Here is a 144,179-nt window from a genome sequence, read left to right on the forward strand (position 1 = left end):
ATCAATCCCTATCCCAGTCTGCTGTCCCACATGCTTCAAGAGGGCCACCATTGTTCCTGCTCCCAAGAAAGCTAAGGTAACTGAGCTAAACGACTACCGCCCCGTAGCACTCACTTCCATCATCATGAAGTGCTTTGAGAGACTAGTCAAGGACCATATCACCTCCACCCTACCTGACACCCTAGACCCACTCCAATTTGCTTACCGCCCAAATAGGTCCACAGACGATGCAATCTCAACCACACTGCACAGTGCCCTAACCGATCTGGACAAGAGGAATACCTATGTGAGAATGCTGTTCATCGACTACAGCTCGGCATTTAACACCATAGTACCCTCCATGCTCGTCATCAAGCTCAAGACCCTGGGTCTCGACCCCGCCCTGTGCAACTCTGTACTGGACTTCCTGACGGGCTGCCCCCAGGTGGTGAGGGTAGGCAACAATATCTCCAGTCCGCTGATCCTCAACACTGGGGCCCCACATGGGTGCATTCTGAGCCCTCTCCTGTACTCCCTGTTCACCCACGACTGTATGGCCACACACGCCTCCAACTCAATCATCAAGTTTGCGGACGACACAACAGTGGTAGGCTTGATTACCAACAACGACGAGACGGCCTACAGGGAGGAGGTGAGGGCCCTCGGAGTGTGGTGTCAGGAAAATAACCTCACACTCAACATCAACAAAACTAAGGAGATGATTGTGGACTTCAGGAAACAGCAGAGGGAACACCCCCCTATCCACATCGATGGAACAGTAGTGGAGAGGGGAGTAAGTTTTAAGTTCCTCGGCATACACATCACAGACAAACTGAATTGGTCCACCCACACAGACAGCATCGTGAAGAAGGCGCAGCAGCGCCTCTTCAACCTCAGGAGGCTGAAGAAATTTGGCTTGTCACCAAAAGCATTCACAAACTTCTACAGATGCACAATCGAGAGCATCCTGGCGGACTGTATCACCGCTGGTACGGCAACTGCTCCTCCCACAACCGTAAGGCTCTTCAGAGGGTAGTGAGGTCTGCACAACGCATCACCGGGGGCAAACTACCTGCCCTCCAGGACACCTACACCACCCGATGTTACAGGAAGGCCATAAAGATCATCAAGGACAACAACCACCCGAGCCACTGCCTGTTCACCCCGCTATCATCCAGAAGGTGAGATCAGTACAGGTGCATCAAAGCTGAGACCGAGAGACTGAAAAACAGCTTCTATCTCAAGGCAATCAGACTGTTAAACAGCCACCACTAACATTGAGTGGCTGCTGCCAACACACTGACTCAACTCCAGCCACTTTAATAATGGGAATTGATGGGAAATTATGTAAAATATATCACTAGCCACTTTAAACAATGCTACCTAATATAATGTTTACATACCCTACATTATTCATCTCATATGTATACGCAGTAGCGTGCCGTGGTTCTGGGGCCTGGGCCTTCAGTGAAGTCCTACACAGTCCCACCCGAATTAATCCACCTCTTATTACCATCATTATGATGCCATGGCTCTAGACACCATATATTTAGACAGAAATGCAGTATAACCAGGCGTTGCGTCACCTTGAAATTGACATTTTTATTCAGAGAATTGCAGGGGAAGAGTACAATACCTTTTCATTGTGCAGCTTCGTTGCCCTGCGCGCTTGTTCGTTGAGCTGTAGATCCACTTGGGTGTCCCCAAAAGTTTTCAAAAGTACCATTGTTTGTAAGTGCCCAGCCGTACTTTGGTGTCTCATTGCTGCCTTGGTTAGACAACTCAGGTTTGCAAAGCCAGTGTGGCTCCTAACACCAAATCGATCACTTGCAAATAATAGGCATTCCCAGCAGTACAGTTTGCAGTGCTTCTCGGAGCCTGTCTTTGTAGCGTCGGCGTCTACCTCTCCTGACAATGTCTAACTTATCTTGAAAAGTTTGTCTTGAGAATGGCGTTATAATTATATCCTCGACCAAATCGATATCTTCTCCTTTCTCCATTGTGGGTTAAAAAAACAGCTTAGTAGTACGCAAATTACTTTGTTTATCAATTTCAGTTTCCTAGTACTGAGACCTGCCCACATAGGTCCTGCCTCTCAATATTGGTCATCCAATCAAAAGACGTGCAGGCACTATGCCTGCTAGCTGGCTCCTATGTAACACTGGAGCCAGCCAGCAGGCGTACAATAGCCAACTCTAAAGCTGATTGGTTGACACTAAATTTTAAGTTCCATTCACTTTAAGCTACAAGCGCCCACACTGTTGATTCTGAAGGCCTGAGGGCAGATTTTAGACCCCTGGCAACACATGATGGCTGAATATGATTGGATAAAATATCTAATATCTAACATAAAGACCAGCCCTCCAAATCTCAACCTGGGGCTGGAAGCAGTGCAACCAAGAGGAACGCTATGAAATGAAGAGTGTAACTCTTACTCTGGGGAATAATTTTATACATATTTGTGGGAAAATATATTTAAAAAATATATATATTCTGATGATGTTTAGGCCAGCAGAGAAGGCCTTGCTGGCCCTGACGGCCCACCACTGTGTATACGTATATACTGTACTCTATATCATCTACTGCATCTTTATGTAATACATGTATCACTACCCACTTCAACTATGCCACTTTGTTTACATACTCAAATCAAATCAAATCAAATTTATTTATATAGCCCTTTGTACATCAGCTGATATCTCAAAGTGCTGTACAGAAACCCAGCCTAAAACCCCAAACAGCAAGCAATGCAGGTGTAGAAGCACGGTGGTTAGGAAAAACTCCCTAGAAAGGCTAAAACCTAGGAAGAAACCATTAGAGGAACCAGGCTATGTGGGGTGGCCAGTCCTCTTCTGGCTGTGCCGGGTAGAGATTATAACAGAACATGGCCAAGATGTTCAAATGTTCATAAATGACCAGCATGGTCAAATAATAATAAGGCAGAACAGTTGAAACTGGAGCAGCAGCACAGCCAGGTGGACTGTGGACAGCAAGGAGTCATCATGTCAGGTAGTCCTGGGGCATGGTCCTAGGGCTCAGGTCCTCCGAAAGAGAGAAAGAAAGAGAATTAGAGAGAGCATATGTGGGGTGGCCAGTCCTCTTCTGGCTGTGCCGGGTGGAGATTATAACAGAACATGGCCAGGATGTTCAAATGTTCATAAATGACCAGCATGGTTGAATAATAATAAGGTAGAACAGTTGAAACTGGAGCAGCAGCATGGCCAGGTGGACTGGGGACAACAAGGAGTCATCATATCAGGTAGTCCTGGGGCATGGTCCTAGGGCTCAGGTCCTTCGAGAGAGAGAAGGAGAGAATTAGAGAACGCACACATAGATTCACACAGGACACCGAATTGGACAGGAGAAGTACTCCAGATATAACAAACTGACCCCAGCCCCCCGACACATAAACTACTGCAGCATAAATACTGGAGGCTGAGACAGGAGGGGTCAGGAGACACTGTGGCCCCATCCGAGGACACCCCCGGACAGGGCCAAAAAGGAAGGATATAACCCCACCCACTTTGCCAAAGCACAGCCCCCACACCACTACAGGGATATCTTCAACCACCAACTTACCATCCTGAGACAAAGCTGAGTATAGCCCGCAAAGATCTCCGCCATGGCACAACCCAAGGGGGGTGCCAACCCAGACAGGATGACCACATCAGTGAATCAACCCACTCAGGTGATGCACCCCCTCCAGGGACGGCATGAGAGAGCCCCAGTAAGCCAGTGACTCAGCCCCTGTAATAGGGTTAGAGGCAGAGAATCCCAGTGGAAAGAGGGGAACCGGCCAGGCAGAGACAGCAAGGGTGGTTCGTTGCTCCAGAGCCTTTCCGTTCACCTTCCCACTCCTGGGCCAGACTCCACTCAATCATATGACCCACTGAAGAGATGAGTCTTCAATAAAGACTTAAAGGTTGAGACCGAGTTTGCGTCTCTGACATGGGTAGGCAGACCGTTCCATAAAAATGGAGCTCTATAGGAGAAAGCCCTGCCTCCAGCTGTTTGCTTAGAAATTCTAGGGACAATTAGGAGGCCTGCGTCTTGTGACCGTAGCGTACGTGTAGGTATGTACGGCAGGACCAAATCAGAGAGATAGGTAGGAGCAAGCCCATGTAATGCTTTGTAGGTTAGCAGTAAAACCTTGAAATCAGCCCTTGCTTTGACAGGAAGCCAGTGTAGGGACTCATCTCATATGTATATACTGTACTCGATACCATCTACTGTATCTTGCCTATGCTGCTCTGTACCATCACTCATTCATATATCTTTATGTACATATTCTTTATCCCCTTACACTTGTGTGTATAAGACAGTAGTTTTGGAATTGTTAGTTAGATTACTTGTTGGTTATTACTGCATTGTCGCGCATCAGCTAACGCATCATCTTTTAGTCTGTTCTCTTTCTGTGGTGTAAAGCCACCATGGATAAGGCAGATTTAGGCAGATGAAATCATTCATATTCCAAAAAAAGAGAATAAGGACACATATGGAAAATCTATTTCAATACTCCCAACTCACGAGGAAAATTTAAGGGGGGGGGGCGGGTGGAACAAACAAACAAGGAAATATACATTTTTTCAACAACTAAGATGGCGGCACGAGTAAAAACAGAGGTATGAGCTGGATGCACAAGCATTTCGCTACACTCACATTAACATCTGCTAACCATGTGTATGTGACAAATAAAATTTGATTTGATTTGATTTGCAGGCGTTATTCGTTTAGGAATTTAAATTAACTTTCACATAATTGTCTATGATACAAAATTGTGGAAATTTCCTCTATTTACCAAATGATGAGGGAGCAAACCACACACACAAGTCAGAGTTAGTTATCAAAGTCCATCTTTAATTATATGAGCTCTATCACAACCCTGTGATTCTCAGATCAATTCAGTGTCCATCAATGAATTCTCTGAGAGTCCCTTCTACATTGAAACTGAGATCATTTAATAGCAAAAATCCAACCCCCTAGACGACATGACAAACCACAGGTCTTAGGAACTTACACAAAGAAAGACTTTACTTTAGAGAGGAGTATCCCCTAGCCAGACAGAGTTGGCTATAAATTATCGTTCAGTTCCTAAACAAAGCTCTTATTTCATACAAAATGGTACCAAGACATTACCCCCACCCTATGATATATATATCAAATTGTCATTCAGATACAACCAATTCGAAATACAAACAATCCTGGACAAGCTCACGGAGAGGAGAGTGAGGCTATAGGTTAAGATAGAGGCAACAGAGAGGGAGCATAGAATGATTCCAGACACTGCCTTCCTCCTCTCCCCGATGGGAAAAGTAGGGAGTGACTGGCACACAGACACAGTGGAGCAAAAGATATGTTAACACATGATGACACCTTGACCTCTCCCCTCTCTGCGGCCCAAGCAACTTAGTCCTGAGAGAGAACAGATAATTGCCAATGGCCACCACTATAGTACAACAAAATACATTCTTATGAGAAATAACTCATAAGCATATCATGAAAATAAAACATCCTATCTATGTTACCCAACTAATTCTGATTATTCCCCAACAACAGTGAACCCCTTCGGCCAAAATAACTTCTAATGTAGGCTACTTGCCCATGGTCCCAGATTCAGGATCGGTTATATATTGTGTCTCCTTCTGATTTATACCAGGGGTGTGGTTAGAATGCTGATCCAAGATCTGCATGTGTATCAAGTGTTTCAAAAACTTGTTCTCCACACTGTACATTGTATTGAAACAGGATGTTGACGACATCGCGGTTTATGTATAAAACACGCATTTACCATATAAAATACTGAGCTGGTGTAGCTCAGTGTTTACTTCGAAAACTTTCTCTATTAGAAATGTTCTTTCCCTCTGCAAAGGGGTTCGAACCACGGGCGCTGTCCAGTGTTTGCCAGTCACTTTTGCATCACTGGAGCGAACCTTTGATAATTTTGAGTGGGAAAACAAAGACGACAACAAAACAAGACAGAGTTACGGTGCATGCAGGAGTCATTTGTTTGGGAATTTAGATTAACTTTCACATAATTGTCTATGATACAAAATTGTGAAACAGTGAACCCCTTTGGCCAAAATAACTTCTAATGTCAGCTACTTGCCCACGGTTCCAGATTCAGGATCGGTTATATATTGTGTCTCCTTCTGATTTATACCGGGGGTGTGGTTAGAATGCTGATCCAAGATCTGCATGTGTATCAAGTGTTTCAAATACTTGTTCTCCACACTGTACAATGTATTGAAACAGGATGTTGACGACATCGCGGTTTATGTATAAAACACGCATTTACCATATAACATACTGCGCTGGTGTAGTTCAGTGGTTACTTTGAAAAATTTCTTATCAGAAATGTTCTTTCACTCTGCAAAGGGGTTCGAACCACGGCGCTGTCCAGTGTTTTGCCAGTCATTTTTCCATCACTGAGCAGAACCTTTGATAATTTTGAGTGGGAAAATAAAGACTACAACAAAACAAGACAGAGTTACGGTGCATGCAGGAGTCATTTGTTTGGGAATTTAGATTAACTTTCACATAATTGTCTATGATACAAAATTGTGAAACAGTGAACCCCTTTGGCCAAAAAACTTCTAATGTAGTCTACTTGCCCATGGTTCCAGATTCAGGATCGGTTATATATTGTGTCTCCTTCTGATTTATACCAGGGGTGTGGTTAGAATGCTGATCCAAGATCTGCATGTGTATCAAGTGTTTCAAATACTTGTTCTCCACAATGTATTGAAACAGGATGTTGACGACATCGCGGTTTATGTATAAAACACGCATTTACCATATAACATACTGCGCTGGTGTAGCTCAGTGGTTACTTCGAAAACTTTCATTGTCAGAAATGTTCTTTACCTCTGCAAAGGGGTTCGAACCACGGGCGCTGTCCAGTGTTTTGCCAGTCACTTCTGCATCACTGAGAGCTAACCTTTGATAATTTTGAGTGGGAAAATAAAGACTACAACAGAACAAGACAGAGTTACGGTGCATGCAGGAGTCATTTGTTTGGGAATTTAGATTAACTTTCACATAATTGTCTATGATACAAAATTGTGAAACAGTGAACCCCTTTGGCCAAAAAAACTTCTAATGTAGGCTACTTGCCCATGGTCCCAGATTCAGGATCGGTTATATATTGTGTCTCCTTCTGATTTATACCAGGGGTGTGGTTAGAATGCTGATCCAAGATCTGCATGTGTATCAAGTGTTTCAAATACTTGTTCTCCACACTGTACAATGTATTGAAACAGGATGTTGCCGACATCACGGTTATGTATAATACACGCATTTACCATATAACATACTGCGCTGGTGTAGCTCAGTGGTTACTACGAAAAGTTTCTCTATTAGAAATGTTCTTTCCCTCTGCAAAGGGGTTCGAACCACGGGCGCTGTCCAGTGTTTTGCCAGTCACTTTATCATCGCTGTTGCGAACCTTAGATTATTTGGAGTGGGAAAATAAAGACTACAACTAAACAAGACAGAGTTACGGTGCATGCAGGAGTCATTTGTTTGGGAATTTAGATTAACTTTCACATAATTGTCTATGATACAAAATTGTGAAACAGTGAACCCCTTTGGCCAAAATAACTTCGAATGTAGGCTACTTGCCCAAGGTTCCAGATTCAGGATCGGTTATATATTGTGTCTCCTTCTGATGTATACCAGGGGTGTGGTTAGAATGCTGATCCAAGATCTGCATGTGTATCAAGTGTTTCAAATACTTGTTCTCCACACTGTACAATGTATTGAAACAGGCTGTTGCCGACATCACGGTTTATGTATAATACATGCATTTACCATATAACATACTGCGCTGGTGTAGCTCAGTGGTTACTACGAAAAGTTTCTCTATTAGAAATGTTCTTTCCCTCTGCAAAGGGGTTCGAACCACGGGCGCTGTCCAGTGTTTTGCCAGTCACTTTTGCATCACTGGAGCGAACCTTTGATAATTTTGAGTGGGAAAATAAAGACTACAACAAAACAAGACAGAGTTACGGTGCATGCAGGAGTCATTTGTTTGGGAATTTAGATTAACTTTCACATAATTGTCTATGATACAAAATTGTGAAACAGTGAACCCCTTTGGCCAAAAAAACTTCTAATGTAGGCTACTTGCCCATGGTCGCAGATTCAGGATCGGTTATATATTGTGTCTCCTTCTGATTTATACCAGGGATGTGGTTAGAATGCTGATCCAAGATCTGCATGTGTATCAAGTGTTTCAAATACTTGTTCTCCACACTGTACAATGTATTGAAACAGGATGTTGCCGACATCGCGGTTTATGTATAATACACGCATTTACAAAGTAACATACTGCGCTGGTGTAGCTCAGTGGTTACTTCGAAAAATTTCTCTATCAGAAATGTTATTTCACTCTGCAAAGGGGTTCGAACCACGAGCACTGTCCAGTGTTTTGCCAGTCACTTTATCATCGCTGTTGCGAACCTTAGATTATTTGGAGTGGGAAAATAAAGACTACAACTAAACAAGACAGAGTTACGGTGCATGCAGGAGTCATTTGTTTGGGAATTTAGATTAACTTTCACATAATTGTCTATGATACAAAATTGTGAAACAGTGAACCCCTTTGGCCAAAATAACTTCGAATGTAGGCTACTTGCCCAAGGTTCCAGATTCAGGATCGGTTATATATTGTGTCTCCTTCTGATGTATACCAGGGGTGTGGTTAGAATGCTGATCCAAGATCTGCATGTGTATCAAGTGTTTCAAATACTTGTTCTCCACACTGTACAATGTATTGAAACAGGCTGTTGCCGACATCACGGTTTATGTATAATACATGCATTTACCATATAACATACTGCGCTGGTTTAGCTCAGTGGTTACTACGAAAACTTTCTCTATTAGAAATGTTCTTTCCCTCTGCAAAGGGGTTCGAACCACGGGCGCTGTCCAGTGTTTTGCCAGTCATTTTGCATCACTGGAGCGAACCTTTGATAATTTTGAGTGGGAAAATAAAGACTACAACAAAACAAGACAGAGTTACGGTGCATGCAGGAGTCATTTGTTTGGGAATTTAGATTAACTTTTACATAATTGTCTATGATACAAAATTGTGAAACAGTGAACCCCTTTGGCCAAAATAACTTCGAATGTAGTCTACTTGCCCACGGTCCCAGTTTCAGGATCGGTTATATATTGTGTCTCCTTCTGATTTATACCAGGGGTGTGGTTAGAATGCTGATCCAAGATCTGCATGTGTATCAAGTGTTTCAAATACTTGTTCTCCACACTGTACAATGTATTGAAAAAGGATGTTGCCGACATCACGGTTATGTATAATACACGCATTTACCATATAACATACTGCGCTGGTGTAGCTCAGTGGTTACTTCGAAAAGTTTCTTTATCAGAAATGTTCTTTTCCTCTGCAAAGGGGTTCGAACTACGGGCGCTGTCCAGTGTTTTGCCAGTCACTTTTGCATCACTGGAGCAGACCTTTGATAATTTTGAGTGGGAAAATAAAGACTACAACTAAACAAGACAGAGTTACGGTGCATGCAGGAGTCATTTGTTTGGGAATTTAGATTAACTTTCACATAATTGTCTATGATACAAAATTGTGAAACAGTGAACCCCTTTGGCCAAAATAACTTCGAATGTAGGCTACTTGCCCAAGGTTCCAGATTCAGGATCGGTTATATATTGTGTCTCCTTCTGATTTATACCAGGGGTGTGGTTAGAATGCTGATCCAAGATCTGCATGTGTATCAAGTGTTTCAAATACTTGTTCTCCACACTGTACAATGTATTGAAACAGGATGTTGCCGACATCACGGTTTATGTATAATACATGCATTTACCATATAACATACTGCGCTGGTGTAGCTCAGTGGTTACTTTGAAAACTTTCTCTATTAGAAATGTTCTTTCCCTCTGCAAAGGGTTCGAACCACGGGTGCTGTCCAGTGTTTTGCCAGTCACTTTTGCATCACTGGAGCGAACCTTTGATAATTTTGAGTGGGAAAATAAAGACTACAACAAAACAAGACAGAGTTACGGTGCATGCAGGAGTTATTTGTTTGGGAATTTAGATTAACTTTCACATAATTGTCTATGATACAAAATTGTGAAACAGTGAACCCCTTTGGCCAAAATAACTTCGAATGTAGTCTACTTGCCCACGGTTCCAGTTTCAGGATCGGTTATATATTGTGTCTCCTTCTGATTTATACCAGGGATGTGGTTAGAATGCTGATCCAAGATCTGCATGTGTATCAAGTGTTTCAAATACTTGTTCTCCACACTGTACAATGTATTGAAAAAGGATGTTGCCGACATCACGGTTATGTATAATACACGCATTTACCATATAACATACTGCGCTGGTGTAGCTCAGTGGTTACTTCGAAAAGTTTCTTTATCAGAAATGTTCTTTTCCTCTGCAAAGGGGTTCGAACTACGGGCGCTGTCCAGTGTTTTGCCAGTCACTTTTGCATCACTGGAGCAGACCTTTGATAATTTTGAGTGGGAAAATAAAGACTACAACAAAACAAGACAGAGTTACGGTGCATGCAGGAGTCATTTGTTTGGGAATTTAGATTAACTTTCACATAATTGTCTATGATACAAAATTGTGAAACAGTGAACCCCTTTGGCCAAAATAACTTCTAATGTAGTCTACTTGCCCACGGTTCCAGTTTCAGGATCGGTTATATATTGTGTCTCCTTCTGATTTATACCAGGGATGTGGTTAGAATGCTGATCCAAGATCTGCATGTGTATCAAGTGTTTCAAATACTTGTTCTCCACACTGTACAATGTATTGAAACAGGATGTTGCCGACATCACGGTTTATGTATAAAACACGCATTTACAAAGTAACATACTGCGCTGGTGTAGCTCAGTGGTTACTTCGAAAAATTTCTCTATCAGAAATGTTCTTTCACTCTGCAAAGGGGTTCGAACCACGAGCACTGTCCAGTGTTTTGCCAGTCACTTTATCATCGCTGTTGCGAACCTTAGATTATTTGGAGTGGGAAAATAAAGACTACAACAAAACAAGACAGAGTTACGGTGCATGCAGGAGTCATTTGTTTGGGAATTTAGATTAACTTTCACATAATTTTCTATGATACAAAATTGTGAAACAGTGAACCCCTATGGCCAAAATAACTTCGAATGTAGTCTACTTGCCCATGGTCCCAGATTCAGGATCGGTTATATATTGTGTCTCCTTCTGATTTATACCAGGGGTGTGGTTAGAATGCTGATCCAAGATCTGCATGTGTATCAAGTGTTTCAAAAACTTGTTCTCCACACTGTACATTGTATTGAAACAGGATGTTGACGACATCGCGGTTTATGTATAAAACACGCATTTACCATATAAAATACTGAGCTGGTGTAGCTCAGTGTTTACTTCGAAAACTTTCTCTATTAGAAATGTTCTTTCCCTCTGCAAAGGGGTTCGAACCACGGGCGCTGTCCAGTGTTTGCCAGTCACTTTTGCATCACTGGAGCGAACCTTTGATCATTTTGAGTGGGAAAACAAAGACGACAACAAAACAAGACAGAGTTACGGTGCATGCAGGAGTCATTTGTTTGGGAATTTAGATAATAATAATAATAATATATCCCATTTAGCAGACGCTTTTGTCCAAAACAAGTCGGCTGGGGCCACTACTTTTACATATGGGTGAACCAAGCGCCATGCTCTACCGACTGAGCCACACAGGCCACACAGGACCCCTAACTTTCACATAATTGTCTATGATACAAAATTGTGAAACAGTGAACCCCTTTGGCCAAAATAACTTCTAATGTCAGCTACTTGCCCACGGTTCCAGATTCAGGATCGGTTATATATTGTGTCTCCTTCTGATTTATACCGGGGGTGTGGTTAGAATGCTGATCCAAGATCTGCATGTGTATCAAGTGTTTCAAATACTTGTTCTCCACACTGTACAATGTATTGAAACAGGATGTTGACGACATCGCGGTTTATGTATAAAACACGCATTTACCATATAACATACTGCGCTGGTGTAGTTCAGTGGTTACTTTGAAAAATTTCTCTATCAGAAATGTTCTTTCACTCTGCAAAGGGGTTCGAACCACGTGCGCTGCCCAGTGTTTTGCCAGTCATTTTTCCATTACTGTTGCGAACCTTTGATAATTTTGAGTGGGAAAATAAAGACTACAACAAAACAAGACAGAGTTACGGTGCATGCAGGAGTCATTTGTTTGGGAATTTAGATTAACTTTCACATAATTGTCTATGATACAAAATTGTGAAACAGTGAACCCCTTTGGCCAAAATAACTTCAAATGTAGTCTACTTGCCCACGGTTCCAGTTTCAGGATCGGTTATATATTGTGTCTCCTTCTGATTTATACCAGGGGTGTGGTTAGAATGCTGATCCAAGATCTGCATGTGTATCAAGTGTTTCAAATACTTGTTCTCCACAATGTATTGAAACAGGATGTTGACTACATCGCGGTTTATGTATAAAACACGCATTTACCATATAACATACTGCGCTGGTGTAGCTCAGTGGTTACTTCGAAAACTTTCATTGTCAGAAATGTTCTTTACCTCTGCAAAGGGGTTCGAACCACGGGCGCTGTCCAGTGTTTTGCCAGTCACTTCTGCATCACTGAGAGCTAACCTTTGATAATTTTGAGTGGGAAAATAAAGACTACAACAGAACAAGACAGAGTTACGGTGCATGCAGGAGTCATTTGTTTGGGAATTTAGATTAACTTTCACATAATTGTCTATGATACAAAATTGTGAAACAGTGAACCCCTTTGGCCAAAAAAACTTCTAATGTAGGCTACTTGCCCATGGTCCCAGATTCAGGATCGGTTATATATTGTGTCTCCTTCTGATTTATACCAGGGGTGTGGTTAGAATGCTGATCCAAGATCTGCATGTGTATCAAGTGTTTCAAATACTTGTTCTCCACACTGTACAATGTATTGAAACAGGATGTTGCCGACATCACGGTTATGTATAATACACGCATTTACCATATAACATACTGCGCTGGTGTAGCTCAGTGGTTACTACGAAAAGTTTCTCTATTAGAAATGTTCTTTCCCTCTGCAAAGGGGTTCGAACCACGGGCGCTGTCCAGTGTTTTGCCAGTCACTTTTGCATCACTGGAGCGAACCTTTGATAATTTTGAGTGGGAAAATAAAGACTACAACAAAACAAGACAGAGTTACGGTGCATGCAGGAGTCATTTGTTTGGGAATTTAGATTAACTTTCACATAATTGTCTATGATACAAAATTGTGAAACAGTGAACCCCTTTGGCCAAAAAAACTTCTAATGTAGGCTACTTGCCCATGGTCGCAGATTCAGGATCGGTTATATATTGTGTCTCCTTCTGATTTATACCAGGGATGTGGTTAGAATGCTGATCCAAGATCTGCATGTGTATCAAGTGTTTCAAATACTTGTTCTCCACACTGTACAATGTATTGAAACAGGATGTTGCCGACATCGCGGTTTATGTATAATACACGCATTTACCATATAACATACTGCGCTGGTGTAGCTCAGTGGTTACTTCGAAAAGTTTCTTTATCAGAAATGTTCTTTTCCTCTGCAAAGGGGTTCGAACTACGGGCGCTGTCCAGTGTTTTGCCAGTCACTTTTGCATCACTGGAGCAGACCTTTGATAATTTTGAGTGGGAAAATAAAGACTACAACTAAACAAGACAGAGTTACGGTGCATGCAGGAGTCATTTGTTTGGGAATTTAGATTAACTTTCACATAATTGTCTATGATACAAAATTGTGAAACAGTGAACCCCTTTGGCCAAAATAACTTCGAATGTAGTCTACTTGCCCATGGTCCCAGATTCAGGATCGGTTATATATTGTGTCTCCTTCTGATGTATACCAGGGGTGTGGTTAGAATGCTGATCCAAGATCTGCATGTGTATCAAGTGTTTCAAATACTTGTTCTCCACACTGTACAATGTATTGAAACAGGATGTTGCCGACATCACGGTTTATGTATAATACATGCATTTACCATATAACGTACTGCGCTGGTGTAGCTCAGTGGTTACTACGAAAACTTTCTCTATTAGAAATGTTCTTTCCCTCTGCAAAGGGGTTCGAACCACGGGTGCTGTCCAGTGTTTTGCCAGTCACTTTTGCATCACTGGAGCGAACCTTTGATAATTTTGAGTGGGAAAATAAAGACTACAACAAAACAAGACAGAGTTACGGTGCATGCAGGAGTTATTTGTTTGGGAATTTAGATTAACTTTCACATAATTGTCTATGATACAAAATTGTGAAACAGTGAACCCCTTTGGCCAAAATAACTTCGAATGTAGTCTACTTGCCCATGGTCCCAGATTCAGGATCGGTTATATATTGTGTCTCCTTCTGATTTATACCAGGGGTGTGGTTAGAATGCTGATCCAAGATCTGCATGTGTATCAAGTGTTTCAAATACTTGTTCTCCACACTGTACAATGTATTGAAAAAGGATGTTGCCGACATCACGGTTATGTATAATACACGCATTTACCATATAACATACTGCGCTGGTGTAGCTCAGTGGTTACTTTGAAAAGTTTCTTTATCAGAAATGTTCTTTTCCTCTGCAAAGGGGTTCGAACTACGGGCGCTGTCCAGTGTTTTGCCAGTCACTTTTGCATCACTGGAGCAGACCTTTGATAATTTTGAGTGGGAAAATAAAGACTACAACAAAACAAGACAGAGTTACGGTGCATGCAGGAGTTATTTGTTTGGGAATTTAGATTAACTTTCACATAATTGTCTATGATACAAAATTGTGAAACAGTGAACCCCTTTGGCCAAAATAACTTCTAATGTAGTCTACTTGCCCATGGTCCCAGATTCAGGATCGGTTATATATTGTGTCTCCTTCTGATTTATACCAGGGATGTGGTTAGAATGCTGATCCAAGATCTGCATGTGTATCAAGTGTTTCAAATACTTGTTCTCCACACTGTACAATGTATTGAAACAGGATGTTGCCGACATCACGGTTTATGTATAAAACACGCATTTACCAAATAACATACTGCGCTGGTGTAGCTCAGTGGTTACTTGAAAACTTTCTCTATCAGAAATGTTCTTTCCTCTGCAAAGGGGTTCGAACCACGAGCACTGTCCAGTGTTTTGCCAGTCACTTTTGCATCACTGGTTGCGAACCTTAGATTATTTTGAGTGGGAAAATAAAGACTACAACAAAACAAGACAGAGTTACGGTGCATGCAGGAGTCATTTGTTTGGGAATTTAGATTAACTTTCACATAATTTTCTATGATACAAAATTGTGAAACAGTGAACCCCTATGGCCAAAATAACTTCTAATGTAGTCTACTTGCCCATGGTCCCAGATTCAGGATCGGTTATATATTGTGTCTCCTTCTGATTTATACCAGGGGTGTGGTTAGAATGCTGATCCAAGATCTGCATGTGTATCAAGTGTTTCAAATACTTGTTCTCCACACTGTACAATGTATTGAAAAAGGATGTTGCCGACATCACGGTTATGTATAATACACGCATTTACCATATAACATACTGCGCTGGTGTAGCTCAGTGGTTACTTCGAAAAATTTCTTTATCAGAAATGTTCTTTTCCTCTGCAAAGGGGTTCGAACTACGGGCGCTGTCCAGTGTTTTGCCAGTCACTTTTGCATCACTGGAGCAGACCTTTGATAATTTTGAGTGGGAAAATAAAGACTACAACTAAACAAGACAGAGTTACGGTGCATGCAGGAGTCATTTGTTTGGGAATTTAGATTAACTTTCACATAATTGTCTATGATACAAAATTGTGAAACAGTGAACCCCTTTGGCCAAAATAACTTCGAATGTAGGCTACTTGCCCAAGGTTCCAGATTCAGGATCGGTTATATATTGTGTCTCCTTCTGATGTATACCAGGGGTGTGGTTAGAATGCTGATCCAAGATCTGCATGTGTATCAAGTGTTTCAAATACTTGTTCTCCACACTGTACAATGTATTGAAACAGGATGTTGCCGACATCACGGTTTATGTATAATACACGCATTTACCATATAACATACTGCGCTGGTGTAGCTCAGTGGTTACTTCGAAAAATTTCTCTATCAGAAATGTTCTTTCACTCTGCAAAGGGGTTCGAACCACGGGCACTGTCCAGTGTTTTGCCAGTCACTTTTGCATCACTGTTGCGAACCTTAGATTATTTTGAGTGGGAAAATAAAGACTACAACAAAACAAGACAGAGTTACGGTGCATGCAGGAGTCATTTGTTTGGGAATTTAGATTAACTTTCACATAATTGTCTATGATACAAAATTGTGAAACAGTGAACCACTTTGGCCAAAATAACTTTGAATGTAGTCTACTTGCCCATGGTCCCAGATTCAGGATCGGTTATATATTGTGTCTCCTTCTGATTTATACCAGGGGTGTGGTTAGAATGCTGATCCAAGATCTGCATGTGTATCAAGTGTTTCAAATACTTGTTCTCCACACTGTACAATGTATTGAAACAGGATGTTGCCGACATCACGGTTTATGTATAATACACGCATTTACCAAATAACATACTGCGCTGGTGTAGCTCAGTGGTTACTTCGAAAAATTTCTCTATCAGAAATGTTCTTTCACTCTGCAAAGGGGTTCGAACCACGGCCGCTGTCCAGTGTTTTGCCAGTCACTTTTTCATCACTGTCGTGAACCTTTGATAATTTTGAGTGGGAAAATAAAGACTACAACAAAACAAGACAGAGTTACGGTGCATGCAGGAGTCATTTGTTTGGGAATTTAGATTAACTTTCACATAATTTTCTATGATACAAAATTGTGAAACAGTGAACCACTATGGCCAAAATAACTTTGAATGTAGTCTACTTGCCCATGGTCCCAGATTCAGGATCGGTTATATATTGTGTCTCCTTCTGATTTATACCAGGGGTGTGGTTAGAATGCTGATCCAAGATCTGCATGTGTATCAAGTGTTTCAAATACTTGTTCTCCACACTGTACAATGTATTGAAACAGGATGTTGCCGACATCACGGTTTATGTATAATACACGCATTTACAAAGTAACATACTGCGCTGGTGTAGCTCAGTGGTTACTTTGAAAAATTTCTCTATCAGAAATGTTCTTTCACTCTGCAAAGGGGTTCGAACCACGAGCACTGTCCAGTGTTTTGCCAGTCACTTTATCATCGCTGTTGCGAACCTTAGATTATTTGGAGTGGGAAAATAAAGACTACAACAAAACAAGACAGAGTTACGGTGCATGCAGGAGTCATTTGTTTGGGAATTTAGATTAACTTTCACATAATTTTCTATGATACAAAATTGTGAAACAGTGAACCACTATGGCCAAAATAACTTTGAATGTAGTCTACTTGCCCATGGTCCCAGATTCAGGATCGGTTATATATTGTGTCTCCTTCTGATTTATACCAGGGGTGTGGTTAGAATGCTGATCCAAGATCTGCATGTGTATCAAGTGTTTCAAATACTTGTTCTCCACACTGTACAATGTATTGAAAAAGGATGTTGCCGATATCACGGTTATGTATAATACACGCATTTACCATATAACATACTGCGCTGGTGTAGCTCAGTGGTTACTTTGAAAAATTTCTCTATCAGAAATGTTCTTTCCCTCTGCAAAGGGGTTCGAACCACGGGTGCTGTCCAGTGTTTTGCCAGTCACTTTTGCATCACTGGAGCAGACCTTTGATAATTTTGAGTGGGAAAATAAAGACTACAACTAAACAAGACAGAGTTACGGTGCATGCAGGAGTCATTTGTTTGGGAATTTAGATTAACTTTCACATAATTTTCTATGATACAAAATTGTGAAACAGTGAACCACTATGGCCAAAATAACTTTGAATGTAGTCTACTTGCCCATGGTCCCAGATTCAGGATCGGTTATATATTGTGTCTCCTTCTGATTTATACCAGGGGTGTGGTTAGAATGCTGATCCAAGATCTGCATGTGTATCAAGTGTTTCAAATACTTGTTCTCCACACTGTACAATGTATTGAAACAGGATGTTGCCGACATCACGGTTTATGTATAATACACGCATTTACAAAGTAACATACTGCGCTGGTGTAGCTCAGTGGTTACTTCGAAAAATTTCTCTATCAGAAATGTTCTTTCACTCTGCAAAGGGGTTCGAACCACGGGCGCTGTCCAGTGTTTTGCCAGTCACTTTTGCATCACTGTTGCGAACCTTAGATTATTTGGAGTGGGAAAATAAAGACTACAACAAAACAAGACAGAGTTACGGTGCATGCAGGAGTCATTTGTTTGGGAATTTAGATTAACTTTCACATAATTTTCTATGATACAAAATTGTGAAACAGTGAACCACTATGGCCAAAATAACTTTGAATGTAGTCTACTTGCCCATGGTCCCAGATTCAGGATCGGTTATATATTGTGTCTCCTTCTGATTTATACCAGGGGTGTGGTTAGAATGCTGATCCAAGATCTGCATGTGTATCAAGTGTTTCAAATACTTGTTCTCCACACTGTACAATGTATTGAAAAAGGATGTTGCCGACATCACGGTTATGTATAATACACGCATTTACCATATAACATACTGCGCTGGTGTAGCTCAGTGGTTACTTCGAAAAATTTCTTTATCAGAAATGTTCTTTTCCTCTGCAAAGGGGTTCGAACTACGGGCGCTGTCCAGTGTTTTGCCAGTCACTTTTGCATCACTGGAGCAGACCTTTGATAATTTTGAGTGGGAAAACAAAGACGACAACAAAACAAGACAGAGTTACGGTGCATGCAGGAGTCATTTGTTTGGGAATTTAGATTAACTTTCACATAATTGTCTATGATACAAAATTGTGAAACAGTGAACCCCTTTGGCCAAAATAACTTCTAATGTCAGCTACTTGCCCATGGTCCCAGATTCAGGATCGGTTATATATTGTGTCTCCTTCTGATTTATACCAGGGGTGTGGTTAGAATGCTGATCCAAGATCTGCATGTGTATCAAGTGTTTCAAATACTTGTTCTCCACACTGTACAATGTATTGAAACAGGATGTTGACGACATCGCTGTTTATGTATAATACACGCATTTACCATAAAATGTACTGCGCTGGTGTAGCTCAGTGCTTACTTTGAAAACTTTCTCTATCAGAAATGTTTCTTCCTTCTGCAAAGGGGTTCGAACCACGGCCGCTGTCCAGTGTTTTGCCAGTCACTTTTTCATCACTGTCGTGAACCTTTGATAATTTTGAGTGGGAAAATAAAGACTACAACAAAACAAGACAGAGTTACGGTGCATGCAGGAGTCATTTGTTTGGGAATTTAGATTAACTTTCACATAATTGTCTATGATACAAAATTGTGAAACAGTGAACCCCTTTGGCCAAAATAACTTCGAATGTAGTCTACTTGCCCACGGTTCCAGTTTCAGGATCGGTTATATATTGTGTCTCCTTCTGATTTATACCAGGGGTGTGGTTAGAATGCTGATCCAAGATCTGCATGTGTATCAAGTGTTTCAAATACTTGTTCTCCACAATGTATTGAAACAGGATGTTGACGACATCGCGGTTTATGTATAAAACACGCATTTACCATATAACATACTGCGCTGGTGTAGCTCAGTGGTTACTTCGAAAACTTTCATTGTCAGAAATGTTCTTTACCTCTGCAAAGGGGTTCGAACCACGGGCGCTGTCCAGTGTTTTGCCAGTCACTTTCGCATCACTGGAGCAAACCTTTGATAATTTTGAGTGGGAAAATAAAGACTACAACAGAACAAGACAGAGTTACGGTGCATGCAGGAGTCATTTGTTTGGGAATTTAGAGTAACTTTCACATAATTGTCTATGATACAAAATTGTGAAACAGTGAACCCCTTTGGCCAAAAAAACTTCTAATGTAGGCTACTTGCCCATGTTCCCAGATTCAGGATCGGTTATATATTGTGTCTCCTTCTGATTTATACCAGGGGTGTGGTTAGAATGCTGATCCAAGATCTGCATGTGTATCAAGTGTTTCAAATACTTGTTCTACACACTGTACAATGTATTGAAACAGGATGTTGCCGACATCACGGTTATGTATAAAACACGCATTTACCATATAACATACTGCGCTGGTGTAGCTCAGTGGTTACTACGAAAACTTTCTCTATTAGAAATGTTCTTTCCCTCTGCAAAGGGGTTCGAACCACGGGCGCTGTCCAGTGTTTTGCCAGTCACTTTTGCATCACTGGAGCGAACCTTTGATAATTTTGAGTGGGAAAATAAAGACTACAACAAAACAAGACAGAGTTACGGTGCATGCAGGAGTCATTTGTTTGGGAATTTAGATTAACTTTCACATAATTGTCTATGATACAAAATTGTGAAACAGTGAACCCCTTTGGCCAAAATAACTTCGAATGTAGGCTACTTGCCCAAGGTTCCAGATTCAGGATCGGTTATATATTGTGTCTCCTTCTGATGTATACCAGGGGTGTGGTTAGAATGCTGATCCAAGATCTGCATGTGTATCAAGTGTTTCAAATACTTGTTCTCCACACTGTACAATGTATTGAAACAGGATGTTGCCGACATCACGGTTTATGTATAATACACGCATTTACAAAGTAACATACTGCGCTGGTGTAGCTCAGTGGTTACTTTGAAAACTTTCTCTATCAGAAATGTTCTTTCACTCTGCAAAGGGGTTCGAACCACGAGCACTGTCCAGTGTTTTGCCAGTCACTTTTCATCACTGTTGCGAACCTTAGATTATTTGGAGTGGGAAAATAAAGACTACAACAAAACAAGACAGAGTTACGGTGCATGCAGGAGTCATTTGTTTGGGAATTTAGATTAACTTTCACATAATTGTCTATGATACAAAATTGTGAAACAGTGAACCCCTTTGGCCAAAATAACTTCGAATGTAGTCTACTTGCCCACGGTTCCAGTTTCAGGATCGGTTATATATTGTGTCTCCTTCTGATTTATACCAGGGATGTGGTTAGAATGCTGATCCAAGATCTGCATGTGTATCAAGTGTTTCAAATACTTGTTCTCCACACTGTACAATGTATTGAAAAAGGATGTTGCCGACATCACGTTTATGTATAATACACGCATTTACCATATAACATACTGCGCTGGTGTAGCTCAGTGGTTACTTCGAAAAGTTTCTTTATCAGAAATGTTCTTTTCCTCTGCAAAGGGGTTCGAACTACGGGCGCTGTCCAGTGTTTTGCCAGTCACTTTTGCATCACTGGAGCAGACCTTTGATAATTTTGAGTGGGAAAATAAAGACTACAACTAAACAAGACAGAGTTACGGTGCATGCAGGAGTCATTTGTTTGGGAATTTAGATTAACTTTCACATAATTGTCTATGATACAAAATTGTGAAACAGTGAACCCCTTTGGCCAAAATAACTTCTAATGTAGGCTACTTGCCCATGGTTCCAGATTCAGGATCGGTTATATATTGTGTCTCCTTCTGATTTATACCAGGGGTGTGGTTAGAATGCTGATCCAAGATCTGCATGTGTATCAAGTGTTTCAAATACTTGTTCTCCACACTGTACAATGTATTGAAACAGGATGTTGACGACATCACGGTTTATGTATAAAACACGCATTTACAAAGTAACATACTGCGCTGGTGTAGCTCAGTGGTTACTTCGAAAACTTTCTCTATCAGAAATGTTCTTTCACTCTGCAAAGGGGTTCGAACCACGGGCGCTGTCCAGTGTTTTGCCAGTCACTTTATGCATCACTGAGCGAACCTTTGATTATTTGGAGTGGGAAAATAAAGACTACAACAAAACAAGACAGAGTTACGGTGCATGCAGGAGTCATTTGTTTGGGAATTTAGATTAACTTTCACATAATTTTCTATGATACAAAATTGTGAAACAGTGAACCCCTTTGGCCAAAATAACTTCGAATGTAGTCTACTTGCCCATGGTCCCAGATTCAGGATCGGTTATATATTGTGTCTCCTTCTGATTTATACCAGGGGTGTGGTTAGAATGCTGATCCAAGATCTGCATGTGTATCAAGTGTTTCAAATACTTGTTCTCCACACTGTACAATGTTTTGAAAAAGGATGTTGCCGACATCACGGTTATGTATAATACACGCATTTACCATATAACATACTACGCTGGTGTAGCTCAGTGGTTACTTCGAAAAATTTCTTTATCAGAAATGTTCTTTCCCTCTGCAAAGGGGTTCGAACCACGGGCGCTGTCCAGTGTTTTGCCAGTCACTTTTGCATCACTGGAGCGAACCTTTGATAATTTTGAGTGGGAAAATAAAGACTACAACAAAACAAGACAGAGTTACGGTGCATGCAGGAGTTATTTGTTTGGGAATTTAGATTAACTTTCACATAATTGTCTATGATACAAAATTGTGAAACAGTGAACCCCTTTGGCCAAAATAACTTCGAATGTAGGCTACTTGCCCAAGGTTCCAGATTCAGGATCGGTTATATATTGTGTCTCCTTCTGATGTATACCAGGGGTGTGGTTAGAATGCTGATCCAAGATCTGCATGTGTATCAAGTGTTTCAAATACTTGTTCTCCACACTGTACAATGTATTGAAACAGGATGTTGCCGACATCACGGTTTATGTATAAAACACGCATTTACAAAGTAAAATACTGCGCTGGTGTAGCTCAGTGGTTACTTCGAAAAATTTCTCTATCAGAAATGTTCTTTCACTCTGCAAAGGGGTTCGAACCACGAGCACTGTCCAGTGTTTTGCCAGTCACTTTATCATCGCTGTTGCGAACCTTAGATTATTTGGAGTGGGAAAATAAAGACTACAACAAAACAAGACAGAGTTACGGTGCATGCAGGAGTCATTTGTTTGGGAATTTAGATTAACTTTCACATAATTTTCTATGATACAAAATTGTGAAACAGTGAACCCCTATGGCCAAAATAACTTCGAATGTAGTCTACTTGCCCATGGTCCCAGATTCAGGATCGGTTATATATTGTGTCTCCTTCTGATTTATACCAGGGGTGTGGTTAGAATGCTGATCCAAGATCTGCATGTGTATCAAGTGTTTCAAATACTTGTTCTCCACACTGTACAATGTATTGAAACAGGATGTTGCCGACATCACGGTTTATGTATAATACATGCATTTACCATATAACATACTGGGCTGGTGTAGCTCAGTGGTTACTACGAAAACTTTCTCTATTAGAAATGTTCTTTCCCTCTGCAAAGGGGTTCGAACCACGGGCGCTGTCCAGTGTTTTGCCAGTCACTTTTGCATCACTGGAGCGAACCTTTGATAATTTTGAGTGGGAAAATAAAGACTACAACAAAACAAGACAGAGTTACGGTGCATGCAGGAGTTATTTGTTTGGGAATTTAGATTAACTTTCACATAATTGTCTATGATACAAAATTGTGAAACAGTGAACCCCTTTGGCCAAAATAACTTCGAATGTAGTCTACTTGCCCACGGTTCCAGTTTCAGGATCGGTTATATATTGTGTCTCCTTCTGATTTATACCAGGGATGTGGTTAGAATGCTGATCCAAGATCTGCATGTGTATCAAGTGTTTCAAATACTTGTTCTCCACACTGTACAATGTATTGAAACAGGATGTTGCCGACATCACGGTTTATGTATAATACACGCATTTACAAAGTAACATACTGCGCTGGTGTAGCTCAGTGGTTACTTCGAAAAATTTCTCTATCAGAAATGTTCTTTCACTCTGCAAAGGGGTTCGAACCACGAGCACTGTCCAGTGTTTTGCCAGTCACTTTATCATCACTGGAGCGAACCTTAGATTATTTGGAGTGGGAAAATAAAGACTACAACAAAACAAGACAGAGTTACGGTGCATGCAGGAGTCATTTGTTTGGGAATTTAGATTAACTTTCACATAATTTTCTATGATACAAAATTGTGAAACAGTGAACCACTATGGCCAAAATAACTTTGAATGTAGTCTACTTGCCCATGGTCCCAGATTCAGGATCGGTTATATATTGTGTCTCCTTCTGATTTATACCAGGGGTGTGGTTAGAATGCTGATCCAAGATCTGCATGTGTATCAAATGTTTCAAATACTTGTTCTCCACACTGTACAATGTATTGAAACAGGATGTTGCCGACATCACGGTTTATGTATAATACACGCATTTACCATATAACATACTGCGCTGGTGTAGCTCAGTGGTTACTTCGAAAAATTTCTTTATCAGAAATGTTCTTTTCCTCTGCAAAGGGGTTCGAACCACGGGCGCTGTCCAGTGTTTTGCCAGTCACTTTTGCATCACTGGAGCAACCTTTGATAATTTTGAGTGGGAAAATAAAGACTACAACTAAACAAGACAGAGTTACGGTGCATGCAGGAGTCATTTGTTTGGGAATTTAGATTAACTTTCACATAATTGTCTATGATACAAAATTGTGAAACAGTGAACCCCTTTGGCCAAAATAACTTTGAATGTAGTCTACTTGCCCATGGTCCCAGATTCAGGATCGGTTATATATTGTGTCTCCTTCTGATTTATACCAGGGGTGTGGTTAGAATGCTGATCCAAGATCTGCATGTGTATCAAGTGTTTCAAATACTTGTTCTCCACACTGTACAATGTATTGAAAAGGATGTTGCCGACATCACGGTTTATGTATAATACACGCATTTACCATATAACATACTGCGCTGGTGTAGCTCAGTGGTTACTTCGAAAAATTTCTTTATCAGAAATGTTCTTTTCCTCTGCAAAGGGGTTCGAACCACGGGCGCTGTCCAGTGTTTTGCCAGTCACTTTTGCATCACTGGAGCAACCTTTGATAATTTTGAGTGGGAAAATAAAGACTACAACTAAACAAGACAGAGTTACGGTGCATGCAGGAGTCATTTGTTTGGGAATTTAGATTAACTTTCACATAATTGTCTATGATACAAAATTGTGAAACAGTGAACCCCTTTGGCCAAAATAACTTCGAATGTAGGCTACTTGCCCAAGGTTCCAGATTCAGGATCGGTTATATATTGTGTCTCCTTCTGATGTATACCAGGGGTGTGGTTAGAATGCTGATCCAAGATCTGCATGTGTATCAAGTGTTTCAAATACTTGTTCTCCACACTGTACAATGTATTGAAACAGGATGTTGCCGACATCACGGTTTATGTATAATACACGCATTTACCATATAACATACTGCGCTGGTGTAGCTCAGTGGTTACTTCGAAAACTTTCTCTATTAGAAATGTTCTTTCCCTCTGCAAAGGGGTTCGAACCACGGGCGCTGTCCAGTGTTTTGCCAGTCACTTTTGCATCACTGGAGCGAACCTTTGATAATTTTGAGTGGGAAAATAAAGACTACAACAAAACAAGACAGAGTTACGGTGCATGCAGGAGTTATTTGTTTGGGAATTTAGATTAACTTTCACATAATTGTCTATGATACAAAATTGTGAAACAGTGAACCCCTTTGGCCAAAATAACTTCGAATGTAGTCTACTTGCCCATGGTCCCAGATTCAGGATCGGTTATATATTGTGTCTCCTTCTGATTTATACCAGGGATGTGGTTAGAATGCTGATCCAAGATCTGCATGTGTATCAAGTGTTTCAAATACTTGTTCTCCACACTGTACAATGTATTGAAACAGGATGTTGCCGACATCACGGTTTATGTATAATACACGCATTTACCATATAACATACTGCGCTGGTGTAGCTCAGTGGTTACTTCGAAAAATTTCTCTATCAGAAATGTTCTTTCACTCTGCAAAGGGGTTCGAACCACGGGCACTGTCCAGTGTTTTGCCAGTCACTTTTGCATCACTGGAGCGAACCTTAGATTATTTTGAGTGGGAAAATAAAGACTACAACAAAACAAGACAGAGTTACGGTGCATGCAGGAGTCATTTGTTTGGGAATTTAGATTAACTTTCACATAATTGTCTATGATACAAAATTGTGAAACAGTGAACCACTTGGCCAAAATAACTTTAATGTAGTCTACTTGCCCATGGTCCCAGATTCAGGATCGGTTATATATTGTGTCTCCTTCTGATTTATACCAGGGGTGTGGTTAGAATGCTGATCCAAGATCTGCATGTGTATCAAGTGTTTCAAATACTTGTTCTCCACACTGTACAATGTATTGAAACAGGATGTTGCCGACATCACGGTTTATGTATAATACACGCATTTACCAATATAACATACTGCGCTGGTGTAGCTCAGTGGTTACTTGAAAAATTTCTCTATCAGAAATGTTCTTTCCTCTGCAAAGGGGTTCGAACCACGAGCACTGTCCAGTGTTTTGCCAGTCACTTTGCATCACTGGAGCGAACCTTAGATAATTTTGAGTGGGAAAATAAAGACTACAACAAAACAAGACAGAGTTACGGTGCATGCAGGAGTCATTTGTTTGGGAATTTAGATTAACTTTCACATAATTGTCTATGATACAAAATTGTGAAACAGTGAACCCTTTGGCCAAAATAACTTTGAATGTAGTCTACTTGCCCATGGTCCCAGATTCAGGATCGGTTATATATTGTGTCTCCTTCTGATTTATACCAGGGGTGTGGTTAGAATGCTGATCCAAGATCTGCATGTGTATCAAGTGTTTCAAATACTTGTTCTCCACACTGTACAATGTATTGAAACAGGATGTTGCCGACATCACGGTTTATGTATAATACACGCATTTACCATATAACATACTGCGCTGGTGTAGCTCAGTGGTTACTTCGAAAAATTTCTTTATCAGAAATGTTCTTTTCCTCTGCAAAGGGGTTCGAACTACGGGCGCTGTCCAGTGTTTTGCCAGTCACTTTTGCATCACTGGAGCAGACCTTTGATAATTTTGAGTGGGAAAATAAAGACTACAACTAAACAAGACAGAGTTACGGTGCATGCAGGAGTCATTTGTTTGGGAATTTAGATTAACTTTCACATAATTTTCTATGATACAAAATTGTGAAACAGTGAACCACTATGGCCAAAATAACTTTGAATGTAGTCTACTTGCCCATGGTCCCAGATTCAGGATCGGTTATATATTGTGTCTCCTTCTGATTTATACCAGGGGTGTGGTTAGAATGCTGATCCAAGATCTGCATGTGTATCAAGTGTTTCAAATACTTGTTCTCCACACTGTACAATGTATTGAAAAAGGATGTTGCCGACATCACGGTTTATGTATAATACACGCATTTACCAATAACATACTGCGCTGGTGTAGCTCAGTGGTTACTTGAAAAATTTCTCTATCAGAAATGTTCTTTCACTCTGCAAAGGGGTTCGAACCGCGGGTGCTGTCCAGTGTTTTGACAGTCACTTTTTCATCACTGTTGCGAACCTTAGATAATTTTGAGTGGGAAAATAAAGACTACAACAAAAGAAGACAGAGTTACGGTGCATGCAGGAGTCATTTGTTTGGGAATTTAGATTAACTTTCACATAATTGTCTATGATACAAAATTGTGAAACAGTGAACCCTTTGGCCAAAATAACTTTGAATGTAGTCTACTTGCCCATGGTCCCAGATTCAGGATCGGTTATATATTGTGTCTCCTTCTGATTTATACCGGGGGTGTGGTTAGAATGCTGATCCAAGATCTGCATGTGTATCAAGTGTTTCAAATACTTGTTCTCCACATTGTACAATGTATTGAAACAGGATGTTGCCGACATCACGGTTTATGTATAATACACGCATTTACCATATAACATACTGCGCTGGTGTAGCTCAGTGGTTACTTCGAAAAATTTCTCTATCAGAAATGTTCTTTCCTCTGCAAAGGGGTTCGAACCACGAGCGCTGTCCAGTGTTTTGCCAGTCACTTTTTGCATCACTGTTGCGAACCTTTGATTATTTGGAGTGGGAAAATAAAGACTACAACAAAACAAGACAGAGTTACGGTGCATGCAGGAGTTATTTGTTTGGGAATTTAGATTAACTTTCACATAATTGTCTATGATACAAAATTGTGAAACAGTGAACCACTATGGCCAAAATAACTTTGAATGTAGTCTACTTGCCCATGGTCCCAGATTCAGGATCGGTTATATATTGTGTCTCCTTCTGATTTATACCAGGGGTGTGGTTAGAATGCTGATCCAAGATCTGCATGTGTATCAAGTGTTTCAAATACTTGTTCTCCACACTGTACAATGTATTGAAAAAGGATGTTGCCGACATCACGGTTATGTATAATACACGCATTTACCATATAACATACTGCGCTGGTGTAGCTCAGTGGTTACTTCGAAAAATTTCTTTATCAGAAATGTTCTTTTCCTCTGCAAAGGGGTTCGAACTACGGGCGCTGTCCAGTGTTTTGCCAGTCACTTTTGCATCACTGGAGCAGACCTTTGATAATTTTGAGTGGGAAAATAAAGACTACAACAAAACAAGACAGAGTTACGGTGCATGCAGGAGTCATTTGTTTGAGAATTTAGATTAACTTTCACATAATTGTCCATGATACAAAATTGTGAAACAGTGAACCCCTTTGGCCAAAATAACTTTGAATGTAGTCTACTTGTCCATGGTCCCAGATTCAGGATCGGTTATATATTGTGTCTCCTTCTGATTTATACCAGGGATGTGGTTAGAATGCTGATCCAAGATCTGCATGTGTATCAAGTGTTTCAAATACTTGTTCTCCACATTGTACAATGTATTGAAACAGGATGTTGACGACATCGCGGTTTATGTATAATACACGCATTTACAATATAACATACTGCGGTGGTGTAGCTCAGTGGTTACTTCGAAAAATTTCTCAATCAGAAATGTTCTTTCCCTCTGCAAAGGGTTTCGAACCACGAGCACTGTCCAGTGTTTTGCCAGTCACTTTTGCATCACTGTTGCGAACCTTTGATAATTTTGAGTGGGAAAATAAAGACTACAACAAAACAAGACAGAGTTACGGTGCATGCAGGAGTCATTTGTTTGGGAATTTAGATTAACTTTCACATAATTGTCTATGATACAAAATTGTGAAACAGTGAACCCCTTTGGCCAAAATAACTTTGAATGTAGTCTACTTGCCCATGGTCCCAGATTCAGGATCGGTTATATATTGTGTCTCCTTCTGATTTATACCAGGGGTGTGGTTAGAATGCTGATCCAAGATCTGCATGTGTATCAAGTGTTTCAAATACTTGTTCTCCACACTGTACAATGTATTGAAACAGGATGTTGACGACATCACGGTTATGTATAAAACACGCATTTACCATATAACATACTGCGCTGGTGTAGCTCAGTGGTTACTTGAAAACTTTCTCTATCAGAAATGTTCTTTCCTCTGCAAAGGGGTTCGAACCACGGGCGCTGTCCAGTGTTTTGCCAGTCACTTTTGCATCACTGGAGCAGAACCTTTGATAATTTTGAGTGGGAAAATAAAGACTACAACAAAACAAGACAGAGTTACGGTGCATGCAGGAGTTATTTGTTTGGGAATTTAGATTAACTTTCACATAATTGTCTATGATACAAAATTGTGAAACAGTGAACCCCTTTGGCCAAAATAACTTCGAATGTAGGCTACTTGCCCATGGTCCCAGATTCAGGATCGGTTATATATTGTGTCTCCTTCTGATTTATACCAGGGGTGTGGTTAGAATGCTGATCCAAGATCTGCATGTGTATCAAGTGTTTCAAATACTTGTTCTCCACACTGTACAATGTATTGAAACAGGATGTTGCCGACATCACGGTTTATGTATAAAACACGCATTTACCATATAACATACTGCGCTGGTGTAGCTCAGTGGTTACTACGAAAACTTTCTCTATCAGAAATGTTCTTTCCCTCTGCAAAGGGGTTCGAACCACGGGCGCTGTCCAGTGTTTTGCCAGTCACTTTTGCATCACTGGAGCGAACCTTTGATAATTTTGAGTGGGAAAATAAAGACTACAACAAAACAAGACAGAGTTACGGTGCATGCAGGAGTTATTTGTTTGGGAATTTAGATTAACTTTCACATAATTGTCTATGATACAAAATTGTGAAACAGTGAACCCCTTTGGCCAAAATAACTTCTAATGTAGGCTACTTGCCCATGGTTCCAGATTCAGGATCGGTTATATATTGTGTCTCCTTCTGATTTATACCAGGGGTGTGGTTAGAATGCTGATCCAAGATCTGCATGTGTATCAAGTGTTTCAAATACTTGTTCTCCACACTGTACAATGTATTGAAACAGGATGTTGACGACATCACGGTTTATGTATAATACACGCATTTACAAATAACATACTGCGCTGGTGTAGCTCAGTGGTTACTTTGAAAACTTTCTCTATCAGAAATGTTCTTTCCTCTGCAAAGGGGTTCGAACCACGAGCACTGTCCAGTGTTTTGCCAGTCACTTTTGCATCACTGTTGCGAACCTTAGATTATTTGGAGTGGGAAAATAAAGACTACAACAAAACAAGACAGAGTTACGGTGCATGCAGGAGTCATTTGTTTGGGAATTTAGATTAACTTTCACATAATTGTCTATGATACAAAATTGTGAAACAGTGAACCACTTGGCCAAAATAACTTTGAATGTAGTCTACTTGCCCATGGTCCCAGATTCAGGATCGGTTATATATTGTGTCTCCTTCTGATTTATACCAGGGGTGTGGTTAGAATGCTGATCCAAGATCTGCATGTGTATCAAGTGTTTCAAATACTTGTTCTCCACACTGTACAATGTATTGAAAAAGGATGTTGCCGACATCACGGTTATGTATAATACACGCATTTACCATATAACATACTGCGCTGGTGTAGCTCAGTGGTTACTTCGAAAAATTTCTTTATCAGAAATGTTCTTTTCCTCTGCAAAGGGGTTCGAACCACGGGCGCTGTCCAGTGTTTTGCCAGTCACTTTTGTATCACTGGAGCGAACCTTTGATAATTTTGAGTGGGAAAATAAAGACTACAACAAAACAAGACAGAGTTACGGTGCATGCAGGAGTTATTTGTTTGGGAATTTAGATTAACTTTCACATAATTGTCTATGATACAAAATTGTGAAACAGTGAACCCCTTTGGCCAAAATAACTTCGAATGTAGTCTACTTGCCCATGGTCCCAGATTCAGGATCGGTTATATATTGTGTCTCCTTCTGATTTATACCAGGGGTGTGGTTAGAATGCTGATCCAAGATCTGCATGTGTATCAAGTGTTTCAAATACTTGTTCTCCACACTGTACAATGTATTGAAAAAGGATGTTGCCGACATCACGGTTATGTATAATACACGCATTTACCATATAACATACTGCGCTGGTGTAGCTCAGTGGTTACTTCGAAAAATTTCTTTATCAGAAATGTTCTTTTCCTCTGCAAAGGGGTTCGAACACGGGCGCTGTCCAGTGTTTTGCCAGTCACTTTTGCATCACTGGAGCAGACCTTTGATAATTTTGAGTGGGAAAATAAAGACTACAACTAAACAAGACAGAGTTACGGTGCATGCAGGAGTCATTTGTTTGGGAATTTAGATTAACTTTCACATAATTGTCTATGATACAAAATTGTGAAACAGTGAACCCCTTTGGCCAAAATAACTTCGAATGTAGGCTACTTGCCCAAGGTTCCAGATTCAGGATCGGTTATATATTGTGTCTCCTTCTGATGTATACCAGGGGTGTGGTTAGAATGCTGATCCAAGATCTGCATGTGTATCAAGTGTTTCAAATACTTGTTCTCCACACTGTACAATGTATTGAAACAGGATGTTGCCGACATCACAGTTTATGTATAATACATGCATTTACCATATAACATACTGCGCTGGTGTAGCTCAGTGGTTACTACAAAAACTTTCTCTATCAGAAATGTTCTTTCCCTCTGCAAAGGGGTTCGAACCACGGGCGCTGTCCAGTGTTTTGCCAGTCACTTTTGCATCACTGGAGCGAACCTTTGATAATTTTGAGTGGGAAAATAAAGACTACAACAAAACAAGACAGAGTTACGGTGCATGCAGGAGTTATTTGTTTGGGAATTTAGATTAACTTTCACATAATTGTCTATGATACAAAATTGTGAAACAGTGAACCCCTTTGGCCAAAAAAACTTCTAATGTAGGCTACTTGCCCATGGTCCCAGATTCAGGATCGGTTATATATTGTGTCTCCTTCTGATTTATACCAGGGGTGTGGTTAGAATGCTGATCCAAGATCTGCATGTGTATCAAGTGTTTCAAATACTTGTTCTCCACACTGTACAATGTATTGAAACAGGATGTTGCCGACATCACGGTTTATGTATAAAACACGCATTTACCATATAACATACTGCGCTGGTGTAGCTCAGTGGTTACTTCGAAAACTTTCTTTATCAGAAATGTTCTTTTCCTCTGCAAAGGGGTTCGAACCACGGGCGCTGTCCAGTGTTTTCCAGTCACTTTTGCATCACTGGAGCAACCTTTGATAATTTTGAGTGGGAAAATAAAGACTACAACAAAACAAGACAGAGTTACGGTGCATGCAGGAGTTATTTGTTTGGGAATTTAGATTAACTTTCACATAATTGTCTATGATACAAAATTGTGAAACAGTGAACCCCTTTGGCCAAAAAAACTTCTAATGTAGGCTACTTGCCCATGGTCCCAGATTCAGGATCGGTTATATATTGTGTCTCCTTCTGATTTATACCAGGGGTGTGGTTAGAATGCTGTTCCAAGAACTGCATGTGTATCAAGTGTTTCAAATACTTGTTCTCCACACTGTACATTGTATTGAAACAGGATGTTGACGACATCGCGGTTTATGTATAAAACACGCATTTACCATATAACATACTGAGCTGGTGTAGCTCAGTGGTTACTTCGAAAACTTTCTCTATTTTAAATGTTCTTTCCCTCTGCAAAGGGGTTCGAACCACGGGCGCTGTCCAGTGTTTTGCCAGTCACTTTTGCATCACTGGAGCGAACCTTTGATAATTTTGAGTGGGAAAATAAAGACTACAACAGAACAAGACAGAGTTACGGTGCATGCAGGAGTAATTGTTTGGGAATTTAGATTAACTTTCACATAATTGTCTATGATACAAAATTGTGAAACAGTGAACCCCTTTGGCCAAAAAACTTCTAATGTAGGCTACTTGCCCATGGTCCCAGATTGAGGATCGGTTATATATTGTGTCTCCTTCTGATTTATACCAGGGGTGTGGTTAGAATGCTGATCCAAGATCTGCATGTGTATCAAGTGTTTCAAATACTTGTTCTCCACACTGTACAATGTATTGAAACAGGATGTTGCCGACATCACGGTTATGTATAATACACGCATTTACCATATAACATACTGCGCTGGTGTAGCTCAGTGGTTACTTGAAAACTTTCTTTATCAGAAATGTTCTTTCCTCTGCAAAGGGGTTCGAACCACGGGCGCTGTCCAGTGTTTTGCCAGTCACTTTTGCATCACTGGAGCAGACCTTTGATAATTTTGAGTGGGAAAATAAATACTCCAACAAAAGAAGACAGAGTTACAGTGCATGCAGGAGTCATTTGTTTGGGAATTTAGATTAACTTTCACATAATTGTCTATGATACAAAATTGTGAAACAGTGAACCCCTTTGGCCAAAATAACTTCGAATGTAGGCTACTTGCCCAAGGTTCCAGATTCAGGATCGGTTATATATTGTGTCTCCTTCTGATTTATACCAGGGGTGTGGTTAGAATGCTGATCCAAGATCTGCATGTGTATCAAGTGTTTCAAATACTTGTTCTCCACACTGTACAATGTATTGAAACAGGATGTTGCCGACATCACAGTTTATGTATAATACACGCATTTACCATATAACATACTGTGCTGGTGTAGCTCAGTGGTTACTACAAAAACTTTCTCTATCAGAAATGTTCTTTCCCTCTGCAAAGGGGTTCGAACCACGGGCGCTGTCCAGTGTTTTGCCAGTCACTTTTGCATCACTGGAGCGAACCTTTGATAATTTTGAGTGGGAAAATAAAGACTACAACAAAACAAGACAGAGTTACGGTGCATGCAGGAGTTATTTGTTTGGGAATTTAGATTAACTTTCACATAATTGTCTATGATACAAAATTGTGAAACAGTGAACCCCTTTGGCCAAAATAACTTCTAATGTAGTCTACTTGCCCATGGTCCCAGATTCAGGATCGGTTATATATTGTGTCTCCTTCTGATTTATACCAGGGGTGTGGTTAGAATGCTGATCCAAGATCTGCATGTGTATCAAGTGTTTCAAATACTTGTTCTCCACACTGTACAATGTATTGAAAAAGGATGTTGCCGACATCACGGTTATGTATAATACACGCATTTACCATATAACATACTGCGCTGGTGTAGCTCAGTGGTTACTTCGAAAAATTTCTTTATCAGAAATGTTCTTTTCCTCTGCAAAGGGGTTCGAACTACGGGCGCTGTCCAGTGTTTGTCCAGTGTTTTGCCAGTCACTTTTGCATCACTGGAGCAGACCTTTGATAATTTTGAGTGGGAAAATAAAGACTACAACAAAACAAGACAGAGTTACGGTGCATGCAGGAGTCATTTGTTTGAGAATTTAGATTAACTTTCACATAATTGTCCATGATACAAAATTGTGAAACAGTGAACCCCTTTGGCCAAAAAAACTTCTAATGTAGGCTACTTGCCCATGGTCCCAGATTCAGGATCGGTTATATATTGTGTCTCCTTCTGATTTATACCAGGGGTGTGGTTAGAATGCTGTTCCAAGAACTGCATGTGTATCAAGTGTTTCAAATACTTGTTCTCCACACTGTACATTGTATTGAAACAGGATGTTGACGACATCGCGGTTTATGTATAAAACACGCATTTACCATATAACATACTGAGCTGGTGTAGCTCAGTGGTTACTTCGAAAACTTTCTCTATTTTAAATGTTCTTTCCCTCTGCAAAGGGGTTCGAACCACGGGCGCTGTCCAGTGTTTGCCAGTCACTTTTGCATCACTGGAGCGAACCTTTGATAATTTTGAGTGGGAAAATAAAGACTACAACAGAACAAGACAGAGTTACGGTGCATGCAGGAGTAATTTGTTTGGGAATTTAGAGTAACTTTCACATAATTGTCAATGATACAAAATTGTGAAACAGTGAACCCCTTTGGCCAATAAAACTTCTAATGTAGGCTACTTGCCCATGGTCACAGATTCAGGATCGGTTATATATTGTGTCTCCTTCTGATTTATACCAGGGGTGTGGTTAGAATGCTGATCCAAGATCTGCATGTGTATCAAGTGTTTCAAATACTTGTTCTCCACACTGTACAATGTATTGAAACAGGATGTTGCCGACATCACGGTTATGTATAATACACGCATTTACCATATAACATACTGTGCTGGTGTAGCTCAGTGGTTACTTCGAAAAATGTCTTAACCAGAAATGTTCTTTACCTCTGCAAAGGGGTTCGAACTACGGGCGCTGTCCAGTGTTTTGCCAGTCACTTTTGCATCACTGGAGCAGACCTTTGATAATTTTGAGTGGGAAAATAAAGACTACAACAAAACAAGACAGAGTTACGGTGCATGCAGGAGTCATTTGTTTGGGAATTTAGATTAACTTTCACATAATTGTCCATGATACAAAATTGTGAAACAGTGAACCCCTTTGGCCAAAAAAACTTCTAATGTAGGCTACTTGCCCATGGTCCCAGATTCAGGATCGGTTATATATTGTGTCTCCTTCTGATTTATACCAGGGGTGTGGTTAGAATGCTGATCCAAGATCTGCATGTGTATCAAGTGTTTCAAATACTTGTTCTCCACACTGTACAATGTATTGAAACAGGATGTTGCCGACATCACAGTTTATGTATAATACATGCATTTACCATATAAAATACTGCGCTGGTGTAGCTCAGTGGTTACTTGAAAACTTTCTCTATCAGAAATGTTCTTTCCCTCTGCAAAGGGGTTCGAACCACGGGCGCTGTCCAGTGTTTTGCCAGCCACTTTTTCATCACTGTAGCGAACCTTTGATTTTTTTGAGTGGGAAAATAAAGACTACAACAGAACAAGACAGAGTTACGGTGCATGCAGGCGTCATTCATTTGGGAATTGGGATTAACTTTCACATAATTGTCTATGATACAAAATTGTGAGACAGTGAACCCCTTCGGCCAAAATAACTTCGAATGTAGGCTACTTGCCCACGGTCCCAGATTCAGGATCGGTTATATATTGAGTCTCCTTCTAATTTATACCAGGGGTGTGGTTAAAATGCTGATCCAAGATCTGCATGTGTATCAAGTGTATCAAAAACTTGTTCTCCCCACTGTACAATGTATTGAAACAGGATGTTGACGACATCACGTTTATGTATAGTACACACATTTACCATATAACATACTGCGCTGGTGTATCTCAGTGGTTACTTCGAAAACTTTCTTTATCAGAAATGTTCTTTCCTCTGCAAAGGGGTTCGAACCACGGCAGTGCTGTCCAGTGTTTTGCCAGTCACTTTTGCATCACTGGAGCAGACCTTTGATAATTTTGAGTGGGAAAATAAAGACTACAACAAAACAAGACAGAGTTACGGTGCATGCAGGAGTCATTTGTTTGGGAATTTAGATTAACTTTCACATAATTGTCTATGATACAAAATTGTGAAACAGTGAACCCCTTTGGCCAAAAAAACTTCTAATGTAGGCTACTTGCCCATGGTCCCAGATTCAGGATCGGTTATATATTGTGTCTCCTTCTGATTTATACCAGGGGTGTGGTTAGAATGCTGATCCAAGATCTGCATGTGTATCAAGTGTTTCAAATACTTGTTCTCCACACTGTACATTGTTTTGAAACAGGATGTTGCCGATATCACGGTTATGTATAATACACGCATTTACCATATAACATACTGCGCTGGTGTAGCTCAGTTGTTACTTTGAAAAATTTCTCTATCAGAAATGTTCTTTCCCTCTGCAAAGGGGTTCGAACCACGGGCGCTGACCAGTGTTTGCCAGTCACTTTTGCATCACTGGAGCGAACCTTTGATATTTTTGAGTGGGAAAATAAAGACTACAACAGAACAAGACAGAGTTACGGTGCACGCAGGAGTCATTTGTTTGGGAATTTAGATTAACTTTCACATAATTGTCTATGATACAAAATTGTGAAACAGTGAACCCCTTTGGCCAAAAAAACTTCTAATGTAGGCTACTTGCCCATGGTCCCAGATTCAGGATCGGTTATATATTGTGTCTCCTTCTGATTTATACCAGGGGTGTGGTTAGAATGCTGATCCAAGATCTGCATGTGTATCAAGTGTTTCAAATACTTGTTCTCCACACTGTACAATGTATTGAAACAGGATGTTGACGACATCGCGGTTTATGTATAAAACACGCATTTACCATATAACATACTGCGCTGGTGTAGTTCAGTGGTTACTTCGCAAACTTTCTCTATCAGAAATGTTCTTTCCCTCTGCAAAGGGGTTCGAACCACGGGCGCTGTCCAGTGTTTTGCCAGTCACTTTTGCATCACTGGAGCGAACCTTTGATAATTTTGAGTGGGAAAACAAAGACGACAACAAAACAAGACAGAGTTACGGTGCATGCAGGAGTCATTTGTTTGGGAATTTAGATTAACTTTCACATAATTGTCTATGATACAAAATTGTGAAACAGTGAACCCCTTTGGCCAAAAAAACTTCTAATGTAGGCTACTTGCCCATGGTCCCAGATTCAGGATCGGTTATATATTGTGTCTCCTTCTGATTTATACCAGGGGTGTGGTTAGAATGCTGATCCAAGATCTGCATGTGTATCAAGTGTTTCAAATACTTGTTCTCCACACTGTACAATGTATTGAAACAGGATGTTGCCGACATCACGGTTTATGTATAATACATGCATTTACCATATAACATACTGCGCTGGTGTAGCTCAGTGGTTACTACGAAAACTTTCTCTATCAGAAATGTTCTTTCCCTCTGCAAAGGGGTTCGAACCACGGGCGCTGTCCAGTGTTTTGCCAGTCACTTTTGCATCACTGGAGCGAACCTTTGATAATTTTGAGTGGGAAAATAAAGACTACAACAAAACAAGACAGAGTTACGGTGCATGCAGGAGTCATTTGTTTGGGAATTTAGATTAACTTTCACATAATTGTCTATGATACAAAATTGTGAAACAGTGAACCCCTTTGGCCAAAAAAACTTCTAATGTAGGCTACTTGCCCATGGTCCCAGATTCAGGATCGGTTATATATTGTGTCTCCTTCTGATTTATACCAGGGGTGTGGTTAGAATGCTGATCCAAGATCTGCATGTGTATCAAGTGTTTCAAATACTTGTTCTCCACACTGTACAATGTATTGAAACAGGATGTTGACGACATCGCGGTTTATGTATAAAACACGCATTTACCATATAACATACTGGGCTGGTGTAGCTCAGTGGTTACTTTGAAAACTTTCTCTATCAGAAATGTTCTTTCTCTCTGCAAAGGGGTTCGAACCACAGGCGCTGTCCAGTGTTTTGCCAGTCACTTTTGCATCACTGGAGCGAACCTTTGATAATTTTGAGTGGGAAAATAAAGACTACAACAAAACAAGACAGAGTTACGGTGCATGCAGGAGTCATTTGTTTGGGAATTTAGATTAACTTTCACATAATTGTCTATGATACAAAATTGTGAAACAGTGAACCCCTTTGGCCAAAAAAACTTCTAATGTAGGCTACTTGCCCATGGTCCCAGATTCAGGATCGGTTATATATTGTGTCTCCTTCTGATTTATACCAGGGGTGTGGTTAGAATGCTGATCCAAGATCTGCATGTGTATCAAGTGTTTCAAATACTTGTTCTCCACACTGTACAATGTATTGAAACAGGATGTTGACGACATCGCGGTTTATGTATAAAACACGCATTTACAATATAACATACTGGGCTGGTGTAGCACAGTGGTTACGTCGAAAACTTTCTCTATCAGAAATCTTCTTTACCTCTGCAAAGGGGTTCGAACCACGGGCGCTGTCCAGTGTTTTGCCAGTCACTTTTGCATCACTGGAGCGAACCTTTGATAATTTTGAGTGGGAAAATAAAGACTACAACAAAACAAGACAGAGTTACGGTGCATGCAGGAGTCATTTGTTTGGGAATTTAGATTAACTTTCACATAATTGTCTATGATACAAAATTGTGAAACAGTGAACCCCTTTGGCCAAAAAAACTTCTAATGTAGGCTACTTGCCCATGGTCCCAGATTCAGGATCGGTTATATATTGTGTCTCCTTCTGATTTATACCAGGGGTGTGGTTAGAATGCTGATCCAAGATCTGCATGTGTATCAAGTGTTTCAAATACTTGTTCTCCACACTGTACAATGTATTGAAACAGGATGTTGACGACATCGCGGTTTATGTATAAAACACACATTTACCATATAACATACTGGGCTGGTGTAGCTCAGTGGTTACTTCGAAAACTTTCTCTATCAGAAATGTTCTTTCCCTCTGCAAAGGGGTTCGTACCACAGGCGCTGTCCAGTGTTTTGCCAGTCACTTTTGCATCACTGGAGCGAACCTTTGATAATTTTGAGTGGGAAAATAAAGACGACAACAGAACAAGACAGAGTTACGGTGCATGCAGGAGTCATTTGTTTGGGAATTTAGATTAACTTTCACATAATTGTCTATGATACAAAATTGTGAAACAGTGAACCCCTTTGGCCAAAAACACTTCTAATGTAGGCTACTTGCCCATGGTCCCAGATTCAGGATCGGTTATATATTGTGTCTCCTTCTGATTTATACCAGGGGTGTGGTTAGAATGCTGATCCAAGATCTGCATGTGTATCAAGTGTTTCAAAAACTTGTTCTCCACACTGTACAATGTATTGAAACAGGATGTTGACGACATCGCGGTTTATGTATAAAACACGCATTTACCATATAACATACTGCGCTGGTGTAGCTCAGTGGTTACTTCGAAAACTTTCTCTATCAGAAATGTTCTTTACCTCTGCAAAGGGGGTTCGAACCACGGGCGCTATCCAGTGTTTTGCCAGTCACTTTTGCATCACTGGAGCGAACCTTTGATAATTTTGAGTGGGAAAATAAAGACTACAACAAAACAAGACAGAGTTACGGTGCATGCAGGAGTCATTTGTTTGGGAATTTAGATTAACTTTCACATAATTGTCTATGATACAAAATTGTGAAACAGTGAACCCCTTTGGCCAAAAAAACTTCTAATGTAGGCTACTTGCCCATGGTCCCAGATTCAGGATCGGTTATATATTGTGTCTCCTTCTGATTTATACCAGGGGTGTGGTTAGAATGCTGATCCAAGATCTGCATGTGTATCAAGTGTTTCAAATACTTGTTCTCCACACTGTACAATGTATTGAAACAGGATGTTGACGACATCGCGGTTTATGTATAAAACACGCATTTACCATATAACATACTGAGCTGGTGTAGCTCAGTGGTTACTTTGAAAACTTTCTCTATCAGAAATGTTCTTTCCCTCTGCAAAGGGGTTCGAACCACGGGCGCTGTCCAGTGTTTTGCCAGTCACTTTTGCATCACTGGAGCGAACCTTTGATAATTTTGAGTGGGAAAACAAAGACTACAACAAAACAAGACAGAGTTACGGTGCATGCAGGAGTCATTTGTTTGGGAATTTAGATTAACTTTCACATAATTGTCTATGATACAAAATTGTGAAACAGTGAACCCCTTTGGCCAAAAAAACTTCTAATGTAGGCTACTTGCCCATGGTCCCAGATTCAGGATCGGTTATATATTGTGTCTCCTTCTGATTTATACCAGGGGTGTGGTTAGAATGCTGATCCAAGATCTGCATGTGTATCAAGTGTTTCAAAAACTTGTTCTCCACACTGTACAATGTATTGAAACAGGATGTTGACGACATCGCGGTTTATGTATAAAACACGCATTTACAATATAACATAGTGAGCTGGTGTAGCTCAGTGGTTACTTTGAAAACTTTCTCTATCAGAAATGTTCTTTACCTCTGCAAAGGGGTTCGAACCACGGGCGCTGTCCAGTGTTTTGCCAGTCACTATTGCATCACTGGAGCGAACCTTTGATAATTTTGAGTGGGAAAACAAAGACGACAACAAAACAAGACAGAGTTACGGTGCATGCAGGAGTCATTTGTTTGGGAATTTAGATTAACTTTCACATAATTGTCTATGATACAAAATTGTGAAACAGTGAACCCCTTTGGCCAAAAAAACTTCTAATGTAGGCTACTTGCCCATGGTCCCAGATTCAGGATCGGTTATATATTGTGTCTCCTTCTGATTTATACCAGGGGTGTGGTTAGAATGCTGATCCAAGATCTGCATGTGTATCAAGTGTTTCAAATACTTGTTCTCCACACTGTACAATGTATTGAAACAGGATGTTGACGACATCGCGGTTTATGTATAAAACACGCATTTACCATATAACATACTGAGCTGGTGTAGCTCAGTGGTTACTTTGAAAACTTTCTCTATCAGAAATGTTCTTTCCCTCTGCAAAGGGGTTCGAACCACGGGCGCTGTCCAGTGTTTTGCCAGTCACTTTTGCATCACTGGAGCGAACCTTTGATAATTTTGAGTGGGAAAATAAAGACTACAACAAAACAAGACAGAGTTACGGTGCATGCAGGAGTTATTTGTTTGGGAATTTAGATTAACTTTCACATAATTGTCAATGATACAAAATTGTGAAACAGTGAACCCCTTTGGCCAATAAAACTTCTAATGTAGGCTACTTGCCCATGGTCACAGATTCAGGATCGGTTATATATTGTGTCTCCTTCTGATTTATACCAGGGGTGTGGTTAGAATGCTGATCCAAGATCTGCATGTGTATCAAGTGTTTCAAAAACTTGTTCTCCACACTGTACAATGTATTGAAACAGGATGTTGACGACATCGCGGTTTATGTATAAAACACGCATTTACCATATAACATAATGGGCTGGTGTAGCTCAGTGGTTACTAAGAAAACTTTCTCTATCAGAAATGTTCTTTACCTCTGCAAAGGGGGTTCGAACCACGGGCGCTATCCAGTGTTTTGCCAGTCACTTTTGCATCACTGGAGCGAACCTTTGATAATTTTGAGTGGGAAAATAAAGACTACAACAAAACAAGACAGAGTTACGGTGCATGCAGGAGTTATTTGTTTGGGAATTTAGATTAACTTTCACATAATTGTCTATGATACAAAATTGTGAAACAGTGAACCCCTTTGGCCAAAAAAACTTCTAATGTAGTCTACTTGCCCATGGTCCCAGATTCAGGATCGGTTATATATTGTGTCTCCTTCTGATTTATACCAGGGGTGTGGTTAGAATGCTGATCCAAGATCTGCATGTGTATCAAGTGTTTCAAATACTTGTTCTCCACACTGTACAATGTATTGAAACAGGATGTTGACGACATCGCGGTTTATGTATAAAACACGCATTTACCATATAACATACTGAGCTGGTGTAGCTCAGTGGTTACTTCGAAAACTTTCTCTATCAGAAATGTTCTTTCCCTCTGCAAAGGGGTTCGAACCACGGGCGCTGTCCAGTGTTTTGCCAGTCACTTTTGCATCACTGGAGCGAACCTTTGATAATTTTGAGTGGGAAAACAAAGACTACAACAAAACAAGACAGAGTTACGGTGCATGCAGGAGTCATTTGTTTGGGAATTTAGATTAACTTTCACATAATTGTCAATGATACAAAATTGTGAAACAGTGAACCCCTTTGGCCAATAAAACTTCTAATGTAGGCTACTTGCCCATGGTCACAGATTCAGGATCGGTTATATATTGTGTCTCCTTCTGATTTATACCAGGGGTGTGGTTAGAATGCTGATCCAAGATCTGCATGTGTATCAAGTGTTTCAAAAACTTGTTCTCCACACTGTACAATGTATTGAAACAGGATGTTGACGACATCGCGGTTTATGTATAAAACACGCATTTACCATATAACATAATGGGCTGGTGTAGCTCAGTGGTTACTTTGAAAACTTTCTCTATCAGAAATGTTCTTTCCCTCTGCAAAGGGGTTCGAACCACAGGCGCTGTCTAGTGTTTTGCCAGTCACTTTTGCATCACTGGAGCGAACCTTTGATAATTTTGAGTGGGAAAATAAAGACTACAACAGAACAAGACAGAGTTACGGTGCATGCAGGAGTCATTTGTTTGGGAATTTAGATTAACTTTCACATAATTGTCTATGATACAAAATTGTGAAACAGTGAACCCCTTTGGCCAAAAAAACTTCTAATGTAGGCTACTTGCCCATGGTCCCAGATTCAGGATCGGTTATATATTGTGTCTCCTTCTGATTTATACCAGGGGTGTGGTTAGAATGCTGATCCAAGATCTGCATGTGTATCAAGTGTTTCAAATACTTGTTCTCCACACTGTACAATGTATTGAAACAGGATGTTGACGACATCGCGGTTTATGTATAAAACACGCATTTACCATATAACATACTGAGCTGGTGTAGCTCAGTGGTTACTTTGAAAACTTTCTCTATCAGAAATGTTCTTTCCCTCTGCAAAGGGGTTCGAACCACGGGCGCTGTCCAGTGTTTTGCCAGTCACTTTTGCATCACTGGAGCGAACCTTTGATAATTTTGAGTGGGAAAATAAAGACTACAACAGAACAAGACAGAGTTACGGTGCATGCAGGAGTCATTTGTTTGGGAATTTAGATTAACTTTCACATAATTGTCTATGATACAAAATTGTGAAACAGTGAACCCCTTTGGCCAAAAAAACTTCTAATGTAGGCTACTTGCCCATGGTCCCAGATTCAGGATCGGTTATATATTGTGTCTCCTTCTGATTTATACCAGGGGTGTGGTTAGAATGCTGATCCAAGATCTGCATGTGTATCAAGTGTTTCAAAAACTTGTTCTCCACACTGTACAATGTATTGAAACAGGATGTTGACGACATCGCGGTTTATGTATAAAACACGCATTTACCATATAACATACTGAGCTGGTGTAGCTCAGTGGTTACTTGAAAACTTTCTCTATCAGAAATGTTCTTTCCCTCTGCAAAGGGGTTCGAACCACGGGCGCTGTCCAGTGTTTTGCCAGTCACTTTTGCATCACTGGAGCGAACCTTTGATAATTTTGAGTGGGAAAACAAAGACGACAACAAAACAAGACAGAGTTACGGTGCATGCAGGAGTCATTTGTTTGGGAATTTAGATTAACTTTCACATAATTGTCTATGATACAAAATTGTGAAACAGTGAACCCCTTTGGCCAAAAAAACTTCTAATGTAGGCTACTTGCCCATGGTCCCAGATTCAGGATCGGTTATATATTGTGTCTCCTTCTGATTTATACCAGGGGTGTGGTTAGAATGCTGATCCAAGATCTGCATGTGTATCAAGTGTTTCAAATACTTGTTCTCCACACTGTACAATGTATTGAAACAGGATGTTGACGACATCGCGGTTTATGTATAAAACACGCATTTACCATATAACATACTGAGCTGGTGTAGCTCAGTGGTTACTTTGAAAACTTTCTCTATCAGAAATGTTCTTTCCCTCTGCAAAGGGGTTCGAACCACGGGCGCTGTCCAGTGTTTTGCCAGTCACTTTTGCATCACTGGAGCGAACCTTTGATAATTTTGAGTGGGAAAACAAAGACGACAACAAAACAAGACAGAGTTACGGTGCATGCAGGAGTCATTTGTTTGGGAATTTAGATTAACTTTCACATAATTGTCTATGATACAAAATTGTGAAACAGTGAACCCCTTTGGCCAAAAAAACTTCTAATGTAGGCTACTTGCCCATGGTCCCAGATTCAGGATCGGTTATATATTGTGTCTCCTTCTGATTTATACCAGGGGTGTGGTTAGAATGCTGATCCAAGATCTGCATGTGTATCAAGTGTTTCAAATACTTGTTCTCCACACTGTACAATGTATTGAAACAGGATGTTGACGACATCGCGGTTTATGTATAATACACGCATTTACCATATAACATACTGCGCTGGTGTAGCTCAGTGGTTACTTTGAAAACTTTCTCTATCAGAAATGTTCTTTTACCTCTGCAAAGGGGTTCAAACCACGGGCGCTGTCCAGTGTTTTGCCAGTCACTTTTGCATCACTGAGCGAACCTTTGATAATTTTGAGTGGGAAAATAAAGACTACAACAAAACAAGACAGAGTTACGGTGCATGCAGGAGTCATTTGTTTGGGAATTTAGATTAACTTTCACATAATTGTCTATGATACAAAATTGTGAAACAGTGAACCCCTTTGGCCAAAAAAACTTCTAATGTAGGCTACTTGCCCATGGTCCCAGATTCAGGATCGGTTATATATTGTGTCTCCTTCTGATTTATACCAGGGGTGTGGTTAGAATGCTGATCCAAGATCTGCATGTGTATCAAGTGTTTCAAATACTTGTTCTCCACACTGTACAATGTATTGAAACAGGATGTTGACGACATCGCGGTTTATGTATAAAACACGCATTTACCATATAACATACTGAGCTGGTGTAGCTCAGTGGTTACTTTGAAAACTTTCTCTATCAGAAATGTTCTTTCCCTCTGCAAAGGGGTTCGAACCACGGGCGCTGTCCAGTGTTTTGCCAGTCACTTTTGCATCACTGGAGCGAACCTTTGATAATTTTGAGTGGGAAAATAAAGACTACAACAGAACAAGACAGAGTTACGGTGCATGCAGGAGTCATTTGTTTGGGAATTTAGATTAACTTTCACATAATTGTCTATGATACAAAATTGTGAAACAGTGAACCCCTTTGGCCAAAAAAACTTCTAATGTAGGCTACTTGCCCATGGTCCCAGATTCAGGATCGGTTATATATTGTGTCTCCTTCTGATTTATACCAGGGGTGTGGTTAGAATGCTGATCCAAGATCTGCATGTGTATCAAGTGTTTCAAAAACTTGTTCTCCACACTGTACAATGTATTGAAACAGGATGTTGACGACATCGCGGTTTATGTATAAAACACGCATTTACCATATAACATACTGAGCTGGTGTAGCTCAGTGGTTACTTGAAAACTTTCTCTATCAGAAATGTTCTTTCCCTCTGCAAAGGGGTTCGAACCACGGGCGCTGTCCAGTGTTTTGCCAGTCACTTTTGCATCACTGGAGCGAACCTTTGATAATTTTGAGTGGGAAAACAAAGACGACAACAAAACAAGACAGAGTTACGGTGCATGCAGGAGTCATTTGTTTGGGAATTTAGATTAACTTTCACATAATTGTCTATGATACAAAATTGTGAAACAGTGAACCCCTTTGGCCAAAAAAACTTCTAATGTAGGCTACTTGCCCATGGTCCCAGATTCAGGATCGGTTATATATTGTGTCTCCTTCTGATTTATACCAGGGGTGTGGTTAGAATGCTGATCCAAGATCTGCATGTGTATCAAGTGTTTCAAAACTTGTTCTCCACACTGTACAATGTATTGAAACAGGATGTTGACGACATCGCGGTTTATGTATAAAACACGCATTTACCATATAACATACTGAGCTGGTGTAGCTCAGTGGTTACTTTGAAAACTTTCTCTATCAGAAATGTTCTTTCCCTCTGCAAAGGGGTTCGAACCACGGGCGCTGTCCAGTGTTTTGCCAGTCACTTTTGCATCACTGGAGCGAACCTTTGATAATTTTGAGTGGGAAAACAAAGACGACAACAAAACAAGACAGAGTTACGGTGCATGCAGGAGTCATTTGTTTGGGAATTTAGATTAACTTTCACATAATTGTCTATGATACAAAATTGTGAAACAGTGAACCCCTTTGGCCAAAAAAACTTCTAATGTAGGCTACTTGCCCATGGTCCCAGATTCAGGATCGGTTATATATTGTGTCTCCTTCTGATTTATACCAGGGGTGTGGTTAGAATGCTGATCCAAGATCTGCATGTGTATCAAGTGTTTCAAATACTTGTTCTCCACACTGTACAATGTATTGAAACAGGATGTTGACGACATCGCGGTTTATGTATAAAACACGCATTTACCATATAACATACTGCGCTGGTGTAGCTCAGTGGTTACTTTGAAAACTTTCTCTATCAGAAATGTTCTTTCCCTCTGCAAAGGGGTTCGAACCACGGGCGCTGTCCAGTGTTTTGCCAGTCACTTTTGCATCACTGGAGCGAACCTTTGATAATTTTGAGTGGGAAAACAAAGACGACAACAAAACAAGACAGAGTTACGGTGCATGCAGGAGTCATTTGTTTGGGAATTTAGATTAACTTTCACATAATTGTCTATGATACAAAATTGTGAAACAGTGAACCCCTTTGGCCAAAAAAACTTCTAATGTAGGCTACTTGCCCATGGTCCCAGATTCAGGATCGGTTATATATTGTGTCTCCTTCTGATTTATACCAGGGGTGTGGTTAGAATGCTGATCCAAGATCTGCATGTGTATCAAGTGTTTCAAAAACTTGTTCTCCACACTGTACAATGTATTGAAACAGGATGTTGACGACATCGCGGTTTATGTATAAAACACGCATTTACCATATAACATACTGAGCTGGTGTAGCTCAGTGGTTACTTCGAAAACTTTCTCTATCAGAAATGTTCTTTACCTCTGCGAAGGGTTTCAAACCACGGGTGCTGTCCAGTGTTTTGCCAGTCACTTTTGCATCACTGTTGCGAACCTTTGATAATTTTGAGTGGGAAAACAAAGACGACAACAAAACAAGACAGAGTTACGGTGCATGCAGGAGTCATTTGTTTGGGAATTTAGATTAACTTTCACATAATTGTCTATGATACAAAATTGTGAAACAGTGAACCCCTTTGGCCAAAAAAACTTCTAATGTAGGCTACTTGCCCATGGTCCCAGATTCAGGATCGGTTATATATTGTGTCTCCTTCTGATTTATACCAGGGGTGTGGTTAGAATGCTGATCCAAGATCTGCATGTGTATCAAGTGTTTCAAATACTTGTTCTCCACACTGTACAATGTATTGAAACAGGATGTTGACGACATCGCGGTTTATGTATAAAACACGCATTTACCATATAACATACTGAGCTGGTGTAGCTCAGTGGTTACTTTGAAAACTTTCTCTATCAGAAATGTTCTTTCCCTCTGCAAAGGGGTTCGAACCACGGGCGCTGTCCAGTGTTTTGCCAGTCACTTTTGCATCACTGGAGCGAACCTTTGATAATTTTGAGTGGGAAAACAAAGACGACAACAAAACAAGACAGAGTTACGGTGCATGCAGGAGTCATTTGTTTGGGAATTTAGATTAACTTTCACATAATTGTCTATGATACAAAATTGTGAAACAGTGAACCCCTTTGGCCAAAAAAACTTCTAATGTAGGCTACTTGCCCATGGTCCCAGATTCAGGATCGGTTATATATTGTGTCTCCTTCTGATTTATACCAGGGGTGTGGTTAGAATGCTGATCCAAGATCTGCATGTGTATCAAGTGTTTCAAATACTTGTTCTCCACACTGTACAATGTATTGAAACAGGATGTTGACGACATCGCGGTTTATGTATAAAACACGCATTTACCATATAACATACTGAGCTGGTGTAGCTCAGTGGTTACTTTGAAAACTTTCTCTATCAGAAATGTTCTTTCCCTCTGCAAAGGGTTCGAACCACGGGCGCTGTCCAGTGTTTTGCCAGTCACTTTTGCATCACTGGAGCGAACCTTTGATAATTTTGAGTGGGAAAACAAAGACGACAACAAAACAAGACAGAGTTACGGTGCATGCAGGAGTCATTTGTTTGGGAATTTAGATTAACTTTCACATAATTGTCTATGATACAAAATTGTGAAACAGTGAACCCCTTTGGCCAAAAAACTTCTAATGTAGGCTACTTGCCCATGGTCCCAGATTCAGGATCGGTTATATATTGTGTCTCCTTCTGATTTATACCAGGGGTGTGGTTAGAATGCTGATCCAAGATCTGCATGTGTATCAAGTGTTTCAAAACTTGTTCTCCACACTGTACAATGTATTGAAACAGGATGTTGACGACATCGCGGTTTATGTATAAAACACGCATTTACCAAATAACATACTGAGCTGGTGTAGCTCAGTGGTTACTTCGAAAACTTTCTCTATCAGAAATGTTCTTTCCCTCTGCAAAGGGGTTCGAACCACGGGCGCTGTCCAGTGTTTTGCCAGTCACTATTGCATCACTGGAGCGAACCTTTGATAATTTTGAGTGGGAAAACAAAGACGACAACAAAACAAGACAGAGTTACGGTGCATGCAGGAGTCATTTGTTTGGGAATTTAGATTAACTTTCACATAATTGTCTATGATACAAAATTGTGAAACAGTGAACCCCTTTGGCCAAAAAAACTTCTAATGTAGGCTACTTGCCCATGGTCCCAGATTCAGGATCGGTTATATATTGTGTCTCCTTCTGATTTATACCAGGGGTGTGGTTAGAATGCTGATCCAAGATCTGCATGTGTATCAAGTGTTTCAAAAACTTGTTCTCCACACTGTACAATGTATTGAAACAGGATGTTGACGACATCGCGGTTTATGTATAAAACACGCATTTACCATATAACATACTGAGCTGGTGTAGCTCAGTGGTTACTTTGAAAACTTTCTCTATCAGAAATGTTCTTTCCCTCTGCAAAGGGGTTCGAACCACGGGCGCTGTCCAGTGTTTTGCCAGTCACTTTTGCATCACTGGAGCGAACCTTTGATAATTTTGAGTGGGAAAACAAAGACGACAACAAAACAAGACAGAGTTACGGTGCATGCAGGAGTCATTTGTTTGGGAATTTAGATTAACTTTCACATAATTGTCTATGATACAAAATTGTGAAACAGTGAACCCCTTTGGCCAAAAAAACTTCTAATGTAGGCTACTTGCCCATGGTCCCAGATTCAGGATCGGTTATATATTGTGTCTCCTTCTGATTTATACCAGGGGTGTGGTTAGAATGCTGATCCAAGATCTGCATGTGTATCAAGTGTTTCAAATACTTGTTCTCCACACTGTACAATGTATTGAAACAGGATGTTGACGACATCGCTGCTTATGTATAATACACGCATTTACCATATAACGTACTGCGCTGGTTTAGCTCAGTGGTTACTTTGAAAACTTTCTCTATCAGAAATGTTCTTTACCTCTGCGAAGGGTTTCAAACCACGGGTGCTGTCCAGTGTTTTGCCAGTCACTTTTGCATCACTGTTGCGAACCTTTGATAATTTTGAGTGGGAAAACAAAGACGACAACAAAACAAGACAGAGTTACGGTGCATGCAGGAGTCATTTGTTTGGGAATTTAGATTAACTTTCACATAATTGTCTATGATACAAAATTGTGAAACAGTGAACCCCTTTGGCCAAAAAACTTCTAATGTAGGCTACTTGCCCATGGTCCCAGATTCAGGATCGGTTATATATTGTGTCTCCTTCTGATTTATACCAGGGGTGTGGTTAGAATGCTGATCCAAGATCTGCATGTGTATCAAGTGTTTCAAAAACTTGTTCTCCACACTGTACAATGTATTGAAACAGGATGTTGACGACATCGCGGTTTATGTATAAAACACGCATTTACCATATAACATACTGAGCTGGTGTAGCTCAGTGGTTACTTTGAAAACTTTCTCTATCAGAAATGTTCTTTCCCTCTGCAAAGGGGTTCGAACCACGGGCGCTGTCCAGTGTTTTGCCAGTCACTTTTGCATCACTGGAGCGAACCTTTGATAATTTTGAGTGGGAAAACAAAGACTACAACAAAACAAGACAGAGTTACGGTGCATGCAGGAGTCATTTGTTTGGGAATTTAGATTAACTTTCACATAATTGTCTATGATACAAAATTGTGAAACAGTGAACCCCTTTGGCCAAAAAAACTTCTAATGTAGGCTACTTGCCCATGGTCCCAGATTCAGGATCGGTTATATATTGTGTCTCCTTCTGATTTATACCAGGGGTGTGGTTAGAATGCTGATCCAAGATCTGCATGTGTATCAAGTGTTTCAAATACTTGTTCTCCACACTGTACAATGTATTGAAACAGGATGTTGACGACATCGCTGTTTATGTATAATACACGCATTTACCATATAATGTACTGCGCTGGTGTAGCTCAGTGATTACTTTGAAAACTTTCTCTATCAGAAATGTTCTTTACCTCTGCAAAGGGGTTCAAACCACGGGTGCTGTCCAGTGTTTTGCCAGTCACTTTCGCATCACTGGAGCGAACCTTTGATAATTTTGAGTGGGAAAATAAAGACTACAACAGAACAAGACAGAGTTACGGTGCATGCAGGAGTCATTTGTTTGGGAATTTAGATTAACTTTCACATAATTGTCTATGATACAAAATTGTGAAACAGTGAACCCCTTTGGCCAAAAAAACTTCTAATGTAGGCTACTTGCCCATGGTCCCAGATTCAGGATCGAAGGATTATATATTGTGTCTCCTTCTGATTTATACCAGGGGTGTGGTTAGAATGCTGATCCAAGATCTGCATGTGTATCAAGTGTTTCAAATACTTGTTCTCCACACTGTACAATGTATTGAAACAGGATGTTGACGACATCGCGGTTTATGTATAAAACACGCATTTACCATATAACATACTGAGCTGGTGTAGCTCAGTGGTTACTTTGAAAACTTTCTCTATCAGAAATGTTCTTTCCCTCTGCAAAAGGGTTCGAACCACGGGCGCTGTCCAGTGTTTTGCCAGTCACTTTTGCATCACTGGAGCGAACCTTTGATAATTTTGAGTGGGAAAACAAAGACGACAACAAAACAAGACAGAGTTACGGTGCATGCAGGAGTCATTTGTTTGGGAATTTAGATTAACTTTCACATAATTGTCTATGATACAAAATTGTGAAACAGTGAACCCCTTTGGCCAAAAAAACTTCTAATGTAGGCTACTTGCCCATGGTCCCAGATTCAGGATCGGTTATATATTGTGTCTCCTTCTGATTTATACCAGGGGTGTGGTTAGAATGCTGATCCAAGATCTGCATGTGTATCAAGTGTTTCAAATACTTGTTCTCCACACTGTACAATGTATTGAAACAGGATGTTGACGACATCGCGGTTTATGTATAAAACACGCATTTACCATATAACATACTGAGCTGGTGTAGCTCAGTGGTTACTTTGAAAACTTTCTCTATCAGAAATGTTCTTTCCCTCTGCAAAGGGGTTCGAACCACGGGCGCTGTCCAGTGTTTTGCCAGTCACTTTTGCATCACTGGAGCGAACCTTTGATAATTTTGAGTGGGAAAATAAAGACTACAACAAAACAAGACAGAGTTACGGTGCATGCAGGAGTCATTTGTTTGGGAATTTAGATTAACTTTCACATAATTGTCTATGATACAAAATTGTGAAACAGTGAACCCCTTTGGCCAAAAAAACTTCTAATGTAGGCTACTTGCCCATGGTCCCAGATTCAGGATCGGTTATATATTGTGTCTCCTTCTGATTTATACCAGGGGTGTGGTTAGAATGCTGATCCAAGATCTGCATGTGTATCAAGTGTTTCAAATACTTGTTCTCCACACTGTACAATGTATTGAAACAGGATGTTGACGACATCGCGGTTTATGTATAAAACACGCATTTACAATATAACATAGTGAGCTGGTGTAGCTCAGTGGTTACTTTGAAAACTTTCTCTATCAGAAATGTTCTTTCCCTCTGCAAAGGGGTTCGAACCACGGGCGCTGTCCAGTGTTTTGCCAGTCACTGGAGCGAACCTTTGATAATTTTGAGTGGGAAAACAAAGACGACAACAAAACAAGACAGAGTTACGGTGCATGCAGGAGTCATTTGTTTGGGAATTTAGATTAACTTTCACATAATTGTCTATGATACAAAATTGTGAAACAGTGAACCCCTTTGGCCAAAAAAACTTCTCATGTAGGCTACTTGCCCATGGTCCAATATTCAGGATCGGTTATATATTGTGTCTCCTTCTGATTTATACCAGGGGTGTGGTTAGAATGCTGATCCAAGATCTGCATGTGTATCAAGTGTTTCAAATACTTGTTCTCCACACTGTACAATGTATTGAAACAGGATGTTGACGACATCGCGGTTTATGTATAAAACACGCATTTACCATATAACATACTGCGCTGGTGTAGCTCAGTGGTTACTTTGAAAACTTTCTCTATCAGAAATGTTCTTTACCTCTGCAAAGGGGTTCGAACCACGGGCGCTGTCCAGTGTTTTGCCAGTCACTTTTGCATCACTGGAGCGAACCTTTGATAATTTTGAGTGGGAAAATAAAGACTACAACAAAACAAGACAGAGTTACGGTGCATGCAGGAGTCATTTGTTTGGGAATTTAGATTAACTTTCACATAATTGTCTATGATACAAAATTGTGAAACAGTGAACCCCTTTGGCCAAAAAAACTTCTAATGTAGGCTACTTGCCCATGGTCCCAGATTCAGGATCGGTTATATATTGTGTCTCCTTCTGATTTATACCAGGGGTGTGGTTAGAATGCTGATCCAAGATCTGCATGTGTATCAAGTGTTTCAAATACTTGTTCTCCACACTGTACAATGTATTGAAACAGGATGTTGACTGACATCGCGGTTTATGTATAAAACACGCATTTACCATATAACATACTGCCCATGCTGGTGTAGCTCAGTGGTTACTTTGAAAACTTTCTCTATCAGAAATGTTCTTTCCTCTGCAAAGGGGTTTGAACCACGGGCGCTGTCCAGTGTTTTGCCAGTCACTTTTGCATCACTGGAGCGAACCTTTGATAATTTTGAGTGGGAAAACAAAGACGACAACAAAACAAGACAGAGTTACGGTGCATGCAGGAGTCATTTGTTTGGGAATTTAGATTAACTTTCACATAATTGTCTATGATACAAAATTGTGAAACAGTGAACCCCTTTGGCCAAAAAAACTTCTAATGTAGGCTACTTGCCCATGGTCCCAGATTCAGGATCGGTTATATATTGTGTCTCCTTCTGATTTATACCAGGGGTGTGGTTAGAATGCTGATCCAAGATCTGCATGTGTATCAAGTGTTTCAAATACTTGTTCTCCACACTGTACAATGTATTGAAACAGGATGTTGACGACATCGCGGTTTATGTATAATACACGCATTTACCATATAACATACTGAGCTGGTGTAGCTCAGTGGTTACTTTGAAAACTTTCTCTATCAGAAATGTTCTTTCCCTCTGCAAAGGGGTTTGAACCACGGGCGCTGTCCAGTGTTTTGCCAGTCACTTTTGCATCACTGGAGCGAACCTTTGATAATTTTGAGTGGGAAAACAAAGACGACAACAAAACAAGACAGAGTTACGGTGCATGCAGGAGTCATTTGTTTGGGAATTTAGATTAACTTTCACATAATTGTCTATGATACAAAATTGTGAAACAGTGAACCCCTTTGGCCAAAAAAACTTCTAATGTAGGCTACTTGCCCATGGTCCCAGATTCAGGATCGGTTATATATTGTGTCTCCTTCTGATTTATACCAGGGGTGTGGTTAGAATGCTGATCCAAGATCTGCATGTGTATCAAGTGTTTCAAATACTTGTTCTACACACTGTACAATGTATTGAAACAGGATGTTGACGACATCACGGTTTATGTATAATACACTCATTTAGTATATAATATACTGTGCTGGTGTAGCTTAGTGGTTACTTTGAAAACTTTCTCTATCAGAAATGTTCTTTACCTCTGCAAAGGGGTTTGAACCAAGGCCGCTGTCCAGTGTTTTGCCAGTCACTTTTTCATCACTGTCTTGAACCTTTGATAATTTTGAGTGGGAAAATAAAGACTACAACAAAACAAGACAGAGTTACGGTGCATGCAGGAGTCATTTGTTTGGGAATTTAGATTAACTTTCACATAATTGTCTATGATACAAAATTGTGAAACAGTGAACCCCTTTGGCCAAAAAACTTCTAATGTAGGCTACTTGCCCATGGTCCCAGATTCAGGATCGGTTATATATTGTGTCTCCTTCTGATTTATACCAGGGGTGTGGTTAGAATGCTGATCCAAGATCTGCATGTGTATCAAGTGTTTCAAAAACTTGTTCTCCACACTGTACAATGTATTGAAACAGGATGTTGACGACATCGCGGTTTATGTATAATACACGCATTTACCATATAACATACTGCGCTGGTGTAGCTCAGTGGTTACTTTGAAAACTTTCTCTATCAGAAATATTCTCTACCTCTGCAAAGGGGTTTGAACCACGGGCGCTGTCCAGTCACTTTTGCATCGCTGGAGCGAACCTTTGATAATTTTGAGTGGGAAAATAAAGACTACAACAAAACAAGACAGAGTTACGGTGCATGCAGGAGTCATTTGTTTGGGAATTTAGATGAACTTTCACATAATTGTCTATTATACAAAATTGTGAAACAGTGAACCCCTTTGGCCAAAATAACTTTTAATGTAGTCTTCTTGCCCACGGTCCCAGATCGGTTATATATTGTGTCTCCTTCTGATTTATACCGGGGGTGTGGTTAGAATGCTGATCCAAGATCTGCACAGTTGATGAAGCCCGGTAAAGACGGCTACTAGATATGTTTGAATCATTTTATCGGGCGCAGTTCCTAGGAGCAGTGGAATGGTATTACTCGGCCAAATCTTCTCAATGAGCGGGCCAGGCGAGGTAAATTAATCGCACCTAAAATTTTGCACATGCGCAGACCATACAGTCAATGGCGCAGACAGCCAGCAATGTTGACAAACAACTGGGGAGAGGCCAATTGCACCGTAAGGGAAATATCCGGATCTTGTATACAGCTATTGTACAAATACTGTATTCTCTATGCAATTAAATGTTTCAAGCAGCGTTGTACAAATGCCAAATGTTCGACATTTGCCTGGCTTTATTACTGTCTGAATAGCTAAGGTTAGTTTACGTTAATTCACAACATTAGCTAGTAGCAGCTAGCTATATCAAAGGTGCTTTGTTTAACTGACCCGTCGCAGCTTGAAGGAACCGTTGGAATAATGCAGATTGCTACATATTCGTAATTTATACAATTACATATCGGTATGTGTGTTGGTTTGCTACTACTTTAGCAGTCTGGATTTGGCATTTCGAATTTTAACATTTAGCTTCAGCTGTTTGCATGACGTTTTCGGCAATGAAATGATCTGGAAAGTTACAGGGTAACAGTCGTTATTTGCTGAATGAGGTTCCAAGCTCGCGGCTACATTGTAGGGGGCAACATCCACTGTAACTACTGAAGGGGCCTAAAGATTACTGTTATCACTCCAATCAAACATACTGTAATGCTGGTTCCTTGAATGCTTTCTAGATTTTTTGGAAATCAGAGGTTTCAGGTTTGTGATTGGGTATCTATAGCCTAGTTTGTTTTTCCCAAAATATTACCAACTTTACCTTTTTCCTCAAGCCTGTTTAGCTCCCGGGTGAATGAAGGAGATTTGTCTTTCCAGTTGACACTCTGTGAAAATGAAGGGGTGAGCTAACAATGCATTGATTTAACCATAATCCATTTGAACCAAAGCTACTTCCACATGATTTGTTGTAATAAATTTGAGTGTTGGGCTAGATGGTCATATTCTAGCACAAGTTGAAAGAGCGGTGTGTTACTGTATATTTGTTACTGTGTATTACCATTGTTCTTCTCATTTTGTTATGTAGTCAACAGAAAAGCCCTGACCCGGATGAAAGTGCACATGTCATTGAAGAAGGTAATGTCATGTAGAAAGGAAATAACGACCCTCAAAACATCAGAAGACAAGACACCCAGGGTATTTTCTTTCTGATATTATAGAGACTGTATTCTGATTTTTGCTCTACCAGGTGCAGTGGCTACAGCAGATGACCCATCAGCTGCCATCGCCACCATTCAGTCTGCCGCCACCTTCTCCTCAGAGCATCCAATAAAGTATCTATTCAAGACGGAGGGAGCTGGGGGGCAGGTAGGGGAGCTGTACTACCCTCCCGCTGGGCAGGTACAGTTGGGAAAAGCATACTGTACAGGGCTCACTAGATCTAGCCGAAGTCCCTGAGCTGGAGCTCTGAGCCCAGCCAATGCCCATCCAAGGTTTTCTAAGGCTCAGTCTTCTGTCATTACTAATGACCGATTGAATGTTTCGCTCAACAAACCTGTGTGTTTTCTTTTGCTTAAGGTGACATACAGAGTAATCCAGGTGTCTGATGGACAGTTGGAGGCTCAAAGTGATGGAGCCACAGCGGTCAGTGTGCTAACTGGATTTCCTGCAGCCACACAGCCTGTGGCCCAGGTGAGAATTTATACGAGCAGGACTTGGGGCACTCCCAGCGGGAAACACTTTTACCCACCAGGCTAGTAGTATTTGATTAAAGTCAGATTCTGCAAATCAAACATAGCATTGTTTTTAATCTGGGATAGCAAAGATGATCTACTCTAATCTATTCCTCTACTTCTACTACTCACTGTATACAGTTTCGATTGTTATTCAACTGACAAAGGTGTCCTCTTGCTGTAGGCTTTGTACTCTCAGTCCGAGGGGTTGGAGGGGGACGGCACGGAGACACATTACACCTACTACCCTGCAACCATCGCTGATGCTTCACCAGGCACCATGGTAACCAGCGTGGTGCAGGCATCTGATACACATCTAAGTCAGAGCACTCCCACTGGTGAGGAGATGGAGACTCAATCACATAGAAATAGAATTACTATATTGAATGAATAGATCCTATTTCTATGTTCCATCAGGTTGGGCATTTATTTCCAATTGGCTTTCCATTTTGAATGCCATTTGATATTGATACAGTTAGAGTACCAGTCAAATATGGACATAATATGGACTTGGTATTTTACTAAATAGGAACCCTACCATGTCACAACAGCACTGATTGGCTCAAATGCATGAAGGAAAGAAATTCCACAAGTTAAATTTTAACAAGGCACACCTATTAATTTAAATGCATTCCATGTGACAACCTCATGATGCTGGTTAAGAGAATGCCAAGAGTGTGCAAAGCTGTCATCAAAGCAAAGGGTGGCTACTTTGAAGAATCTAAAATCTAAAATATATTTTGATTTGTTTAACACTTTTTTTGTTACTACATGATTCCGTATGTGTTATTTCACAGTGTTGATGTCTTAACTATTATTCTACAATGTGGAAAATGGTAAAAATGAAGAAAAACCCTTGAATGAGTAGGTGTGTCCAAACCTTTTGACTGGTACTGTATATTGTTAATTTGGATTGAAAAAAGCAAGGGACTTCTTTGTTTCAGGGCAGTTGTATGTGATGATGTCCCCCCAGGAAGTGCTGACGGGAGCCAACCAGAGGTCCATTGCACCTCGCACACAACCGTACAACGTGTAAGCTGCCATTTTGATCAGTACAGTAGGTATTGTGATGGCTCTCCTGGAGAAGCCAGGAGAGTCATCACAGTTACCATACTAGTTAGTCACACTGTCCTGTGTCCATTCATGAGTTTCTTTGTGTTGGGCTATTTTATTAGCCTTGTTACTGTTTTAGCTGCACACATGGATGTGTGCATGTGTATGCTGTGTATGCCAAAGTTTTCAAGGTAATATCTGTTTATTCATGTCTATACTAATTGTGTCTTGTAGAAAATCAGAGGTCCCACGCACTTCTAGAGATGACAAAAGACGAGCCCAGCACAACGAGGGTGAGACCTAGACACCGATCATAAATTACTCATACAATACTTCATATGAAATGTCTCTTAAATGCTAGTTGGATTTGGATGTTACGATGAGCACAGAATCATGTGTTGCCCTGCCTACCTACTCAAATTTGTTATTGTGTCATTTGTCTTCAAGTTGAACGTAGACGCAGGGACAAGATCAACAACTGGATCGTCACGCTCTCAAAGACCATCCCAGACTGCAACATTGACCCTACCAAGTCAGGGCAGGTCAGTATCAGCAATGAGGTCAGTATCACCATAAAATGGGTCACTGTCAAGTCTCATGGGTATGGCCAGGAGTTTTTCCTGACCATGACACCTGACTAGAAAAAACTTAACTATAAAAAGGAGTACCAAGAGTTTTTTTCTTGTCGGAACACATTCTCAGGAAAAACATCCTGGCCCTACATGGGAGAGGGTGACACAGTCTTTGTGTTTTGGTTCAATCTTGTCGGAACACATTCTCAGGAAAAACCTCCTGGCCCTACATGGGAGAGGGTGACACAGTCTTTGTGTTTTGGTTCAGAGTAAAGGTGGGATCCTCTCCAAAGCCTGTGACTATATCCAGGAGCTTCGGCAGAACAACCTCAGACTGGGGGATGACCTAAGCACCTGGATAGGCTCAGAATGGACAACCAACTACTGAGGCAAGAGGTAAGATACTATGGCTGATATTTTGCCCAATATTGTCGAAAGAGCTAATTGGTCAAAATACCAAAAAGTGGGAAAGATCCGAATTGGGCTGCCTGTGTAAATGTAGCCAACTTTAAATCGTTCACGTGTTGTAATAGGTTCTGATTTTGATGATCAGGCTGTAGGATTAGCGAGTGAGAGATTTTTGTGCTATCAATCCTGTTCACCTACTTACTGCAACACTAATTGTATATGCAATCACACAGAATCACAGAAAACATTTCTTTGAGATTTGACAACGTCGTCGTACTGCGCAGCATCACTGGTCTACAGTCGTGGCCAAAAGTTTTGAGAATGACACAAATATTAATTTTCACAAAGTCTTCTGCCTCAGTTTGTATGATGGCAATTTGCATATACTCCAGAATGTTATGAAGAGTGATCAGATGAATTGCAATTTAATTGCAAAGTCCCTTTTTGCCATGCAAATAAACGGAATCCCCCCAAAAACATTTCCACTGCATTTCAGCCCTGCCACAAAAGGACCAGCTGACATCATGTCAGTGATTCTCTCATTAACACAGGTGTGAGTGTTGAGGACACGAGGACAAGGCTGGAGATCACTCTATCATGCTGATTGAGTTTGAATAACAGACTGGAAGCTTCAAAAGGAGGGTGGTGCTTGGAATCATTGTTCTTCCTCTGTCAATCATGGTTACCTGCAAGGAAACATGTGGCGACATCATTGCTTTGCACAAAAGGGCTTCACAGGCAAGAATAATGCTGCCAGTAAGATTGCACCGAAATCAACCATTTATCGGATCATTAAGAACTTCAAGGAGATCGGTTCAATTTTTGTGAAGAAGGCTTCAGGGCGCCCAAGAAAGTCCAGCAAGCGCCAGGACTGTCTCCTAAAGTTGATACAGAATGGCAGCAGGCAGGTGTGAGTGCATCTGCACGCACAGTGAGGCAAAGACTTTTGGAGGATGGCCTGGTGTCAAGAAGGGCAGCAAAGAAGCCACTTCTCTCCAGGAAAAACATCAGGGACAGACTGATATTCTGCAAAAGGTACAGGGATTGGACTGCTGAGTCATTTTCTCTGATGAATCCCCCCTCCGATTGTTTAGGGCATCCGGAAATAAGCTTGTCCGGAGAAGACAAGGTGAGCGCTACCGTCAGTCCTGTGTCATGCCAACAGTAAAGCATCCTGAGGCCATTCATGTGTGGTGTTGCTTCTCAGCCAAGGGAGTGGGCTCACTCACAATTTTGCCTTAGAACACAGCCATGAATAAAGAATGGTACCAACACATCCTCCGAGAGCAACTTCTCCCAACCATTCAGGAACAGTTTGGTGACAAACAATGCCTTTTCCAGTATGATGGAGCACCTTGCCATAAGGCAAAAGTGATAACGAAGTGGCTCAGGGAACAAATCATCGATATTTGGGGTCCATGGCCAGGAAACTCCCCAGACCTTAATCCCATAGAGAACTTGTGGTCAATCCTCAAGAGGCGGGCGGACAAACAAAAACCCACAAATTCTGACAAACTCCAAGCATTGATTATGCAAGAATGGGCTGCCATCAGTCAGGATGTGGCCCAGAAGTTAATAGACAGCATGCCAGGGCGGATTGCAGAGGTCTTGAAAAAAAAGGGTCAACACTACAAATATTGACTCTTTGCATCAACTTCATGTAATTGTCAATAAAAGCCTTTGACACTTATGAAATGCTTGTAATTTTACTTCAGTATTCCATAGTAACATCTGACAAAAATATCTAAAGACACTGAAGCAGCAGACTTTGTGTTATTCTCTAAACTTTTTGCCACGACTGTACAAATCACCTCGCATCCAAACAACAACTTATTAACTACTTATAAAGCAATCGAGGTTAGGGGTTTTGCACCTCGTCGTGCTCAAACTGTACCCCTCAAACATGCTGAAAATGTAACTTGCAAACAAAATATCAAACCAAAATACCAACAGCTTTTTACGAAAATCAATGCATCAGATGTAATAATAGGTTTTGTTTGAGCTGCTTTTCCCATCTAATTTTGCACAGGTAGAAGACTGGAAATCCAAGAACCAGGTTCTGAGGAATCAGCTGCGACAGAATGGCATTGTAGGAGCAGCAAACGCAGACACTCAGTGAGGAGCAGCAAGGGTAGTCGGGGGAGAATATCTCAGTGAAGGGATGGAACTTTTGACCTCAAACTAAAAGAAAATTCTCACTACAAAAACTTCACTACAAAATCAGTCTGAAGGAGTTTGCAAGATATGTAAAATGTGGCCATTTAATGACCTAAGTAAAGAAAACCATGTTAGCTCTTGTAAATATTTTTCCCGCAGCTCTTCAGCTGTTATATACATACTTGTTTAGCTTTTTTACCTTTTTGACACAATTGCGCTTCATTGTATCAGGTATATATACTAACTCTTAGTATAGGTTTCAAAATACATTTTACATTTGACACATCTAGAGTATCAGATGTCCCCACTTGCAGAAATGACTCGGAACTTTGTTTTTTCTAAACTTGTCAGCGGGAAATGTATTATAATGATATATATTGTAATAAAGGATCTTTGTATTGATAAATTATAATGGAACTTCATATTTGAGTGGAAAGACTTCATGGGATTGAGAGCTTTCTATTCAGTTTACTTATTGAATCAAATCCAATTTTATTGTCACATACACATGATTAGCAGATGTTATTGCGGGTGTAGAGAAATGCTTGTGCTTCTAGCTCTGACAGTGCAGTAATATCTAACAAAATACACAACATACACACACACAAATATAAGTAGGAATGAATTAAGACTATGCATATGGATGAGCGATTTCAGAGCGGAGCAGACTAAGATACAGTAGAATAGTATAGCAAAAAACAGTACATATGATATGAGTTATGTAAGCATTATTAAGTGAATGAGATACTGTAGAATAGTATAGAAAACAGTATATACACATGAGATGAGTAATGTCAGTTATGTAAACATTAAGTGACAAAAGATACCATAGAATAAGATAGAATACAGTATAATACATATGTAAACATTATTAAAGTGACTAGTGTTCCATTCCTTATAGAGGCCAGTGATTCCTAGTCTATGCCTATAGGCAGCAGCCTCTAATGTGCTGGTGATGACTATTTAACAGTGATGGCCTTGAGATAGAAACTGTTTTCCAGTCTCGGTCCCAGCTTTGATGCACCTCTACTGACCTCGCCTTCTGGATGATTGCGGGGTGAACAGGCAGTGGCTCAGGTGGTTGAATCTACTAAGAACATGAGTGGTATCATTCAGAGTGTTCATTTAATCATTGGCTAACCTATTACATAATGTATGATTGTCATTAGAAATTTGTATAAAACAAATTTACGAGTAAGATGGATGTAATAACTATATTTCCAATGGTTTTACTGTTTCCTGAGTGCATGCAATTTATGTGATCTCGCCGGCAGTGGGTCCTCTTTCGGAGACACTGGCGCTTTAAGAATGAGACTACAGTGTAGCAGTCCTGTCGTCACAGTTCAACGTGAAATTGTATGGTAAACGATTTTACTATTTATTGTACCGAATCGCATAAACCAAGCCATTTGATGTCGTTTACACGCGAATAAGACAAGGGCCAAGAAAATGATCTGCATTTTATTGGTAGCTGGTCACGGCACTGTTCTAGAAACTCAGATAAAGGTAAGTTGTTTATGTAAGCAGACGAGGTTTGGGTGCAGAGGTCGTTATAAAGTACATGGTTAATTTCACAACACAACCAGGTCAATGCACACAAAAACACACTGCACTTAAATAATACAAAAATCAGACTTACCGCTGAACAAGGTAGGCTAACTACCAAAATAATTGAAAGATGTCGTTTCGAACAGAACGTTTTTTCAGGAAGAAAAAGGGATGTTCAATGACACAACGTTCAGTCAGTCTTGGCGTGTTTACATACAGTGCATTCAGAACGTTTTCAGACCCATTGACTTTTTCCACATTTGGTAACGTTTCAGCCTTATTTCAAAATGGATTACATTGGTGAGGGGAAAAAAAAACAATTTACACACAATACCCCATTAAACACAAAGCGCACATTTTTTGTTGTTGAAATTTGCAAATATATCGAAGGTCTGAGTTCCTGAGCGCTCTGGAGCAGGTTTTCATCAAGGATCTCTCTGTACTTTGCTCCATTCATCTTTCCCTCGATCCTGACTAGTCTCGTACCTTTTACTGAGGAGTGGCTTACTTCTGGCCACTGCCATAAAGGCCTCATTGGTGGAGAGCTGCAGAGATGGTTGTCCTTCTGGAAGGTTTTCCCATCTCCACAGAGGAACTCTGAAGCTCTGTCAGAGTGACCATCGGGTTTTTGGTCACCTCCCTGACCAAGACCCTTCTCTCCCGATTGCTCAGTTGGCCGGGCGACCGGCGCTAGGAAGAGTCTTGGTGGTTCCAAACTTCTTCCATTTAGGAATTATGGAGGCCACTGTGTTCTTCAGGACCTTCAATGCTGCAGAAATGTTTTGGTACTCTTCCCTAGATCTTTCTCGACACAATCGTGTCAGAGCTCTACGGATAATTCCTTCGACCTCATGGCATGGTTTTTGCTCTGACATGCACTGTCAACTTTGGGACCTTATATAGACAGGTGTGTGCCTCTCCAAATCATGTCTAATCAATTGAATTGACCACAGGTGGACTCCAATCAAATTGTAGAAACATCTTAAGCTCAATTTTGAATCTCACAGCAAAGGGTCTGAATACTTAAGGTATTTATTTTATTTTTTTTTTTTTTTGCAAAAAGGTAAAAAAAAAAAAAAGTTTTTGTTTTGTCATTATGCGGTATTGTGTGTAGATTGATGAGGGGAAAAAAATATTTAATCCATTTAAGGCTGTAACATAACACAATGTGGAAAAAGGGAACGGGTCTGAATACTTTCTGAATGTACTGTACGTCTCTTTGTCCCTATTCACCTGTATGACTGTAGGGCAGGCTGAGCTGTGTGTGAGTGAGGGAGAGAGTGATAACTGGTCACTATGCTATAGGCCTGCTGAATTATGTCCAAGTATCAACATCCTTTGGAGAATATTATTTTAAGAGGAGTAAATAAAGTTCTACGGTGTGTAACAACTTCCAAACCCACATCCCATCACTCCTTATTTGTAATTTCTCTAGAATGATGCCACTGGTTTGTATGGACAGCTGACTGGGGTGCCAAAGGCATTGTTGCCTGGGATAGGAGGAAAGAAAATTCTGGACTTCTGGTGGGAAACGGTGAACACGTGAGTAATCAGTCAAATGTAATGACTGTGGACTGCCCTTTACAGTTTTTTGCTGTACAACATGTCTTATACTCAGTCCCAGTTGACATAATTGCATTATTAAATCCCTTTAACTTTGGAATATTGTGCCTTCAGAAAGTATTCAGACCCTTTGACCTTTTCCACGTTTTGTTATGTTACAGCCTTATTCTAAAATGAAAAATCCTTGAGATGTTTCGTAGTATAGGATCGTAGTATACCTGTGGTAAATTCAATTGATTGGACATACCTGCCTATATACGCCTGGCACAGTTTACAGTGCATGTCAGAGAAAAAAACAAGTCATGAGGTTGGAGGAATTGTCCGTAGAGCTCCGAGACAGGATTGTGTCGAGGCACAGATCTGGGGAAGGGTACCAAAACACTTATGCAGGTCCCCAGAACACAGTGGCCTCCACCATTCTTAAATGGAAGAAGTTTGGAACCACCAAGACTTCCAAGAGGTAGCCGCGCGGCCAAACTGAGCAATCAGGGGAGAAGGGCCTTGGTCAGGGAGGTATCCAAGAACCCAATGGTCACTTTGACAGAGCTCTAGAGTTCCTCTGTGGAGATGGGAGAACCTTCCAGAAGGACAACCATCTCTGCAGCATTCCGCCAATCAGGCCGTTATGGTAGAGTGGCCAGACGGAAGCCACTCCTCAGTAAAAGGCACATGACAGCCCTCTTGGAGTTTGGCTAAAGGCTCTCAGACCATGAGAAAGAAAGCAAGCATCACGTCTGGAGGAAACCTGGCACCATCCCAACGGTGAAACATAGTGGTAGCAGAATCATGCTGTGGGGATGTTTTTCAGCGGCAGGGATTGGGAGACTAGTCAGGATTGAGGCAAAGATGAATGGAGCATTGTACAGAGAGATCCTTGATGAAAACCTGCTCCAGAGTGCTCAGGACCTCAGATTAGGGTGAAGGTGCACCTTCCAACAGAACAACAACCCTAAGCACACAGCCAAGACAATGCAGGTGTTGCTTCGGGACAAGTCTCTGAATTTCCTTGAGTGGCCCAGCCAGAGCTTGGACTTGAACCCGATCAAACGTCTCTGGAAAGACCTGAAACTAGCTGTGCAGGAATGCTCCCCATCCAACCTGACATAGCTCGAGAGGCTCTGCAGAGAAGAATGGGAGGAACTCCCCAAATACAGGTGTGCCAAGCTTGTAGCGTCATACCCATGAAGCATCGAGGCTGTAATTGCTGCCAAAGGTGCTTCAACAAAGTACTGAGTAAAGGGTCTGAATTCTTATTTAAATGTAATATATATATTTTTTTAATATAAATTAGCAAACATTTCTAAAAAAACATTTTTTGCTTTGTCATTATAGGCTATCTCATGTGTAGATTGAGGGAGACCCCCCCCCCCCCCCCCCCCCCCAATTTAATTAATTTTAGAATAAGGCTGTAACGTAACAAAATATGGAAAAAGTCAAGGGGTCTGAGTACATTCCAAATGCACTGTATTTATGTATTTCTCTCCAGGCGGCAGTTGTTCAGTGAGGTCTATCTGGTCACAAACGCAGACAAGTAAGTACAGTAACATGTGGTGAAAGTGTTGACACTTGCTGTATTTCATCATAGCAGACTGAACTGAACCTGCCTCCCATGTATTTACATTTAAGCCAATTGAATTGGGAAATGTTGTCCTATGAGCTGGAAATGATTGATTATCTACCAGTTACTGCTTAGCTGTTCCCCTTTTTGTCTCCCATTGCAGGTATAAGCACTATGAGCGCTGGGCAACGGCCAATGACTTCCCTGTGGAGAATGTAGTGAACGACGGCAGTACAACCCTTGAGGGCCGGCTAGGAGCAGTGGCTGACCTGGAGCTCGCCATCCGCAGCCGCAAGTTGCAAGACGATATCATGGTGGTACGGCACTGATCCTAGATGTCATTTTATAATTTCTTAATTGTGTGGATTGAAATGTTCCATTGTGTGGGGATTATTTTTCAAACAACATGTTTGTGGACAGATTGCAGGGGATATGCTCTGTGCAGACCAGAACTTTGATATTGCTCAGGTTCTCCGCTTTTCAGGTCCAAGGTAAGATAACATATGTGCTCCTTCTGGTGAAAAACATCATATACCTCACCTCTGAGAAACTGAACCACGCTCATAGCAGAGTAGGTTTTTGGCCTTGTTTACATGTTAGTATCTCTGTATTTGACTTAGCCTGGAGAGTTGGCCATATACTATGAGCTAGAGGAGGGAGAGAAGAGCAGCTCCAGGGGTATAGTGGAGGTATGCCCTGAGACCCACAGGTAGGCAACAAGAAACATAATCTTTGGCTGAACTTATCTTGATGCCAGTATATTGTTGATAACAGTACTCTCGTTTGATCACTGAATGGGTGATTTGCCACCAACAGAAAAGTCTAAAAGACTGGGTATCTCTGTGTATTTTAGGATATCTCGCTTCCTCGAGAAACCACAGGAGGGAGTGACAGCATTGCGTCTGGCCAGTGTGGTGTTCTACTGCCTTCGCAAAGCCACACTGCCTTACCTCTCGGATTTCCTCACCCTGCAGCCCCAAGCTCAAGACAGGACCTTCGGCAGGTTCTGGGTCAGTAAGGACTGTGAACATGGGAATCTTTGGGTTTGGGCTCAGTTCAGTTTTCAATTCAGTGTCTTCCCGGAAGTGAATTGAAATTCAATTAATTAGTTGAAAATTGTCTGTTGCTTTATATGAGGATTTTCTAGTCATGATTTGAATTTCAATTCACTTTCTGAATTGATCCAGGGTTGGGGTCAATCCAGTTTTATTTCAGTATCGCTAGTACTATCTATCAAATTGGTTAGCAACTAACACTTGCGTCACGAGACTCACTGTTTGTCTTTTCACCCAGGAGTGGATCATCAATGAGGAGAAGTTACCTGTGTTTGGCATGAAACTGCCCACAGGGTTCCAGCTCATTGGACAAGTGGTGGGTTGATTTTTTCCCCATCCATACAGACTACTGTTGATTAACAGAATATTCTAATTGTCACTATTGTGTAAGTTTCAGGTCAAATTGTTATGACACGAGATATGTAAACTCTCCCCTGGAGAGCATGTGAATAGATTGGCAATCATTTAGATTATCAGCTCGATTGGAATGAGTAATTTGATGATGATGTATATTGACGATATGTATTTATCTTCTGGATATCACAGGGGCTGTCAGACTACACCAAGTGGCTTGCCCACTATTCTGCCCAGCAACAGCAATGCCCTGCCAAACCCATAACATGCCGCTCATACGCAAGGTAGATTGCACCGCTACAAAGACTTTATGAAAAATAGTATTGATGGGTTGTTCTCTCACCTTTTGGACTATCTTCAGGGATATGTAATTTCAGTGAATGTGAGCTAACATCATCTTTCACGTCCTCATAGAGTTGGGCTGATGGGGAATCCTTCTGACGGCTTCAATGGAAAAACGATCGCCATGACTATCTCCAACTTCTGGGCTGAGGTCACACTCATGGAGAGCCAGGCCCTGGTAACAGTCAGGCTTTACTCCAGATAATATACACGACAGGACAATACAACATGCGTAGTGTCATCTCTGATCAAATGTTAATGTATTCAACCATAAAGATAGTATGATTGATATATTTGCTCTGTTTTCTTCAGGTTCTTCTGCCTCATCCGCTCAATGATCCGACTGAATTTGGAAGCTTGCAGGATCTGTACTGTATCAGCCGTAAGGAGGGGTCAGTGTAAAAGCCCCAATGCCACACATGCATGCAGGATGTTTGCATGATGAATTCCCAAACCGTATTGATATTGTTTTGATCTACAGGTACTTGGGAGGTCTGCGGTTACTCCAGGCTACCTGTAAGAAGTTTTACCAATTCTGCTCAAAACAAGGGTGAGAAGAAAATGTCATTGGAGCCAGTAACAGCAAATGCAGAGTATTCAATAACTCTGATGTGTGTGGGGGTGGGGGGGGGGGTACAGCTGAACATTCTTATTCTGACATGGTTAATGCTCATTTGAGTCCCCTGCACGCTTTCTTTGGCAGTATCGCTTTGACAAAGCAGAACTTCACTCTCAAGTATGATACCAACATTCCTCGCCAGGTGGTAAGTGTCTACACTACAGTCTCTATATTTAAAGGCTCACTCTGTGATATTTAGTAGGTGTTTTTGTTCATTTGAATTAATGATACCCATTCATTCTTGAAGAATATCACTTATAAATGTCTCATGAGCCTAGTTCATGACAGTGTATCCTGAGAAAGTCCGTGAGAGATCTGTATGTATCTGTATATGCTGTTTTCAATTATGTTAGGTCAAAAGGCTAGTGATAATGTTAGTGACTGATGGAATTATTATTTCCCCCCTTTCTGCTTTGTTGAAGGGCCTGGCTGGAAGTAGGTAAGTGCTGCCTGGTGAACTGTTATTTTCTTCCATATTTATAGGTTAACCACATACTAATCAATATTTCCTCTGAGTCATATAAACCACATACTAATCAATATTTCCTCTAAGTCATATACTTATATGTTTTTGCCTTTTTTGGTCTTGTCATCTTTTCTAGCTCAAACTCCCTTTTTTCATAATTACATTTCTGTTTATTTATCTAATTTTATAACGTTCTCTTCTCTAACAGTGCAATAGTGTCTGCCACTCTGAAGTGTCTGATGAAATTCTACAACATCACAGAAAGTGTAAGAAGAGGAACATGTTACGCTGGAGTTCACTCTATTCATGCGCCAAATGATCAACTTGTGTTTAAGTTGTTTTGTTCTGTTTGCCCTAGGACCTTCCCAAACCCACCAGGGCCAACTTCATCCTCAACGTCGAGACGGATGAACTCTTCATCACTGCAGGTCTTCAGGACAGAGTTGTGCAGGTCAGCAATGAAAAGACAACACTCCCCTTTTCACACTACTGAGCTGAGCCGAGCTGAGCCAAGCCGAGCTGGACTGTACTTCCCAGGCCTGGTTACTGTAAAGAGTTTTTTTCTGACAAATGTCCTTCTTTTCATTGCAGGTCTATGAGGGCTTGGTCTACATGGACTTTAGCAAACAACTGATGGATGAACAGGGCTATGGTATTTGAAATGTGCAGTCTCAATAGCTGTTATGGCACATAAACACATTTTAGGAACTCCTATACATAATAAGGACCGCCAGTATATTAACGCTAATAATAATGGTGAATACAGCAGTGAGCAGCAATGAACAGGGTTCACAGACAGGGCTCACAGGATGTCAGAAATGACATAAGATCAGTCGCATAACAAAGCAAGCACTCTATCCTGTAGGAACTATCTTCCTTTATGTGCAATCAGTGAAAGCATTACCATGTTTATCTCTCAGTACTACAAGGAGGACGCAAGTGAAGTTAAGTCTAGTGCTGTATGTTGGAATGCAGCAGGTGGTCATACTTAAATGTATTGAGTTTACTGTATATATGAATATTTATAAATATATACTATATACACTGAGTGTACAAAACCGTAAGAACATATGCTTTTTCCATGGTATAGACTGACTAGGTGAATCCAGGCGAAAGCTATGATCCATTATTGATGTCACTTGTGAAATCCACTTCAATCAGTGTAGATAAAGGGGAGGAGACCGGTTAAATAAGGATTTTTAAGCCTTGAGACAATTGGGAAATGGATTGTGTACATGTGCCATTCAGAGGGTGAAAGGGCAAGACAAAATATTTAAGTGCCTTTGAATGGGGTACGGTAGTAGGTGCCAGGCACACCGGTTTGTGATGAGAACTGCAACGCTGCTGAGTTCTTCACGCTCAACAGTTTCCCATATTTATCAAGAATGGTCCACCACCCAAAGGTCATCCAGCCAACTTGACACAACTGTGGGAAGCAGTGGAGTCAACATGGGCCAGCATCCCTGTGGAAAGCTTTCGACACCTTGTAAAGTCCATGCCCCGACGAATTGAGTCTGTTTTGAGAGCAAAAGTGGAATGTGCAGCTCAATATTAGGAAGGTGTTCCTAATGTTTGTACACTTCGTGTATACGCTCACTACGCGTGACTTCCAGTTTCTTATTTTCCAAAATAAAAGATCCACTTTTCACTACGTTCACACCACATACTAGGGCAACAATATGTGATTATACAGATGTACTAATCATGATATTTCACATTGTTTGTCTGCATAATTCAAATCTAACGTTAATTTGCATGAGACAAAGTCCACTTGATCAATAGTTATTGTTTTAGTATCTTCTGGTGCCACAGGTGCCAATGCCATCTTTAGTGCCACCAACAGGTCTTGTGCATCCATCTAAGGTTGCAGTGACTTCATATTCACACAGCTTCTAAGGACATATACATAACATTTGCATACCAAATGTCATGGCCCCATGTCCATCGGTTCAGTTCTTATAGCCCTGGTGTGATATGCTGCCATCTAGTGGTGTGGCATGGCCAACTTTGAATGCAGCAACTAATCATTCTCAGATTAATTAGAGGCTAATTCATTGAGTCTATATGAGTCAATCTGACATATGGTTCATGAGAAGATTTATGAAGTATTTTATAGCATTAGCATATGTGCTAACACAAATCTATAGATACCATATTTGAATGCAATTTTCTTTTCTCAAAACCATGTAAGACTGATATAATGAGATATCAATACCAAATTCAGTGTGGTTCATCTTAGGGACATCCATAATAGCGACAGCGCATTTCAAGTTGATGGGCCACTGTGGTGTTGATTTACAGTAGTTTAAGTGGACGCATGAAATCAGATTTTTGATTTGTCAATAGCTCAGCCATCTTTTGTAGCTTTTCTCAAACTAGTTAAGACCTTCATTCCACATTTGGTGTCATTTGGTCCTATGGTTCATGAGAAGAAGATTTTTGAAGTATTTCTTTTACATATTGTAGCACATTAGCATATGTGCTAATATGCTTCCACTGTTATAGTGTTGCCATCTTTGAATGCATCAACGTCATTTCTCAAAATCTTTATGGACTATTGTTACAAGTCCAAAGACCAGATTTGGAGTGAATCTGACATTTAGTCAATGAGAAGATGTTTTATTATGAATTTAAGCATTAGCGTTACAAAGTAAAATAAGTGGTAATAGTTTGTGGAGTGGATTTACAAAGGATTTAAATGAACACGTAAAATCAGATTTCATGATTTATCAATAACTCAGCTATCTCTTATCTAATCCCTTATATTTTAAGAAATGTACCATGGACATACATACTAAATTTGGTTCATGAGAGGAAGTTCTTTTAAATATTTTCTCAAATTTACAAGATGGAGGAAAATGTATTATGCTGGACCATATGGGTCCTTGAGGCAAATTTGTTCAACATGAGGAAAGACACCTACATACAAAGATTCAAGTCTCTAGGTCAAACCGGCAACAGACGTTAGGGTTAAATTGAGACTGCTTATAATAGTGCCACCTATAGGCCAATCGATACTATTATTTTTGATCAAGTTACTCATGGCCTCTAATTTCGGGGTGTCAAATTAGGAAAACAGTTACCAATCAATGCTTAACAACTGTGAACCCCTGCAGGGATGTCAAACTCATTCCACTGAGGTGTTTGGTTTTTCCTTTCAATTAAGACCTTAATTCATCAGTCAAGTACAAGGGTGGAGCGAAAACCCGCTGATATTCGGCCCTCCGTGGAATGAGTTTGACACATCTGCGGCCTAATGATTGATTAATTAATGATTAATGATGATGATTTTTGAAAGGTAATTCATTCTTTAGGGGTATGGGAGTTTTGCTGCATGCGAGTTTAAGGCACCTGTGCATATCTTTGTGTGCATCCTCTTACATATATCTAGAGCTGAACGTTTATGTATACATTATGAAACTGAGTTTACAATGAACCTTTTACATGTTGATGTTTGTGTGTTGACTGTACACAGGGGATTACATTCCCATGGACATGAGCAGCTTGCCACCGTTCTGGTTAGCTTATCTGAGTGATCCCAGTGACTCTGGTCGGATTCACAGCAACGTCAGACAGCGCTGGCTCAATGGTAAGACACACACACACACTGTAAGCTCGGTTGGCAGGCAGCAATGTTCACCAAGGTCGGGGTCAATTCCATTTGTGATTTCAGTTTACTTCCTGTATTGACGGAATTATCACTTCATAGATTTTAAACTGTAGGCTAGAGGAATCAGATGATAATAAAAATGGATACCTTTGTTCTCTATCTGTATTTAGTCCTTCTGTTCACCTCATTTTTCTCAGGAGAAGCTGAAGTGGTTGATGCCATGAAGTCTTTTGCGGGGCTCACAGATCAAGCCAGGTTTGTGTAAGATGTTTGGAGGCTCACAGATCAAGCCAGGTTTGTGTAAGATGTTTGGAGGCTCACAGATCAAGCCAGGTTTGTGTAAGATGTTTGGAGGCTCACAGATCAAGCCAGGTTTGTGTAAGATGTTTGGAGGCTCACAGATCAAGCCAGGTTTGTGTAAGATGTTTGGAGGCTCACAGATCAAGCCAGGTTTATGTAAGATGTTTGGAGGCTCACAGATCAAGCCAGGTTTGTGTAAGATGTTTGGAGGCTCACAGATCAAGCCAGGTTTGTGTAAGATGTTTGGAGGCTCACAGGATCAAGCCAGGTTTGTGTAAGATGTTTGGAGGCTCACAGGATCAAGCCAGGTTTGTGTAAGATGTTTGGAGGCTCACAGATCAAGCCAGGTTTGTGTAAGATGTTTGGAGGCTCACAGATCAAGCCAGGTTTGTGTAAGATGTTTGGAGGCTCACAGATCAAGCCAGGTTTGTGTAAGATGTTTGGAGGCTCACAGATCAAGCCAGGTTTGTGTAAGATGTTTGGAGGCTCACAGATCAAGCCAGGTTTGTGTAAGATGTTTGGAGGCTCACAGATCAAGCCAGGTTTGTGTAAGATGTTTGGAGGCTCACAGATCAAGCCAGGTTTGTGTAAGATGTTTGGAGGCTCACAGATCAAGCCAGTTTGTTTGTGTAAGATGTTTGGAGGCTCACAGATCAAGCCAGGTTTGTGTAAGATGTTTGGAGGCTCACAGATCAAGCCAGGTTTGTGTAAGATGTTTGGAGGCTCACAGATCAAGCCAGGTTTGTGTAAGATGTTTGGAGGCTCACAGATCAAGCCAGGTTTGTGTAAGATGTTTGGAGGCTCACAGATCAAGCCAGGTTTGTGTAAGATGTTTGGAGGCTCACAGATCAAGCCAGGTTTGTGTAAGATGTTTGGAGGCTCACAGATCAAGCCAGGTTTGTGTAAGATGTTTGGAGGCTCACAGGATCAGTGGCAGTAGTTCCCCTGGTGCGTTAGCAAAGGCACAACACCAGTGGATGGTAGTCATGGGATTTGAACCAGCAGCCCTCCGGTGCTGGTCTGCCCATCTAACCTCTGTCTACATACTCCCCCCACAAAGTTATTGCGTGTCTCTTTGATATGGCTTAATCATGCCATCTAGGATCTTAAGCACAACAAATTCGTAACATGTAAAACTTTTATTTATTTGCAGGACGTAACATATCAACATATCATACGAAATGGATGATGTAGTACAAAATTTGATGACTTAGTTACGCAAAAACGGGCACCACTTTTGGCTCGTAAGCACCACTCAAAACTACTGGCTGAAATGATATAAACATTTAAGAGTGCATCTTTAAGTGAGCATTACCTGGTAATGAAACGGTTGGGTTCTCTTGTCCTCCACAGGGTTGCACTGCAGGGAATGGACTGGAGCAGGCTGGCACAGTTGATGGATGAGAACTTTGCACTGCGACGGTATAGCGTGACATCCTTTTGAGTCTGTCATTGGTTTGAGGAAGTTAAATCTCTTTGCCCCCATGAAGTTGTTGGGCTTTTAAATATGTGACCTTGGAAAGATAAAACATGATCAGCAACTATCATATAGGGCCAGAAGATTTTCCTGACCCACATGACTTGATCAGCAAAAACTCTTGGCCCTAAAGAGTTAATTCTCATCACCGAACAGCATGATTTTACGTAGTAAGATGTACAGTAAGTGCACCTCATTGTTCACACAGGAAACCACTAATACTGGAACGATCTCTGTCCTGTAGGTCTGTGTACACAGAAGACTGTTTGGGACCAGGCAATCTCAAGATGGTGCAACTGGCAAGACAGGTAAAGTATAGAGTTAAAATTTCCAAGATTATCTCATCTTTTCCTATGATGTTTCTTTGTAGTTTTTGTTTATCGTTCGGTGTGTTTACTTGCCAATGCAGTTTGGCTCAGCTGCGAAACTACCTGGCAGTGGTGGTGCTGTAGTGGGCTTGTGTCTGGACCAAGTAAGACTGGTAAGACTTTCACATCATAAACAGCAATGTATACTGTATGCTCTGGAATCATTGGAAGAGAGATTGTGTTTCATACTTTGGTCACTTTATTTTGATAGTCGTGTACAAATGGTTAATTGATGCTCAAGCTATCAACTGCAACTATGTTATATAACTCGACTTGATACACCGCAGCTTCCTAGGATTAGGGCTAAAACGGGTGTGCTTGTCTTTGCTTTGACACTAGGTGGAGATGAGGAGAGCGTTCCAAGAGGCTGGCTGTGTGTTCTGTGTGATTGTGCCATATAACCCATCTGGTACCATTGGAACCAACATCCAAGACTGATTTTAAATGATCTATAATAGGCATCTTAATAATCAATCAAGTGTAAAAATATCTGTAGCTAAGATGACACAACATATATTTCTGTTCATGTGGGCAAATTTGTAGCCCATGATTTCCTGTATGAATGGATTATGATGAGACCGTTGTGCCTTGGTTTGAGTATGTGCCCTGGCTTGAGTAATTTTATAAATTGAACACATTTGTATTTTTATGAACATTGAATAAATATGGTTTATTAATTTATTATGCAAATGCAGTGTGAGTAGCCTAATTTGAGTTATTTCTTGAATCTACCACATTAGGCTGTGTCTAACGTTACTCTGTATTACATATTGCTCACTTGATCTAAAATTCCCTTTATTTTTTTAATCAAACGTAACCTAACGTTTTGAGGACGCAATGTAAACATCAAAGCTATACTGAATGGGCTATTATTAATCCACTCTGCCAAGTGTTATTAGGCTACTGTAATTAGGACACTCCTTGGGTCGCTGCCAGAGTACAGGCGAAAATTCAGAATAGACCCTGTGCACTCTGCACGTAACTGCTTTTTATACACAAAACGAGGCAGCAGACATCATTTGTGAGTTTCTGGGGGCGGGGAGGAGGGAGCGCCCGCGACCACACTGCTCACAATAATAATCGGTTGTCGTCTATTAGTTATCTTTCTCCACCGCTCGCTACAGTACCGTAGACTGGATCTGAAAACCAATGTAATCCTGAATCATGGCTGCAAAAGAGGATCTCTACAGCAAAATCATCCCGCGAAGACTTCGGCCGAAAGTACCTGGCACTGTGAAATATGGATCGAATTTGGACGTCCTCTTATCGATGGGTTTCCCCAAAGCCAGGGCGTAAGTAGGCTACTGTGTATAACACGCTCCACTGACACTTTATCAGAGTCACTCGTAGAGGTGGACACTAGCGCTTTGGGTACAGTTTGGCATTTGTTAAAATTACAATTTATATTTGGTTAAAAATGCAATGTTTTCTGACGCGCTGTCGTATTTCACCTATAAGGCAATGTATTGATCCCCATATTCTTTCTCACCATGTGCAATTGGTTGGCAGCGTCCTACTTTTCCTCATTACCAGAAACTCTCACACAATATGGACTCAGGGGTAATGGGTAGGCATAACATAGTAAACGAAAATCCTGGACACTCAAATTAGTATGATATGTTGCGTTTGGTATGGTATTAATTTGTTGATCCATTTTGTATGATGTGTTACGAATTGCACTTCGTATGATAAACTATATATACAAAAATATGTGGACACCCTTTCAAATTAGTCGATTCGGCTATTTCAGCCACCCCGTTGCTGAGCACACAACCATGCAATCTCCATAGACAAACACTGGCAGTAGAATGGCCTTACTGACGTGGCACTGTCGTAGGATGCCACCTTTCCAACAAGTCAGTTCTCAAATTTCTGCCCTGCTAGAGCTGCCCCGGTCAAATGTATGTGCTGTTATTGTGAAGTGGACACGTCTAGGAGCAACAGGCGAGAAGTGGTAGGCCACACAAGCTTACAGAACAGGACTGCTGAGTCCTGAAGCGCATAGCTCGTACAAATCGTCTGACCTCGGTTGCATCACTCACTACTGAGTTCCAAACTGCCTCTGGAAGCAACTTCAGCACAATAACTGTTTGTCTGGAATGTCATGAAAGGGGTTTCCATGACTGAGCAGCCACACACAAGCCTAAGATCACCATGGACATTGCCAAGTGTTGGCTGGAATGGTGTAAATCTCGTCGCCATTGAACTGGAAGCTGTTATAGCAGCAAAGGGGGACCAACTCCATATTAATGCACATGACTTTGGAAAGAGATGTTCAATTAGCAGGTATTCACATATGTTGGGTCATATAGTCTATGTGAACTGCAATTCGTACAATATGTTACAAATTTGCAATAAGTACAGTGCCTTCAGAAACTTCACACCCCTTGACTTTTCCCACATTTTGTTGTTTTACAGCATTCATTTAAAATGGATTCAATTTAGATTTTGTGCCACCTGCCAACACACATTACCCCATAATGTCAGTGAAAAATGTAAAGCTGAAATGTCTTGTGTTCAACCCCTCTATTATGTGGCAGGTAGCCTAGTGGTTGGAGTGGGGGGCGGGAGCAGGTAGCCTAGTGGTTGGAGGGGGCGGGGGCAGGTAGCCTAGTGGCTGGAGGGGGCGGGGGCAGGTAGCCTAGTGGTTGGAGGGGGGGGGGGCAGGTAGCCTAGTGGTTGGAGGGGGGGGCAGGTAGTCTAGTGGTTGGAGGGGGCAGGTAGCCTAGTGGTTGGAGGGGGTGGGGGCAGGTAGCCTAGTGGTTGGAGGGGGTGGGGGCAGGTAGCCTAGTGGTTGGAGGGGGGGCAGGTAGCCTAGTGGTTGGAGGGGGGCAGGTAGCCTAGTGGTTGGAGGGGGGGGGGTGCAGGTAGCCTAGTGGTTGGAAGGGGGTGGCAGGTAGCCTAGTGGTTGGAGCGTTGGGCCGGTAACTAAAAGTTTCCTGGACTGAATCCCTGAGCTGACAAGGTAGAAATCTGTTGTAGGCCGTCATTGTAAATAATAATTTGCTCTTAACTGAATTGCAAAGTTAAATAAAGGTAAATAATAAATGGCAGGCCTAAAGTTCAGGAGTAAAAATGGACTTACTCTGTATGTAATAATAGTCTTTTTTGCACATGCTTTTTGAATGACTACCTCATTTCTGTACCCCACACGTACAATTATCTGTCAGGTCTCTCAGTCGAGCAGTGAATTTTAAACACAGATTTAACCACAAATACCAGGGAGGTTTTTCAGTGCCTCACAAAGAAGGGTACCTATTGGTAGATGGGTAAAACAAAAAACAGACATTAAATATCCCTTTTGAGCATGGGGAAGTTATTAATTACACTTTGGATGGTGTATCAATACACCCAGTCACTACGAAGATACAGGTCGTCCTTCCTAACTAACCGCTCAGGAATTTCACCATGAGGCCAATGGTGACTTTAAAACAGTTACAGAGTTTAATGGCTGTGATAGAACACTGAGGACTCCAATACTAACCTAAATATAAGGAAGCCTGTGCAGAATGAAAATATTCCAAAACATGCATCCTGTTTGCAATAAGGCACTAAAGTAAAACTGCTGAAAATATGGCAAAGACATAAAATGTATGTCCTGAATACAAAGCGTTATGTTTGGGACAAATCCAACACAACACTGAGTACCACTCTTCATATTTTCAAGCATGGTGGTGGCTGCATCATGTTATGTGTATGCTCTTTATCTTAAAGGACTAGGGAGTTTTAAGTAACAGCCTGGTCTCATAGACTAGACGTAACAGTCCGGGCCACTCAAATTAGTATGATATGGTAGCCCTTTCCACACGTACCACGTACGTGTTAAAAATGGTGGATTTGGGCACTAAAAAGCACCTAAATTAGAACTTAGTGGCTGCTACACATGTCAGAGCTCTGGCTCTGCTCTTCACAGCGCTGTATGGGTTTTACAAGCAGCCCATGAGTCATTTCATGTGACCACTAACGGTTGATTAAAAAACAAAATCCTAGAAAATCAAGACAAACAACCAACACCATTAAAACAAGCAATCCAAAGATTGCGTGTTCGAATCTCATCGCAGACAACTATAGCAGTTTAGCTAATTAGCAACTTTGCAACTACTTACAACTTTCTAACTAACCCTTCCCCTTCCCCTAACCTTAACCCTTTAACTTGTCTATTAAACTTAACGCCCAACCCCTAGTTTAGCGAACATTAGCCACAACAGTTCGGAATTCATAACGTATCATACGTACTGCAAATTCGGGATATATTTGTACAAATTGTAATTTGTAACATATTATACAAATTGTAATTTGTGACATTAAATGGATTCACAAATGAATACATAAAATACCAAATGTAACATATCATACTAATTAGAGTTTCCTGGATTTTCATTTACTATATTACATCTATCAATGAGTCCAGGTTGTAAGTAACCTCCTGTCTATGTAACCATACAAGAGAGAGAGGATATGGATCATGCTCAATCTGATCTGAATGGACTGACTGTTCTTGATGTGACCAAATTACTGCAGCACAATGTACAACTGTTATGTCAGCTGGGTCCTCACTAGGGGAGACTCACAGACAGACCCACCATGTAAGGAAGCAGTTTTCCTAATGTCACCATTATAGAGAGTAAATACATTGTTAACTTTTAAACCTACATCAATTGCATCATTTCTATGTGATCAGGATCACAACCCACATCCTTTTTCAGTAAAAATAATAAATGTGCTTCCCAGTGGTTATGATCATAGTTAAGTCCTGGTCTCAAGTCTGTATTATCTCCAAGACATTGAGGTCAGATGTCATAGGGAGTCTGTTGTTACTTACATGCTGAATGGACACAGACGGTACGCATGCACACACACACACACACACACACACACACACACACACACACACACACACACACACACACACACACGTCAGAAGGAATGCCTCGAGGCTCCCTTTGTCAGCAGAGAAAGAAAGAACGAAAGAAAGAGGGAGAGAGAGAGAATGCCTAGATGCTGTGAGAGACGCCACAAGCTCTTTTACATTGGAAAGCCCGTGACTGCTTGCCCTGACAGAGCAAGTTATGAATAGCATCTTCCTCCCTCTCTCAAGTATTGACCCCCTACATTTCCTGACCGACTTAAAGGGACATGCCCTAGGAGATTTGTCATGTCCGCCTGCCACCAATGTCACTGACTAGCGTTTTTGATTCAGGGAGGGGGACAATGCAGATGGGGAACAAAGCTGGGTTAGCATCGACAGACATTTACTAGAACCTCTCTGATGGGAGGAACCACAGTAGCTACAGTGTGTGAGAGAGATCACTGAGGAGTGAAAGAGCAAAAGCAATGTACCGAATAACATCTGGGATGTTGAAACCCACAGTCACGAGGTGCAGTTTTTCAGACTTGCTTTCTGCACATAGTCATTTTGCCAAACATACAACCCTTCAGCAGGGTTTTTATTCCAGTTGTAACCAGGGGTGCGTGGTGTGCACTCCCAAAACAAGGATAAATATAGCTGCAAGCAGCCATTCACTCTTTGGCCCTATAGCTCCACCATCAAGACAAATTGGCCACATTTCCCTTGGATGAGCTACTCGAACACCATCATTCAGTTTGCTGACGACACAACGGTGGTAGGCCTGATCACTGCCAACGTTGAGACAGCCTATAGGGAGGAGGACAGAGACCTGGCAGTGTGGTGCCAGGACAACAGCCTCACTCTCAATGTGAGCAAGACAAAGGAGTTGATCGTGGACTATAGGAAAAGGAGGGCTGAACAGGCCCCCATTAACATCGACGGGTCTGAAGTGGAGCGGGCTGAGAGTTTCAAGGTCCTTGGTGTCCACATCACCATCACTATCATGGTCCAAACACACCAAGACTGTTGTGAAGAGGGCATGACAACACCTTTACCCCCTCAGGAGACTGAAAAGATTTGGCATGGGTCCCCAGATCATCATAAAGTTATCCAACTGCACCATCGAGAGCATCTTGACCAGTTGCATCACCGCCTGGTATGGCAACCATCTGACCATAAGGCGCGAAAGAGGGACCTATGTACTGACCTTTCAATTGCTTGTTATAGCGCCACCATCTCGCCAATTGGCATGGCATTGCATGAGAGCGTGGCCCATGGGCCTTTACCATTATGCCAAGTTGCACCCTCCTTGGCCTTGCCATTTCACTGGAATTCACATCTTTGACTAAATCCACAGAGAACCAAAATAATACACGCCTACAAATACAACACAGCTTCGCTGCTTGAACCCCTAATGTATATGCATTATTTAGGGCACCCCCAAGAGCCAATGATTTGACCCTGTACTTGAGGCTACTCGGTTGGTTCTGTAGAGACACTGAGACTCCGTATACTGGTGTAGTTGTTGTGTCTAATGTACAACTCTGCCCTTAGGGGGAAAAGCCCTCTCTCATTTCACTTCAATGTCTGTTTGGTGTTAGTTCCTTTTGATTTGGTTGATAGTAAATGATGCACTCAACATACAACACAAGAATAGAGGGTATAAAACAATGACCAGAGGGTATGAAACAATGGCCAGAGGGTATGAAACAATGACCAGAGGGTATGAAACAATGACCAGAGGGTATGAAACAATGACCAGAGGGTATAAAACAATGACCAGAGGGTATGAAACAATGACCAGAGGGTATGAAACAATGACCAGAGGGTATGAAACAATGACCAGCGGGTATGAAACAATGACCAGAGGGTATGAAACAATGACCAGAGGGTATGAAACAATGACCAGATACCCTATTTTCTGCCACTGACTGACATCATTATCCCAGTCTACAAACGAATCACTCTTTTGGTTTGCATTTACATCAAGGGTTCAAATCAATACAGCCTCGGAGATGCTTTTGTCAACTGCTGCCCTTGAGGTTTGTCGTTTCTCCCTCTGTATCTGCTAAGACTAACTAAAACAGTGTTAATTAATTGGAACACGGGACAGAGTTGAGCCCTGGTATGGTTTTGATTTTTGATTTGATTTATTAGGATCCCCATTAGCTGACACCAATGGCGACAGCTAGTCTGGAATGGCACATGATTCTTCTAAAGGCCTCCCTCGCACATATATTTAGTAAGACATAACCTATACAGTGTCTTTATAACAATACATTTACTCTATATCTATATTCTGTATGTACTGTATGTCTTATCATGTGCTGATGATTATATTTACTCCAAGGAAAAGCTGGAAAAGGTGTATAATATCTCATTATTCTGCACGTGACTCTTTTCCAGGGATGTTCACCACACATATCCTGTGTCGTAGTAAATGCGGCGTTCAGCAGTTAGCTACGCTCACCGCATAATCCAAAATTGCAATGCACTGCAGCTTCCAGGGATATTTCTAGCACATACGATTTGGTTTAGCGCAGGCAAACACTGCTTTTGAGATCTCTGAACATTGCAGCGTAGTGGTAAAAGCGTCACAGTATGCTACGAATGCTGTCTCAGCACATTTCCCCCTGTTTCTGAGCAGTTTAGTTTATACTTTTTAAAAAAAATAACTCTCCACACCTCTGTAATGTTCTGAGTATTTGCCGGGGAGGTTTGTGGAAAATTGTGTAAATATGCTGGTCCCTATGTGCTGTTCCCGCCTTGCCTTCTGCTGTGATGATGAGGGGGACTTTGTGAGGCTGAGGCAGCAGTAAGCCATATCTGTTAGCTGTGGCTGGAAAGTCTGAAGCATTGGAACATGTGTGGACAACACAGGGGCTGACACAGTGGAACCTGTCTACTTTCAAGGAGATTGCTGTCGCCGCCTCCCCCTTCTTCTGGCAGCAACATTGGATATAGAAGAACACTTTTATTATCCACGATGACAAAAGATGATGGAAATGTTTTATTTTTTTTAATGTTTTTTTTTCAGGTCATTTTCTCTGTCTTTGAAATAGTTTTGTAAATGAGAGTTCCTTGGATTGCTTTGTTTGACTTGCCAGTCGGGTTCAAATGTTTACCACTGGAGCCTTCAGGCATTTCATCATACATATTCAAATTCTAAGAGCCGATGTTAAGTTTACAGGTCCACTTTGCACTAACGCTGCATTAACGCCACATCGCTGTCGCTCTCTATCAGGAGGATCATGCTCGGATGTGTACATGTCATGTGTTTCCTTCCTATGAGAGTTACATTACTGAAGATAACCCTCATGTCCCTCATGCCTTTCAAAATGCTGTCTGGAAACTCAGGGCACCAGATAATGTAATCATTGTTCTCCAACATCACACATCAGGACGAGTTAAAGAGGCTATACAGAACATTTGGATAGAAATATTGTCCTGAAATGACCTCAATTGGCCAGCAAGTGGCACACCTCCCCACACCCATGAGCAAAAATTATTTGATTAAAACTATGAATTAATGTGGTTTCATGAGATAAGAAATTGATTCATATTATATCATGAACCTCAGCCAAGATTGAAGCCAAAATTGAACGTAAACTATTAGCAAACAACTAAACCTCCATAGTGTATCTTTTCTCTGTCCAGATGCTCAGATACCAAATCATGTCGTCATTGTTGTCTCCAATATCAATCAGTAGGGTCAGTTAAGAAGTCTCTTCTTCAAAATCCCATGGGTGACCTGCACAAAGGCAGAAGTGTGCCAGTCTGCTCTCCTCAATACTGCCTATTGTCTCTCCAGGCTGACGACTTTGACGAGGCCTGGCCACAGTTGCTGACATACCCGCAGGTGCCCGCCTTGGCATATTTTGGGACTGGCAGCTGTGCTCCTTCTGTCCCCTCTGCTACTAGTACCGTCTCTGCCCCTCTCTCTCAGTCCCCGTGGCCTGCGAGGCAGCTGTTGTTTGCATTAACGCATACGGGGCTCGTTCAGTGTTGCATCTGTTCAGTGACGCCACTAGCGACAGACCACTTGGAGCTTTGCAGTAGACACATGGGAGACCAAGCACATATACAGTCCAGCCTTTTTGTCCCTTCCCCTCACACAGGCATGAGCAGCAGCAGAGCTAATCCTGTTTGGAAATGTGTGGATGCAATTTGGTCTGTTGGTAATTGCTTTTTTGCTAGCCGTCCTTTTCCCCCCTTTATATATTTGACTGTGTGTGTGTGCGTGTGTGCGTGTGTGTGTGTGCGTGTGTTTAGTTGTGGCCGGGCCATATGTGTCAGTGCTACCTTTGCCAGAACTGCGACAGCCAATCCAAGAGCTAGTGTCCTTCCAGCCTCATGCTTCCAGCCTCATGCTTCCAGCCTCATGCTTCCAGCCTCATGCTTCCAGCCTCATGCTTCCAGCCTCATGCTTCCAGTCTCATGCGGCATCCCATCCCATGTTGATTGGGTCCAAATGATCAGAAATGAAATCACAATGGATGCACTTTTATATGATGACAGTGCGTGAATGATGAAATGATTACATCAAAATGCATTTGCCCTCATACTGTGTGCCTATGCAATGATATTCTGATGCCCATATGTGAGGCACACTACTTTATCATTTTTATGTAAACAGTACATGGCTACTCTATGTATGCTGGTAATATTGTTATACATATTTTATGTCCAGCACACTGTATCCAGCTTTCACCTACCGCCCCACTAACAATGTGAAAAACAAAGGTGTGTACCAACCCAGAGTCAAAAACAACTCACTGGAGAAACAGCAATGTGTTTTATAGCCTAAATAATGCCATTAGTTACAAAGATACCCTTGTTTTCTGTGTCCGTAGAATAGGCACTGAACCAGAGGTGGTTTCTTGGCTCTGTGGTAGAGCTGTAATGACAAGGAAAGTGTGTTTGAGGCTTTGTTTGGCAAGCACAAGGTACTTACAGTTGTGGGGCATCTTTTACGGGCTGTGGCTGTGCACACTGTCTTTCTGAACTCGATGGTTCATTTCTGAACTGGATGGTTCCTTCCTTAACCAGTAGTCTCTTCATCTGATTTGTATCAAATAGGCTAGCATTTGAATGTATAACACATGCCATATGTACAGATGCGTTCCTATTTTTATACAGCAGTTCCCTTACTAAGAAAATAAGCAAGAGTATCTATTTAACACCGTAACAGACAATAGAGACATGCAACAGCATTTGATTTTAAATCCATGTGTATTAGAGTGGTGTTCTACTGTATGAATGGTTGTGTTCCTATATTCATGTTAAGAAGTTCAACAGTAGCCCCTTCTCAATGTTATATATTTGGAATACTACATAGTTAAGGACAATTTTTGTCTGGGTCAAATTGTTTGACCACCGTTGTGTGTACCCCTGTTTTGTGGTCACTGGTTTTGTGGAGACACAAATTGGCACCAACTACATTAGTAGATATAATGAGGCAAGAGAAACACTTTTGTGAATCGTTTGGCAGTTTATGGATGACAGCTTTGTGAGAAAAAAAACCCTCACAAATAATTAGAGCATAATTGTAGCACGGTAGATGATTGCAGTCAGTGTGGTAGAGCACAGTGGGGGAATTTTGTCTGAACAGTAAGTCTTTCATTTACCCCTCGAGTCTTCCTCTAGACATCAATGAAATGCATAATGAGAGGAAAACACAGCAGAGAATTAGTCGTCAGTAAAAGGGATTACAATATTCTACATTGACACGTTGTTATTAATAATAATGTCTGTGTGTACGTGACTGCCTGCCTGCGGGAATGTGTGTAAGCCACAGTGCAATGATAAGTGTTATTCCAATGTTACAATGCCGTTTAAATTGGTTCAAATTTAATTCAATTCAACCTCTAACTTTCAATTCAAAACACATCTTCTTCACAGCTCCTGTGAGTTGATCAACAAAGACCTCTCTCAAGGTATTATACAACTTCCTTGTGTTTCTGTTTGGCTGTCTGAGTGTAGAGGCAGGCAGACACATAGCGGTTGTAACAATGGACAGGAAAACATGACAAATCTGATTGGTTCTATTAATGTTAGGAGGACGGAATTCTCCCCCCATCACAGCACAATACTGGGGGAAACAAAGTCTCCTAGGACAAATACAGTCTTCCGTGAATAGAACAAAGCAGTAGAGAGAGAGAGCGAGAGAGAGAGAGAGAGCGAGAGAGAGAGAGCGAGAGAGAGAGAGAGATAGAGAGAGAGAGATAGAGAGAACAACTGTTGTCAGACAATGAGGTGGGGACATTGAATATCCAAAAATCTTCTAGCATACAGACAACTTTCATTTGAGCCTTCCCATTGCTCCAATCATCCCCCACTGAGATAGCCAGAGTTATAAAGTGAAAGCACCTTTTCACACATTTTTATAATAGATTTCACTCGTCTGTTACAGACCGGCTATAATAAATATGAACTCAACCTCCATTCTCTTTAGTTCACCAATTTCCAGCAATACAGTTGTCTATTTTATAGTGCAGTAATGCTCAGTGTGTCACCCTTTTGAAAACAGATAAGTGCCAGAGAGAGATAGATCAGAAATATCTCAGGCACTTCATTTAAGGCTTGGCCATTCCATGCAGTGTCTGCATTTGTGGCTTTTTTCCTTCCTTCCTGATGAATCATGTGTCATGTGACATCACACTGTCTGTCTGCTGCCCTGGTTGGCCAAGAGTAGACTGGGAGGAGAAGAAGCCAGGGGGAATAATCATAAACGCAGTAGCATTCTGAGCTGTAAATATTACATGGGAAGGCTTTAGTGCACATGGTAACTTTGGAATTGAACAAGGGCCCTGTTTGAATATTTAAGAAATACATCCTTTCCCTACTCCTTTCGTTGACTTAGGCCATGATTCGATACCAGGTGCGTTATAAAGCAGCACACTAGACAGCTGACAGTCCACCTTTTAAAAGTCATTTCCTCCACATTTGAGGAGATCGCATTCATGATAAACACTGGAAATATCGGCTCAAACATTTACTTACCTTTTAAAAGGCGTATTGTCAGCTGTCTATTGTGCTGCCCGATGAAAGCGTGACCCTGAGTTGAAACGCAGCCTTAATGCCCTATATTGCTATTGCTGTCTGAGCCTGGCCTGATCACCTTGACATTTCATCGTCTCCTTGTTCATCTTGTGGTCTTCACAACACCTTTTAGGTATCAATTGTTCCTTATGATTCAGTCTTTCAACACATGGAAATAAAGTGACTAAAGTTCAGCTTAAAGGCTGACTAAACCCCTGGTTTCCTCAGCTTCATAGTGAATTATTTGTCAGAACCTTTGGACAATATTAGTCATTGTCTCCATGTGTACTTGTTTTTGTGCCCCAGTATGTGAGTCGTCACACGTTGTGTTTGGCAGACAGAGTAAACGTACATTTCTCTGCAGTGCTGCATAAGGACGTATTAGTTATTTTGTACACCTCAAAAACACACACGCACACACACACATACACACGGCGTACTACACATTACGTACACGAGTGAGCTGATTGTGGGGGCGTCCTGCTTAGTGCCTTGTCTGTTCCTCTTCCTGTCTGGAGAAGCTCACAGGATCTCTCTCACTTTCATAACGTAGTGGGCGTTAAAACATAGCGAGTGGTTTTCTCACCTTCAAGAATGTATAGTTTGTGTGATACAATCCTTTACAACCACTGAGTGTGATCTTAATAACATGCAATCCATGTAACACAAGGCGAAACAATCGACTGAAAAGTATGATATAGGTTGCATATTATGCTGCATTGTCAGTGGTATATCAATAGATTATGGAATGGTAGATTAACTATCTAGGCTGTAAGCATTTTACTATTAATAATGACAAATTGTTTTCCAATGCACATGCACTGTTTATTGTTTTGCAGGGTACTGAATAGTGATAGGGGGAACAATCGATCCAGTTATATATCGAGATATTATTGTTGATGATATATCGTATTGTATCATTTTGACAATATTATTTTGCACCAAACTCCAGTATTTCTCCTTCATAGCTTGTTTCCCCCATCTTCTGCTTTTTTTTAAAAAGGAGCCAATTTTGTTTTCAGCAATTTTATTTCCATGACTGATCAAAAAACGTGTTTTCTTATGGCTCTCTCTTGTCCCTCTGCCGCGGACACATGATGAGCAATATGTTTGGACATCAAATCGCAATAAAATAACAGTAATGAATTGCAATACACATCGATACGTGAGAATCGCTGTACACATCGTAGCGGGAGGTCCGTGGCAATTCCCAGCACGAGTACTGTGTGTGGGGTTCCATGGGTATAGAAATACACTAGAACAGATCATGATCAGCATGGACTGAGAGAAACTGACTTCCCATGTTGCTCAATACATTGTAGCTGAAGATGTATTTCTACGCTATTTGTTACAGTTATTATTGCACTACTCTCGGCACCCACAACCAAGCCACTAGATGTTTAAGGCTGTCACGAGAGATTTTTATCTTCAGTGCATTGGAAACCTATTCAGGCCCCTTGACTTGTTCCACATTTTGTTACGTTACAGCCTTATTCTAAAATGGATTCCATTGTTGTTGTTTTACTCATCAATCTACACACAATACACCATAATAACAAAGCAAATACAGGTTTGAGAATTTTTTGTAAAAAAAATGTATGACAAATCTCATTTACATAAGTATTCAGACCCTTTACTCAGTACTTTGTTGAAGCACCTTTGGCAGTGATTACAGTCTCGAGTCTTCTTGGGTATGACACTACCAGCTTAGCACACCTGTATTTGGGGAGTTTCTCCCATTCTTCTCTGCAGATCCTCTCAAGCTCTGTCAGGTTGGATGGGGAGCGTTGCTGCACGGCTATTTTCAGGTCTCTCCAGAGATGTTCGATCAGGTTCAAGTCTGGGCTCTGGCTGGGTCACTCAAGGACATTCAGAGACTTGTCCCGAAGCCACTCCTGCGCTGTCTTAGCTGTGTGTTTAGGGTTGTTGTCCTGTTGGAAGGGGAACCTTTGCCCAAGTCTGAGGTCCTGAGCGCTCTGGAGCAGAATCTTGCTGTACTTTGCTCTGTTAATCTTTCCCTTGATCTTGACTAGTCTCCCTGTCCCTGCTGCTGAAAAACATCCCCACACCATGATGCTGCCACCACCATACTTCAACGTAGGGATGGTGGCAGGTTTCCTCCATACATGATGCTTGGCATTCAGGCCAAAGAGTTCAATCTTGGTTTCATCAGACCAGAGAATCGTGTTTCTTATGGTCTGAGAGTCCTTTAGGTTCCTTTTGGCAAACTCCAAACAGGCTGTCGTGCCTTTCACTGAGAAGTGGCTCTGTCTGGTCGCTCTACCATAAAGGCGTAATTGGTGGAGTGCTGCAGAGATGATTGTCCTTCTAGAAGGTTCTCCCATCTCACAGAGGAACTCTGGAGCTCTGTCAAAGTGACCATTGGGTTCTTGGTCACCTTCCTGACAAAGGCCCTTATCCCCGAATGCTCAGTTTGGTCGGGCAGCCATCTCTAGGAAGAGTCTTGGTGGTTCCAAACTTCTTCCATTTAAGAGTGATGGAGGCCACTGTGTTCTTGGGGATCTTCAATGCAGCATATATTTCTGGGCCTCGACACAATCCTGTCTCGGAGCTCTACGGCAATTCCTTCAACCTCATGGCTTGGTTTTTGCTCTGACATGCACTGTCAACTGTGGGACCTTATATAGACTAGTTGCCTTACCAAATCATGTCCAATCAATTGGATTTACCACAGATGGACTCCAATAAAGTTGTAGAAATATCTCAAGGATGATCAATGGAAACAGGATGCAGGAGCTCAATTTCAAGTCTCATAGCAAAGGGTCTGAATACTTATGTAAATAAGGTATTTCTATTTTACATGTTTTATAAATTTGCAAAAATGTGTCATTATGGGGTATTGTGTGTAGATGTTTGTATCAATTTTAGAATAAGGCTGTAATGTAACAAAATGGGGAAAAAGAGAAGGGGTCTGAATACTTTACGAATGCACTGTATGATCTGAAGAGACTCCTAGAGAATGGTAACTTGGGGTATGGTGAGAAGGCTCTCACGGACGGTCTTCTACATTGATTTCCACCGTACTTTGATCAGTTGCAGACAACATTGTGTGTTTTGAAATGCATTATATTTATTTTGTTATTCCTAGATTGGACAAAAATGTAATTAGCTCGCAAAACAGAATGTTGTACAGCATCCCACCGGATCCAAACCTCTCGGTTCCCTTGAACCCAAACTCACAGAACAAAATGTAGTTGATTACAAGTGCACATGGACCTGTGGGAGTGTTGATCTCATGTGGTTGTAGGACAGATGTGATAGGTTGGGAAACTGCGAAGCAAGACATGGGTGTGTGGGAGTAATAGTGTAAATGAATACCTCATGATGAAGCTCTTCCATGCTACAGACACACAACAGTCTAATAACCCTTCAAATAGAATTCAAATACAGTCATAATGATATTCATTTGAAATCCATTTCTAAATTGACCCCAGCCCTGGTAAAACTAATTTACTGCTCAATAAAAAGTCTATTCTGGGAACTGTATTTATTGTAATAGCCCTAGGGGGGAATAAAGTTGAATTGAATTCAAATGAATTCAGGGAGCAGAAAAGACAGCAGTTAAGAGTCAGTTTCTTACACCATGTTTGTACTTGAGGTTGCTCTCATCCTGCTGTGGTGGACAACCACAGCACAACACAGCATAGCACAGCACAGCACAGCACAGCACAGCACAGCACAGCACAAGACAAGACAAGACAAGACAAGACAAGACAAGACAAGACAAGACAAGACAGGACAGGACAGGACAGGACAGGACAGGACAGGACAGGACAGGACAGGACAGGACAGGACAGGACAGGACAGGACAGGACAGGACAGGACAGGACAGGACAGGACAGGACAGGACAGCCTTCAGTGTCTCTGCCAACTTCGCCTACAATATGTTCACATGTGGCCGGGATCTAGCAGTCACACTGTTTCTCTCTTCATTCCAGCCGTTCCCGTTGATTGCAAGGCGTATGATCTACACCTTTAAATACCAGTGACCGCAGCTTATTTTACACCTCGTTCAGATCTGAGAAAGACTGACCACGTTGTCCTCAGCTTATGTACTTCTGAGGCTTTTCCTGCCAGAAGCATATGAAGTGTGGATGGGGAAGCACTGCGATACTCTTGGGGGTTTCATTTCAGCGCAGCCCATAGACAGCCTGACAGGGAGAAGGCTCTCGCTACCTGTTTCAGGAGGTTGAACTGAGGTCTGTGCAGTTCACAGGGGATCTCTAGAACAGAGAGCAAGCCACAAGTCAAAAGCAGCTGGCTGTTTTATCCATTGCGGTCGGAACTATTCTGAGCTGAATGTAGCTGAACTCATACAACTGTGGCTTTTGTATGTATGATTGTGTTATGCACCTAACATATTCAGTTAGAGTGATGAGATCGCTACACCTCTCTGATTCACACTTGGTGCATAGGCCACATTTAGCTTCCACTCTTGGACAGGGCTTGTCATATACACAGATGTAGCAGAGGTGGTGTGGAAACAGACACAAAAATATATATTTATTTGTTTATTTATTTATGCTTTGGCCACAAATACAAGTACATGATAAGTCAACAAAATGATTGGTGTAAGAGTTAACAGAATAACAGAGATTTCCACTGGACAGTTACTTTAAAGACATACAAGTAGTAAACTATCCCACTTGAGTGGGAATTCTGTTGATAGGCCAGATGAATATAACAATGGCAGATATTGAGGATGAAGAGAAGGAGGAACGAGCGACCAGGGACTGTGTGGGATCCTCAGCGGAAGCACAGAGCTGTGGTTATTGACTTAAGTTTCTGTTTGCAGATTACATCTGAACAATCTCCCTTTTCAGCTGCGATGTCGTTCTTCCAGAGGACCTGGCACCTGGGGGTTCCCTCGGTGCTTCTGCTGGGGAAAGTGTGATGCAACACATCTCTGGGCCACTCTACCTCTGTTGCGTTGGAGTATGATGAAATATTGAAGATACACATGCACACATTGAGTTTGTTGTTCCTATGTATTTGCTCTCCCATACCCTTTTGACACTGTTGCGGTAATCTGTGTGCGGGTACAGAAGTCAGCTGAACTGGAGCAATATTGTGCCATTTGGTGCCAGACCACTTTTTAGTGCCCTGTCCAAACCAGACCTAGATCAGAGCCCTGAGACGCTCTGCATCCCTCCCGTTAGTCAGAAATGTACATAAGCATTTACATTGGAGAGGGTCTCTGCACCACCTGGTCTCACTACTAGTGTCCACCAGGTCTCGGAACTAGGTCCTCTCTTGTTCTCCACCACTGCGGGTGCCATGGAGATTATAGTCCCCAGAGTGGAAAATTGCATTAGCAATTTCCACTTGTTTTTCCCCCTTCCCTTGAGTAGTCTCTAATTAGATTCTGAGGGTCTAATAAGAATAATTTAATCAGCATGCTCCCTCCACTGCTTGTTAACCAGGCCTCCAGGTGCTGCCGGATTTAGGAAGCTGTCTCACAACGCAGTAGTAGAGGTAGTCATTTTGTCACATACTGTGCAGTCTGCCATTTTGGGGAGTGACTGAGCACGTGTGTCTATTTTCGTAGATGAATTGATTTTGACATTTGAAATGGCTGAGTGGAAATTATGTGAGGTGGGTTGTTTATTACACACCACTGTGTTTCAGTCACACTCATACAATATTGAGTAATCTCCTCCACCCTTTCTTCTTAAAACTGTATGATTAGCTTACCATAACTGTCCACTATATCAGACTGAACTGTTTAGGCCGTCATTGGAAATAAGAATTTGTTCTTAACTAACTTACCTAGTTAAATAAAAAATAAATATAATAATAATGGCTGTGCTAATCCTGCTAAACATACTCCCCATGACTAAAGATACAGCCACCAGGACTGTTTGAAGTCCACTGACTGCGGTCCTGACGGACAGCGCCGATGACCTGGAAGAGACAGCGGATACCGTCTCTGAGTACATCCGTTTCTGTGAGGATCTCGTTATTCCCAAAAAGAAAGGCAACATCTTCCCCAGTAATAAATCGTGGGTAACTCAGGAATTAAAAGAGCTTCTCAACCTGAAAAAGTGAGTGTTTAAATCATGTGGCAGTAACAAGGACAGGAAGAATATTCAGAGGCAACTCAAAAGCAAAATGAAAGAGTGCAAGGCAGAACAAAAAAATTAGAAAACCTTTTCAAGGACAAGGACAGTATGAATGGGAAGGGATACAAACCATCACAGGCTACAAGCCAAAGAGACAATGTATGACTGTCGAAAATGACCTTGCTTTTGCAAATGATTTGAACAGTTTTAATTGTAGTTTTTTAAAACCTTTATTTTACTAGGAAAGTCAGTTTAGAACAAATTCTTATTTTCAATGACAGCCTAGGAACAGTGGGTTAACTGCCTGTTCAGGGACAGAACGACAGATTTGTACCTTGTCAGCTCGGGGATTTGAACTTCCGACCTTCTGGTTACTGGTCCAACGCTCTAACCACTAGGCTACCCTGACGCCCTGTTTGACACGTGTGATTCTAAATCACAGCAGAAAGTGGCCTTGGACAGTATAGAAAGCATACCAGCTGTTGATATACAGATCTCTGTGAATGACATCAAGCAACACTTTCAATGTGTCAACCCACGAAAATCACATGGTCCTGACGGCGTCGGGACCAAGGCACTTCAGGCATGCGCAGACCAGCTCACATTACCATTCCAGAAGTTCTTCCAGCTGTCACTGAACAGTGGGATAATTCCAGACTCATGGAAGAAGTGGCTGATTTTCCCAATACCTAAAAACAACAGGCCAAACCAATTGGCACACTGCGCCTCCAGGGGTGTTGATTATGCGTTACTGGACATGCTGAACAATATCGACCAACATTTCGAAGCATGCATTTCGTGAACTCTACCTCAGTATTGCTTATTTACCACTGTGTGATTTGTGTCTCCCAAATGGCGCCCTTTTCCCTATATTGTGCGCTACTTTTGATGGGTTCCAATAGGCAATAGGGTGCCATTTGGGATATAGGTTTTGTCACTTATCTGAGACAAATAGGGAACAGAGATGGTCAAATAGGGAACAGAGATGGTCAACTCTGACCTTGTCCCTCTCGGTATGGCTATAAAGAGAAGTGAGATTCACCATATGGAGGCTATATATGCCTTCACCATACAACATCTCATTAAATATTTTAGTAACAATGTTACAATATACCATAAGTGGATGCAAATAAGGAAACTGCATACAAGCACTGGAATTAAAACCTTCAAAGGGAAGCATTGTAGCCATCACTGTTTTCCGTCTTTGCAGATTGAAGGCACTAGTATCAACAGGAGGCAGGAATGTACAGGCAGCATGTGACTGGTGAGTTCTAACACACACATACATACACTCCCAGAGATGACCCATGTTGAACTGTGATAATGTTATGGTAAGTGTGATGCTGCCCTCTGCTGTACTGCGTATGTGTGTACTCTTATTATTTAGCCAGGTGTGAATGACTATAATTCTTTCAAGGCTCACTGCAGTCAAAAACTAGATGTTCCTGTGTTTTATATATATTTCCACACTATGAGGTTGAAATGATACTGTGAAATTGTGAAAGTTATGATAATGCCCTTTTAGTGTACGAGCTGTTTGAAAAGACGGCCTGAGATGTCTGCTTGTTTTGGTAGGATGGAGTTTTGGCCTGCCTGGTGACATCCCCAGGTGGTAAATCTGTTAATAGACCAATAAGAAAGAGAGTTCCAAACCTTCCCCTACCTACTCAGACCACTCCCAGGCAGTCCGAGCTAAATTCTTGCTTGGCTGTTCCTAAGAAGCAATTTTTTTGCTTTGTTTTCAATTAAAATTGTCAAAAGTAATCACAGTAAGGTACTTAATTGTTTCCCAGAAATGATTTTATATTGAGATAAAAAAAACAGCTACATTGGAGCCCCCCCACCCCCACCCATCTTCTACCTCAGTCATTGTTAAGCCTCCTCCTCCTCCTGCTCTTCCTCAGGCTGTTCTCCCATGTGGATGACCCCTTCCTGGATGACCCGTTGCCCAGAGAGTACGTCCTGTACCTGCGCCCCAGCGGACCCCTGCAGAATCAGCTCCATCACTTCTGGCAGCAGTCCCGAGTCTCCTGCGGAAAGAACAAGGCCCACAACATCTTCCCCCACATCACACTCTGCCAGTTCTTCATGGTGAGCCCAGGGGGAAATGACACGCCTCACGGTCATACATCAACACATGGATGCTCCTCTAATTCAGCTCACCATGAAGTATTATGATTATGTTACTTAACATTGACGTATGACTCTTTGTTTTAACATTTCAATTGAACCTACACTCACAAAGGTGTTCTTTGGCTGTCCCAATAGGAGAACCCTTTAAAAAACGCTAATTGGTTCCAGATAGAACCCTTTTGAGTTCCACGTAGAACCCTCTGTTAAAAGGGTTCTACACAGAACCCCAAATAGTTCTAACTGTAACCAAAAAGGTTTCTACCTGTAACTGAAAAGGGTTCTCCTATGGGGACTGTGAAGAACCCTTTTGTAACCCTTTTTTCTAAGTGTGTATTTATCCAGGAAGTCCCATTGAGGTCAAGAGACTGTATCATCTGTCTAGTACGGGCCAGTTTCCCAGACACAGATGAATCCTAGTCCCGGACAAAAACGTGCTTTTAATGGCAATTCTCAATTGAAGTCCAGGACTAGACTGTCTGTGTTTGGAGAACTGGCACTATTGTTGATGTACGACTCAGTGTTTGTGTGGTACTCAGACTCTACCCTGACCCCCAGTGTGCAGACAGCAAGGTGGACGCCCTGTTGGAGGCCCTGCAGGCCACGGTGGACCAATGGAGGGGTCGTTTCCCTAGCCCCCTGCCCCTGGAGCTCTACACCTCCTTCAACTTCATAGGCCTCTTTGTTGAGGAGCAGATCGCAGAGGTCCTCAAGCAGTTTGCTGCTGACTTTGCTTCCGAGGCTGCCAGAAAAGCTGGTAGGGACTCTCTCTGCCTGTGACACCTGGACACACACCCAATCTTCAGAATGCATGCACTCAGCTCTCCAGAATATTCTCAGCTGTCTCCTGCCAATTGTTGTACATTAATTGTTTCATTGTGTGAATTGTTGGTCCTTTGATTTTTGATTTTTTATCAATCGACATTACATATGTAACCAGTGGGCCTAGTAAATGTAGCATTAATCTGCTTCATTTGGTTACATACATTTCTGTTAATGCATGTATTACAGTAATTTACTGCTCTCATTCTCAGAGTGGAAACGTTGTTTGCAGAGTTCACAACCTGCTACACTTGTGAGAAACAAGTTTTGGTTTATTTGATAACCATCATTTAGGAGTTTTGTCAATTTTTTCATTGACTTTTGTTTGGTGTGCTCCGTGTGAACAATGAGCATGTGTGTGGTTTCTCTGGTCTGATAACGTTGAGGGCGAGCACACGCCTGAGCACGCAACCTGCTGAGTTGATACAATGTTGCACTTCACAAAGGATAGCTCAAGACAGATAGAAAGTGAGGCAGATAGGTGGAGTAGAGATTTTCTACTGTTTTTATTTGTTGGCTTTAGGCCTATGTATTTTACTTAGTTGAAAGTGGAAGGTATAGGCTCACTGCTGCATTGGCCTATAGTTCCACGGCACGCAGATAGGTAGAAATGGTAGGATCAATTGTAAAATAAAAAAATAAAAAAACTCATGAGCTGCCTACAATCTTAGAAAAAAGGGTTCCAAAAGAGGTGAACCCTTTTTGGTTCCATGTAGAACCCTTTTGGGTTCCATGTTAGGACCCTCTGTGGAAAGGGTTCTACATTGAACCCAAATGGGGTTCTACCTGGAACCAAAAAAGGGTTATTCAAAGGGTTCTCCTATAGGGACAGCCTTCAGTACCCTTTTGGGTTCTAGATAGCACTTTTTTTTCTAAGAGTGTATGGTCTTTATCATAACACCCATTAAGAAAATGTGTGTGCGCGCAAGCACACAGGTGACTTTCTTCATATTATTTACCTTTATTCACTCGTTCCTCCTCTCTCTGTCTCAGATGTCCATTTAGAGCCCCATAAGAAGCAGCTCCATGTGACGTTAGCCTACCACTTCCCCACCAGTCACCTGACCTCCCTGGAAAAGCTGGCTAAGGGAATCGAGGTGAAGCTAGGCTGTGATTGGCTGGCTGTCCTTTTTTCCCGGGACATACGGTTTGCCAATCATGAGGTAATAATAACCACCTTGTTTTCTGACGCAAACCCTGTCCACCTTCATTTCACATCCAATACTACTCTTGTACTTTCTACTAATCAATACCATGACATGGACCTTGTACATTTTACAATACAAGCTCATGAGACATTTATAATAAGTTATATTCTTCTAGAATCAATGGGAATATACAGTATAATGAATTTAGTAACGGCTGTAAATATCAGAGTGACCCTTTACAGGCTTGCTCATTTACACCTATAGCCTTGCATTGTACTGTATTCTGGTGCTAGATAAGGCATGGGTGTTCTCAAGCTGTGTCCTTCCCTCCCTCTGTTGCAGACGCTGCGCGTGATGTATCCCTACGCCCCTCAGAATGAGGACGAGCTGGAGCTGGTTCCGGGCGACTTTGTCTTCATGTCTCCCTTGGAGCAGAACAACACTAGCGAGGGCTGGGTCTACGGGTCCTCCCTGGCCACGGGGCTGTCCGGCCTATTGCCTGAGAACTACGTCAGCCGGGCAGACGAGTGTGACACCTGGGTCTTCCACGGGTGAGCCCTCAGAATGTGCTGTGCCAGTTTGAGAATGTATTATTTTCACCAGCTTCTTACTTACAGCTCTCGGTCCACAACATGGGGGCTGGGGTCAATTCCATTTCAATTCATTCAATCCCGAAGGAACTGTAGAAGAGCGTGGAGAGTTCTGCTCAGTAGTCAGTAGTGATGAATGAGTAGTACTGAGTATGTGTGTCCTCTACCCTGTCCTCTACTCTTGTCCTCTGTGTCCTCTACCCTATGCAGATCACACTCCTTCTTCAGTTGCTCCGCCCCCTCGGACAAAGTGAGCAGGGAAAGGGGCCTATTTGATGGGCTGCTGGACAGCCGTCTCCTCGACAACACAAGCCCTGGGGACACACCTACCTTGAGCCTCATCTGTCATCCCATGCAGGTAGGTACTGGACGAAGGAAGTCTCTTTAACTGAACCATACAATTGTGATTTTTAGGGCCAGGAGCTTTTCCTGACCAGGATAACTAGTGCCTAGCATTTTATCTTGAAAAAGGATAATTCTTATTCTTGAAGAATGACTTCAATTCAGGGTTATTATATTAAATGAAAATTAAAACGAATCATGAAAAAACGTTTTTAGTAAACTGAAATAAAATAATTAACAAACTAAAACTACATGGAAAATATTATCTTTGACTCCAAAACGAACTCAAATATAATAAAAACAATCATGAATTATGTTCAGTTTTAGTTTGTAAGTTTTTTTTCTCACAATACATTTTTTAAATAAAAAACAAATATAAAACGACAAAACTATAATACCCTTGCTTCAATAGCAAAGCTCTTTTTCTGGTGTAACAGGTCAGGATTCCATAGCCACAGGCAGAACAGTTGAAACTGGAGCAGCAGCACAGCCAGGTGGACTGGGGACAGCAAGGAGTCATCATGCCAGGTAGTCCTGAGGCATGGTCCTAGGGCTCAGGTCCTCCAAGAGAGAGAAAGAAAGAGAAAATTAGAGAGAGCATATTTAAATTCACACAGGACACAGGATAAGACAGGAGAAGTACTCCAGATATAACAAACTGACCCTAGCCCCCGACACATAAACTACTGCAGCATAAATACTGGAGGCTGAGACAGGAGGGGTCAGGAGACACTGTGGCCCCATCCGATGATACCCCGGGACAGGGCCAAACAGGAAGGATATAACCCCACCCACTTTGCCAAAGCACAGCCCCCACACCACTAGAGGGATATCTTCAACCAGCAACTTACCATCCTGAGACAAGGCTCCGCCACGGCACTACCCAAGGGGGGGGGGGGGGTCGCCAACCCAGACAGGAAGATCACATTAGTGACTCAACCCACTCAAGTGACGCACCCCTCCTAGGGACGGCATGAAAGAGCACCAGTAAGCCAGTGACTCAGCCCCTGTAATAGGGTTAGAGGCAGAGAATCCCAGTGGAAAGAGGGGAACCGGCCAGGCAGAGACAGCAAGGGCGGTTCGTTGCTCCAGGGCCTTTCCGTTCACCTTCACACTCCTGGGCCAGACTACACTCAATCATATGACCCACTGAAGAGATGAGTCTTCAGTAAAGACTTAAAGGTTGAGACCGCGTTTGCGTCTCTCACATGGGTTGGCAGACCATTCCATAAAAATGTAGCTCTATAGTAGAAAGCCCTGCCTCCCGCTGTTTGCTTAGAAATTCTAGGGACAATTAGGAGGCCTGCGTCTTGTGACCGTAGCATACATGAAGGTATGAACGGCAGGACCAAATCAGAAAGATAGGTAGGAGCAAGCCCATGTAATGCTTTGTAGGTTAGCAGTAAAACCTTGAAATCAGCCCTTGCCTTAACAGGAAGCCAGTGTAAGGAGGCTAGACCTGGAGTAATATGATAAAAAATGTTGGTTCTAGTCATGATTCTAGCAGCGTATTTCGCACTAACTGAAGTTTATTTTGTGCTTTATCCGGGTAGCCGTAAAGTAGAGCATTGCAGTAGTCTAACCTAGAAGTAACAAAAGCATGGATTAAATTTTTCTGCATCATTTTTGGACAGAAAGTTTCTGATTTTTGCAATGTTACGTAGATGGAAAAAAGCTGTCTTTGAAACAGTCTTGATATGTTCGTCAAAAGAGAGATCAGGGTCCAGAGTAATGCCAAGGTCCTTCACAGTTTTATTTGAGACGACTGTACAACCATTAAGATTAATTATCAGATTCAACAGAAGATCTCTTTGTTTCTTGGGACCTAGAACAAGCATCTCTGTTTTGTCTGAGTTTAAAAGTAGAAAGTTTGCAGCTATCCACTTCCTTATGTCTGAAACACAGGCTTCTAGCGAGAGCAATATTGGGGCTTCACCATGTTTCATTGAAATGTACAGCAGTGTGTCATCCGCATAGCAGTGAAAGTTAACATTATGTTTTCGAATTACATCCCCAAGAGGTAAAATATATAGTGAAAACAATAGGAGGAACACCGAAATTTACAGCTGATTTGTCAGAGTACAAACCATTCACAGAGACAAACTGATATCTTTCCGACAGATAAGATCTAAACCAGGCCAGAACTTGTCCGTGTAGACCAATTTGGGTTTTCAATCTCTCCAAAAGAATGTGGTGATCGATGATATCAAAAGCAGCACTAAGGTCTAGGAGCACGAGGACAGATGCAGAGCCTCGGTCTGATGCCATTAAAAGGTCATTTACCACCTTCACAAGTGCAGTCTCAGTGCTATGATGGGGTTTAAAACCAGACTGAAGCATTTTGTATATATTGTTTGTCTTCAGGAAGGCAGTGAGTTGCTGCGCAACAGCCTTTTCTAAAAATGTTGAGAGGAATGGAAGATTCGATATAGGCCGATAGTTTTTTATATTTTCTGCCACTTTTAGTGAGTTTGGTACACATCCGGTGGATAGAGAGCCGTTTATTATGTCCAACATAGGAGGGCCAAGCACAGGAAGCAGCTCTTTCAGTAGTTTAGTTGGAATAGGGTCCAGTATGCAGCTTGAAGGTTTAGAGGCCATGATTATTTTCATCATTGTGTCAAGAGATATAGTACTAAAACACTTGAGTGTCTCTCTTGATCCTAGGTCCTGGCATACGCAGATTTAAAGAGGAGTCCGTAATTTGCTTTCTCATAATCATGATATTTTCCTTGAAAGAAGTTCATGAATTTATTACTCCTGAAGTGAAAGCCATCTTCACTTAGGGAATGTTGCTTTTTAGTTAGCTTTGCGACAGTATCAAAAATACATTTCAGATTGTTCTTATTTTCCTCAATTAAGTTGGAAAAATAGGATGATCGAGCAGCAGTAAGGGCTCTTCTATACTGCACGGTACTGTCTTTCCAAGCTAGTCGGAAGACTTCCAGTTTGGTGTGGCGGCATTTCCGTTCCAATTTTCTGGAAGCTTGCTTCAGAGCTCGGGTATTTTCTGTATACCAGGGAGCTAGTTTCTAATGAGAAATGTTTTTTAGTTTTTAGGAGTGCAACTGCATCTAGGGTATTAGGCAAGGTTAAATTGAGTTCCTCAGTTAGGTGGTTAACTGATTTTTGTCCTCTGACGTCCTTGGGTAGGCAGAGGGAGTCTGGAAGGGCATCAAGGAATCTTTGTGTACTGATCAATTCTCTAAAATGTTGGGAAATGTTATGGATTTGAGTCCCCAATTCACTGTATTGTTTCTTAGGTGCTTCGAGTCAGCAGCAATCACTCTCAGATGCCCAAGCGGACCCTGTTTGTCTGCCGGCACGGTGAGCGGATGGATGTGGTGTTTGGGAAACACTGGCTTTCACTGTGCTCTGATTCCAAAGGTGAGCAGAGTCAGACCAATGGTACTGGAGGTGCAATCCTAAAAGCAAGTGTGCTTTCAAAGGAGTCATACATGTTGAGTTTGGATGAATCTGATGTTTTTGATAGGATAGATAAAAGAGCAGTATTGTTTGTAGGTTTTGAAACCGTAACAGCAGTGTGCTGGGTTATGGTGTTCTGTTCTACAGGTAGATATGTGCGCACTAACCTGAACATGCCAGTCAGCCTGCCCATGTGGAGTGGAGGACACAGAGAGTACAACATGGACACCCCCATCACTGTGTTTGGTTCCACACAAGCACGAACAGTGGGTATGTGGTTGTCAACACATAGTAGTAGACTATGTTATCTGCCCAATTCCATATCTCATGTTTCATTGCAGCGTGATAACAATCTATTCCCCTGTCTATTTGTCTGTCTGTGTTGCAGGCGAGGCGTTGTTGGAGAGCAACACAGTGATAGACTTTGTGTACTGTTCGCCCTCTCTGCGCTGTGTCCAGACTGCTCAGAACATCCTCAAAGGTAACCAGCCTGTAGCTACTTGCCACTACAAATCCTATTTAGGATTTTTTTGAAACATCCATAATCCTCTCTAACATTTGATGAAGATTTAAAGGGGCAATGTGCAGTTGCTACATCCATTTTGGGGCTGAGGTTGGAGTGTTGTGGCGTCTGTTCTTGCAGCGACACGGTCATTTGTGCTCGTCTCTTCCTGTTTTTGTTTTTCTGTTTAAAGTGTTTTAAAGTTGAGAAGTACTGCAATCCTGCCCACATTACAACTAAGCACAAGGTCTGCACTAAAGACATTGAACTCATTGCTCCTAACCTACAGCCATACGACCTGCCACAGGAAATAAATCAGGTCTGATTATTTATTGTTTACATAGCGTCCTCCGCTGACATCCAAATAGCTGCCGACTAGATTCATGACCTTGTATCCCAGGCTGAGACAGAGTCACCTGAAGCATTGAAGCTAATCATGGGAGACTGTAACGTGTGCAATATATCTGAACATTTACCATCATATCAGCAATATGTTACATGTCCTACCCCAAATGAAGCCTGTCTGGACGTCTGTTAAGGTAACATCCCAGGTGCGTATTTTTCCAAAGCACTACCCAATCTTGGGGGTAGGGATCATAACATGGTTCAGCTCATGCCAGTCTACAAAGCGCGTCTGCAGGGAGAGAAGGCTGAAAAGGTGGAGATTAAAAGCTGGACTCCAGGGCCTCCCGGGTGGCGCATTGGTTAAGGGCGCTGTACTGCAGCGCCAGCTGTGCCACCAGAGACTCTGGGTTTGCGCCCAGGCTCTGTCGTAACCGGCCGTGACCGGGAGGTCCGTGGGGTGACGCACAATTGGCCTAGCGTTGCCTGGGTTAGGGCTGGTTTGGCCAGTAGGGATATCTTTGTCTCATCGTGCACCAGCGACTCCTGTGGCGGGCCGTGTGCAGTGCGCGCTAACCAAGGTTGCCAGGTGCATGGTGTTTCCTCCGACACATTGGCGCGGCTCGCTTCTGGGTTGGATGTGCGCCGTGTTAAGAAGCAGGCTTGGTTGGGTTGTGTATCGGAGGACTCGTGACTTTCAACCTGTGTCTCTCCCGAGCCCGGGAGTTGTAGCTTGTATCTTGTAGACAAGATAGTAGCTACTAACAATTGGATACCACGAAAAACGAAAAAGAAAAGCTGGACTCCTGAAACTACTGAAGGCCTCCAGGACAGTTTTGAGTCCACTGACTGGGCGGCCCTGACGGACAGCGCCGATGACCTGTAAGAGGCAGCGGATACCGCATTACCGTTCCAGAAGTTGTTCCAGCTGTCAGTGGGATAATTCCAGACTCATGGAAGAAGTGGCTGATTTTCCCAATACCTAAAAACAACAGGCCAAACCAATTGGCACACCGTGTTGATGATGCGTTACTGGACATGCTGAACAATATCAACCAACATTTAGAAAAGACAAATAGCCTAATCAAAATTGTATTCATTGACTTCAGTAGCGCGTTTAACACCATCCAACCCCACCTACTGGTGAATTTGGGTGTCAACTCTCTACTGATCAAGTGGATGAATAGTTTCCTTTTGAACCGTACTCAACAATTGAAGTTTACCTCTGCCATCTCTACATTTTGAACGGTGAATACGGGAGCCCCTCAGGTTTGCGTGCTTTCACCGATACTGTACACACTGTACTGTTAGGTTCTAAATATCAGAGTAAGAAATTGACGGACACTATACAAGCTCCAACCAAGTTTATTCACCCAATTGATCGAACAGCTGAACAGATAAAAACACATTTCCACCAGCGATATTATATATACCCCAATTCGGGTGGAGTCTCCTCTCTAAACATTAAATCTTTATTGCTAGGCAGGAAGTTAAGTGATACGGGCAATAAACTGATCCTTCTCCCTTAATGTGACCTGACCTGACCTCGAGCCACTTCCCCGCGAAACCACATATCTCCATCCTTCTCAGTGTCTGCCACATGTGATTACCTTTACTTTACTCATTACATACCAAGCTAAATTGCTTCCACCAGATACATTCCTCCTACAGATAACCATTCACTTCTGGTGTAGACCCTAGACTATAGCACTCAATAGTTCAATCGGATACCTGATAATTAACAATATTCCAAGTTTAGCCAGAACTCATCAGTACACAAACGATTGTCAAGCCTCTGACGCAGCCCACATTTATTTGTTTAATATGCAGATGATACCGCTGTGGAGCGTTTCCTCCAACCAGACCAAGCCTCTCTTCAAGGTTTTGTTAGACGAACTGCAAGATTTGTCCAGTGGTGTGCAAATAACTTTCTTGAAATAAACGTTAAGAAAACAAAAGAGATGGAAATTGATTTCAGAAGGAACAAAACTCCACTACCACCTACGAAAATCAATGGGGGATCAGTTGATAGAGTGACCACATATAAGTACCTGGGAATCTAAATTGACAATACACTGAAATTCAATGACTGTGCCTTTGCAAAGATAAAGAAATTGCAAAAGATATAATTTTTTTTAATGCAAACTGAACCACTTTAATGTTGACCGCCGTATCTTACAAATGTTCTATAAATCTGTCCAGAGTGTGCTGTACTTTGGTTTGATATGCGTGTTCGGAAACATGCGAGTGCAAGACCAAGTCAAGCTTCAGCGCTTGATTAAGACGGCGGGAAGGATAATTGGTATAGATCAAGAATCAGCCACCAACCTATACACAAAACTCGTCCTCCTAAAACTTGAAAGCATTTTATAGGACGGTACTCATCCCCTTCACTCAAAACTCAGTCACAGCAGCATTCGGACAAGAGGAAAGAGACTTCTTCAAGAGAAAATGAAAACAGATAGATATGGGGACTCTTTTATTCCAACGGCCATTAGGTTGTATAATAGATAGTCTGTTTGTCCCTCCAGTATATAGTATATTGCACTTTCCCTTTAAATGTGAAGCTATTGCACTTTGAATGAATTATTTTGTGTAGTTTCTATGTTTTCATGTTTTATGTACTGTCTTTTTAAACACATGACCAAATGAATTTGTCGGGATAATGATGGGATAATAAAGTTGATGTGAATCTGAATCGGAATTGTATGTAAACAATCTAATTTATAAATGCTTCATAAGCTTAGTACGCTTTGTTATTGTTTCAACCGTGGATTGCCCCTTTTGTGGTAGAAGTGCACTTACTGTATGTAGATCTGAGAGGGGTTTGATACCATTAGTCAATATGGTAGTATTTCCCTTTCCTTCTGATGGGCAGTAGCGGTGCGTGGGTAAAATCACTGGGGAAGCCAGAAGAAAAAGCCATATTAAAACCTATGTGTTGTGATAATTGCATTCTTTGCTCTATAACCGGTTAGTTCATATGCCTTAACACCGTGATATTTAGGCCTAAGGCCCAGACAATAAGAAGACACAGTGGCAGAATAAATTCAACTACACCTTTGTTTCATCACAAAACCGGACTCCACAAAGCATATTGCATGTAACAAACAGTGACCAACAGCAAGTTAACGTTCCAAAATTTTCAGAATACTAAACAACTATTGATTTATAACCACAATGAGTTACCGCAAGTCGCAAAGAAAACACGAGCTGCCTCCACTATAACAGCACCATTTCAACTTCAAGATATCAACATCATCAAATCACCTATGCTTAGTCTAATACAGTCTAAAAGATACCAAAAACAATATAGTCCAATTAACGTAAGCTAAATATGATGTGGCTGTCCATGGTTCTGATTTCTGTGCGTGTGTGCGTGTGTGCGTGTGTGTGTGTGTGTGTGTGTGTGTGTGTGTGTGTGTGTGTGTGTATCTGCATGCATGTTCGTGTAAATAGAAAAAACATGTTGGCTCACCCTACTTGTAGAGAAACACCAATGCCATCCTCCTCTCTTTCATGTTGACGAAACGGTCCATTACTGTGCATTACAGTACACGGTTTTATTTTTTATTTTCCTAGGCTACCTGGCTAAAATGCTTACTCGCTAGCCTAACTTCCTTTCATGGGCAACGTTTGCTAGTTAACATAAACCTTCTACATCTAGCTACATATTGAACTTCCATCCCCTCAGGTCAAGGGGACAATGTATGAATGAATGGTTGGATCAGAATTTCCGTTATAATCATTGGCCAGTACAGAGAATTAAGTAAAACCACACGTCCAAATCCCTAACTCCATCCATGGCTAATTTAGGGAAAGAACAATGTTTAGCTAGCTAGCTAGCTAGCTTGCCACCAGAGGACAACAACACAACGAGATGCAACAATTATTATTTTTTTTTATGTCAATGACATATGCTCTCAATGTGATTTGACGCCAAATCCAAACTGGCTTCCCTTGAGACTTTTTTTGGTTCGTCAGTACCATTCACAGTTGAGCTCACTCAGTTTAGCTCAATGCTGATTGGCTATTATTTTATACGGGTGGCAACAATGTCATACTCTTTTGGATCAAACAGTATCAGATAAATGGCCTACACATATACAGAGACAGAAGGGCGATGTTTCGCTCGCTCGGATGCTTTCTCCGGTGAAATACATTCAGCCTCTTGTGAATTGAAGGAGAATTATGAAGCACAGAGAGCCGAAAGATAAAAGATTTTTAAAAATATGAGTAAATTATTATTATATATACAGTACCAGTCAAGAGTTTGGACACACCTACTGATTCCATCCATGAATATACGCCACTGCTGATAGGTTAAGGGAAATTGTCTCCATATCGCTTACATTAATCCGATCGTTTCAATCCAATGCTTTCAGATCTACATAAATGACTAGGGTGCAAAGGGTTGTTTTTGGACAGGGCTTTTGTGTGTAGCAGAGGCTACAGTCTTCCTCTTTTGCTGATGTGCCTCTCTGTCTCCCCTTGCAGGTCTGCAGCAGGATGGCAAGCTGAAGATCAGAGTGGAGCCAGGGCTATTCGAGTGGACCAAGTGGGTCTCTGGGAACTCTCTTCCTGCCTGGATCCCTCCCACAGACCTGGCTGCATCCCAGTTCACTGTTGACACAACATACAGGTGATACAGGCAAGACTGTTTCCTGGTTCACCTCCAACCTGTAATCTTACTGGCCATTTACACTATACAAGCGTCACTCGTCTAGCCACGCTAGCCTCGCCCTCATGTGGGTGCTAAGAAGCTTGAAAGCATGCTAGGTAGTGCTACGTATCAACAGCTATTGTCAGCCAATCCAGTAGGGGTTGGAAGCTATGGTGAGATTCGATTGGTCACTCGCATAGCGATATCACCGAGGATTTGAAGAACATTCTGCCTGCCCTTTTCAGCTTCCAGTCCCCCGCCCACTCCGCTTCTTTTGCTTTCCTTGAAATGAACAGTGGTGTAAAGTACTTAAGTAAAAACACTTGAAAGTTATTTTTGGAGTATCTGTACTTTACTATTTATATTTTTGACATCTTTTACTTTTACTTCACACATTCTGAACGAAAGTGATGTACTTTTTACTCCATACATTTTCTCTGACACCCAAAAGTACTCATTACATTTTGAATGCTTAGCAGGACAGACAAATTGTCTAATTCACACACTTCTCAAGAGAACATTCCTGGTCATCCCTAATGCCTCTGATCTGATCTGGCGGACTCACTGAGCACATGCTTCGTTTGTAACTTAAATTCTGAGTGTTGGAGTGTGCCGTGCCCCTGGTTATGTGTACATTTAAAAAATAAAAACAAACATGTTGCCGTCTGATTTGCTTAATATAAGGAATTTTAAATGATTTATACCTTTTTCTTTTGGTACTTAAGTACATATAAACCAAATACTTTTCGACTTTTACTCAAGTTGGTATTTTACTGGGTGACTTTAACTTTTACTTGAGTCATTTTCTATTTAAGTATCTTTACTTTTACTCAAATATGACAAAAGGGTACTTTTCACCCCACTGAAAATGAATGGCTTCCAATGTTTCACAGCACGATGCCACTTCTATGTGTAAACGCAGAGTTAGGCCCAACCCCTAGTCCCTCTAGCCTTGGACCTAGGCACAGCTATAAAGAAACCAGATATATACAAATAATATGGTCAAGATTCCATTAAGACTATCATAGAAGATTATGGAGCTACTACGATATTGCCTATGCTTGTTTAATTCCTTCTGACCTATGTATATGAAGTGGTAAATGTAGGGGCTAAGGGTTGTTGCTGGATGGGGCCAGAGCCTTTTCAGCCATACCTCTGTCTCACATGTTCTCACTGTTTCTTCCCACAGACCTCTCATACCGATAACCAAACTTAGCGTGTCAGAGTCCTATGACACGTACATGAGCCGGAGCTACCAAGTGACCAAAGACATTCTGTCTGACTGCAAAAACATGGGTAATTATGGTGCAGGGTTCAGTCACTGCTGTGGCTTTGGATGGGATGTGAATAAAAATAACAGTCCTGGGTTCAATTAGTACTTACAGTGGGGCAAAGAAATATTTAGTCAGCCACCAATTGTGCATGTTCTGCCACTTAAAAAGATGAGAGAGGCCTGTAATTTTCATCATAGGTACACTTCAACTATGACAGACAAAATGAGAATAAAAAATCCAGAAATTCACATTGTAGGATTTTTAATGAATTTATTTGCAAATTATGGTGGAAAATAAGTAATTGGTCACCTACAAACAAGCAATATTTCTGGCTCTCACAGACCTGTAACTTCTTCTTTAAGAGACTCCTCTGTCCTCCACTCGTTACCTGTATTAATGGCACCTGTTTGAACTTGTTATCAGTATAAAAGACACCTGTCCACAACTTCAAACAGTCACACTCCAAACTCCACTATGGCCAAGACCAAAGAGCTGTCAAAGGACACCAGAAACAAAATTGTAGACCTGCACCAGGCTGGGAAGACTGAATCTGCAATAGGTAAGCAGCTTGGTTTGAAGAAATCAACTGTGGGAGCAATTATTAGGAAATGGAAGACATACAAGACCACTGATAATCTCCCTCGATCTGGGGCTCGACGCAAGATCTCAGCCCGTGGGGTCAAAATGATCACAAGAACAGTGAGCAAAAATCCCAGTACCACATGGGGGGACCCTAGTGAATGACCTGCAGAGAGCTGGGACCAAAGTAACAAAGCCTACCATCAGTAACACATTTACATGACATTTAAGTCATTTAGCAGACGCTCTTATCCAGAGCGACTTACAAATTGGTGAATTCACCTTCTGACATCCAGTGGAACAGCCACTTTACAATAGTGCATCTAAATCATTTAAGGGTTGGGGGTGAGAAGGATTACTTATCCTATCCTAGGTATTCCTTGAAGAGGTGGGGTTTCAGGTGTCTCCGGAAGGTGGTGATTGACTCCGCTGTCCTGGCGTCGTGAGGGAGTTTGTTCCACCATTGGGGGGCCAGAGCAGCGAACAGTTTTGACTGGGCTGAGCGGGAACTGTACTTCCTCAGTGGTAGGGAGGCGAGCAGGCCAGAGGTGGATGAACGCAGTGCCCTTGTTTGGGTGTAGGGCCTGATCAGAGCCTGGAGGTACTGCGGTGCCGTTCCCCTCACAGCTCCGTAGGCAAGCACCATGGTCTTGTAGCGGATGCGAGCCTCAACTGGAAGCCAGTGGAGAGAGCGGAGGAGCGGGGTGACGTGAGAGAACTTGGGAAGGTTGAACACCAGACGGGCTGCGGCGTTCTGGATGAGTTGTAGGGGTTTAATGGCACAGGCAGGGAGCCCAGCCAACAGCGAGTTGCAGTAATCCAGACGGGAGATGACAAGTGCCTGGATTAGGACCTGCGCCGCTTCCTGTGTGAGGCAGGGTCGTATTCTGCGGATGTTGTAGAGCATGAACCTACAGGAACGGGCCACCGCCTTGATGTTAGTTGAGAACGACAGGGTGTTGTCCAGGATCACGCCAAGGTTCTTAGCGCTCTGGGAGGAGGACACAATGGAGTTGTCAACCGTGATGGCGAGATCATGGAACGGGCAGTCCTTCCCCGGGAGGAAGAGCAGCTCCGTCTTGCCGAGGTTCAGCTTGAGGTGGTGATCCGTCATCCACACTGATATGTCTGCCAGACATGCAGAGATGCGATTCGCCACCTGGTCATCAGAAGGGGGAAAGGAGAAGATTAATTGTGTGTCGTCTGCATAGCAATGATAGGAGAGACCATGTGAGGTTATGACAGAGCCAAGTGACTTGGTGTATAGCGAGAATAGGAGAGGGCCTAGAACAGAGCCCTGGGGGACACCAGTGGTGAGAGCGCGTGGCGAGGAGACAGATTCTCGCCACGCCACCTGGTAGGAGCGACCTGTCAGGTAGGACGCAATCCAAGCGTGGGCCGCACCGGAGATGCCCAACTCGGAGAGGGTGGAGAGGAGGATCTGATGGTTCACAGTATCGAAGGCAGCCGATAGGTCTAGAAGGATGAGAGCAGAGGAGAGAGAGTTAGCTTTAGCAGTGCGGAGCGCCTCCGTGATACAGAGAAGAGCAGTCTCAGTTGAATGACTAGTCTTGAAACCTGACTGATTTGGATCAAGAAGGTCATTCTGAGAGAGATAGCGGGAGAGCTGGCCAAGGACGGCACATTCAAGAGTTTTGGAGAGAAAAGAAAGAAGGGATACTGGTCTGTAGTTGTTGACATCGGAGGGATCGAGTGTAGGTTTTTTCAGAAGGGGTTTAACTCTCGCTCTCTTGAAGACGGAAGGGACGTAGCCAGCGGTCAGGGATGAGTTGATGAGCGAGGTGAGGTAAGGGAGAAGGTCTCCGGAAATGGTCTGGAGAAGAGAGGAGGGGATGGGGTCAAGCGGGCAGGTTGTTGGGCGGCCGGCCGTCACAAGAAGCGAGATTTCATCTGGAGAGAGAGGGGAGAAAGAGGTCAGAGCACAGGGTAGGGCAGTGTGAGCAGAACCAGCGGTGTCGTTTGACTTAGCAAACGAGGATCGGATGTCGTCGACCTTCTTTTCAAAATGGTTGACGAAGTCATCTGCAGAGAGGGAGGAGAGGGGGGGAGGGGGAGGAGGATTCAGGAGGGAGGAGAAGGTGGCAAAGAGCTTCCTAGGGTTAGAGGCAGATGCTTGGAATTTAGAGTGGTAGAAAGTGGCTTTAGCAGCAGAGACAGAGGAGGAAAATGTAGAGAGGAGGGAGTGAAAGGATGCCAGGTCCGCAGGGAGGTGAGTTTTCCTCCATTTCCGCTCGGCTGCCCGGAGCTCTGTTCTGTGAGCTCGCAATGAGTCGTCGAGCCACGGAGCGGGAGGGGAGGACCGAGCCAGCCTGGAGGATAGGGGACATAGAGAGTCAAAGGATGCAGAAAGGGAAGAGAGGAGGGTTGAGGAGGCAGAATCAGGAGATAGGTTGGAGAAGGTATGAGCAGAGGGAAGAGATGATAGGATGGAAGAGGAGAGAGTAGCGGGGGAGAGAGAGCGAAGGTTGGGACGGCGCGATACCATCCGAGTAGGGGCAGTGTGGGAAGTGTTGGATGAGAGCGAGAGGGAAAAGGATACAAGGTAGTGGTCGGAGACTTGGAGGGGAATTGCAATGAGGTTAGTGGAAGAACAGCATCTAGTAAAGATGAGGTTGAGCGTATTGCCTGCCTTGTGAGTAGGGGGGGGAAGGTGAGAGGGTGAGGTCAAAAGAGGAGAGGAGTGGAAAGAAGGAGGCAGAGAGGAATGAGTCAAAGGTAGACGTGGGGAGGTTAAAGTCGCCCAGGACTGTGAGAGGTGAGCCTTCCTCAGGAAAGGAGCTTATCAAGGCATCAAGCTCATTGATGAACTCTCCGAGGGAACCTGGAGGGCGATAAATGATAAGGATGTTAAGCTTGAAAGGACTGGTAACTGTGACAGCATGGAATTCAAAGGAGGCGATAGACAGATGGGTAAGGGGAGAAAGAGAGAATGACCACTTGGGAGAGATGAGGATCCCGGTGCCACCACCCCGCTGACCAGAAGCTCTCGGGGTGTGCGAGAACACGTGGGCGGACGAAGAGAGAGCAGTAGGAGTAGCAGTGTTATCTGTGGTGATCCATGTTTCCGTCAGTGCCAAGAAGTCGAGGGACTGGAGGGAGGCATAGGCTGAGATGAACTCTGCCTTGTTGGCCGCAGATCGGCAGTTCCAGAGGCTACCGGAGACCTGGAACTCCACGTGGGTCGTGCGCGCTGGGACCACCAGATTAGGGTGGCCGCGGCCACGCGGTGTGGAGCGTTTGTATGGTCTGTGCAGAGAGGAGAGAACAGGGATAGATAGACACATAGTTGACAGGCTACAGAAGAGGCTACGCTAATGCAAAGGAGATTGGAATGACAAGTGGACTACACGTCTCGAATGTTCAGAAAGTTAAGCTTACGTAGCAAGAATCTTATTGACTAAAATGATTGAAATGATACAGTACTGCTGGAGTAGGCTAGCTGGCAGTGGCTGCGTTGTTGACTTTGTAGGCTAGCTGGCAGTGGCTGCGATGTTGACACTACACTAATCAAGTCGTTCCGTCAAGTGTAATAGTTTCTACAGTGCTGCTATTCGGGGGCTAGCTGGCTAGCTAGCAGTGTTGATTGCGTTACGTTACGTTAAAAGAACGACAATAGCTGGCTAGCTAACCTAGAAAATCGCTCTAGACTACACAATTGTCTTAGATACAAAGACGGCTATGTAGCTAGCTAGCTACGATCAAACAAATCAAACCGTTGTACTGTAATAGTTTCTACAGTGCTGCTATTCGGGGGCTAGCTGGCTAGCTAGCAGTGTTGATTGCGTTACGTTACGTTAAAAGAACAACAATAGCTGGCTAGCTAACCTAGAAAATCGCTCTAGACTACACAATTGTCTTAGATACAAAGACGGCTATGTAGCTAGCTAGCTACGATCAAACAAATCAAACCGTTGTACTGTAATGAAGTGAAATGAAAATGTGATACTACCAGTGGAGCGAAGCGGAAGTTAGTTGAAGTTCTATTCGGTAGAGGTTGGCTAGCTGTTGGCTAGCTAGCTAGCAGCATCTCCTACGTTAAGGACGACAAATAGCTGGCTAGCTAACCTCGGTAAATTAAGATAATCACTCTAAGTCTACACACTCTAAACTACACAATTATCTTGGATACGAAGACAGCAAAGACAACTATGTAGCTAGCTAACACTTCACTAATCGAGTCGTTCAGTTGAGTGTAATAGTTTCTACAGTGCTGGTGGACAGTGGACGTTAGCTAGCTGCTAAGCTAGCTGCTGGGCAGATAGCAGTGTAGACTACGTTAGGACGACTACGTTAGGACGACGAAATACGATAATTACGCAATTATCTTTGATACAGAGACGGCTATGTAGCTAGCTAAGAAGAAATTGCTAAGATTAGACAAATCAAACCGTTGTACTATAATGAAATGTAATGAAAAATGTAATGAAAAGTTATACTACCTGCGGACCGAAGTGTAGATGCGACCGCTCGCTCCAACCCGGAACCGGGTTGGAGCGAGCACTACGCCGCCAGGGACTCAAATCCTGCAGTGCCATATGTGTCCCCCTGCTTAAGCCAGTACATGTCCAGGCCCGTCTGAAGTTTGCTAGAGAGCATTTGGATGATCCAGAAGAAGATTGGGAGAATGTCATATGGTCAGATGAAACCAAAATAGTCGTCGTGTTTGGAGGAGTAAGAATGCTGAGTTGCATCCAAAGAACACCATACCTACTGTGAAGCATGGAGGTCGAAACATCATGCTTTGGGGCTGTTTTTCTGCAAAGGGACCAGGACGACTGATCCGTGTAAAGGAAAGAATGAATAGGGCCATGTATCGTGAGATTTTGAGTGAAAACCTCCTTCCATGAGCAAGGGCATTGAAGATGAAACGTGGCTGGGTCTTTCAGCATGACAATGATCCCAAACACACCGCCCGGGCAATGAAGGAGTGGCTTCGTAAGAAGCATTTCAAGGTCCTGGAGTGGCCTAGCCAGTCTCCAGATCTCAACCCCATAGAAAATCTTTGGGGGGAGTTGAAAGTCCGTGTTGCCCAGCAATAGCCCCAAAACATAACTGCTCTAGAGGAGATCTGCATGGAGGAATGGGCCAGAATACCAGCAACAGTGTGTGAAAACCTTGTGAAGACTTACAGAAAACGTTTGACCTCTGTCATTGCCAACAAAGGGTATATAACAAAGTATTGAGATAACAAAAGTTTATTGACCAAATACTTATTTTCCACCATAATTTGCAAATAAATTCATTGAAAATCCTACAATGTGATTTTCTGGATTTTTTTCCCTCATTTTGTCTGTCATAGTTGAAGTGTACCTATGATGAAAATTACAGGCCTCTCTCATCTTTTTAAGCGGGAGAACTTGCACAATTGGTGGCTGACTAAATACTTTTTTGCCTCACTGTATCTTTCAAATCCTTTAGCTGTGCTCGATTGAGCTTGCCTGGCGCAATGGAATCAACGGATTCCAAAACGGATCCCAAAAGTGCAAACATCTCCCACTCCACTCTAGACAGGCTCAATCAAACGCTCAGGGTATTTGAAAGAAAAATACTTTTTTAACCCAGATGTGATACAGAAACATCATGTGTGGGATGAACATTGGGATTCATTTGGTCCGTGTTGTTCTTCCGTTCCCTCATTTCCTCATCTCCCACTCTGTAGGAAACAACATACTGATTGTTGCCCACGCTTCCTCTCTGGAGGCCTGCACCCGACAGCTCCAGGGCCGCAGCCCCCAGACCTCCAAGGACTTCATCCAAGTAGTCAGGAAGGTCAGCTGGAGTTTATTTTACTCGCTCAATGTGATGTTTTCTTTTGATCTCATTGTGTCTTCCCCCTCACTCTTTTTTTCCTCTTACTTTCACTCTATGCCAGTCTCTCTGTACCTGTGTTTCTGCCTGTGTTTCTGTCTGTCTCTCTCTCTCTGTCTGCCTTTCTCTTTCTCCCCCTGCCTTTCCACCCATACTGCCTTTGTTGCGGCTGACGAGAGCCTCTTTCCCTCCTGTAGATCCCCTACCTGGGTTTCTGTTCCTGCGAGGAGCAGGGCGACACAGGAGTCTGGCAGCTGGTGGACCCGCCCATCCTGCCCCTCACACATGGACCCAACCACAGCTTCAACTGGAAGGAGACCCTCCTTCAGGAATGACATCCACTTCCCTGGAGAGCAGACTTGCTCAGCCCCATTCCAAGGCTTAAGTTTCTGCTCAAATAACAGGGAGAGACCCCACCAGAGTCAATGGGTGGTTGGACCTGGATGTACTGTACTGTACATATTGTCATTTGACAGTATTGTTGACATTTCTAATTTGACAGTATTGTTGTTAGTGAGAGCAGAGAAGAGAAGAGAGTGAAGTTGAAGAGGGCCGGGCTACTGTAAGTCTCAGGGCCTGGGCCTGGTTGATTACATATGACACCGAGTCAACAGCGTCATAAGAATTGTTTGTGTTTGGAAAAGCAATTGCATTCCTTGTCCCTCTTGCATATTAACTGTTGACGAGGGCAAATGTTATCCTCAAAAGCCCTTGACTGTAGCCGCAAGTCATCTCACAGATGTCTCCCAGTGTGGAATCTGTGTTTCTGCGTGTATAAAGTTGATCTCGTTGGGGGGAAAAACCTGCTAAACTTAATCCATGCTCTCTTGAATACTGTACATACAACCACTTATTCATCCATTTAAAAAGATTGCAGTGTGGTCAGTACGATGTCTTTTATGGGCACATTGTATGCTGGTTGTAGAAAAACTTTGTGTTAACGTAGTAACCAAAAAAATACGTCTTTGCCTGGTTGTTATGTGACAAGATAACAACCAGCATATGACGTATTTACTATGACATCTTGAGCTCGTCATAAAAAAATACATCTTTATGTGGTTGTAACCGAGACTAGTTGGAAATCTGGTTTTATGACTTCTTCACAACCAGAAAACTGGTTTACAACTAGTTTGCAACCAGAAAATGAAGTCATTAAGACAACGTGTGTCAAAATGTTTTTCACTGGGTGGCTTGTCACCCGGTTTGGTTGAAACAGTCTCGATGGCACAAAGTGCACTACTGACAATCACAGGTGAGCCTTGGTGAGGCCGGTCAAATAACCAGTAGTTAGGAACTTGTATGTGTTTGTTTTACATAATGTAAGGTCTTATGGCAGAATAGTTGTTGACCACTGCACTAGAAAACATCTTTCAGTCTTCCAGTTGTGAAATATCATATACAAAAGGCCTGTCCCATGGTAGGGAAATACATGTTTTTCTCAGGTGTAGATTTCATTGTGACCTTTTACAGTATGTGCATTTCATTGGGCCATGAAATTTGTTGAGTGCCTCTTAAGATTGAACCTGATTTCTCTTGATGTCTCAGTGATGTCAGAGAGACGTTCTCTGCTCATTGAGTCAGCTTTTGTTTAGCCTCATCTAAATCTATCTGATCTATTCTTTCTGCAAATATTGATTATTATGGAGGCTCTTAAACAATGCTCCGATGCTGTTCTTCCATTGATACATGCAAGTACGATACTTACAAGTACAATTACAAATTTGTGATAAAGGGGTCAGTGAGGAACAAAGCAAGCCTACATGCACTGTTGAGGAAACCCAGGAAATCTGAAAACTGAGGAGGAAGCCATCTCTGTCAATTTGTGTTAATTTATTTTCTCCAATATTATATTTCCGAATGTATATAAACTTTAATTTAAGAAATACACTTTTCACCAAAATGCTTTGGTTTAGAGGACTAGTGGGCTAAGATGTGCAAAAGATTGAAATGAAAACAAACTGATTGAAGGAGGAGATGATACAGTATTCCCTGTATATTCAGATATGAGCATCTCTGAGGTGGGTTCTTTATTTTGTTTCAAATTTGGTTTCAAATACCCCCCCCCCCCCCATATGATACTGACAGTATCACTTTTTCAGATATGTAGAAGTCACATATCAAATAAAAAAATCTGGATATTTTGTTTTGTTTGGTTATCTTTTTTTGGGGGGTGGACAATTCCTTCAACAGTTTGTTCAATACGTAGTATTATGGTTTAGCCACTAGGTGAGGGTGTAAGACCTTTGGAGTTGACTACATACAGTATGTATCTTAGCAGAGGCTTCATGCCCATATGGGGCACAAGGGCACGTGCCCCCTCAGGTTGGTCTTTTTTTGTTTCAGATGTTAAATTAATTACTCAACTTAATTTTTAAGTCCACGTTTTAACATAATAATTTATAAAAATGATCTGTCAGCTGTATTTTGTGGAGGCGGTACACTTACTGGACCAGGCAAAGAGTACCCCCCCCCCACCCACATATAATTGAACAGGTAAAGAGGTATGCTTAGATAACCTATGCAGGAAAATAGACATATTTTTACATAGAATTAGGCATAATGATTATGGATCTAGATTGCAGGAAAAATATGTTTCAGGTGTTTGCAAAATACTCCATTATTACATACTTTGTGCCCCTTTTAAAATAATAGGTGCATGACATCCCTGCCTGATGTGATTTAAAAACAAAGTATTCCTTAGAAGGGATGCTGGAAGTAGACATAAATAACAAACTGAAAGGAATAAGATACTGTGATATTGTGTAAAATAAAATAAAAAAATTAATCTTTTGAGCTTTGGTGGGATGGATTTTTGGCCTGCCAGGTGACATCAACAGAAGGTACATTCGACCGATAAGAAAGAGAGTTTCAAACCTCTCTGACAATAACAGCTAGTTTTCACTTTTCCCCTCCCCACTCAGACCACTCCAAGACAGTCCCAAGCTAAATTCTTGTTTGAGAAAGTGCTCTTTGCCAAGCAGTTTCTTTTTGACCGTTTTAATTGAAAACAATCACATTAAGGTACTTAATTGTTACCCAGAAATTATATGATACTAGGATAAAAAAAAAAGCTGTGTTAGACCTTTAAAGGGATACTTCAGGATTTTGGCCATTTTTATGTGTCTGTCCAGTATAAGGGAAGTTAGAGGTAGTTTTGTGAGACAATGCTAACTAGCGAAGCGCAATGACTGGAAGTCTATGTACCCATAGACTTCCAGTCATTGCTCTAACGCTAGTTAGCAACTTCCTTCAAACTGCACACAGGGACATAATAATGGTATCCACAAATTAATCTGACTCTGAGGAAGTAGATAAAGGGCCTCATTGCTAAAATCCTGACGTATCTCTTTAAGTCATGTTACGCAACCCAAGCCGGGTTAAACCAGAATGAGCTCTGCCGTCAGTCTGATTTAGCAGGCAAACGTGACCATATCACACCCGATGAGGATGCATTTATGTTGTCAGCACCACTGATAATGTACCTAGCAACACACGTAATCATGCATACAAGTAGGCTATACAGGCCCACAGTTGAGCTGTCATAAACCTAGCGGTCAAACAGGGAAATGGTTCTAATAATTTTTCCACCATTCATTTTTCCCATATGGAATTTTAGAAACACTTAAAATGTTTTGTGTAGACTTACCCTGGCGTGACGTTTTGATAACCATGTAAATCTCTCTCGGACAAGACTTTTATCAATATATTCGGCTGTATTTAATATCAGAATCGAAAATGCTAATTAGCATCAAAGAAGACAAGAAGACATGCAAGACTACAAATCATCTTGTTTAATTTTTTGGGAAACAAACAGCATCCTTCTATCAATAGCATCTTTCTCACTTGTTGAGTCCTTATCTCTGTATAATTAGAGACCCAAATGCAACATTTATTTACTCTGACGTTAGGTTATTGTTGCACAGACTTCCAATTATATTTTGTGGCCCCTATTTACCCCTATTTACGCCAGCGTATAAATACACCTGGGGCTTTGGGGATCTGGTTTCAGACACTGTTTCAGCACCAGCAGCAGCTTAAAAAGCCTGGCCAACGGGTTTATCCGAGCTGGGGATATTCGATCTCTGCCACTCTTGTCCTGATTTAACCTGAACTCTCCTTTAATAAGCCAGTCCTCCCCCATCCCCAACAGAACTCTGATTTGGAGGCCAAATTAAACATATTAGTTAGATTTTTTTGTATGTGCTTTGATTGCCCTCTTCTAAAATACCTAAAGTAGACTAGGAAATGAGAGAAGTGATGCATTGACCCACTTGGATGTAAACAGGACTTTTTATTACCTAGGGCTAAAATCTCCACTTAGCAAAGCATCATCTACTACTGCAGTGCAGAAAAACTCAGCAACCATCTGAAAACAAACATGTTTCTATTAAATCTCCCAGACAGATGCTTCTTGATGCATGAAAAAATGATTTGCTGAATATACAACTTTGTTGAAAAGCTCTGCATAGAAATAGGTCATCAACAAAACATTTTATTGAGGAAATTGATATCAAGGTAGATATCAGTTAGATATACTTAGGTAGATATTCAACGTAAATATACAGTTCAATTAAGAATTTTGGTGAACAACTTGATGTAAGGACATTTTGTGTTTTGTGTCCTAATCTTCCTGTCAAAACAAGAGTGATGTTTTACCTTCGTCATAATCTCTCAAAGTCTTTCAGTGTTTAATCTATTCCCCATCTACAGTAGTATAGAGAGCCTGGGTGTCTGGGTCGCATGTCCCCCTCCTTTGTTTCCCTTCAAATTGAAGACCAGCACTTTTATGTGTATCTATTAATTGTTTTGGGTTCGTAATGACTTTTTATTAGAAATTGTGTCTTTTTGAGTTTATTAAGATTGAACTTGCTTTGCTTCCATTTTTGTTGTTCTCTACTTGATTTATCGTAGACTCCTGCCCCTTGTCTGGTCACCTTGGAGACGGGAGTTGGTCAAGGTCTGCCACAACTGTGCCTGTTGACTAACAAGCTACCTGAGCTACTTAAAATTGCGCTTTTAGTCCACTCTGGGCCTGCTGCTGGAGGGGGAAGTCCCCACCAACACAAACACCACCATCACCTTCCCCCAGCTGCCGCCTACCTGGAACCAGAGGGAGACCTGAGTTGACAATGCTGTCTAGCATGCAGTTAAGGGACAGTCGACCCCTACACCTGTGTGAGTGTGGTATGTCTGTCTCACATCATTGTCAGTGTCCAGCCTCAGATTGGAGTTTTCCTTAAATTAAATTAAATCACATTTTATTGGTCACATACACGTGTTTAGCAGATGTTATTGTGGGTGTAGCGAAATGCTTGTGTTTCTAGCTCCAACAGTGCAGTGATATCTAACATGTAATATCTAACAATTTCACAACAATACACACAATATACACACATCCAAAGTAAAGGAATGAAATTAAGAATATATAAATATTTGCACAAGCAATGTCTGAACGGCATAGACTACTAAGATACAGTAGAATAGAATAGAATACAGTATATACATATGAGATGAGTAATACAAAATATATAAACATTACTAAAGTGCCCAGTGATTTCAGGTCTATGTATACAGCGCAGCAGCCTCTAGGGTGCTACTGATGGCTGTTTAACAGTCTGATGGCCTTGAGATACAAGCTGTTTTTCAGTCTCTCAGTCCCAGCTTTGATGCACCTGTGCTGACCTCGCCTTCTGGATGATAGCGGGATGAACAGGCAGTGGCTCGGGTGGTTGTTGTCCTTAATGATCTTTTTGGCCTTCCTGTAACATTGGGTGCTGTAGGTGTCCTGGAGGGAAGGTAGTTTGCCCCCGGTGATCGGTTGGAGAGTCCTGCGATTCTGTCTTATTCTGAAGGCAGCTCTGACTTGAGGACAGAAACAAATGTGATTAGTTAATTTTAGGAAACAAATGTGATTCATTCAGTTTAGGGTTATGGGTTGAAGTTAGGTTAGAAAACAAAATTGCACTATGTTGAACAAGGAAAACTTCACTCAACACCTCTGTAGTGAACTCATAGACGAGTTGTTTTCTGTGGATTGATGCTGGCTTTGGTATCAGTGTACAACCAGTTACAGGGACCCACCAGGGGTTCAATCTCCACAAACTCAGCCTGGAAGAGCAGACCTGTGCTGCCTCTGAAGAATGATGTTTTTGCATGTTTCTAGTAATGCCAATGTTTACAGTACATGGGCCGTCAATGAAAATAAGAATTTGTTCTTAACTGACTTGCCTAGTTAAATAAAGTAAAAATGTCGACTTCTAAGGAGTTTTTCCTAGCCACCGTGCTTCTACACCTGCATTGCTTGCTGTTTTGGGGTTTTAGGCTGAGTTTCTGTACAGCACTTTGAGATATCAGCTGATGTACGAAGGGCTATATAAATAAATTTGATTTGACTTTGAAAAAACTCCTATCCCCACTGGATTGGGCCGTGTCGGTATCATTTCCGAAGCTCTTCTATTGATCGTGTTTATCCTCTGTGATTGCTATATTCCAGTCTCTCATTGGTCTGATGTTGATTAATTTGTTTAGCCTTTTGTTTAATGCCAAGCTCTAAACCACACCAATTCCTCACGGATGTCTGAGGGACCCAAATAAATGCCTCACTGTTTATCTTCTCTTATTGCCTGAAACCTAATTTGTATTGGACAAGATACAGGATGAGTGTTATTTTTAGGGAACTTCCACAAGAATACACTATGCTCATTTATTGACAAATATTTAAAAAGGGAAAATGTTGGAAGTTGTTTACCGCATTTTGTCTACACCCCAAATCATGGTTTTGAAAAGGTGTGACTGAGATAGAATCATGGCAACGGTATTATTACAACTGCCAGGTCAAAGGTGTAAATGAGAACTTGTTCTCAACTGGCCTACCTGGTTAAATAAAGCTGAAATAATAAAAAAATTCACTTGGGAATCATGCCTGTACCAAGTTTCATGCTTTTATGAAATAATTTATATATATTTTTTCACATATCGCCTGGACTATGTATACATGATGGTACTATCATGTTGTATGTGTGAATGCAAATATAGTAGGTAGCTTTTCTCATACAACACTATCAATTAACTGAAGCATCCACAGCTGAAGAACTACTAGGCTTTAGATTGAACATTTATGATATTGACTTAGTGGTTTTGTACAGATGTCTTTCAGGCAGGTATTGATTATCAGAAAATAAATAATAGATCCTCGTGAAATAATGAAGTAGTTGCAGTTGATTAGAACGTTTTTATTAAGCCCTTACTCCATATGCAATCAACCTTTTTCTATAGGCCTACTCCACAGTCACATTAATTGTTTGTTGCCTTAAAGTTCTTGATTTATGGAGTGATAGGACACAGAAGAGGCTGATAAAAGCACAGGCGATTTCATTCCTCTAAAAAAAACAAGTAATTATCGGAGAGCAGTGAATCTTTGCAATCTAATAGTGCCCTCTGTGTTCTTCTCAAGCTTTTAAACTAATTCGTGATTGATCGCTAATTATCGGTGACGGAGCCTCTCGAGACAGCTGTACTTCCCACCTCAAACATCCCCGCCTTTTCTCTGATTGAAGGAGCTATAACTTTCAAACGGTCGACTCTGCTCGTTGTTTGGTTGAGTCGATAGACTTGAAGACGTTTGAATAATCATTGTGCCCTTTCCCAATAAAGAAGGTAGTTTCACAACAATAAAGCATCAGGCACCCAATATTACCTGCTGGATGGTGCAATAATGGTAAGCACGGCTAAATAACCTAACCATTTAGAATTAAATACATCAGTATTGCATCGTTATTACAATTGAATATGGTTCCATAGCCTAGGCTACTGTTGCTTCCGAGGTTAATATCCTAGACCTGGAAGATCGCTAAACATGTACCAATATCACAGTGAAATGGTAAAAGAAACGACTCCTAATTGGCTAAATATTGATTGCAGTGAGTCAAAAGTGTTGGCTCAAGAATCCCTGGACTTGTTCCCTTTCCAGGCGGCACGTGACAGGAGTTGCTCTCAATGACTAGCGCAATTGATGTGGGCTATTTGGATGTGAATCGCCATTCTCCCACTAAGTAAAGCATTAAGAATGGGTGTCGTCAATGACAATGAATTTGTTTTCAGCGCTAGATCAATTGAGGTCTGCTTTTGTCTGTCTTGGAAATCTATTCGCCAATTGCATTGCCTCGAGCCTTAGGATAGGCTACAAAAGTGGACTTCGTTTTTCAAGCAGTATAAAGGCTAGCCTGCATCAGTGATGCTGGCAAATTCAGTTGTAGGCTAGTCTACCATAGCAAGTGACCAACCTGACCATTCTGACAAAATTAGGGACCAAAAGAGGACCAAACAATGCCCTGCACTTGACGCGTAGGCTAAGCGATAGGCTATATTACCAGGTAGGTAATGCTATACCATTCTTGATTTATAAGCCAATGTGATTATTATTGGCTGCAATAATAGTAATGGTAATAATGCTGATAATGATAATGGCCTAATTATTAATCAATTAAAGTTTCAGTAATCAGGCAATTAACGCTAAAATGTAGGTCGAAATCTTGTTCTATGTTTATTGTCTGCCTATATTTTTGTAATTCAGGTGGCTATGGCAAACATAATCAAGAGGTCATTTCAGCATGACTTCGACTTTTTGTGTCTGAACGTTCTGATTGTTTCCAGGAAAGTTCATATTTGCAAAATACATGGTTTTCAAGATGAAAGGGGTCTTTTGACAATAATAAGGTGTACACTTTACATACAGTACATCATTGATACATTTGACATAAGGCCCCCTCTTATTGAATTGACTTTCTGCAAATGTTTGGGTGCTGACTGCATCAGTGGAGAGACTGGTTGTATATGCAGGTATTCTAATGCAGTGAGGAGTGTGAAGTTATAATATATATTTCTAGTTTTTCCTAGAATGAACTTTGTGTCTTTCACTGTCGATGATATCGATAAATGATCAGGCATGGACGTTTGTCAAATGACAAATGAGTGATAGAAAATCTGAAAGCGAAATGCCTGTGAAATTATGTGCAATTTGAATCCAGTGGGGGTCACTGGAGAGCCATCTTGTGAGGTAGGTATGACGCTCCAACCCCTCTCGGCGAGCTGGCTGCCCTCAACAATCCAGTCAGTGTTGTTGGTTGCTCTGGTCCGAACTATGTTGTCAGCTGTCTTGGACTTTAGGACCTTACTGTTGAGAACGCTGTTCAATTGGCTCTGATGAAGGTTTATGTTTTGATTATCTTTGAACTGTTATTTCATGGTAATTTATGTCATTGCATTTGCACAACTCTGCATGTTGTTGTTACCCTTATTAAAAAAAGTGCAGTTACTGCAGTCAACTTTTTTGGACCAGTAATTGCAGAATAACTTCACTGTAACTTCAGTTATACTGCAAAATTACTGCAGTAAAAAAAAACGTTCTTTTGTTACGTTTTCCTAATTAATCGACGCACAATAACCCATAATGACAAAGGGAAAACAGGTTTTTAGATTTTTTTTGCAAATGTATAAAAACAACAAAAAACAGAAATACCTTATTTACATAAATATTCAGACCCTGCTATGAGACTCAAAATTGAGCTCAGGTGCATCCTGTTTACATTGACCATCCTTGAGATGTTTCTACAATTGATAGAGTTCACCTGTGGTAAATTGAGTTGATTGGACATGATTTGGAAAGGCACTCACCTGTCTATTTCAGGCTCCACAGTTGACAATGCATGTCAGAGCAAAACCAAGTCATGAGGTCGAAGGAATTGTCCATAGAGCTTCGAGACAGCATTGTGTCGAGGCACAAATCTGGGGAAGGGTACCATGAGCTTGATGGTCACTCTGACAGAGCTCCAGAGGTCCTCTGTGGAGATGGGAGAACCTTCCAGAAGGACAACCATCTCTGCAGCACTCCATCAATCAGGCCTTTATGGTAGAATGGCCAGACGGAAGCCACTCCTCAGTAAAAGGCACATGATAGCCCGCTTGGAGTTTGCCAAAAGGCACCTAAAGGACCATAAGAAACAAGATTCTCTGTTCTGATGAAACCAAGATTGAACTTTTTGGCCTGATTGCCAAGCATCATGTCTGGAGGAAACCTGCCACCATCCTTATGGTGAAGCATGGTGGTGGCAGCATCATGCTGTGGGGATGTTTTTCAGCGGCAGGGACTGGGAGACTAGTCAGGATCAAGGGAAAGATGAATGGAGCAAAGTACAAAGATCCTTGTTGAAAACCTGCTCTAGATCACTCAGACTGGAGCGAAGGTTCACCTTCCAACAGGACAACTACCCTAAGCACACAGTCAATACACTGTAGGAGTAGCTTTGGGACAAGTCTCTAAATGCCCTTGAGTGGCCCAGCCAAAGTCCGGATCTGAACCCGATCGAACATCTCTGGAGAGACATGAAAATAGCTGTGCAGTGACGCTCCCCACCCAACCTGACATAGCTTGAGAGAATTTTCAGAGAAGAATGGGAGAAACTCCCCAAGTACAGGTGTGCAAAGATTTGTACTGTCATACCCAATAAGACTTGAGGGTGATATTGCTGCCAGAGGTGCTTCAGTAAAGATTTTGTATTGTATTGTGCCTTTATTTAACTAGGCAAGTCAGTCGGCAAGAACAAATTCGTATTTTTAATGACGGCCTAGGAACAGTGGGTTATCTGCCTTGTTCAGGGGCAGAACGACCGAGTTTTACCTTGTCAGCTCGGGTACTGAGTAAAAGGCACTGAGTAAAAGGTCTGAATACTTATGTAAATGTGATATTTAAAAAAAAAACTGTTTTTGCTATGTCATTATGGGGTGCTGTGTGTAGAATGATGAGGAAGTAAAATAATTTAATCCATTTTAGAATAAGGCTGTAAAATAACAAAATGCTGAAAAAATCAAGGGGTCTGAATACTTTCAAAATGCACTGTATTCTTGGAAAGAATGTACAGTAAGTAGGCCTATATTTGTATTTTCCCCCACAATGATATCGGGGAGGGGACTGTGGATTGGTCTCAGTCCATCTGTTTGTATATAAGTCACACGTGATATCTCAGACAGCACTGACCCAATTTTGACAAAACCTGGGTGAATGATGCACGTTGCCATCCAGATCACTCATTTACAAAATTACGCTGATTGGCCCAAGCGGGGCACTGCATCATTAGTGGGGGACTACATGTTGCCGTTTTTTGATCATGGTTATTGATACATCCTGCAGTCATACGAGGCAGAAAGTACTCACCAAGCTGTCACCAAGCTCTCTCACTCGCGAGACTGATCGGAGAGGTCGTGTGTAGAGCTTTTCTTTACATCATTTCTTTCTTATTTCTATTTTAATGGTGGAGGGGTAAAACATTGTTATTGTCCATCACAATGAAATCGGAAGGGGTACTATGGATCTGTCTTTTTTTCGTTCGTATGTTAGTCTCACGCAATATCTCAGACACCGCTGGCCCGATTTTGATGAAACTTGGGTGAGTGATGTATCTGTCTTGCCATAGAGATCGGGCATTTACAAAATGACACTGATTGGCCAAAATTTCAGGGGTCAAAATGTTTTTGGTTGTAAAATTGTATTTTAGCATGCAGGTATGCATTAATGTTGTATAACTTGTTATAATGTCTTATAACAAGGCACAATAATGTATGTATAATACTGTTATTTGTCTTCCAAGATGGCGTAGCAGTGGGGATATCTGTTTTGATTGTCTTGTCCCGTCCCTTGTATACATCGTTTTTCTTCATATATATTTCGTATAAATTTGTATAATTTTATTAAATCTCATTTTCCATCTACTGACTGAACATACTCTCCTGCAACCAGCCTCACCCAATGTGGTGTGGATCTGCTATTTTTACACTTTTGAACCGGAACCCCCTTCTGAAGCTAGCCAGCTAACTAGCTACTAGCTAGTAGTCAGTTAGCCACTGCTAGCGGTCATCACCGTTACTCGCACTGCCAGCCTCAGCCCGGGCAACTCTTGCCAGCCTGCACAGTGCGATATCTACCCAGAGCATATCGGACTGCTTTTCTCTACTACATCTCCAGATTCCTACCGCAAGCTCTGACCCTTTACTCCGGATCATCGCAGCTAGCTAGCTGCTATCCGAGTGGCTACTCCTGTCTACCGTCTCTGTCCCGAAGCAAGCACCAGTTAGCCTGGAGCTAGCCTCGAACTAGGCCCATCTCCCGGCTAGCCCGAAGAGATTCCATCAAACGCTCCCTGGGCTTCAATTACCGCTTTTGCCAATTGGCCTGGACCCTTTGCTGCTGACACAGAGCCCCACCAATCCATCATGACTGGTCTACCGACGTAACCGTCCGAGGGGGTTTCTGTCCCTCAAGCAAGCACCAGTTAGCCTGGAGCTAACCTCGAGCTGGGCCCTTCTCCTGTAATCGCATCAAAAGGTGGGAGCTACAAAGTATTAACTTAAAGGGGCTGAATAATTTTGCACACCCAATTTTTCAGTTTTTGATTCGTTAAAAAAGTTTAAAATATCAAATAAATGTCGTTCCACTTCATGATTGTGTCCCACTTGTTGTTGATTCACAAAAAAATTACATTTTTATATCTTTATGTTTGAAGCCTGAAATGTGGCAAAAGGTCGCAAAGTTCAAGGGGGCCGAATACTTTCGCAAGGCACTGTATATATATACATACATACATATACACACACACCCATACATACGTACACCACTTTCCTCTTCCCGCTCGGTGCTTCTCTCACCCCATCCTCATCATTGCGTCTCTCAATACATACATTTTAAACAAACTTACAAACAGAAATTAAACAAAAAAGCTCAGTTTAAACCAAGAAGTTAGGTTCCACACATGGAACGTACAGTGTAGTTCTGAAATACATAGATCCCCGCCATTCTAAGAGAATCCTTGCAGGATAATAGCTGATACCTCAGGTTCTAGGTAATTTAGATAAGGTTCCCATACTTTGTAGAACTGGTCTGTTTTAGAATGCAATGTACAGATATTCCAGAGGCACCCATTCAAATAGTATCTTTTGCCAATCTTTAATAGAAGGAACCATATCACTAATTCACTGTAAAAGGAGGTTTGTCCTCGCTGCAAATGTAAGGATGTTGTAAAGCCTCCTTTTACCCACAGAAGTAACATGCCTACTAGGGAGACCTAACAGTAAAGAAACTGGGTCCAATTCTAGATCAACCCCTAGGATCTTTTCAATTTCTTGCAGAACACCAGACCAGTATCTTTGTATTTTGGTACATGACCATAAACAATGTGTTAGGGTGCCTGTATCAGTTTTGCATTTAAGACACTGAGGAGAAGAGGAAGTGGGGCTAAAAGCATGTCTGCAATTTGGGGATATATGCAATATATATATGTGTATTATTCTTAATTGGATTGCTCTAGTATGATTACATATAGATATTGTTTTTGCATATCTCCAAATGTCCTCCCACATCTCTTGGTCAATAGTAACAGACAATTCTTTCTCCCACACTTCTCACGCCCTGGTCTTAGTATTTTGTGTTTTCTTTATTATTTTGGTCAGGCCAGGATGTGACATGGGTTTATTATTATTATTTATTATTTATTATTATTATTATGTGGTGTGTTTTGTCTCTGGTTTTTTGTAGGTGTTGGGATTGTGAATTAGTAGGGTTATCTAGAAAAGTCTATGGTTGCCTGAAGTGGTTCTCAATCAGAGGCAGGTGTTTATCGTTGTCTCTGATTGGGAACCATATTTAGGCAGCCATATTCTTTGAGTGTTTCGTGGGTGATTGTTCCTGTTCCTGTGTTAGTTTGCACCAGTTTAGGCTGTTTCGGTTTTCACGTTACTGTTCTTGTTTTGCTTTGTAGTGTTTGTTTTATTAAACATGAATCTAAATAGCCACGCCGCATTTTGGTTTGACTCTCCTTCACACCAAGAAAACCGTTACAGATTCACCCACCACAACAGGACCAAGCGGTATGGTTACAGGCAGTGGCAGCAGGAGCAACAAGGTCTGGATTATACGACTTGGGAGGAAATAGACAGGTGGGCGGTCGACCCAGGGAGAGTGCCGGAGCCCGCCTGTAATTCGCTGGAGCAGTGCGAGGAAGGTTATAGGAGAATGGAGTTGGAGAAACGAACACAGCGGCGTGGAAGGAAGCCCGAGAGTCAGCCCCAAAAATTTCTTGGGGGGAGGCATAGGGAGAGTGTGGCAGAGTCAGGAGTCAGACCTGAGCCAACTCCCCCTGTTTATCGTGAGGAGCCAAGGAGGAGACCAGAACCAGAGCCGGTGTTGGAGGTGAGCGACGCAGAGACTGTGAAGGAGTTAATGGGGAAATTGGAGGAGAGATTTATGGGGGAGTTACTGTGTTGGTGCTTTAGGCATGGAATTCGCCCGACGCAGCGTTTCGGGGATTTGCTGGCACCTGGATCAGCGCTCCATACTCGTCCTGAGGTGCGTGTTAGTCGGCTGGTGAAGATTGTGCCAGCCTCACGCACCAGGCCTCCTGTGCACCTCTCTAGCCTTGCACGTCCTGTGCCAGCCCTGCTCTCAAGATCTCCAGTACGCCTTCACGGACCAGCCCATCCTGTGCCACCTCCACACACCAGCCCTCCGGTGGCAGCTCCCCGCACCAGGCTTCCTGTGCGTGTTCTCGGCCCAGTGCCAGCACCACGTACCAGGCCTTCAGTGCGCTTCGCCTGTCCAGCTCTGCCAGAGCCTTCCTCCTCTCAAGCGCTGCCGGAGTCGCCTGCCTGTTTAGAGCTGCCAGTCTGCATGGAGCAGCCAGAGCTGCCAGTCTGCATGGAGCAGCCAGAGCCGCCAGTCAGCCAGGATCCGCCAGGATATTCCAGAGCCGCCAGTCAGCCAGGATCTTCCAGATCCGCCAGTCAGCCAGGATCCGCCAGTCAGCCAGGATCTTCCAGATCCGCCAGTCAGCCAGGATCTTCCAGATCCGCCATTCAGCCAGGATCCGCCAGTCAGCTAGGATCTGCCGGAACCGCCAGTCAGCCAGGATCTGCCGGAACCGCCAGCCAGCCAGGATCGGCCAGAGCCAAATACCTGCCTGAGCTTCCTCTCAGTACCGAGCTTCCTCTCAGTACCGAGCTTCCTCTCAGTACCGAGCTTCCCCTCAGTCCCGAGCTTCCCCTCAGTCCCAAGCTGCCCCTCAGTCCAGTGGGGTCCTTGGTGAGGGTTACTAGGCCAAGGTCGGCGGCGAGGGTCGCCAATCAAAGGACGCGATGCAGGTGGACTAAGACTTTGTTGGAGTGGGGTCCACGTCCCGCGCCGAAGCCGCCACCGTGGACAGACGCCCACCCGGACCCTCCCCTAAGGGTTTAGGTGTGCGGCCGGGAGTCCGCATCTTGGGGGGGGGGGTTCTGTCACGCCCTGGTCTTAGTATTTTGTGTTTTCTTTATTATTTTGGTCAGGCCAGGGTGTGACATGGGTTTATTATCTGGTGTGTTTTGTCTTGGGTTTTTTGTAGGTGTTGGGATTGTGAATTAGTAGGGTTATCTAGAAAAGTCTATGGTTGCCTGAAGTGGTTCTCAATCAGAGGCAGGTGTTTATCGTTGTCTCTGATTGGAAACCATATTTAGGCAGCCATATTCTTTGAGTGTTTCGTGGGTGATTGTTCCTGTTCCTGTGTTAGTTTGCACCAGTTTAGGCTGTTTCGGTTTTCACGTTACGTTTCTTGTTTTGTAGTGTTTGTATTTATTTGTTTTATTAAACATGAATCTAAATAGCCACGACGCATTTTGGTCCGACTTTCCTTCACACCAAGAAAACCGTTAGAACACTTGTTTCACCCTCTGTGTGTTGACACCAGAAAAGGACCTTAAAGCATCATAAAACAGACTTACAGACATTTTCCTTTGTGGGAAAAAAAAGCATTCATTCAATGACAGACACATCAGGGTTACCAATTAAGGTGGTGCTCTTCAGAATATAATGTCTTACTTATAGGAAGCGGAAAAAGTCCTGCTTTGGGAGTTGATATTTCTCGACCATCTGCTCAAATGACAATAAAATCTTGTCAGCAAATAAGTCATTTAGTCTGCGTATGCCCTTATTAAGCCAAAGGTTAAATCCAGCATCCTGCAATCCTGGACTAAAATCTGGGTTGTTAAGAATTGGGGCAAGAGTAGAGGTTAGTTTGGACCTTCCCAGGAAGCGTTGAACTGACCTCCATACTTTGAGTGTGTTAAGTGTAACAGGATTATTGCAGTGATCTTCTACAGACTTGAAACTTCTGAAAAATAAAATATCCTGTAAAGGGTATTTTGAAAGAAGTCTCAATGTCGAACCAAATAGAGGAGTCATCATTTGTGTTCCAGTCAGAAATATAACAAAGGTGGGCACACCATTGATAGAACCTGATATTGGGCAGGTCCAAGCCGCCCATAGAACTTGGCAGCTGCAATATTGCCATCTTAAGTCTTGGCTTGCGTTTACTCCATATTTAGGAACTTAGCCATCCATTTACATCCTTTATTACCTTATTGGAGATCATTTGGATTGGGATCATTTGGATTGGGTAAAGTAATCTAGGTAAAATGTTCATTTTCAAGAGGGATATTCTACCCAACCAAGAAATTGGGAGAGAGTTCCAGCGTTCCAGATCCTGTCTTATTGTATCAAACAAGGGTACAAAATTGGCTTTGTACATTTGCTGGAATTTAGGAGTTACAAATATACTCAGATACATGAAACCTGAGGGAGACCATTTAAAAGGGAAGGGGGGAGAAGTATTAGGTACAGAGTGTAGGCTACCAAGTGGCATAGCCTCTGACTTAGTTAGGTTAATCTTGCAGCCTGAGAATTCACTGAATAATTCAATAATATTAATAAGAGATGTAATTGAAGTCTCTAGACTAGAGATGAATATCAGGACATCAGCATACAAGCTTATTTTATGGTGAACATCACCAATGAGCAGCCCCTGTATAGCAGGCGTTACCCTGATGGCCTCGGCCAGTGGTTCCATAACGAGTGCAAAGAGGAGAGGGGACAAAAGACAGCCCTGTCTGGTACCTCTGTATAGAGAAGCTATTTGACCTTAGCCCATTAGTAAGGACCGCAGCCTGAGGATCATCATATAAAACTTTCACCCATTTTATAAAGTTGTCCCCTAGACAAAATTCTATTTAGAGCAAATAATAGGTAAGACCACTCCACACGATCAAATGCTTTCTCAGCATCTAGGGAGAGCACAAGACCATCCACAGCACTTTGTTGGTAGGCTTGCATGACTTACGGCCCCTCCTTTCACAATTAGTGGCAGTGAGTCCTCTAATCTTGTGGCTAGAATTTTAGAAAGCAATTTTCTATCCACATTCAGAAGGGAAATTGGTCTGTACGAGTAACAAGACTCTGGAAATTTTCCCTTTTTGAGAATAAGTGATATGTTGGCTTCTCTCAGCGTTTGAGGGAGCTGGTCATTTGAAAATGTGTGGTTAAACATTTCACGCAATGGCTCAAGGATCAGGCCATGGAACTCTTTATAGAACTCACTATAAAACCCGTCTGGTCCTGGGGCCTTACCATTTTGCGGTTTCATAATTGCGAACATTATCTCTTCCTCGGTAATAGGGGCATTAAGGAGAGACCTCTGTTCTTTGGAGATAGTAGGGAGTTCAATCTTACCAAAGGAGGTCTCCATTAATTTGGGTGCATCCTTTGGCAGTTCTGAGGCATAAAGGTTTGTATAAAATTTCTTAAATGAGTCATTTATCAATATATTTTCATATAAATGATTGCCATCAGAATCAGTAATAGTAGCAATTGACTGAGAGTCAGCTCTCTTTTTAGCTAGGTATGCCAAGTACTTTCCTGGCTTATCGCCATGTTCATATAGCTTTTGCCTGACAAATCTCATTTTCTTTTCAGCGTCCTGTGTTAGGAGAGAGTCCAACGTTAATCTAAGGACTGATATTTCCTTTAATAGGGCAGGAGTGGAAGTTTTAATGTAGTCCTTCTCTTTAATTCCTAATTCACCCTCTTACGTTTTTTGCTTTTCACGCTTTTCCGCCTCTTAGTGGCTGTGAATGACATAATCAGACCCCTGGCATATGCTTTACAGGTTTCCCAAAGGAGCGAGGGGTTATCTGTTGATTGGGAGTTAGAGAAAAATGCTTTAAACTGTAATAAAATATGATGTAAATGTATGGTCTTTAAGAATGGTTGTATTCAACCTCCAATGTCTTGACAGATTGGATGCCCCGTTGAGTTTTATGTCCAGGATCACCTCTGCATGATCTGATATGACTATGCTTCCTATCCTAGCGGATAAAATAGACTTCAAAGACGTCCTGGGCATAAAAAAGTAATCTATTCTAGTCTGACATCCATGAGGTGCAGAGAAAATAGTGAACTCTGTTGGAGGGATGAAAAGTTCTCCAGACATCCGCATACCCCAGATCATCACAAATAGCTTTAAGTGACTTAGCTTGAGGAGAGAGTGAAGCTATACCGCTGGGAAACTTATCAATAAGGGGGTTCAACAAGCAATTAAAATCTCCTCCAACCACTGCAGTGTCCGAGTTTAATTCTCAAAAGTCTAGAAATACCTTAGTGAGGAAATCAGGGGGGAAGTAAATATTCATTATGGAAATGTTCTGCCCTTGTAAAGTGCCATTAATTATAACAAAGCGACCAAATTTATCTTTCACACAATTCAAGACCTTAAGTGGTACGTTCTTTTTCACCAGAATTGCTACACCTACTTCTGGATGTAAATGATGAGACAAACACTTGACCAAACCCCCCTTGTTGTAATTTCAGGTGCTCTTTATCATCCAAATGAGTTTCTTGCAACAGGGCAATATCAATATTTTCTTTTTTCAAAAAAGACAGTACCTTCTTCCTTTTAATGGGGTTATGGCTCCCTCTAATGTTCCATGTACATACACACAGTCTGTTACCTGCCATTGTGCCTTGACCATTCAATATCCAGACTGAATCCTACTGTAAAAGTGGGGTGGTACCTTTTTCCATGTGTTGAACTCTCCTCTATCTCACCGAGCATAAAGAAACGATATAAACCCTGAACTCGAACTATACTAAACCCAAAAATTAAACATGTAAAGATCCAAAAGGGGGTTTTCCCACTAGCTAACGTGCAGTGGATTTCAACTTTCCAATGTAGACTCTTAAGTCCGCATTGCCAGTAGCCTCATCCTTTATATACAGTATATGGAAATGGAAAACAATAGAAGAAGATTGAGGATCTTCCACCTAAAACCAAGCCTGGGCACCAATATGAATTCACACATATCTCAGCCTGAGCTATAGTGGCTATTACTTTAGCAAGAAAAATAATAAAGACACAAATATTACTGAACCGGAGTACTGAGAACTCACACCACTGTTTCATGATCAGATTCAACTAAAACTAAAAAAAAAGGTATCCAATGCTGCGGAGGTGCAGTTTATAGTTATTTACCCGAGAGATTCAATAAACGCAGCAGCCAGCCAGCTTCAGGTGTGTAGAGTTGTCGAGGCGATCCGTTGACCATAATCTTCAATGTGGCCGGGTACAGCAGTGCGTAGTCCATCTTCATTCTCTTGAGTCGAGCCTTCGCCTCATCAAATGCTTTGCGTCTTCGTACAACCTCTGTGGAATAATCATGGAAGAATGAGACCTTTGGACCTTTACGTTGACTACCATCAGAGCCGATGTTTCTAGCCGCATCCATGACGCGCTGCTTGTCGGTGAAGTTGTGGAACTTTATAACCACCGGCCGTGGGCGCTGGTTGGGACCGGGTATCGGTGCTTGAGAGCGATGGGCTCTGTCCAGCTTCACACGACCAGCCTTAGTGTCCATTTGTAGGTAGCCAGGGATCCATTCCTCAAAGAATTTTACTGAACTTGTCCCTTCAGAATGTTCCGGGAGTCCCACAACACGAATATTGCATCTGCGTCCTCGATTATCCAAGTCATCAATGTGCTCCGCCATTTTGCGCACCTGTTTCTCAAGTGCTTTTATCTTAGTTTCCATAGATGTAGTTGAAGTTTCCACTGCAGCAATTCTTCCTTCCGCCTCGTCAACACGTTTCACAACCCTCTGTAGTTCAGCTGAATGGCCTCCTAAGACCGTTCTTATCTTAACATCGATCACTTTAGTAATGTTAACAGTCATCTTTTGAATCACCAGGTCCATTGTGCCTGGATCCGCAATGGTGTTAGCTTCACTAACATTAGCTAGCTCCTTCTGCACATCTACAGGGATTGTGGTTTTGGTCGAGTTCTTAGTAGTTCTGTTGGGCATGTTGTCAGATATTTTTGAGAAATAGCCGTCAAGACTTATTGTAGGATAACTTATTTAGCCAATTATACCACTTTTTCAAGCTAGGAGATTAATGTAAAAATATAAATTTACGAATGCCACGGGAGCTCGCTGAAACACAGTGTTCTATCTATGGCGCCATTTTGTCCCCCATCGGACCCTCTCTTTCTAAAGTTATCCACCGAAAATGTTGCAACCCCTATTACTAGCCTATTCAACCTATCTTTCGTATCGTCTGAGATCCCCAAAGATTGGAAAGTGCCCCTTCAAAAGGAGAGACACTCTAGACCCAAACTGTTATAGACCTATATTCACCCTGCCCTGCCTTTCTAAAATCTTTGAAAGCCAAGTTAATAAACAGATCACCGACCATTACAAATCCCACCGTACCTTTTCCACTATGCAATATGGTTTCAGAGCTGGTCATGGGTGCACCTCAGCCACGCTCAAGGTCCTAAACGATATCATAACCGCCATCGATAAAAGACAGTACTGTGCAGCCATCTTCATCGACCTGGCCAAGACTTATCGGCAGACTCAATAGGCTTGGCTTCTCAAATGACTGCCTCGCCTGGTTCACCAACTACTTCTCAGATAGAGTTCAGTGTGTCAAATCGGAGGGCCTGTTGTCTGGACCTCTGGCAGTCTCTATGGGGCTGCCACAGGTTTCTATTCTCGGGCCGACTCTTTTCTCTGTATATATCAATGTCACTCTTGCTTCTGGTGATTCTCTGATCCACCTCTACGCAGATGACATCATTCTGTATACATCTGGCCCTTCTTTGGACACTGTGCTAACAAACCTCCGAACGAGCTTCAATGCCATACAACAGTCCTTCTGTGGCCTCCAACTGCTTTTAACCTCTTGATGCTATGGGGGCGCTATTTCATTTTTGGATAAAAAGACGTGCCCGTTTTAAGTGCGATATTTTGTCACAAAAAGATGCTCGACTATGCATATAATTGATAGCTTTGGATAGAAAACACTCTGACGTTTCCAGAACTGCAAAGATATTCTCTGTGCGTGCCCTAGAACGTGAGCTACAGGCAAAACCAAGATGAAACGGCATCCAGGAAATCAGCAGGATTTTTGAGGCTCCGTTTTCCATTGTCTCCTTATATGGCTGTGAATGCGAGAGGAATGAGCCTGCCCTTTCTGTCGTTTCCCCAAGGTGTCTGCAGCATTGTGACGTATTTGTAGGCATATCATTGGAAGATTGACCATAAGAGACCACATTTACCAGGTGTCCGCCCGGTGTCCTGCGCCGAAATTGGTGCGCAAACCTCAGCTGCAAGTATTTTTCCATGGAATTCAGAGAAGAAAGCAGGCTTCCACGAACGATATATCAATGAAGAGATATGTGAAAAAACACCTTGAGGATTGATTCCAAACAACGTTTGCCATGTTTCGGTCGATATTATGGAGTTAATTCGGAAAAAGTTTGACGTTGTTGGTGACTGAGTTTTCGGTTAGTTTCGGTAGCCAAATGTGATGTACAAAACGGAGCGATTTCTCCTACACAAAGATTCTTTCAGGAAAAACTGAACATTTGCTATGTAACTGAGAGTCTCCTCATTGAAAACATCTGAAGCTCTTCAAAGGTAAATGATTTTATTTATTTGGTTATCTGGATTTTGTGAAAATGTTGCGTGCTAAATGCTACTCAAAATGCTAAGCTAGCTTTGCATACTCTTACACAAATTAGTGAATTGCTATGGTTCAAAAGCATATTTTGAAAATCTGAGATGACAGTGTTGTTAAGAAAAGGCTAAGCTTGAGAGCAGGCGCATTATTTTCATTTTATTTGCGATTTTCAGAAATCGTTAACGTTGCGTTATGCTAATGAGCCTGAGGCTTTATTCACGATCCCGGGATGGGGAGTATCAAGAGGATAAATGCTAGTAAAACGAATTGCATGCTCTTCAACCGATTGCTGCCCGCACCCTCCCGCCCGACTAGCATCACTACTCTGGACGGTTCTGACCTAGAATATGTGGACAACTACAAATACCTAGGTGTCTGGTTAGACTGTAAACTCTCCTTCCAGACTCACATCTCCAATCGGTTTCCTAATTCACAACAAAGCCTCCTTCACTCATGCTGCCAAACATACCCTCGTAAAACTGACTATCCTACCGATCCTTGACCTCTGCGATGTCATTTACAAAATAGCCCCCAACACTCTACTCAGGAAACTGGATGTAGTCTATCACTGTGCCATCCATTTTATCATCAAAGCCCCATATACTACCCACCACTGCGACCTGTATGCTCTCGTTGGCTGGCCCTAACGACATATTCGTCGCCAAACCCACTGGCTCCAGGTCATCTTTAAGTCTTTGCTAGGTAAAGCCCCGCCTTATCTCAGCTCACTGGTCACCATAGCAACACCCACCAGCAACACGCGCTCCAGCAGGTATATTGCGCTGGTCATCCCCAAAGCCAACACCTCCTTTGACTGCCTTTCCTTCCAGTTCTCTGCTGCCAATGACTGGAACAAATTGCATAAATTTCTGAAGCTGGAGACTTATTTCTCCCTCTCTAACTTTAAGCATCAACTGTCTGAGCAGCTTACCAGTCACTGTACCTGTACACAGCCAATCTGTAAATAGCACACCCGTCTACCTCATTCCCGCATTATTACTTACCCTCTTGCTCTTTTGCACCCCAGTATCTCTACTTGAACATTATCATCGGCACATCTATCACTCCAGTATTAATGCTAAGTTATAATTATTTTCACCTCTAGGGCCTATTTATTGCCTACCTCCCTACTCTTCTACATTTGCACACACTGTACATAGATTTTTCTATTTGTCTTTTCTTCTGTGTTATTGACTGTACGTTTGTTTATATGTTGTTGTTTTTGTCGCACTGCTTTGCTTTATCTTGGCCAGGTTGCAGTTGTAAATGAGAACTTGTTCCCAACTGGCCTACCTGGTTAAATAAAGGTGGAATTTTTTTTGTAATAGGCCTATAATATTTCTGTTTGACAATTCAAATGACTCAAAATGGCTTGGATCACTATGAGATAATTAACGGGGAGTGCCTGGATACAGCCCTTAGCCGTGGTATATTGACCATATACCACAAACCCCCGAGGTTCCTTATTGCTATTAGAAACTGGTTACCAATGTAATTAGAAGAGTAAAAATGTATTTTTTGTCATACCAATGGTATACTGTCTGATATACTACGGCTTTCAGTCAAACAGCATTCAGGGCTACCTTTCTTGACCCCGTCTCTCTTTATGGTAGAAGTGGTCATTGAAATGCCAAACATGTTTTTCTCCTCAATGTTTTCAATTCAACTACCGCTCTCGACAACCAGCACTAGGCTTGCTCACAAACTCTTAAGATCAGATTGCTCTGAGCTCCAATTTAAATGGCTCTTGACTTTAGATTCTCGGCGCACCGCTTAGACATGTATTCTTTTTCTTGGTTCTTGATTTATTGATTTAAAGAGAGGGAAATATACTACTGTGGACTACCATGATTATGGGGTTTTAGACACTTGATGGTCAAAAGCAAACAAACAATGGACTTTACACATGTATTTGCACAGGAACAGGTGGACGTTAAGTATGGTCCATTCACAACATGTTGTTGCCGCCTGCCTTCCCTTTTCAGTGCCAGACTTCAGTTGACAAGCAGTGCGTTTGGGTGAACTAATGCGTTCGGCCATTTCATTTCATTACAGACTGACACTGCTGCACATTGTAAGGCTCAGCCCCTTCTGGGCTGCTCTTAATGACAGTGCTTTGTTCTCGATGCACAGCTTGTCGGCACACAATGTCAGAGGTCATGTTCGGCCTCCTGCCCCCAGACCTCTGTAAAAGAAAGCTAATGAGGCAGCATGGAGCTAAGAGGAACTGGCCACTCTCCTACTGGGGCTTTCCTGAAGCTCAGATAGGCATAGCAAGCCCCACCTTTGAAGCCCTCTTGGCTCAGGGTCTTAGTTCAGTCACTTTGTTGACGATTCGCCTCCTTCTCTCCCCAGGTCCTGTTAATGACCAAAACTACCTCACAATGCCCCAAAATACCCCAAACAGCTATCCTAATCAATCCTTAAAGCGTAAATCATAGTCCATAGACGCCAAGACGCGCTAGTCCGGCATCCCATTGTGACATACAGTAGTGACACGTCTCTGAGAAAACCGCAGGGGATGAGCAGCTCGAACACACACCGTCAAAAATGAAGGGGGGGGTAATTAATTAGTAGCTAGGACCCTTCTCCCCCCTAGCCTGTCTGTCTGTCTGCTCCCTGGCAAGTTGGAGCACCAGCCTGACATCACCATATTGACCTGTGCTTTCCCACGACCTTTCATTGACTTTTGATCTCTAGGACCAGTCCACAGCCGTCTGGAGCTCAGGCTTGACTGATACCCCCTTCCCCCAACCTTCTTCTCCATCTTGCCCCCCCCCCCCATATTAACGGACTTGGGTCAGCATGGAGGAGTCTTGAGATTACACAGGCACCTAACTGCATAATATGGTCTCAGAAGATAAACAACTTAAATGAATAACCAATAATTCTACCTTTCGGCTGTATTAGGCATTTACAGTGCCTTGCGAAAGTATTTGGCCCCCTTGAACTTTGTGACCTTTTGCCACATTTCATGCTTCAAACATAAAGATATAAAACTGTATTTTTTTGTGAAGAATCAACAACAAGTGGGACACAATCATGAAGTGGAACGACATTTATTGGATATTTCAAACTTTTTTAAGAAATCAAAAACTGAAAAATTGGGCGTGCAAAATTATTCAGCCCCCTTAAGTTAATACTTTGTAGCGCCACCTTTTGCTGCGATTACAGCTGTAAGTCGCTTGGGGTATGTCTCTATCAGTTTTGCACATCGAGAGACTGACATTTTTCCCCATTCCTCCTTGCAAAACAGCTCGAGCTCAGTGAGGTTGGATGGAGAGCATTAGTGAACAGCAGTTTTCAGTTCTTTCCACAGATTCTCGATTGGATTCAGGTCTGGACTTTGACTTGGCCATTCTAACACCTGGATATGTTTATTTTTGAACCATTCCATTGTAGATTTTGCTTTATGTTTTGGATCATTGTCTTGTTGGAAGACAAATCTCTGTCCCAGTCTCAGGTCTTTTGCAGACTCCATCAGGTTTTCTTCCAGAATGGTCCTGTTATTTGGCTCCATCCATCTTCCCATCAATTTTAACCATCTTCCCTGTCCCTGCTGAAGAGAAGCAGGCCCAAACCATGATGCTGCCACCACCATTTTTGACAGTGGGGATGGTGTGTTCAGGGTGATGAGCCGTGTTGCTTTTACGCCAAACATAACGTTTTGCATTGTTGCCAAAAAGTTCAATTTTGGTTTCATCTGACCAGAGCACCTTCTTCCACATGTTTGGTGTGTCTCCCAGGTGGCTTGTGGCAAACTTTAAACGACACTTTTTATGGATAACTTTAAGAAATGGCTTTCTTCTTGCCACTCTTCTATAAAGGCCAGATTTGTGCAACATACGACTGATTGTTGTCCTATGGACAGAGTCTCCCACCTCAGCTGTAGATCTCTGCAGTTCATCCAGAGTGATCATGGGCCTCTTGGCTGCATCTCTGATCAGTCTTCTCCTTGTATGAGCTGAAAGTTTAGAGGGACGGCCAGGTCTTGGTAGATTTGCAGTGGTCTGATACTCCTTCCATTTCAATATTATCGCTTGCACAGTGCTCCTTGGGATGTTTAAAGCTTGGGAAATCTTTTTGTATCCAAATCCGGCTTTAAACTTCTTCACAACAGTATCTCGGACCTGCCTGGTGTGTTCCTTGTTCTTCATGATGCTCTCTGCGCTTTTATCGGACCTCTGAGACTATCACAGTGCAGGTGCATTTATAGGGAGACTTGATTACACACAGGTGGATTGTATTTATCATCATTAGTCATTTAGGTCAACATTGGATCATTCAGAGATCCTCACTGAACTTCTGGAGAGAGTTTGCTGCATTGAAAGTAAAGGGGCTGAATAATTTTGCACGCCCAATATTTCAGTTTTTGATTTGTTAAAAAAGTTTAAAATATCCAATAAATGTCGTTCCACTTCATGATTGTGTCCCACTTGTTGTTGATTCTTCACAAAAAATACAGTTTTATATCTTTATGTTTGAAGCCTGAAATGTGGCAAAAGGTCGCAGAGTTCAAGGGGGCCGAATTATTTCGCAAGGCACTGTAAGTAATTTAGTTCTGGAAGACATATTGTTTTATGTAATGGTGTTAAGGTGGCTCAGTGTTTAAAAAATGCTTAGGTTTTTGTTAGTGCATTATGTGCCATGTGTACTGGTCAGTATTAGTGCTCCCTTTTCAGGATTGTAGCTCGCTTCTTCTCTCACTGTGCAATGTAATCCCTCTCTTCAGAATGACTCTCCATTTCCCCGGCCTCTGCTATCAGCCCAGTGTGGGTACGTACACTGTACTGATTCCAGGGTGTTTGTGTGTGTCTGTATGTGTGTTCAGGGGAACAGTGATAAGTGGTGGGAGTAAGTCACCCATCTGTGGAAGGCAGTGGTGTGGGACACAGTGAACAGAAAGCTGAAGTCCTGCTGGATCACCAGTCTGATGCCAAATAGGGGGCTCACACATAGGAAGAGATTGTGTTGTTATCAGTCAAGCCCAGGTATAAGGGACCAGCGAGAGAGAACAAGAGAGAGATACATAGATATATGATTGTTTAAAATGTTCTGTTTTTATAAAGCATTTGCAAGCAATTGTGTTTTTGTGATGACTAACAAGGAAGGAGCTGTGTGAGGAGATATGTTGGGAAAATGAGAAAGGTCACATTTGACATCATTCTGACCTTATTTATGACCTATGGAACACTGGGCTGGTTCTAGTCTTAGAGACCCTCACATCAACTATCATTCCTGTTTAGACTTCACAGAGAGATGAAAAGACTGTTGCAAGTGATCTGGATTGAAAATTAGCTTGAGGCTATGAGTTCTAGTAAGTAGAGCACGTCTTGCTCCAATATTACTAAAATACTGTTTCCACTGTCTGTCTATATGTTTGTCTGTCAGGGGAGGCCTATGCTCGTTTATCCAGAGAGGTTGGCATGTTCCTTGGTGGGTAAGGCAAATCGCTTGACTTTGGTATGAGAATAGCATTCCTGATTCCTGTTCAACTGAGAGACAGGCATGAGGAGGGAGGGAGGAAGATAGAGAGAGAGCGAGACAGTTTCCCTCAGATTACACAGACCCACAAAGAATTCAAGAACAAATCCAATTTTGATAAACTCCCATATCTATTGGGTGAAATACCACAGTGTGCAACACAGCAGCAAGATTTGTGACCTGTTGCCACAAGAAAAGGGCGACCAGTGAAGAACAAACACCATTGTAAATACAACTTATAGTTATGTTTATTTATTTTCCTTTTGTACTTTATCCATTTGCACATCTGCACACATTACAACACTGTATATAGACATAATATGACATTTGACATGTCTTTATTCTTTCGGATCTTTTGTAAATGTAATATTTACTGTAAATATTTTATTTTTTTCACTTTTGTTTATTATCTATTTCACTTGCTTTGGCAATGTAAACACATGTTTCCCATGCCGATAAAGCCCTTGAATTGAATTGTTAGAAAGAGAGAGAGATAGAGAGGAGGAGGAGAACCCAGGGATTGGAGAGAGGGGAGGAGAAGCCAGGGACTGGAAAGGAAGTAATGTTCATTTAAAAGTGTGCTTCTCAGTTCTGGGCATGCTCAGTGGGGCTTGGCTCTGCTCTACCAGCTCCAGCCTCTAAATTTGAACAGGAGGGAGGTTACTGTGTCCGAGCAGACTTTAGTGCCACACACTCTCTGTCTCTGTCAGGCTCTCTCGCTGCACAGCTCTCTCTTTTTGTGTTATTTGACCCTTTCTTTTGGTGTTCAGAGATGGCTGAGGGAGGAAGACAGCTTCAACTAGACAAAACAACTGAAAGAAGAAAGAAAATGAAGTGAAGAAAAATGAACAGAGTTAGTCTGTTTATTTCCCCCATTGACTTTGCCTCAGAAACAGTGGATCTGGGGGGACTAACTTCAAAAGAAAGGCAAGAGGGAGCTGGTGTGAAATATGAGCAGGAAGGAGAGATGAGAAACATGGGATCTTCTGTTAAGGTCAGTACTATGAGGTTCAAAAGCAAGGGACAGGAGTTCCCTTTTCATGCATCTTTCCTGGTTATTGCACAGTATAAGTTAGTTTATCTCATATTTACTTGTATGTGGTGTTATAGGGTGCTTGTATGGTGCAAATCCTTATTGGCTAGGAATTGTGCAGTGTTACAGGGTGGGCGGACGAACACGTGGACTCTCTTTATGCCCTTCAATGTTGCTGAGTGGCACCTACTGTATGTAGTCTGTTACTGGTTGAGCTGCCTGCATTCTACCACAGCGCATTATGTGACCATTTTGTGTGGAGACTTCAGACGTTTGCATGTCTTGGAATAGGAGTCCACAACCTTAGCCGTAGAGGGATTTGTCTTGGTGTCTTGACTGAAACTACGTGGTTGTGATAGAGGAAACATCAATTTGAGAAATGAGTACAGCGTGGGCGTGCAGGTTGGATCTATGGAGGTCAGGGAGGTTGTTTCTTGTCGTGGTCAATAGCACTAGCAGAGCAATATGTAGAGATATAGTATACGGGTCTGGTCAATATCATTTGACAGTGGCCATTGAATGAGTGAAAACTGTTTTTCTTGACTACACTCTTAGGAAAAAAAATGTGCCATCTAGAACCTAAAAGTGTTCTTCGGCTTTGGCTGTCCCCATAGGAGAACCCTTTGAAGAACCTTTTTGGTTCCAGGTAAAACCCTTTACACAGAGGGTTGTACAGTTCTACCTGGAACCAAAAAGGGTTCTACCTGAAGCCAAAAAGGGTTCTCCTATGGGGACAGCTGAAGAACCCAGTTGGAACCCTTTTTTCTAAGAGTGTAGAGCACATTTACTGTTTTGTTGATTCACTACCACGCATTCAGATGTCCTCAAACAAATGATCATAGTTGGCATACACACAGTCATGCTGCAGCCTTGAACGATTGCCTATTTTCAACTTTATTATTTATCCTAATACACTCAATGTTATATCCCTATTCCATTCTGTTTTATTCTATTATATTCTCCCAATTTACAAGAACTTCAGCATAGTAGTGGAATAATTCGCCCTGAAATCGTGAGACTTGTTTGAATAACATGTCATTGTATTGCAGTAATAAACAGCATCTTGGTATGATCGCATGAGAGAGAGAATACAATAATGAACTTGTCGTTTTACTATTCGTGGCATTAGGCAGTTTATCTGGCTGTGCGAATACTGAAGGTATATTTCCTGGGTCTTGTTCGTTCGGTTTAAATGAAAGAAAAGGGACAAACAAGAGCGGGAATACCTCCATAAGAAATGCACATTTGAGTTTTGTCATTCTTTAATCGTTTTCCGGTGTGTGCCCTAATGAACACTACCCAGGTATATCCCAGCATGTTTCATGTCTTGCTACTGGTTGGTGTCAGTGGTGACCACCCCACGGATGTTGTGTTGCCAGATGTATAATTTATGCCTCTAGAACTGGGGCAGAATATGTCACCGAGGGAGAGTGTGCTAGTGCTGATAGAGCTGA

The 144,179-nt window shown here is 41.9% G+C and overlaps 2 protein-coding genes and 1 pseudogene across 2 annotated transcripts; all 3 read left to right on the forward strand.

Annotated features, from left to right (window-relative positions):
• Nucleotides 1-55,653: 55,653 nt before the first annotated feature.
• LOC135546298 (upstream stimulatory factor 1-like) lies at nt 55,654-61,866 on the forward strand (annotated as a pseudogene).
• An 887-nt stretch (nt 61,867-62,753) lies between these two features.
• On the forward strand, nt 62,754-75,410 carry gkup (glucuronokinase with putative uridyl pyrophosphorylase). Its single transcript, XM_064974629.1, is given in 23 exon segments — nt 62,754-62,966; nt 64,444-64,550; nt 66,058-66,102; nt 66,293-66,446; nt 66,550-66,613; nt 66,730-66,838; nt 66,983-67,139; nt 67,423-67,500; nt 67,731-67,822; nt 67,953-68,058; nt 68,193-68,272; nt 68,362-68,430; nt 68,584-68,644; nt 68,922-68,938; nt 69,174-69,231; nt 69,324-69,416; nt 69,557-69,617; nt 72,441-72,554; nt 72,773-72,830; nt 74,229-74,297; nt 74,597-74,660; nt 74,762-74,833; nt 75,060-75,410. Coding segments are annotated over 23 exon segments (1,884 nt in total). The 5' UTR covers nt 62,754-62,909; the 3' UTR covers nt 75,159-75,410.
• Nucleotides 75,411-75,762: 352 nt separating this feature from the next.
• Nucleotides 75,763-116,481, forward strand: LOC135546300 (ubiquitin-associated and SH3 domain-containing protein B-like). Its single transcript, XM_064974630.1, has 14 exons — nt 75,763-76,012; nt 93,904-93,957; nt 94,598-94,784; nt 95,382-95,580; nt 96,639-96,808; nt 97,136-97,344; nt 97,594-97,741; nt 100,989-101,112; nt 101,299-101,421; nt 101,540-101,632; nt 106,493-106,637; nt 107,848-107,954; nt 114,192-114,301; nt 114,538-116,481. Exons 1-14 carry the CDS (start codon nt 75,885-75,887, stop codon nt 114,673-114,675), a joined length of 1,935 nt encoding a protein of 644 aa, XP_064830702.1. The 5' UTR covers nt 75,763-75,884; the 3' UTR covers nt 114,676-116,481.
• The last annotated feature ends 27,698 nt before the right edge of the window (nt 116,482-144,179 follow it).

The sequence above is a fragment of the Oncorhynchus masou genome, chromosome 9 (assembly GCF_036934945.1).
Source record: "Oncorhynchus masou masou isolate Uvic2021 chromosome 9, UVic_Omas_1.1, whole genome shotgun sequence".
NCBI classification, from domain to species: domain Eukaryota; kingdom Metazoa; phylum Chordata; class Actinopteri; order Salmoniformes; family Salmonidae; genus Oncorhynchus; species Oncorhynchus masou.

Coding starts and splice junctions, on each gene's coding strand:
- LOC135546300 (XM_064974630.1), top strand. CDS start 75,885: ATGGCTGCAAAAGAGGATCTCTACAGCAAAATCATCCCGCGAAGACTT. Junction 97,345..97,593: donor GACACCTGGGTCTTCCACGG/GTGAGCCCTCAG, acceptor TACCCTATGCAG/ATCACACTCCTTCTTCAGTT. Junction 101,422..101,539: donor CACACAAGCACGAACAGTGG/GTATGTGGTTGT, acceptor TCTGTGTTGCAG/GCGAGGCGTTGTTGGAGAGC.